Source organism: Lonchura striata, chromosome 3 (genome assembly GCF_050655825.1).
Source record: "Lonchura striata isolate lonStrDom1 chromosome 3, ASM5065582v1, whole genome shotgun sequence".
NCBI classification, from domain to species: domain Eukaryota; kingdom Metazoa; phylum Chordata; class Aves; order Passeriformes; family Estrildidae; genus Lonchura; species Lonchura striata.
This window is the reverse complement of record NC_140705.1, coordinates 106,421,502-106,565,680: the sequence shown is the minus strand read 5'-3', so window position 1 is coordinate 106,565,680 and position 144,179 is coordinate 106,421,502. Positions and strand designations below refer to the sequence as shown.

The 144,179-nt window shown below is 43.3% G+C and overlaps 4 protein-coding genes and 1 pseudogene across 9 annotated transcripts; 1 reads left to right on the top strand and 4 right to left on the bottom strand.

Annotated features, from left to right (window-relative positions):
• Nucleotides 1-12,286: 12,286 nt before the first annotated feature.
• HLX (H2.0 like homeobox) lies at nt 12,287-19,604 on the bottom strand. 2 transcript variants are annotated; one of them, XM_021552601.3, is made up of 4 exons: nt 18,634-19,590; nt 17,881-18,060; nt 17,225-17,409; nt 12,287-16,417 (listed from the first exon to the last, which is right to left on the bottom strand). In XM_021552601.3, the coding sequence occupies exons 1-4, from the start codon at nt 19,193-19,195 to the stop codon at nt 16,076-16,078; spliced, it is 1,269 nt and encodes a 422-aa protein (XP_021408276.1). In that variant the 5' UTR covers nt 19,196-19,590; the 3' UTR covers nt 12,287-16,075. The 2 variants fall into 2 exon arrangements, with proteins under 2 accessions (XP_021408276.1, XP_085432209.1); XM_085576083.1 differs by lacking the exon at nt 17,881-18,060 and having other exon boundaries at nt 18,634-19,604.
• A 36,443-nt stretch (nt 19,605-56,047) lies between these two features.
• Nucleotides 56,048-64,939, bottom strand: MTARC2 (mitochondrial amidoxime reducing component 2). The gene is made up of 7 exons (XM_021552610.3): nt 64,677-64,939; nt 64,386-64,559; nt 61,634-61,796; nt 60,079-60,219; nt 59,352-59,413; nt 59,192-59,263; nt 56,048-58,647 (listed from the first exon to the last, which is right to left on the bottom strand). Exons 1-7 carry the CDS (start codon nt 64,922-64,924, stop codon nt 58,518-58,520), a joined length of 990 nt encoding a protein of 329 aa, XP_021408285.3. The 5' UTR covers nt 64,925-64,939; the 3' UTR covers nt 56,048-58,517.
• Nucleotides 64,940-65,988: 1,049 nt separating this feature from the next.
• Nucleotides 65,989-66,621, top strand: LOC146768055 (profilin-3-like; annotated as a pseudogene).
• A 7,523-nt stretch (nt 66,622-74,144) lies between these two features.
• C3H1orf115 (chromosome 3 C1orf115 homolog) lies at nt 74,145-78,712 on the bottom strand. The gene is made up of 2 exons (XM_021552776.4): nt 78,372-78,712; nt 74,145-75,672 (listed from the first exon to the last, which is right to left on the bottom strand). The coding sequence occupies exons 1-2, from the start codon at nt 78,642-78,644 to the stop codon at nt 75,553-75,555; spliced, it is 393 nt and encodes a 130-aa protein (XP_021408451.2). The 5' UTR covers nt 78,645-78,712; the 3' UTR covers nt 74,145-75,552.
• Nucleotides 78,713-81,387: 2,675 nt separating this feature from the next.
• MARK1 (microtubule affinity regulating kinase 1) lies at nt 81,388-138,118 on the bottom strand. 5 transcript variants are annotated; one of them, XM_021552507.3, is made up of 18 exons: nt 137,956-138,117; nt 116,003-116,206; nt 115,376-115,429; nt 109,124-109,172; nt 107,937-108,002; nt 106,925-106,995; nt 105,877-105,933; nt 101,897-102,133; nt 101,690-101,809; nt 97,558-97,657; nt 96,844-96,956; nt 95,443-95,596; nt 94,194-94,387; nt 91,442-91,542; nt 89,112-89,270; nt 88,069-88,323; nt 85,547-85,591; nt 81,388-83,480 (listed from the first exon to the last, which is right to left on the bottom strand). In XM_021552507.3, exons 1-18 carry the CDS (start codon nt 138,004-138,006, stop codon nt 83,126-83,128), a joined length of 2,385 nt encoding a protein of 794 aa, XP_021408182.3. In that variant the 5' UTR covers nt 138,007-138,117; the 3' UTR covers nt 81,388-83,125. The 5 variants fall into 5 exon arrangements, with proteins under 5 accessions (XP_021408182.3, XP_021408192.3, XP_021408201.3 ...); XM_021552517.3 differs by having other exon boundaries at nt 88,069-88,320; nt 137,956-138,116; XM_021552526.3 differs by lacking the exon at nt 85,547-85,591 and having other exon boundaries at nt 137,956-138,118.
• Nucleotides 138,119-144,179: the final 6,061 nt, after the last annotated feature.

Sequence of the window (144,179 nt, the reverse complement as noted above, 5' to 3'; positions counted from 1 at the left end):
GCAAGGAGGGAAGCTAATGATTATGTGCTAAATGAAACAGCCATTCGGCATGTTGGTCAGGAAAAAACATTTGGGAGTCATTGTGGAAAAAACATGGAAACCATTAGCCCAGTTCAGAATAGCAGAAAAGGTAAAAGCAAGAGAGGCTGTCATTCCTGCATGATGCTCTGGCTGGGTGCCCTGTTTCTGAGCTCTCCTTGTGTTGTGGATGTGTTCACATTGACCACGAAAGCAGGGGGCCCATTCAGCTGGGCAAGGTGTCCCTGCACCCAAAAGGAGAGTCCCTGCTCCAAGGCATTTAGGGCCAAAATCTCAAAAATGCCAGAGGTACTGAAGGGGGAACCCCTGGTTGCCCCCCTGGGGGCACAGGACCCTCTTGGCCATCCCAAGGCAGAGGAAGGAAGCCCTTCTGTCTCCAGCATTCTGGGAAAGGCAAACCAGCCAAGGCAGCCAACAGGACCAGGCAGAGATCAGAGCTCAGCACCTCCAGCTCTCTCTGCCCACGGGGGGAGAGGGCAGGATGCTGTCCCACACCACCCCAGCCAGCAGGCTGAGGTCACTGTGGCCATGACCTGAGCTCCCTCCCAGAGCCACAGGGAGCTGCTTTGCCCGGGATGGAGGCTTCACTTCTGAGCCAAGCTGTGGAAAGGGGTGAGTGAAGCTCCTCTCCTTATCCTCAGTGGAAAGCAGGACACAGGGCTGAAGCTGGACAGGAAGGAGGTAACAGTGAGAGAATCCAAAAGTTGATTTTAGCTGTGTGATGGGGATTATCTGCACAGCATTCAAAGGGTACAAAACAGGGCTTCATTTGTTGTAAGATGACACAACTGTTCCAGCTCAGCTGCCCACAACTTCCCCGCTTCAGCAGCAATTTCTGTCAAGCCTTTCTGACTGCCAGGGCCAGGCCCAAGCCATTAGCACAGAGGTAGAGGATGGCTTTTGTTTGCTTTTCTCCTGATCTTTTTTTTTTTCCAAGTAGACTCTACTGCTAAATGCTAAGAGTTTAAGCTTGGCTCGTTTAAAAACAGAAAGGTCTGAGTCCAGTCATCTTTTAGTGACTTGCTTGCAGCCAGTTTTCCCACAAAAATAAGCAAACTGGAGAAAGGAGTCAGAGCCTAAGCCCTTTATGGGAGATTGATTGTAAAGCTGGTGGCAACATGACAAGCTGATTTGTGGTGGCTCCTCAGAGCTCGTTTGAACTGTAAACCTCAGTCACATTTATTTATTGTATCAATACAGGTTTGTCACAACCAGCCTGAACATAAATGCTGCTATCTCATGCCCTGACCATGGAATGCCAGGCACGGGGAGGGCACAAGAATGTGTCTGTGTGTGGGTATGTGTGCATTCATATCTCTGGGACACACTGTGCACAGCCTCTTGCCCCCAGTTATCCTCTCCCCTGCTCCAGTGAATGCTGGATCGGGAGCTTGGCTTGCTGCCACATTTGGTGATGCCAAAGCTTTCCATGAAATACCAGCCTGAGGCTTCGTGGCTCCTTCACAGAGACCTGGACCCCTTTGCAAGGCTTAATTTGCTCACTGTCATCTTTTCCAGTGATAGCTGCAGCAGCTGTTTCTTCTTCCTCCATAGCATGTGGGTTGCCAGAAAGCCTGAGGGGCCCACCAGCCAATTTCCATACTTGGATCTAGGTCTGTATCTGCATCATATTTTCTTGAAACAGAAGTCACATAGTGGGTCTCTCTACCTTCTACACAAACGTGATTTAATGTCGTCCTCAGCAGCACTGAGCTCATCTGCTATAACATGAAATTGTAAGAAGGATTAGCTCTTCTCTCATTAATGTAATCACTTTAGAGTAGTTGATATGTCCTATACACAGCTTATGGTTTGGAGTTTTATGGTGTATTCCTTCACCTCCATATAAGTCTAAACTGGTCATAAAAGCTAACCACTTACTGAAGAAAATTATATTAATGTTGCTGAAACTGGGATACAAAACGATTTTCATAGCAATGAATAAATAAATGCCTTGGCACAAGTCCTACTTTTCTCACACAGAAAAATGCAGATAAAAGGGAAATTCTATACCCTTCCACCACCTCTTTCTTATCTTTGACCTTTTACTCTTTCCTTCCTTCCCTCATCAGCTGTGATCAGAACCATAATCTTAATAATGCTAAAAGCACTGCAAGCCTCTTGCTGGTACCGAGGACCCCTGGATTCACTGGCTAAACGTTCTGTGACTCCAGTGGCAGTTTTGGAAATGTTTTTGCCATTTTTCTCAGAGGCATCAGCCCACTAGGAAAATTAATAAAGTTGAGAAGCAGGACTGTGCTCTACCTACCTCAAGTACCAGAGAGCAACACTGAGGCAGACTCTGGCGCTGAGTAAAGCTTGTCTAGACACAAAATTAGATTGGGTTAAAAAGACTTCTGTATTTCTGCTCTCTTCTGTTTATATGGCTCATATCAACACAGTATTTTAGTATGTGATGTCTATTTATATATTTAACAGTTGTTAAACTTCTGTGCAAAGCACTGTCTGGATATTTTTATTTTAGTTTAAAAGTGAGTCAAAATACAGTTATATGTGTAGCATGATTTAAGACTACCAGGGCTTTCCAGTGAAAAAGATAAAATCCAAAACTGCGTGTTGATAAATTGTGGATGTCCTTCTTCTGGAAGTGTTCAAGGCCACTTTTGATGAGGCTTTGGACAGCCTGGTCTAGTGGGAGCTGTCCCTGTTCATGTCAGGAAGGTTGGAATTAGGTAACCTCTCTCTTGAAGGGCCCTTCCAACCCAAGCCATTCTATAATACTTACATAGACCCACCTTGCTCATAGCCACGAGGTCCTCCCTTCATCTGAATTATGCATCCCACAAGGAGTCCTTCACAGTAGGACAGGATTATAAACACTTGCAGGGTAATTTCCAGCAAGGCTACAGTAGGAACAAATTTGCCAGAGCTGGAAAAATGAATCTGTCATCACAAGATCAGTACTTGCAAGTAAAAGTGTTCAAGTTTAGCTTACGAAATTGTTTGCCTTGGCTTCAAGTCTGTCACTTTTAATGGATATTTTGTATTTCAGAAGCATAGAAGTGAAGGAGTGTGTACTTCCATCAATATTTCAACAACCTCTGGCTTTGGAAATATCTCAAACAGCCCATCTCTCCACTTTTTTTTGCTGTGCATATGTAAAAAATGGCATGATGACTGCTATTTCAACAGGTGGCTTCTCACTGTAATGTGCTCCATGTGCTGCACAGGTCTGCATTGTGCTCCTGCAGTCGGGCACCTCCGTGAGCAAAGCAAGCTCAGCTCCCACCCAAAAGTCAAAAATTTGACAAAACAGTGCCAAGCAAACAGATCCACACTGGAAACAAAATCCAAACACAGCAGCTGAAAGCTAGATTCGTTTCACATGCCTGAGTAAGAACAAACTGAATCTGTCAGTCAGCAAAGGGCAGCTACAAGGAATTGTCTCTCAGGAACTCCACACTCTGCCATGGAAGAGAAGGTTTTGCCTCATTCAAGCATGGGATGCCTATCCATTTTCATATATCATTCCCAGGTAGTAAGAAAAAATTAAATCAATCATGAGATTAATGATAAAAAGTGAGCATGTATCACTTCATCATCACTACCTCTCCCAGGTAACAGTGTCTCATTGAGGATTACAGGGATAGGGTTATTGCCCCAGATGAACCTTCTTCACTATCCTCTGAGGCATTTCAGATCTCACTCTTCAACGCACAAAACAAACCTGAGAGGAAAAAACTCTTCCCAGAAATACTCAATTACAGAAGGTACCTCCTGCCTTTTAGCAAGGCTGTTTCGAGGGGAGCAGTTCAACCTTCTGTCAGAGGCAGCCTCCAATTCATGTTTGAAGGCATTAACTCTGCCCTAGCTGAATCCAAAACAATAATTTTGGGCACCAAACACCTCTGAATCACTTCTTGCACACAGCTGGTTAGTACCAAGGCAAAAGCTTTCACTGCACTAGAGATGAGATTAGAAAAGTCAAAGCTGAAAATAATTCAACATTCCAGTGCAACAGCAGATTAAATAATTGCTCAAGAAAATGTGTGCATGGCCCATTATTGGTACACAGGAACATTTTAGGAACATTTTAAGAATATTTTAGTTAACTGCCTTTAAAAAAAGACAACTATGGATGAAAAATACCCACTTAGCATTTCTTTCCTACAAGGAGCAGCCTAGGCTTTCATTTGGCTCATTTTTCTGATTACTATTCCACACCACCCTTTTTAAACAATGTCATTCAAGGAATCTTACCTGCTGTGCTTTGTGTAAACTGCCTTTAAAATACTACATCATGCTAAAATTTCTTTTTGAAAGGTCAAAAATTGATTAAACAAACTCAGTCTTTTTTTCTACCAGCAGGCTTAGTGCTATCACATTTTCTTTTTGCTCTGATCCTTTTTCTGCCTCATAGTTATAGAGATAGTAGAACTGGCCAAAAAATGGGGACAAATTTAAGCCTAAGTAAACCTTGTTAGTGATGCATCAGATCAATGAAATTTAGGCCTGGAATTGAGACTTCCCCAGCAGAAAACCCCTAATTTAATCACTGCCTTTCACAGCACAGATTTTGACATAGGCTTCCATCACTGCCAGCTCCTGGGTTGCTGGAATGGGTGAGTCTCACCACAAGGGCAGAGGCCCACACAAAGCACAGATCTCCACAGTAGGTTTGCCTCAACCTTTACAAAGGGAAGAAAAGAGCTCTCGGTGTTTCTTAGGACCAGCCTTGATGTGCCCAGTTTGAACAATGGGATCTTTGTGAGGTTGCACTGCTGGCTGGGTCAGTTCCCACCCAACCACGCTGTGCTGTCAACCACCACCAGCACTGGACTAAAAAGAGCAGGGGCTGTACTGAAATTTGGCCCAGGAGGGACAGTGAGGGTTTAGTTTGAAGGGGCACTGAGCAAAGGAGAGCTAGGCAGCACTCAAGGCTTCAGCAGCCCATCAGCTCCTGGCATGGAGACCACTCCATTCACACCTACCCCACCGTTCATGGGGATGGAGAGGCACCATGCTGGGGTCCATGCACTGCCAGGGTCTTCCGGCCTGCATCTGCACCAACATCAGCCAAGGGGAACCCTAAAATAGCACCTTGCAAATTTGAGTGGGAAGAGGGAAAATGAAAAGTCTGATTACTTTCTAGGTAAATGTCCCTTTGATATCAAATTCCCTACCTCACGGCAGCAGCCTGCTGGTCTCTGGGGCTCAGTGTGACCCCAGAGTGGGTGGGCAGTGGGTCACTAAATGCTGCATAGTGACCCTGCCAGTGGGTGCATGGGCTGGAGAACTGTTCCTTTCTAATGACAAGGCTGTGGGCCAGGCTTGTCCATGGAAGCGTGGAGTGCTCCAGTGACACAGGCCAGCTCAGGAGCTCATGCCTTTCAGAAAAACACTAAATAAATAAGCGGACCCATGACCAGTAACCACTGCTCCTGTAGGAAATCTGTACAATGAAAAAGTCATCAGCCCTACCTTAGTTTTATCCATTCCTCTCATTCCTCAACTTGAATTTCTTTCTGAGTTATGCTTTCCCACTCCTCAGCCCCCTGCCTTCAAATGTCTGTTTCCTTCAGAGCTGCAATCCTGGCCACCAGCAAGGAAGAAAAAGCTGATAAAAGATGATACACAACTCTCACTATTCCACAGTTTTCTCTAGGCAGACTTAGAAAGGTCCCGAATGCAAAGAGAAATTAAATCAGCAGGTAGGAAGACAGATGCAAAGTGAAATTCAAGATGCTGAAAAGCTGCTTTTCTCCAGAGGTCCTACTCTTCCCTCTGTCCGGAAGACAGGAAAGAGCAGACTGTTCATGACAGAGGAGAGAAAACTTCTGGGGGTCTTTAGGGGGAACTCAGTCAAAGAAATTATTTTCCCACAGACCATGGCTGAACAAAGCTTTTTCCTGATTGAAGAATAAACCAGCTATTAATTTATGACTTGAAGTGTGTAAACAGCCTTCCAAATGTTTTCCAGTTCTGCCCATACTGATGCCCATGTCTTTTCTCTTTGGGTTTGGTTCTCACCAGCTAATTCACTAATGGGCTAAATACACCTCATGAAGATGCTTCTTAAAAAAAAAATATTTAAAATGGCTAATTAAAACAAGGGCCAGCATAATGTTATATGTGTGTGCATAGAAAAGCACATGTATTAGAGGTAAAGCATAAGCACACGGTGGGCTGGAGGGAAGGTGTTTGCACGGGGCCCCTGTGCAGGTCACTGGCGAGGGGACAATCCTGCTCGGTGTGAGCAGCGACAGCGCAGAGGGGCTGCGGGGTGATCGCTGCCGGGACATCCTGCTCGCTGGACTTCGGAACTGACAAACGCCTCTGGGTCGCTTTGTTTGTTTAAACAAAAGCCGACGTTTTAACAGCAATAAATAGCAGGCTAAATAATTCCCTGGGCCGGCGAGCGTGACCCCTGAGATTGCATCTCAGAAACTGAACTCCACGGCACCTTGGTTTGTGTGCACTCTCTCTTTGGGTAGACGGCATAAATTGTAAAATTAGATGGCAATATTAGCATCTTTCCTTCGCTTCTCCTCGCCGAAGGGGAACTGCAGAGGGAACACTCCTCAAGCATTTCCTTTATGCTCGTAAGTAAATCTTGAAACATCAGGGAATGAGACAGGTTTATGGCTTTCCAGTAAAATGCGATACAACTCGCAGACACTGAGTGATTTCACAGTTACCTTCCCAAGCGAGGCAAAGAGAACAACAATAAGGGGGAAAAACCTCAACACCGTTTGCCTCTTGCTGTTGAAGGCTGGCAATGAGGTTGCAGGGGAAAATAAGGTTTGTGATTTTCGAGCCGACTGCCTATGAACAGAAATACCAGCAATAATGAAGCCAAGGGACATTTTAAGCAATTTATTAGAGGATTGGGCTCAAAACACAAAGTGCCACCACCAATTTTTTTTTTTTTCATTGATGATTCAAAGTCAGGGCTGTGGGTAGGGCTTATGTTTTCGTGATGCCTTTGGCAGCCCCCGCCCGTCCCGTGTGCTACTGCAGTGTGTTAGGGAAGAATTAAACTGCTTTCCCCGAAGCGGTCCGTGCCCTCGGCGGGGGCGGGGAAGGAGGTGCAGAGCCCGGGGGAGAGCGAAGCCATCACGGGTAGGGCTCTACCTTGTCCCTGGGCAGAGCCCGGCTGCCTGATGCCGGACCTCCCCGTCCCCATCCCTCTTCCAGGCGGAGACTTCAACGCCCCTTACACCTCTGAGGCTATAAAGACGACGCTCGGAATACAATAAAATACATAAATTCACCTCTTTTCTCGCACCTCCCCCACCCGGGCCTGTGGGAAGAGGGGGGAAGGTGGAGGACCCTTCCACGATCATCCACTTTAAAATGCAAGTGGACTCGCCCGCATGCTCCCCTCGGGGTACAAGAACTCTCCCGGGCGATAACTCTCACGGGTCCCACTCCAATCGCCGCTGTGAGGTGCCTTTCCCTCTTCCCCGGCTCAGCATCTCCGGGGCTGCGCCCCAGCGCTCCCTATTTTCAGGGAAGCTGGGAGCGGTTCCCGGCGCCTTCAATAAGGGAGAAGAGAGAGGGACCCAAGGGGAGTCCTGAATGTCAGCGGGCACCCTGTGGGTTGGCAGCCCGGTGGCATCTCCGAGCCCGGCTCCCATCGGCGAGCATCGCGCTTTTCATCTGCCTCCCGCCCGCTCCAACATTTATGGCTAAACAAGTTCACAGTTTATACACAGTAAAACGCCGATATTGCGCTTAATGGTTGCGGGGGAAAGGGTCTTCGCAGGGATCCTCATAAAAACCCTTTATTTAGTTTCGAGCATTTTCTTGTAATCAATAAAACTTGTCTGTTATCTCCCGGCGCATTTAGCGGAGAAGTTTATTGCCTGCCGGGCGGATTAAGGGCGAGACAGGAGTGCACCATACATGGAAGGGACTCCCGAGTCCCTAGATCCGAGCCTCGGATTCATAAAATATAACCATCCATTACGCTGCCGATATCTGGAGCCAGCAAATATACACAGACCATAAATTGTCGCCGGCGGGGTGCGGGCCGGCCGCGGGCGCGGGGGCTCCGCCCGCCCGCATTCCTGCCCGCGCCGGGGGGCGCCGGGGGGGTCCCCGGCCCATCCATCACCGCCGTTATGACTCTGCGATGCAGCAAATGGGTTGTGTAAAGAGGCAGCGTTTGACAAGGTGGCATGGTTATCCTGTCCAAATGATGCATAATATTAGTATTAGGGCTTAGATCATCGCATGCTTTTAAAATCATCACCGCTAACTAGGGCTGGTGGTGGGGGGGGGAGGGTTCCTGGGGGCTGTAGGGGGCAAAAGTTTCCATGTAGATAATGATTATAGATGGTGGGATTTATGGGGAGGGGTGCGCGCACAAATAAACAGGTCTACTGCAGCGGAGAGAGGAGCCCGATCCCGCCGGGGCCGCGGGGCCGCCCCCAGCCCGCTCCGCCCCGGGTGGGTGGCGGGGGCGAGGGATGGCGGGGGTCCGAGCAATCCACAGCTCTGGAGAGGGCGTCGGGACCTTTCCCACCTCCACCCCATCCCGGACAACATTCCCAAAAGGTCTGAGGATAAAGTAGAGGACTTCTCACCCGCCGGCTGCTAACCCGCCACGGCTGCTGTCACCGACAGTGGTGGGTGCGGGCGGGAGGAAGGGGCCACTTGATCCCCATTAGGATTTTTCCTTGGAAATACAATGCTGTGAAGCGAGCGGTACTGGATGTATTCAGTTCTAGAGAACTGAAGCACCACAGTAAAAAGGGAAGCCGTACAGAGCCAAGCCCGAGCCAAAACCAAGCTCCACATCATCCCTGTTACACCACTGGTAAAAATACCATCTCCCGAGCTGGGCTGAAAGGCTGTAGCCATAAGAAGGGGCTGTTGTATTAGTGGCAGTCTAACCCCTTCTCTCCTCATCAACAGCCCATTTTTGTAGACTAAGCTCACGCTGCTTCATGTCATCTTATAGTCACTGTCCTGGGCATGGACAGGATAGGTCTCCTTATGGCCAGGAATTAAACATGCTTGTAATATAGGCACCTTTGCCGAAAAGGTCTTTTAAAGACATTGATACCCTCGCACAGTCTAGTCATTTACACAGACAGGTATTTGCAGTGAGCTGCTTTTACATATAAATATGTGCGTGTGTATGGACGTGCCCATACTCCAATACATACGTACGGATTTCTGTATGAATGCGCTGAAAAGGAGAATTCCGACGTACTTCTACTGTCGTTAAAATAATGATGATAATAGAAAAGTTCAAATGGATTGCTTGTAAAACACAGGCTGTAATTCCCTCGAGTTATTTTTCATCCGCAACTACACGTTTTGTTTATGTGGTGTCAAAGGACAATGACAAGGCTTAGGGCCAGGTCTTGGGCTCGTCCATGGAAGCGTGGAGCGCTCTAGCGACGCGGGCCAGCTGGGGAGCTCATGCATTTTAGAATCGTACTGGGATGTTTTCGGGGAGACGGACCGGCTCCATGCCGCGTCCCATCCTGCTTCTTCTTGCTTTCCATGGCTACGTTCAGGCACGGGCTCGGGGGGCAGGTGGAGCTGGGACGTCTGTCCCGGTCCCGCATGGGTCAGAGCCCTTTGTAACCCGGCTTAAAAGGGCTAAGGCCGGGCGGGCTCCGGATTAGGTGGGGAGGGGAGAACCGGAGTGCCTCTTCATTTCGTATCGATTCTGACCCTTCGCCTCGGGGCGGGCACCAGGGCACAGCCCGCGGAGCGGTTCGGCAAAGCCCGGTGACGACGGTGCCGTGAGGAGGATAAAATGCCCGCTCGATGTGATTTATCAGCCGTGTCTGACCCCTGAATATTTGACTTACACGGCTGGTGACACGTTACCCGGGAAATGAGGCTGGCGTGATTTGTGTGTGTGCGTCTGTGAGAGCGTGTCACTTCCTCACCGACCCCTCTTTTAGGCTGATGGGCAAGAAACCCTTCAACCTCTCTGTTCTCTTCACCATCCCCATCCTTTCATCACCCACGTGCTGCCATGCAGGTGACCGACCAAGCAGACAGGGATGGTCCCGAGCAGCCATCTCTTTTCGTGCCCGGGGAAAGGAACTGCTCATCGCGAGGAGGCGGGAAGAACAGGCGATGGCACGAAGGCCGGGAGAGATGGCCTGGGACCAGGCATAACTGGAGGGGTGTGATGGCTAGAAACCTTTGATTTGGGGTTTGCCCGGAGAACGGGGGTGGAGGAGGGTGGCCCGGGTTTTTTAAGGCAAGCAGAAATTTGATTATAGCGTACGACAGAGCTCTGTGATTTGCGGTGAGCGGATTTCATTAGCTACGGCCGCTTGAGTCTCGGAAAAGCTGCTCAGAGCCGCGGGGCCGGGAATGAAGCTGACCCCGAGGGCGGGTGGCGAAAGGCGCTCGGCCGCGGCGCCGGTTCTCCGGGCCGGGGAGAACCGCGGCGGCTCCGGGCTGCTGCGGGAGCGGGGCTGGCACGGCCGGGCGCTGCCCCTGCCGCTCCCCTTTGCCCCGTGGCCGCTTTCCCCACTGCCCCGGCGGGCAGGGACAGCCCTGGGCCCCGTGCTTGCTTTCCGCAGGGGGTGTGTGGGTCACAGGGCTCATTTCGCCCCACCTGCCCTCGTGTCACCTGCCGCAGCCGCCACCGCGGCGAGAGGAGAGGCTTTGCTCTGCTCGCTGCGGGGTTCCGCTGCCGCGTTTCCACTTTTGCTGAAGATGACGATGGTGGGAGGTGATGGTGGAGGCAGCAGCGGGCAGGAGGTGCCCGAAGCGGCCGCGCAGCCCGGCCCGGCCCGTCGGGGCTGTCGGGCTGCCTGGCGGGCCGCCGGCGCTGCAGTGGGATCGGCTCTGATTGCCGTCAACGAATGTCACCGGCAGAAGGAAAAACAAAAGCTGCCTCCAAAGATCGCGGAGCAGAATTTGGCAAGGCTCCTAAAGACACCAATTAGCAAAGGCTAAACCCATTAATGAAGTGGCGGCTCTCTGGTTTCAGCCAGGTGGTGCAGATCAGAGTGCCTGTATCTGCAGCAGAGCCCCGCTTCCCTCCGGCCGGGACCTCACAGCAAACCTCCACATCAATAATACTCTTAATGGATCTCATTAGGGCTGGGGCCGCGAGTCCCGGCCTGGGAGCGGCGGAGATGAGGGGAGCAGGAGGGCAGCGCTCCCCGCGCCGGGACGGACCCGGTTCCCTCCAGGGGCGATGGGCGGCGGGGCCGCTGCTCCTTCCGCGGGTCCTGAGCTCGTGGCTCTGCACGAAATGCATTTATAGGCGGCTCTTTCCGAGATAAGTGAGACCTTGGTATCGCCTCACCGGGCTCGCCAACCCACACACCTCCCCTTATGATCAGAGCCACCTCTGCCCGCCGAGCCACGACATCCGCCGCGGCCGGGCGGGCTGCGGAGCTCCCGCAGCGCGTACCGAGACGGGGCTGTGAAAGGGGAGGGAAAGGGGCTTCTGCAAATTGATTTAAAAAGAAAAGCGCCCGGACCACACCTCTGTAAAAAGGGACCGGGGAAAAGGGAGGAAATATTTCCGCTTCAGCTGGGGAAAAACATAAAAAGAAGGGGGGAGAAAAAAGGAAAACCGAAGTACTATAAACCTGGCCGAGGTGAGCTAGCATATTTAGCTAATGGAGGTGGACTATGAAAAGAGACCTCATATTTCTCTCCGAGGAGTCTCTCCAGGTCCGCAGACGAGAATACACACAGCAAACGTTGTGCTTGAATTATAGCTGAGGCTTTGCTTTATTTGAATTCACTGGTGTTTATTTAAGAAAGTGAATAAAGGTTTTGTGTAAACAGCCATTATTTCTGATGAGCGCTCAACAGCAATAAGAAGGGGGTGGTTTTTTTAGTCGAGATTGTGGCAAAAGTTGACATTTTGGAGATTGCAGTTTGTCTTGCCGACGCCAGTCAGTCCCGAGGCATGAACTGCAGGGAAAGCTGTGTGTGCCTGCGAGTGTGAAACGGCGATGCCGAGCGAACTGGGGTCTGAAAACAATTATTTTTTAAGACATCAGCTTAAGCCCGACATTAAAATAAAATAAAAATATTTTCCTAAGGAGCGGGGCCGGTCTCGCTCTGCTAACGAGGGAGGCGAACTCAGGTTTCGCCGCCGCCGGCTCCGCGCCCACGGGGCTCTGGGGGGAACAGCACCGAGGCGGGGGGACCGCGGCGGACCCCGATGCCAGTTCCTCACCCGGCCCTTTTGCACCCTGTATTTCTTAATTAAAATATTGCTTCTGATTTGCTGTGGTTTTTTTTTGTTTGTTTGTTTTTTGGTTTGTTTTGTTGGTTTTGGTTTGGTTTTTTTTTTTTTCTTCTAATGTGGCTATTATTTCTGAGGTTGATTCGGATGTCTGGAGATGAAAGGTCTCTGGTAAGAAATCGGGCAAAAAAAGAAAAGTATCTCATTGGGCTTCCTAACACAGCACCCGGGAAAGGAGGGGTTATTGGTAAACTGCTCCCCGGGAAGAAGGCCGGCCGGACCTGGCTTTAATAGCCCGCTGCGCATCTCTGCCAGTGTGGATGCCCCCAGACAGGGCTGGGATATTGGGGCGGCACGGCGAGGCCTCCCGCTTCTGTATTAATCCGATTTCCCATACATGCCAGGCAGGAGGAGGCAGGAAAACCTCTGTCCTCCGCGCGGCAGCGTGTATCGCTCCCGCTTCTTGGTCTCTGATTTGAAATCAGCGCTAAAAATCTCTGTGGGGAGTCCGGGTGGGAAAGAGAAGCAACGAAGAGAGTTTGTGCGGAGATCCTGCCCTGGCCGGGACCGCGGGGACCGGGGCAGCGCCGGGGCAGCTCCTGCCGGCCCCGCCGCACACCCCGCTGTCACCCGGCCCGCAGCCCGAGGGGCTTGCGGTGCCCGGCACACACCTGGAAAGAGCCACAGCGGATTTGGGGGAGGTGAAGAGACCGCCTGGAAAGCCGATTGAAACACCGTCGGGATTTTTTGGGTCGGCAGTAAAGCAGTGAGCTCGGGCGTGTCTCGTTCAGACACAACCAGCATCAAAAGCCTTTCGAGTTATCAGGCCATAACAACCAAACAAATAGAGGTTCCCCTAAGCTTTCTTTGACCTGTTCTGGGAGCGGCGGTGTTGCATTGCACTACGGACATGTCGCCTTCGCCAGCCAACGGCGTGGGAGCTGCCTGCGGTCACGACATTGTCCCGATTTTATCCCGCAGAAATCAAGCAGTAACTGCAGCCTCGCGGGATGGGGGAAATTCCCTTCACTGCAGAGAGGGAGAGAAATCCCTCCACGGGCACATCTTTCCTCAAACTCGTTTTCGTGGCTTTGCTGTACCTGCACATGCACAGAGGAGCAAACTGGAGAGAGATCTAATTAATTTTCCCTGTAACTGGCGGAGAGGAAGAAAACCCTTCTCCCGCTCCACCACTTGGCCCCTCGGCCCGAACAGCACAAAAAGCGGGTGCAGGAAGAAGGAATTTTTTCTCATCTCTTCCATTCCGACCTGAGTATCTTTACCCAAACCTCGAGTCCCAAAAGCATTATTTCCCACCCCCTCCCTTTTTTTTTTCCAGTGTTATCTTAAAATATTCTATAAAGGCATTGCCTCGCTCTCTCCCCGACCCCAAGAAATCCAGGCGGGCACTGATCCCGTTATTTGGGGAGGCCGAGGTGGAGAGAGCCTGGCCCCGCGCAGCCAGCCCTGCGCTGGAGGAGATGCAGATTTCTTTAACCCAAGGGAAGAGAAACTCTTTCCCGACACGCTTTTCCTTTCTCATCTGACAAGAGCGACTCCAAAATCCTCTCTCCTGCATGGTCTAGTCTTCAGGAAGCAAACTCAAGAGGCAAACAAATTCCTGCGGTTCCGTGAGCCGCACCACGGTAATTTATCGGAGGAGAAACAGTCGTGTGTCGCTGGGCATCTGTCCCGCATCTTCCCTGGCATTTAGGGGAGTTCCAACATCATGGCAAATCCCGCGCTGATGGGCGCAGCCGCTTTCGGGGGCTGAACGCGAACTGCGAGGCCCACGCCGTGCCCCGATAAGCCGCGACACCCCCTCGTTTCCTCCTTGGCAAGGTCTTAAAGGCAGAACATTAATTTACAAGGCCCTTTCAGATAATTTCTTCCCCCGTCCCACTTCTCTGTCCCGAGAGGGGTCGGTCAGGGACGGCACCCCGGGAGCGCTGCCCCGTGCGGGCGCCGCGGGCATCCAGGAACGCATCAGAATTTTGTGTGCGCCCTCCTTGGAGGTCACCCTGCCTGTGCTGGCTCTGACGGAGCCCCTGCCCTCCCGGTTACACGTTTTTTACCGATTTACCCGTCCCTTCTTCGTCCCGCAAGACGTCTCTTGGCCTGCTGTACGCCCCAGCTCCTTCTCCCAGGACTTCTGGTGGGGGCGTTCTGTGGGTGTTTAATTCCCTTTCCTCTGGGCTTTGCTCTCGCTAACAAGGGTGGCCCCCAGGAGAGTGTTCTCCCCGGAAAACCCCCCCGGCCTCGAAGGATGTGTCGCCTGAGCCTTCAGAGATGCAACGGGAGAAGGCCAGACGTGCACCCGCCTCCACATCGCTGGAGGACATTGGCATTTCTCTGGACTATTGCTTTATTCCGCTCTCCCCTTTCTTTCTAGCGAAGTCCCAGTTCAGTGCCCATCGGCCGAGCCTGTGGGACAGAGGGAGGGCGGCTCGGCCTCTCCTGCCCCTTCCTCTGCCTCCGTGAGCAGCATCCCGGCCCCCGCGGATTTCTGTGCCGAGGCAAAAAGCTCTGCCCAGAGGGAAGCAGGGGGGCTGCTCACCGCCGCGGCTTTCGCTCTAATCCGAGCTGCTTGGCAAGGCAGGAGGGAGAAGCGGGCTGCCTCGGAAGCGGCCCCGTCCTCCCTCGTGGCCCAGGAGGAACGGAGCACGGAGCAGCGCGGCGCTTTCTATTTTGCCGAGGGCGAAGCTAACTGTGAATCCGAGCGGAGCCGTGGGATCCCGGCCTGGATCCCCGGGGAGTCCCGGTGGAGCCGCCGGGCCGCACCCACGGGGATGGGGGAGAATCCGCCGCGTGTCCCCCCGCCCCGGTGCCCACCCTACCGCCGTGTCCCCGTCCGCCGCTTCGCCGCGCTCAGCGCCTGTGTGACGTCACCGCCGCGCTGTGACGTCACGGGGCTTGCGGAGAAGTGCGCGGCGACGCGGAGCGACCGCGGAGCGCGGCAAAGCCACGCCAAGCCGAGCGGAGCACATCAAACACGCCGTGCTCCCCCTGCGCCCCAAAACTGCCCCGCCGGCTCCTGGCAGCGGCGGTCGGACAGCCGAGCCCAGCCGGGCATCAAAATCCACCGCACACGGCACAGGCACATGCGGGGATACGAATGCCACTGGTAACTTTCTCATCGGGGGCACGACTTGGCGTCATCATATCCAGTCCTTGTCACTGCCTTCGTTAGAAAAAAAAAAGGGGAAAAAAAAAAAAGAGAAAGCTGCCTGGGGAGGCTTCGAGGCGAGGAGAGGCAGCTGCTGCCTTCGAGCAGGGTGGAGGAAGCTGGGGCAGCCACGCCAGCCCTCGCCCCTGGTCAAAAGACTGACGTGGCTACAAACCATAGCAAACATTTTATTTACAGGAGTTTTATATATATATATATATATATTTATATATTTTGTCAGTGCAGTATTTCTTGGCCGGATTATTCGAAGCAACAAGTTGCAACCAATGAGGACGTTGGCAAAATACTTCACATTGTAAATTGGTTGGGGGCGTGGGGCGGGGAAAGGTGGGGATTTCGGAGAGCGTTCTCGCAGTACCTCGCTCGGATTTTCCTTGGAGAGAACGAGGGGCGGGAAACGGAGAATTAAAATTAAAAAAAAAAAAAAAAAAAAAAGGAAAAAAAAATAAGGAAAATCCCCCGGTCTCCAGTGAGCAGCTCTGAGGGAAAGGCGGCCGCCTCACTCTCTGCCGCCCCGGGGCTGAGGCTCCCCGCTCCTCCTGCGTCCTCGGCCCCTCGCCCCGAGCCGGGCCGGGCGCTGGCCACAGGCAGGAGCGGGCCGGGGCCGGGACCGGGGCCGGTGCTGGGCCGGCCTTGCCGCGCTCCCGGGGCGGGGGAAGGAGATAAATTAGCGCACAGGTCCCGGGCCGCCCCGACTATAGACCGCTCCGCGGCTCGGGGCTGGCGGCGGCGGGCGGCGGGGAGGGCAGGCCGGTGCTGCCGCAGGACTTGCCCAGCCCGGCGGCGGGCACGCTCCGCTCGGCGCCCTCAGTCCGTTCCGTGTCGCTGGGGGCCATGTCGAGGGACTCAGCGTCGCTGCTGTCGCTGTCGCCGTCGGAGCGGCTGGGGCTGCGCTCGGGCTCCCCGGGGGCGGCGGGCGGTGCTCCGGCTCGCTGGGCCGCCGGCTCCGGTTCCGGCGGCGGCTCCTTGTCCTTCTGGGCCTGCGCTTCCTTGGAGTGCCGCCACTTCATCCTCCGGTTCTGGAACCACACCTTCACCTGCGGCCGCGCCGCCCTTAGACGGGCGGCACGGCCCCACCGCGCCCCGCACCGCGCCCGGCCCCGACCCCTTCCACCGCGCCCGGCAGCGCGGGGAGATGAGGAGGCGCCGTCCGCCCCTCCCGCTGCCCACATCCTTACTCCACTGAAGGGCTTTTTTTTGTTTTTTTCCTCCTTCTAGTTTGTGTATTTAAATACCGCACATACCCCACCCCGTGTGTGTTTGTTTGTTTAGATGGGTTTTTTTCCTCTCTCCTTCTACTTCTTCTTCCAGGAAACCAAATCTTGCTCAAGAAACCACAGCGTTATACAATTCTGTGCGCTGCGGGCCCTCAATAATGGAATCATTACAGAGTGGCGTTTAATGCTTCCGTTTGAAGAAGTGTTTTCACTTCCTCAGAACGAAGGATTTCACAACGCAAGGAAAGATTTAGAACAAAAAAAAAATTAAAACAAAACAACAAAAAAAGGGATATTAAGAACAGTGTTTTCGCTTCTACTTCCTTTGCCCTAAACTGCCTCCTACAGCAAATTGCACTCCAGTAAAGCGCACACTGATGGCCTGCCCTGGCCCCGCTCATCTCTCCGCCCGGCCTGCTCCTCGGTGGCCAAAACAAAGGTGAAAACTCCGCGCCGGGCCGCGGTACGCCGCAGAACCTGGGCGCAAGAGATGCTCGGGGTGAGGTGCAGCACCTCAGACAGCCTCACTCATTATAAAAGAAGGGAAATCACTTTGACACCTCACTGTCCTCTGGTATTCATCTAAACTGGAAGTAAGGTTTGAAATAAAACCGAAGCCATTCTTACTTGAGCATCTGTCAGCCCCAGCATCGCCGCCAGTTGCTTCCTGTCCGGTTTGGTGACATACTTCTGGATTTCGAACCGTTTTTCTAAACCTTTCCTCTGCAGGTTGGAAAAAACAGCCCTGGACCAGGAGCGTTTCCTCTTGTACGTCTGGGGCAGCGTGTCCTTGGTTAGAACTGCATACGGACCTGGGGACGGGAAGAGAAAAGCAGGGGAAGAGAGGGGGAGATGGCGTTATTAATATCGCAGGCTGAAAGGGAGCCTTAAATCGATCTGAATAAGAGTTGGAGTGCGATATGCAGGGAGATCCCGGGCCAGCGTGTCCCTGCCTGCCCGATGGGTACGTGTCCTGTCAGCTTGTGCTGCTTCGGGAGCGGGTGGAACTGTGTGGAACCCGAATTTCTTACTCTCCCACCTCCCCGCTTTTTCTCTCTCAGCCCAGGTTATTACTCCTGTACTCGATGGGATGATCCTCTAGATCAGGCCCTAGGCAGCTCTTCCTCCCCCCCCACGCAGCCCGGCTTTTGCCCAAAATCTGAACATCGCTACGTACACCCCGGCCTTGCAAAATTGCCTGGCATGTCCCTCCGGGAGGAAGGGGCCTGCTCCAGGACAGAGGGCCCTGCGGCACGGGAGGGTCGAGGAGGGACGAGATGTACCTGGAAAAGTGTCTTGAAACTGGTGCTGCACTGAGCTCCTTGGGTTTGTGTTTAAGGGACCCAGGATAGCAGAGGCCTCGTTAATGGGGTCTAGAGACGCGAAGAACTGGCCGGCGGAAGGCTGCAAGTTGGGGAGATGAACCCCAGTTTGGCGGCTCGTAGTTAATAAGGAGGTCAGATCTGCGAGCACAGGAACAAGGAGAGCTCTGTTATACCGCGGTCGAGACCGACAGCCCGGCATGATTCGGAGCGGGTGCCCGGTCGGAGCGTCTCGGGGGGCCACCAAGCAGCCGTCTCCCGCCCCCAGGGGCTCTCCTCGGGAGAGGCAGCCATGCCCCGGCAGTGAGACATCCTCCGACATATTTACTCCCTTGCTCAGGATGTTTACAGGCTGCGAGGGGAGATGGATTGCCGCGAAAGCCTTTAACACGGGCAGTGCCTTGGGAGCAGAAATCCCCGGCCGCTCCGGGAGAAGTGCGGAGCGCTCCGCTCGCTATTTTCACGTATTGCTATTTTCCCAGGGGCGCAAGCCCTGCGCCCCCGGCTCTGCCGTGCGGAGGCCGGGGAGGGGAGGGGGGGAGGCTCAGTGAGAGCTGTTAGAAATTCTGATTTATAACTCTACTTTTTTTTCAAGTAATTATTTTCTCGCCTAGATCGAAAAGTTTTCGAACCGCGGGTGTAGTCGCTAATCACAGTACAAGTAAAGAGCACCGACAGCGTTAGCAGGGAAAGCGGACAAGCCAATTTCTCTACCTCTCAGCGTGTTGCCTTCCTTGACTTTGGGGTCAAACTCCGCCGATAAAATGCGGTCGATGCCGAATTTCAGGTCCTTGCTGGCGGGCGCCGGCGCCGAGCCGTGCGTGTGGCCGCCGGGCAGCCGGGCGGGGGCCGGGGCGCCTCCGCCGCCCGCCGCCGCCGCCGCGGGGGACCGGTGCTGCGGGGGGCGGTGGTGGTGGGAGTGGTAGGCGGCGGAGAGCGGCGAGAGGCGCGGCGGGAAGGCGGCGGGGGCGTCGGGGGCCACGACGGGCGTGGGCCGGAGCGGAGAGGCCGTGGCGTGGAAGGGGCCGCCGTGGTGCACGGCTCCCAGCGCGGCCGGCATCCCGGAGCCGGGCCCTCCGGGCAGGCTGTCGGCGGCTCCTGCCGCCGCCTCGCCGCCGGCGTGCAGGATGTCGGCGATGCAGAAGGACGGCTTCTTCGCCGCCGCGGCGTCCAGCGGGAAGCAGCCGCCGGCCGCCGGCCCCGAAGCAGAGCAATACGCCGCTGACCACAAGCTGAAGTTGGAGGCGTAGAAAGGAGCCAGCCCGGCCGTGTACATCCTGCCCGAGGAGGAGACGCGCCGCTCCGCAGCTCAGCTCCCGGGTGCGCGCCGCGGAGCTGCCCGCGGCCCCGGGCGCATGGGGAGGGATGGCGGGGCGAGAGGCGGCTGGTGGAGCACTTCCCGGAGGGGCAGGGATGGAGAGCCAACCACCAAAAAAATGACGAAAAGAAAAAGAAAAAATTAACCCCGAAAATTAAAAAGTCCCCAGAACCCACGGCCAGACGAAGAAAGCGAGCGGGCGAGGAGCGGAGCGGCGCAAACAAAACAAACCCAAACCAAACCCCCTTTCCTCGCACTGGGGGAAGAAAAAAACATCCACCCCTCCCCAAAACTTTCTCTGGCAGCGCGCAGCCCTCGCTCCCTCCCCACGCCCAATCCGCGGTCCGCGGGGCCGGGCAGCACCGCCCGCCGACACGCCCACGCAGGGCCGGGGCCGGGCTCGGCCGCCGCGCCCACAGCGCCAGCTGCGTGGCCCCGGACCCGCGATTGCGAGCGGTTTGCCCCAAAAAGGACACCCCAACACACACCTATACCCCCTTCAATTGCGCTCTCGACTTTGAGCAACCACTTTCCCCCATACCGCTTCACTTAAAAAAAAAAAAAAAAAAAAAAAAATACAGCCAAGGTGTCCCCGCTTGCTGCCGCCGCGATTTCCAAAAAGTTTGAAAGAAACGCGCGGGGAAATTTTTGGCTATTGGAAGCAGGTCTGTCCTCTTGGAAACGATTCTCAAGGAAATATGTTTCCTTTCCGGATAAATGAAGTTGGGATAGTCTGGAAGAGAAGGAGTCCGTGCCGATGCACGCAATATATGTATTTATGAGAGCTCCCAGATATTCTGGGCCCAGGACACGTTGGATCCTGCATTAGCAGCGATTAATGACCTGGTATTATTTTGACGACAGTGTAATCTTACGGTAGATTTTTGTCAGGTTCTCCATCCCGGTGGCTTGCACACTAATTACACTGTAAAAACTGCTTTATAATTTCCAAACCTTTGACAAAAGAACTATCCCCATTTTTTCCAGTACACCAGAATCATATGCTATATTCACTGCAATGATTTAGGGACAAATTTATGAAAGCATCTTTGGCTCATTTTTTTCCTCTGCTCTAACATCACGTTTGTCCTGACCTGACTCTGAAAATCAACTATTTCTTTATTTTTAGTTTTCGTACAACTAGACACTGTCGTTTTGAGCAGCCTGCCGTGTCGGACGACTGCAAGTTTACTTTGATTTTTTTACAGAAATATCATATTATTTTTTCCAAAGCGTTTCCCAAATTCTGACAGTTTTGAGGGAACCGCCAGAAAGGCAAACTATTTTTCTTTCGCCAGGTATGAAGATGTAGCTTCTGTGGGAATATTGAAACCACCTGCGAGCGAGAGTGAACACGTTCCTTAGCCATAACCGTGTTCTATAAAGGGTGAGGGTGAGGCTGGCTCCCCGGGAAAAGCCAGGCACCTCTCTGGATTGGTTTTGTTCTTATTAATGGGGCAAAACCGAAAAATGAAGACGGGCTGGCTTGCCAAGATATGTCCGAAACTCGAAGGCAGCGAAAAAAAAAGGTTGATTATGTCTCAACTTTTCCTGCCTCGACATCGGAAAACCCCTTTTCCTTGCATCTCTCCCCAGTTCTCCCTCACGGCAGCTGACCCACCAACATCCTCAAACCGAATCGAACGACTCCGGTTCCGCTCGTGTTCCCACCGCCGGGCAGAGCCACCCCGCCAGCCCGCCCGAGGGACGGACAACGAAGTGTGCCTTGGGCACTGCATCCCGGCCGCAAACCGCCTCGTTAAATTATTGCTGCAATTACCACTGCTACCCCGGAGCCTTGGACCAGCCCATGGCTGCTCACCAGGCAGTCAAGGCAAGGGAAAAAAACCATTAAAACCAAACGCAGTGGTTTTCCGTCTTTTTTTTTTTTTTTTTTTTTTTCTTTTAGGAGCTGATTTCAAAACTCCTCTCACCTCGCTGCCGTGCGGGGCCCGTGGATGAGCAGCACGGGAGGGACGGGAGCGTTTGCGGGCTCGCCGGGCAGACCCGACCCGAGCACGGCCGCGGCTCCGCTGCCTCGGGGCCGCCGCTGCCTCGGGGCCGCCGGTGCCTCGGTGCCGCCGGTGGCCGGGACCCGCTGTCATGCCGCGGGGACTAAAATAACTCAAAAGGAAATGCTGAACGCTTCACACTAAAACCCTTCACCCTCGGACTGGGCCTCGGGAGGGCGAGAGAACCGGGAAGTGCGGGCCGCGGGGGCAGGTGCTTTCCCGGGGCTCGGCTGCGCTGCGCACCCGCGCATCTTGGCGGCCGAAACCAGGAGCACTTGCCTCACCCCCCGGCCTCCCCCTCTTCCTGGGGACAAGGGTGTCCTTTCTCCCCAAAGGCCTCCGCAGGCCTCCCTGCCTGCCCGGGGACGAGCAGGGCTGCGCGGCCGCGCTGCCGCGGGAGGCAGCGGCCCCTCCTCCCAGCGCAAGAAGGGAGAAGGCTGCAGGAAACCTGGGGCTTGCTACAGTCCAGGTCATCTCCTGTTTTTTGAGAGGTTCCAACTCGGACTAAATGAGCGGATGTGCCTGCGAGATTTGTCCCAAAATAGAAGCGGCTTTAGTATTTTAGGATACAGCAGAAATCCTTATTTCTTCCGGAGAAAAACTTCATAATGAGCGCGAGCACTTCCCTTTTCAATATTTGTGCAACTTTATCTCGACCAGCAAGTTGCTTTGGTGACGCAAATCCGCCCTTGTGTATTGCAACTACAAAAATAAATGCAAGGAAATCAATTCCCTTCTAGCAATGAAAACATAAATATACAGCTGCGACTTTCCCCTTTAATCTTGCTTTCCGAGGGACTCGAGAAGGAGGCGAATGAACTGCGCGGCAGAAGCGATGCTGCTGCCTTTTTTTTTTTTTTTTTCAGGAGTGGAGTCTCGAAGGACTTTTTTTTTCCTTCTTCTTCCTCGAGGCCGACAAAGGAGTTGGGAAAAAAAAAATATTCGAGTTCTTAACAGGGGAAAAGAGAAGGACTGAGCCCGAAGCTCTGCAGCTCCCCCGTCCCTACTCGAGGGCACGGGACCAGGAGCATCCCAGAAAGGGCCGGGCGCTGCCTGCCAGCGCCCCGCGGGGAAGGACGGACAGCCCTTTCGGCCGAATGCCTGCCCCGTCCAGCTCCCCGGCGAGCTGCAGGCAGGTTGGCCCCACGGATCCTGCCGGGATGCTGGCAGCCCGAGCCCCCGGCCGCCTCTCCCGAGCCCCAAAAGGTGCCCGAGCCATTCACCCCACTGGGGGCTCGGGGCTCCCCGTCACCGCAGGCAGCGCTCGGCGGCCCAGCCACGGGGGGTGCGGAGCCAGGTTTGCCCCTCCGAGCCGGCCCAGGATGCCGGCGGAGCGGCCTCCAGCCCTCCTTCCCCGTCGCCCGCGGCCTGTGCCTTGCCTGTTGCATTTTAGGCTTCTGTATGTGCTCTGATTATTCCTATGTTTGTGTCTATAAACGTATATGTGCGAGATACACAAATAAATTTATAAAGTTAAAACACCGTTATATCTCTCTGAAAGAGTACTTGTCAAAATAAATATTTATCCTCACGGGAAGCCCTCCAGGAAGAGGGTTCGCTCGGGTGGCGTTAGCGGGACCTCTGCGCCCCTGCCCCGAGCGTCCCGCGCCGCGCAGCGCCGGGCACCCCCCAAAGCCCGTGCTCTGTCGCCACCTGCCGAGTCCCTGGGACGGGGCTGCCCCACCCTCCCAAAATCTCCCATTTCCAAAAAGCCCGCTCCAGGGGCCGCGCGAGCAGCGGGCGACCGCGTTTGGAGATTCCCTCCCGCCGCAGCCGCCCGGGCCGGGGCTGCAGGGTGGGCAGGGGCGCGGTGCGGGAGCCGGGGGGCTCCCGCTGGCTGCCCCCGTGCTCCTCCGGCCCCGCCGCGGGATGCGGGGAGCGCTGCAGCGGGACCCCCCCCGACCGCGGGCCGAGACCCCCGGCCGGGACCCGCCGCTGGAAACAGCCGCGGGGCTGGAGGGGCTTCTCCCAGCTGAGCGCAGCTCCTTATCTGAAAGGCTCAAGAGCAGCGCAGGCAGGAACTGCCCAGAACCGCAAGCGAACCCAGAGACTGAGCTGGTCAAACCCTTGGCGTTTCCTCTCTATTGTTTCACGCGTTATTTAGTTGAATACCTGTGTCAGTAAGTCACGACTAATGTTATGTCATCTGCCGAGCAGCCGTGGAAGGCGTCGGAAAGCAGGCGGGATCTGGCTTTCCGTGCCGTAGGGCTGGATTTCCAGCCGCCTGCGGGTGTATTTTAACTGCTGTCTGAATTCGAATCAGAGTGTGCTTTTGGACGGCAGCGCCTGATCTTCCTCACCTGCAGCTTTGTAGCAAGGAGTGGTGTTGGAGTGAACACCCAGGAATCCTAGATGGGAATTGCATCCAAAGCTCATGCTAAAATAGCTTTGAAGAAAGATTCCTCTGAAATGTCTACATTATAGTTGTCTGAAAACTCCACAGGGTTTTTTGCATGTGAACAGTCCCAAGAACTGTCCATATGTTCCAGCAGAGTAGGTCCCATTGAACGGGTCCATATGTGAGAGTGGATCAAAGCCTGAAGCTCCGAGCTCCAGGGACAGCACACCAGCCACTGAGCTGGAGACTTGTTCTCACACTTGCACGTTTGCATGCTGTGGCTTTCAGCTGCTGTTTTCTGAGGAAACACATTAGAGCATGGGAAGCTGAGGGGTTTCACATAGTCCCCCAAAGGCTGCATAATCCCTCAAGTCCCTTCAGACAGAGAGGGGGCCTAAAACCACAAATTTATCTGTGCTCTTGAGTGCCTAGCTCAGAGATGTGGGATGTGGGAAGGCACTGCATCTTTCTGCAGCCATGCATATAGAAGAAAGGAATGATCTTTCCTTTCTTTTTATTTTTTTTTTTATTTCTCTGGGGTGTGTCTGTGTGTGAAAAGCTGCAGATTGATAAATCTTACAGCAGGGTCAGGGTAAGAAATATAATCTGGAGAGAAGTGCCTCTTCACATCCCCGAGGAAACAAGGCAGCATTCTGAGGACTAGCAGGATCAGAATGTCCCTTCCCTGGGGTTTCCTGTGGGTTGGAGCAGGCAGGTTCTGCTCACTGTGCTGGCTGTTGTGAATCCCATTTTTAGGCACTTATGCTGTGCTGGGAGATGGGCACTGTGATCCTGCAATGCCACGATGGTTTAAGCTGCTTGAAGTTACAAGTGCCAGTCTGACATTCTCCCTGCATTCCAGCCTGCTTGTTCCTACCCCTGGGGATGTAATATTAACTCTTTCAGTCAGAAAAGTTTTATATTGCCATAGTACCCCAAACTAGCTTCTTTCTCATATAGCCAGCCAGGGGGAGGGTGCTGGAGAAACACGCACTTAGGGGACAGGCTGGCAGGACTGTTATGATCATCTTCTAGTCTGCTCTAACCTCTCATCAGGTCACCCATTAATTTTAAGTGCTGCTTCTTGTAACTGCTTTCTGCAATCTAAAATGGGTCCTTCACACATGGAGAGTCCCTGAGTTTGTTTTCCTTTCCATCAGCATCATATAATACACAGCATCCAGTCATCCTGATTTCAAAACTTACTCCACCTTCACACTGCAGTCAGACCATAATCTGCTTGCAGGGGGACTTTTACCACGGGCTGGCCTCACCAACAGAGAGGTTTGCAGAGAGCTGGTGTGCAATTAACCCTCTGGTGGATGATTAAAGGTGACAGGACGTGCAGAAGTGCTGACCCCCTGCTCTCATGTGCAACTGCCCAGCAGGGAAGCATTTGCTTGCACACACTGGATTGAGCTGGCACAGTGCACAGCAACTGAAAACAAGCACCACTGCATAAAAGGAAGGTGATTTGACTCTCAGTGAGAAAAGATCATCCACAAGTATTTCCTAAATCTGACAGGAGAGTGTAACTACACCTGTTCTCAGCTGAGACCCAAATGTGCAGCTCCTTAACTGAGGCAAACTACTGCTGTTGAGGACAGGCTCAGGGCACCTCAGCTCAAACTGGATATTTAGATGCAAGTACAGATGAAAACTAAATGGGTTTTTCTTAAATTCCCATAGTGGATCATCATCTCTATGATTTTGTCAGAACAATCCCAGTCTATTTCCACAAAACCTGGCTGATGCCTTTGACCCTTTGCTTTTCCAGCAGCAGTACATTAAAGTTATTGCACAGAAAACCCGTTCAATATTGAAGAAGGAAATACTAATAACTGCCTAATAAAAGTCTTAGTAAGAAACAGTTTCCTCCTTCTTGCCAACAGCGGTCAAAAATGTGGGGAAGCTGGAAATAAAGATATCAGAATGCAGACACATAAAAGGCAAAATCAACCCCATAAGGAAGTAAAGTTTCTAGAAGAAAATTACTCTGTAAAACTCATCTGGATTTGAGAATAGTTCTTGTTTTTCTTCTACCCCTCCTTTCATGTTTAAAGTGGATTTAAATGCAGTAGGTACATATCAGCCCAACTTTAAAACCAGCTCCTTCCTTGCTATTAGCATATATAAAACACCTGGAAAATAATGTCATCAAGGCCCTTACAAAAAGACCAATTTTAACCTTTTTTAGCCCAAGGGAGAGGCTTTCTGGTGGATGCCAAATGAGAGTGCCAGCCAGAGGAGTTTTATGAGCCCATAAACAAGCGTGCCAGACTATACAGCGTGTATATAGCACCCTCCAGAGCTGCTTCCATTACTGGAACTGAATCTGCTCTAAATAAAGTCCAGCCATCACTCAGACAGCTCACAGATTACGTATACCAGGATCCAGGGGCTTGGAAGACCCACGTCACCTCCCTGTGAGGCACCCAGGAGGATGGGCAGATGCTCTGGGAGCTGAGCAGTGTGGTATAAGGTATCTCCTTCCCAGCTGTGGGTCTGGGATGCTGCCTACAGCAATAGCTGCTTCTCCACGCCTTCAGCAAATGGAAACAAAAACAGAGGAGGCACAGTCAACACAGCAATGCAGCACACAGGGGAAGTAATTTCCTACTGATACCTCTAACACATCATTTTATATCTCAGTGTCTGGGATCTGGTTACCTTTATCTTAGCCAAAAGACTGTAGTGGTCATAAAAGGTATTTTGCTTTTATTTCTTTTAAAAATTTTATCATGAGATTTTGATTATCTGTCCTGTAGCAATGAATTCCAAAGCCTCATTATCTCACATGTCAGCCTTCACTGTACTGTCCTTAATTTTTTTTCCTGGTTTCTCAGTTCCTTGAGGCATCCATTCATCTCGGAATTGTGAAATGGAGAGAAAAAAGGCAAGGCTGACCAGTTTTTTCTTTCATTTGTCACAGTGTCTAACCCAAAGGTTTACTCTTGCCCCCCAGATGTACCAACTCCTTTCCAAGCCAAGACATTCTCATTTTCCCAGCTAGGCAATCCATTTCATTTTGGGGTCACGCTGAATGATAATATGAATCCCAACACGTTTCAGGTCTCAGTCTAACTTTGCAAGGAATAAAGACATCTGAGGCGGTCCCATTACTGCGATCTTTCCCAAAACGTAACGAAGCAGCACCCTCTAGTGCAAGCTGACAATACAATCCTTAATCACAACAACCCTCCTGGGTCACATTCTGTTGGGTGCATGGCCACTGGAACTGCTGGGAGTGAGCTCAGCAAGAAGGCTTTACTCTTCTCTCTGAAACTTTCTCTGATTTCCTCCCTAGGACCCCAAGGATGCTTTGGGCACCAGCTGAATGTTGAACATTCTCCAGGGCTCTGGCATACCCACATGGCAGCATTGCCTGCAGCCAGGAAGCAAGGATGGCTATCATGCCAAGCTGCCTTCCTTTCTGTGGGATACTGCTACCCACCAAAATCTAGAAGTGGAGAAATATTCCTTGTGAGGAATCTGTCTCCCATCTTGGGTGTTTTGAGACATGTAAGAGGTGTTCCTACCAGATTTGAAAGGACAAGAGGCCAAAGGGAAGGTGAAAAGGAGTCGGCTGATGCAGGGAAGGGGCTGAGCTGAGGGCTGGGTGTGGAGGGGGGAACTGTGACTTTCACATGGAGAAAGGCACTGGTTTCTGGGAGTCTGGGGACTAACCAGGTGTGAAAGCTGAGCTGAGGGCAACATGGTGTTGTATTACTTCTGGTGCAATTTGCTTTCATTACTAGCAATTTCCATACGTTTCATCAGTTTTATTGTTGTTAGGAGGAAGGAGAACAAGAAAACGACACAATTTTGGCAGACCCTGAGCAGGGGGTGACCTGTGGGGTGAGCAAGGGGGAGCGGGGTCATTCCTGGATGCCATCGGCCACAATACAGAGCCAAGTTAACCATGTCGTGTCCCACACAAAATCCCACTGCCCCAGTGCATATCTGGGGCTTTTATGAAAACACAGACCTCCCCTCTCACACTCTAAAACTAACACCAAGTAAATGGCTTCTTGAGATTTTGTAAAAATTAAAAGAAACCATACCTGCTTAACCAGAGGTGGGAATTTTGTCCAACATTTCAAGGCTACATTTTCCCTTCATTAGGAGCTAGAAGGAAGCTGCAGTGTTTAAGGCAGGGAAGGAGAGTAAATCCCTTAGTGACAAAGCAAGGTGATGCTGTGGTTTGGGAGCCACTGTGTGTCCACACAAACACAGGGGGTGGCATTTACCCTAGGCATATGCAGACCTTACAGAGCCAGAGCCCTGGGGAAAGCAGGCGAGGCACCAGAGCTATGTGTGGTGGTTTCACTAAGTAATTCTGCTTTTCTAATGTACCAGGCACACTGTGAGACCAGCTGTGGCTTCAGTATTACAGGGAAATGTAGGAACTGCTGCTTTTTCTCAAGACGTGAGAAATAATGTCCAGAGCGGTGATTTGGTTTTGGGGAGGGCTATTTTTAGGCTGACAACAAGGAGTTCCACAGGGTGAGGTTGAACCATGTGGGTAAGGGGGTGGAGGTGGCCTGAAGCCATCTCAGCTCTCTCCAAATGTGAGGCTGCCCTGGGGAGGAAGCAGGGGTGGAGGGAGGGAGGCTGGACCTCTTCTTTTGCCCAGCCTGTGGGAAACAGGACAGCAAAGTTTCAACCCTGGGCCATAGCACTGCTCCAGTTTTCTGGAGGAGCTCTTCCCCTCATCACCATTCCCTACCACCTCTGGGGGCTTCTGCACAGAGGCTGGATACAGTTCTGCTAGGCTGGGAAGGGGATATCTTACAGCAGACACAAAAACCCATAGCACTGGAGGGAAGATATGCTTCTCTACCTTCTCCATCTCCACACTGTATTTTACTATTCTTTCCAAATGAAGCAAACATCATTATTTCCCGCTAGGTGTTCCTGGTGCAAGAGTATTTCATTGAAAAATGATTCTTTAATGCTAATGGGAATTATACTCCTAGCGTGATTTATATTAATAAGGCATGTGCAGTTCCTCAGTACATTCAGACCCAGATGGGAAATGCATTTTTTTTTTTCGTCATTCCACACAACATCTGATGAAGTGCTCCAAGCATACAATTTAACAAGCTATTCTCCTCTGGCCTTACAGATGAAAAATAGTCCGTTGTGTCAACTCCTCAGATGCCTATTTTTACACCTTCTGTTTGTTCTTATTTTGACGTTGTTAATCACGGTCCCACCAAAGCCCCATTGTTCAGCTCTTCAAGAAGAATGTTGTTATATTGACTGTTTGTGCGTCAGCCCAGCTCTCTCTGGAGCTGCACTTGGATGAAATTAGATAATTTCCATTAGGAGAACAGGCATTATTAGTCCCCAATGCCAAATTGTAAAGAGAGCCAAGATTACTATTTCTGGCCGTGTTCACCTCAGGAAGGAACCTTCTCAGCTTTAATGGGATTTTGCTATTGTTGGTTGCCTTCTGTTTGACACTGGGCCAGCAGGGTTGAAAATTGTTTAGAAAGCTGCATGAAATATAATAGACCCCAAGCCATTTGCTGCAGCACATTCCAGCATGATGTTTATTTTGAAAAAGGAAAAAAAAAAAAAAAAAAAAAAGAGAGGAAAAAAATTATTGTCCTTGGCAGTGAAAAAAAAAATCCCACTAACTTGACTTGCAGAACATATGCTTCTTGTTGCTGTTGTGCTTTCACGACGTGCTGCCAGGATTGGCATGTTACACAGAGAAGTGATAAATCTCATATTATTTGTAATGATCTCCAGGACTTGTAGAAGGATCATAGGCACAGGCAGCAGCTTTACGACAAGAAAACAAGGTGAGGGATGGTACCAGGTCAGGCCCAAAGGAAGAAGTCAAGTCCCACATTAGGCAAGAAAATGTGCATCCTTGTGTTCTGCTGCTCCTTTTTCCCATCTGTAAAATAGGGTCAACATCTCTCCCACAGGAAGAAATAAGGAGGACATACACTCCTTGAATGTTGCCTTAGTGGGTGCTGGAGGTCATCTGAGCCAGACTCAGCTTCTCCCCAGCCCCAGGGGTACAGCTCTGCCCATCCACTGCCTGCCTCTCCCCAGCAGTGGCCCGGCTCTGCTGTTGCTGCTATTGCTTGAAGGGCGGCTCTTTTTTCTCCACTGTGTCACACCCCTCACCACCACCTCGTGTGAACACCTCTCCTGCATCTCAGGATGCTGATCCTTAACACCCAGTGTGACTCGCTCAGCCCCAAGTTCCTCATGGGCTTCTTTCTGCTCCACATAGTACAGTTTTGTTCTCTCAGTGCTGTCTTAAATAATTATTAATGAAAGCAGAGTTGACTTTGGAGCGAAGGTTTCCAGTTCCTTGGCATTTCCAATGTGTAAGCTATCTAAAGGTATTCAAATGCAAGACATTTTTGGGATGAGATCAGAATCCAAAAACACATTTTCCTGCCAGGCCCCTTCAGAGCCAGACCCACCTTTGCTGCACTTTACCCCTTGTCTATTCAAGCCCTTATGAAGCTGTGCAAATAGAACAGAATTATCCATCTTTAGAAAAATAAATACAGCAAGCAATCTTCAAAGCCTTCAGATGAGGATCCATGCAACAATGCCGGCGTTATCCCTGGGCAATAAACCAGAGCACTCCTTTGTTTATATAACCTAGTGTTTACTTCTATTTTAACCAACAAACATTGACTGATTGCAGTCTTGGCTTGAAACCATCTGACAAATAATTAAAAATACAATTAGGCTAAAAAGAAAAAAAAAAACCCACGGCAGACGCCAGCCGACACATTTCCTCCGCACAGAGCTGCCACTCGCCTGCATGGAGCTGCTCGGACTCAGCCAGAGCACAGCAGTAATTGTCCCCAGCAGAACCAACTCCCAGGCCCCTGCCTTGACCCAGGGCATTGGCCACCCGCAGGAGTGGCTCCACTGCCCCCATGGAGGCTCTTGTGGAGCTGAGCTGACAGGTGCTGGTCAATTTGGCAGATGCTGGGCTAGGATAATCCATTTCTGTGCTTGCTCATCTCCCACACCAGCTGTCCAGTGACACTGGCATTTTTAGGAGAGGTCTGAAGCTGACCCCAAGTTGTCCTTGCCCAGAGCATCCTTTGGCATCGATCTGATACAGGACAGGTTTTGGGCAGGCTGTGGGAGATGTCGCCCCTTCCCCACAAGGCTTGGCAGCTGGACTCCTGCGGGAGGTTTGTCTCCCTATAGCTCCAAGTGCCACCACACAGGTCAGCCAATGGTTTTGCAGCCCAGTAGGGAACAAACTGGTTCCAGTGTGACCTATTGAGGAAAGCCACCCCTGGTGGCTTGCAGAGACACCTCTCCCTGTCAGATCCCTTCATAATTGCCACCCCTGGCAACTACAGGCAGTGAGGTTCTTGGTATTTGGGCACACAAGTGTGAAGTTCATGTTCCGAATGGAAGTGTCCAGACATTGCCCAGGTCCCTATTTGCACCCCTCAATTAACTCTGGAAGAGACTCAATGAGTGAAATGTCCGGAAACTGTGGGTCAGACAGAAAATAATCTGTGTTTACAAGGCTGAGGGATCTCATCTTCACCTTGGCTATCTCTTCACTTAGTGCATTTGTCTTCTCACCAACCTTTTTATTTTTTTTTTTCTTCATGCTGTGAAATGTTCATTGTCTCCTGCTAAGGAAAGTTTGATAAGGATCTTGCTGAGAGCGGCTTTTAGGAAAACCCATTGCTCCAAAAAGGAACCAACCATTGTAGAAGCCAGCACTTCAAAGTTACAGCAGTATCTTGTTTTTTTGTACCACATAAATAAATAAAATGAAGATGAACAATGTGTTTCCATTTAAGGAGGAGTGTGGGAAAATCCAGGTCTCATCAGACTGGGAAGTGGAGTGGTATATGCTGACTAAGAGACTGGAAATAGCACGGCTGTCAATTGAAGGAATTCAGGCTTGAATAATCACATCAGGCAGGCAACATCTGGGAACTGTGGCCCCAAACCTGTCCACTTGAACCCCTTGGGATTCACATGAGGAATCACACATTGGCTCCACATATTGCTTGTGCTTCCTGGGGAAGCCCAGTGCTAGCCCTTCCCTGTGCCGAGCCGACAAGAACACGGATCCACCCAGACACCCACCACAAATCTACGATTCCAGCACGGGAGAGCATGCAGATCATCTGTGCCACATTGTGTTGCAACCAAAGCTGATGCCAGCCCTTCCAAAACCTCTTTCCTTGCTTCAGAGAGCTTTGAGTGGGAGCTCATTGCCTTATTGTTCAACTTAATCATCTGCCCAGCACTTTTGTTTGTATTTGGGACCCAGACCCTGCATGACAGAGGAACTGCAGGTCGCTACATTTGCCTTCACAAAGGCATTTTCTACTCTTCACCTGGTGTTGGTTGATGCATGCCCAGGCTCAGCTGGATGCCTCAGGTCTAAGAAATGTGCAGTTTTTTTGCAGCATGATCCATTGTCAGGATGGCAGCTGTTTCCTCTTCTCTCGTTTGCACCCCAGGGTGCTGCCACTTGTGCCATGTCTCCATCCTGCACTGCCAGTGCCCCCAGCTCAGCCCAGCCATCAAGGATGGTCCAGCATCCCTCAGTGTTTTCTTTAATGTCTAATTAAACTTTTTTTTTTTTTTGATTAGCTGTTGAGGAAGGGAGAAAAGAGCAAGAGAGATCCCATCCTTTGGTGCAGTGGGACTTGGTGCTGTTTTAATAACAACAAAATATTGCAAAGGAAAAAAAAAATGCAGTATATCAGCATGTTTTTAAGGTTGGTGGGAAAAAAAAGACCTCTAGTCCCAGCGGTATCAGCGAGGAAAATGTCCATTGCATTCTGGTTCTTAAAAAAAAATATCTGAGTCATGCAGAAAGTGCTGGGCTTGGGTAATGTGTGGTTACTGGAGAGCTCAGTGAGGGGGAAGGGAAATACATGGCCAGCCCAGAGCCTCATCACAGCCTCATGAAAATTAACGCGCCTGTGCTCTCTAAGGAGGAGGGTGCTGCATCCCCAGGGGAAAAGGGAAAAAGAGACGGAGGAGAAGGACGGATGTTTCACTTCCATCTCACTCCAAGCTTGCTAAATTCAGCCCTTCATTTGCTGAAAAGAAGAACTGGAAATCCCACTCCACCTGGCAGGACAATTTTCCCCCTAGTTGTCAAAGCCTGGAAAATAGGTGTCTGCACTGCATGAATTTTTATGAATAGTGAATGACAATCAAAACTTTATTCCCTTTCCCACTATTTTATGGACACTTACATGATTCCTACAATCTGTACCCACAAGGGAACCTGTTTTCCAATGGTGGGATCAGGCAGAGACCCTCTAGAGATGCAGGGAGAGGGTGCTAAGTACATACACATGCACACACTCAAGCATGAGCAAAAGGCAGCACCACAACAGAGAGCTCAGAGCACCACACAGTCACTTTGCTCAGAGGATGGACTCATACTTCACTCTTTTCTCAAAAGAGGCTTCTTTGAAGGTAGGAAAACCACAGAAAGAACCATAGAATCACAGAATCACAACTCACAGCCCCATCCCAGGGAACCAAGGGAAAGCAGCCTGAGATCAGGGCAGCCTGCTGGTCCTTACAGACTCTCCAGATGGCATCTGGTTCTTCCTATGGTCATAGCTTTTGGTTTGAGGGTTACAAGAAAATATGGATTCCCCCAAAGCTGTATGATTTAGGAGCTCATTCCTCAGGTTCAGACTTACTGCTGGTGTCTTAATCCACCCTCCACTACAAGTGAGCTTCTTTATCAAAACCATCCAATTTTTCAGGTTTTCAATTTAAAAAAAAATGAAAAAAGCCTTTGCTAAATGTTGTCGAAAGGAAAATCTTTTCTTTTTTATCAACAGTTCTGGAGGACATCCATTTTCCCAACAGCTTTATGGACAGGATATGCCAGTGGGAAAGATAGGGGTTTTAATCACTGTCCCCCAGCCATGCCAGGTGGAAGGAGGATGTGTTTTCTGTGGCTTAAACAAAGGTCTTATTTCCAAAAGGAGCTGGTGATAGTGGCTGCTTAGCTAGAGGCAACCCAAAGGGATCCAGCATCAAGGGACTGGGCCCTTCAACTTTCTGAAACATCAGAGCTTCAGGGCACGACAAAAATAACTACCCCAAAATGAACCACACAGAATCGCAATTCTCTTAAAAAACCAACCAACCAAAACTAAATAAATGAGTATGTTTTTGCCTGTCACCCACATGCAGGCTGAGGAAGGAGTCCTCTGAGATGGAGATCAGCTTTACAACTCCCAGAATGAACACAACTAGAATATCACACTGGAAGCATCTCTCTAAACACAAATCCCTTCACTAAGAGAAACACTTTGTAATCCCTCTATTCATGACTGTCCTTCCAAATTTAAACATGCATTTAAAAAATAAATAGGGCAAGGGTGATGTGCAGAACAGCTTGCTACTTTGCTTTTTTTTTTTTTTTTTAAATCAATAAAACAGCCTTAAAGAGGCCCCCTCGAAAGAGTTCAGTTCATTTATTTTTCTTGGAAACTTCCAGTCTCCTTAACTCCTTTTAGACACATAAGAGGTGAATGATTAAGTTGAAACTATTATCTTTGCAAAGAACATCTCTGCTGGCTGCCGGCCAAGAGGAGAGGAAAAGTGAAATGAAATAAACAGGCTGGAGCTATTGTGTCCCTGACTGGTCCCTGTGGTGAGGTGCTGGGAAGCTTGGAGAAGTTGAAAGGAGGTCCCTGGGTGGGGACTGCTAATGAGGCAGGGCATATTTTGGAAGAGTTTTCTCTGGCCAGAAATATGAGTGTGTGAATAACTTAACGTGAGACAGAGTCAGCCCTCGCATTTAACAGGTGCCGCTCGGAGCTGCAGCCTGCTGGTGGCCACTCCTGCCAGCTGTGGCTGCCAACTTCCCTTCCTCAGCCACCCCTACAGAACCTGAAAGCAAAACCTTTGCCAGTGAAGGCTATAGAGTGAATTCAGCTTTACAGGGCCTTACTTCATGAGCAGGCCTGATGTCCACCACTACCTGTGCTGCCTCTGCCCGGCTGCAGCGCTGTGGGCAGGGAGAGGGGCCCCTGCAGTGCTGGGCAGCAGCAAGGCGAGCAGCAGACATGTCCTCTGCCCCAGATGTGTACCCACTGAACCAGATGTGTATCAGATGTGTGCCTGCCTCTGCCACCAGTCAGTAACAGCCTGTGTGTCCAGTTTCCAGTTGACAAATGAGCTTTGGGCAGGCAATGCCAGGCGAGTTTGGGAAGAATGAAGGTTCTGTGCATAAAGGGATGAACAACCTCAGGGTCTGACTCCCAGGGCTCCAGTAGTTACCACTCCCTTTGGGACTCCAAGGCTGGCATGTAGCTCAAAGACAGCACCAAGGCACTGCTGTGTTGGCATCAAGGAAGCTCAAGTGCAGGGAGACACAAGTTCCTGGGCTGCAGCTGTCTGGGGGAACAATTCACAGCCCTAGGATGACTTGGACACCAGGCTGCTCAGGGAAGGGGTTTGTGCCAAGGGACCAGTGTGCCAAGGACCAGATTGCTGGCCTCACCATGGACCCAGAGGGAGATCAAACTTGGAGGCCCACTGGGCTTATCCTCACAAAACACCCAGAAAAGTGAGCATCTAGAAAGGTTACAAACACTTTGTAACAGCTCCATCTAATACAGCAGAAATTATGTGATGTCCTTAAAAATGAGGTGATTTAAAATACCTAAATAGTTAAAACCAGTTTTATTTCCAGACTTCAGGCTATGGATTTAAGTTGTCTTGAGAAGAAATATGAGCTGGAAAACACAGATTTATTACTACAAAGGGATTACAAGCAACACTTCAATACCTTGCTCACAACAGAGACATCAGTCAGTGGGCAGAGCAGTGGGATTCATGAAGGCAATTACACAGGATACACATATTGAAGCTGCTCCAAAAATTCCTCTTACTTGCTAATTTTATTTTTAAAAATGGTTGCTAAGGTATTGCAAATTACCCCTGGATCTGACTGAGCCAAGGAAAAGCTTGAAATGACCACTATAAGCCCATGTGTCTCACATACCAGCTGACTTGCTTTGGAATCACCCTATAGGATTAGTTAAAAAAAAAAAAAAAAAAAAAAGGTACAAAAGGTCCAGAAGTAACATTTACGTCACAAGTCACATCTGCTTCTGTAATTGCTTTCCTGTCGGCTGTTTTCAGTGGAGAAGAAAAGCCAACTGAACCGGTATCCAACAATGGATTGCAATTCCCCTCCTTGAAATCTCCAAGTTTTCTTGAGGAAAACCATGGTGCACAGCTGACCCTCAGCATGCTGCCATGAGGACAACAGAAAAGTCAAGCACTTGGCTTTTACAGAGCATTTACAGATCCCTCGGCAGGAAGGGAAAACACAGAAAATCTCCCCTGTGAACTTCCTACGTGCGTACGTAGCCGCACATGGCACAACAATGGCAAAGTCACCTGCCAGGCTGAGCTGCTGGAGGAGAGGAAAACCCATGAGAAAGTAACTGGACTCATTGAGGCTTAATCTTCCAGCCACATGCAATCAAAAGACAAACAGCCTGGCAGCAATAGCGGCGATAGCACATGTGTGCGGAACAATAGCACAGCAGCCAGGACAAGCTGCTAGAGTGTGGGTCACTTAGAAAAGAACAGAAAACCTGGCAGACTACAGAGAAAGGGAATAGAAGTTTAGTTTAGTGCAAGCCATTTCCAAAGAAAATTTGAAATGTGCACAAATTGTCTCACAGGTAAGAAAGAGTGGGTTCTCTGCAAGAACAAAAAAGGGGCATGATGCAAAGACTCTTACTATACAGCTTAGCTCAGATAAGCTAATAGATAACTTTCTTTGCCTCTTCCATACCAGAAAGAACAAGAGGGAGCATCTGTTCAGTGCTTCACCAGAGCCAGGATTTTCTTTGCTTGGATTTCAGAGCTTGATAGGTAAATCCTGAAGCATTTCAGCACTAAGGCACAGAAAATCCTTATTCCACTACTGCTGCAGCATATGCTAGCAGTGGTATAATCTTTCCAGACTGGATGCCCTCCTGCTGCTGCAGCAGCATGTCTGGATACCAGGTGCTCTGCAGAGACGTCCTGAGCAGGACTGAGCTCACACTGGAATTGTTCAGCCTGTCACCTCACTGCCAGCACAGCACTGATGTACCTCTGCACACTGGAAAAAGCAGTTTTTTCCTTCCCTGCACAGTGAGCATCACACAAGTCTTCAATGTCTAATTTTTTTATAGCATTTGGTCCTGATGGTGGTGGGCAGCCATAGCCCTTGCTGGCTCAGCCTGCCAGTAAGAAGTTTGGCTGCATCTCCATGTCAGCTTTTGGGAGAGAATGGCCGTGACTTTCCCAAGCAGATGGAAAAATGATCTGCCATGAGCACTGGATCCAGACATTCAGTATGACTGTTAACACCAAACCTGCGGGGACTGATTTCTGTGCTATGCCTGACAAGCCCAGAGTATCAGTCCCATTTCATTAATTTTCTTCCTTTTCTAAAAGAAAATCTAAAAATTCTTCCAAAACTGCTGTTTTAGCAGACATCTAATAAATCAGACATCAAAAGAGGAGATCACCACTGTTCCTTGAGCCCATATTTCCTGGCTGAGGATGGTGGCTATCAGGACAAGCATTATGTTTTAGCTTTCCTTGAGCCTGAAGTCAGTGAACAGCAAGAGGGTCTCCATCTGGAGTAATTTTATAGCACTAGAAAAGTCCTCCTCCAGCAGCAGACACTGCCTGCTAATATAAAAATACTTGGGAGAAAAAGCAGTACATTTTATTAGGTCAGTAGGAGGGGAAAAAAGCTCTATTCAAGACTTCCATTAACTTCTATGAATATATCTAGACATTTATTTTTACAACAGCATTGAAGCAGAGGAATAAAACCCAAGTTTCTTGACACTCAAAATTTCTCACTAGAGGCAAGTCCAGAGTGTCTGTGTCTAAAACCTGCTCACATAAGAAGCTCTGAAAGCTTGAGCCTGTGAGAGGAAGGGTGGCCCTGTGGCATATTCTTTGCTCATATTCTTGTGCTGCTGCAGGCTCCCTGAATGAGCTTCTCTGCATCACTGTTTTGTGCTGGGGATGTTCAGGTCTGCTCCTGGAGTCTCACCAAGCACTGAAATAACCTGTTCCTCTGCAGATCCTAGCTTGTGATAAACAGGTCATTTTTCACCTGAAAGCTTACTATTTCTATCCAATTAACACCATGCACCCTCTCCTGACTTCAGTAACTCACAGCATTCCTGCTGCCCATCGAAATTTCAGCCCTTTCAACACCCACCATACTGCTGACCTTTGCTATCTCTGGAGGCAATGAGATCCTCAGCTTGGAACCACCTCATATGAAAAACTTCCTCCGATTTGAATTTACCACCTTCTAACTTCATTGAATGCCCCTTTGTTCCAGTATCCTAAGACACTGCCCCACTAATCTATTTTCTCTAGACTATTTATTATTTTCCTTCCCCTCTTAAAACCTAAAGTTACGTTACGGAAGGAGAAAAACAAAAAGAAAAGAAAAGCAAGAAAAAAAGCTTCCCAGGAAATTGTTCTGATAAAAACTGGTCATATTTTATGGTGTGGCCTTGCTGCTCTCTACAGCTGTTGCAAACAAAGCCGGTGTGACATTGGGCTGCTGGGACAGAGGCACAGGTGTGGTGCACTGGTATGGGAAGGGCAGGAGCCAGGGAGCAGAGAAATGGAGGCACTGTGCTCATGGCCACCAGCACAGCAGCATCCCCAGCACTGCCAGCATCACAGCTGGGAATTTGCTTGGATTTGAGGCCATGATAGGCAAACCCTGAGGCATTTCACCACACCAGCTCCCACCCAGACACTGCTCCCAAAGAGGGGAAGGTCCCTCACTGCCCAAGCATGTTCTGATTCTCACGAGTTGTGCTTTCATCAACCCAATGGAAAATGACAAAAAATCCCTTGGATGAGTAAAAGCCCCTCATCAGGGAGCACTTCCCTAAAGAGGCTTCCAACACCAGCTGGGAAGCAGCCAACTGGTCAAGGTGTCTGCAAGGCTACTGTGGCAGGTGGCTCCTGCCCTGTGTAGCTCTGGGGATGCACTTTACAGTGCAGCCACTTCAAGATGTGAAGCAGAAGACCCTCAGTCCCCTCTGCAGACACAGTTCCATCCTGCATCCTTTATGCTCTCAACTACATTCTTAAAGCAGGTTCTGATTTGTCTGTGATGCACTGCCCAGCAGCTGTGCAGGTTCTGCTGGGAAGGTGTGAGAAGCCCACAGAAGCTGAGTGACATGGGACCAGATTTAATTCTGGTGCAAGCAAAGTGGTCCCACTGGTCCCCTGCTGGGCTTTTACAGTCCAGAAGGATGAATGAACACTACCTGTTCAGCCTTAGCAGCAGACATTTGCCCTGGGTTGCCTTTTGTCTTCTGCCTTCCTTTGAACCAGCTGAACAACAAAAGCTCCAATTGTGCCATGCAGCTTCTGGAGTAATTTCCTAAGAAACCCTTTCCAGTAACTCAAGCAGCTGCATCCTCCCATCAACCAGAGGCTCTTAAATACCTGAGCAAGAAGAAGACCTGAAAGCACAGGGGCTTATTTTCTCCTGTGGAACAGCCCAGCTCTTGTGCCCAGTCTAGGGCCACAAGCTACTGGGACAATACAATAATCACAGCCCCTCTGACTGCTTCACCCAGCAAATCACCAAGCAGCTCTTGCAGAGGAAGGCTGGGGCACAAGGGGCAGAAACAGCAGCTTCGCACCCATCCCTGGCTAGAGGAGGGCTGGCTCTTCTTCAGGGCTCAAACCCAGAAACTTCAGCTCACCCTTCACTTGCTGGCACAAGGGGAGTCCAGCTTTGGCTCCTTATCCAGGCTGACATAATTTAGACCTTCCAAAGATTCTAAGCAGCTCTGAAGGGTTCAGAGCAAAGCATACAGTGAACAAGCATAGTGCAATCACCCTGTTCAGGTACTTGTAATTTAGATAGAAAAAAAACCCCAAAAATGCCTCAGGACATCATCCCCTGAAGTGAAATAAAGCTCTTTTTGCTGGAATGGCAGGCTCTCATGTTTTCCAGGGAAAAAGGCTCTGCCTCCTTGCTTTGCTTCCAGTGATCGATGTCCCAGGGGCAGGACACTGTGCATGAGAACAGCACACTCTGCTCAGTGCACTGGGACTGTCCCTCACTGCAGGAAGGAAAACAGCTCAAGGCAGATCCATTTTAAACTTAGAAGATTTCTATTTCAGCCAGGATAGTTTTTTCAACTGGTTGCTGCATGTCTCTGCAGCTTCTGCTCCTAGTGCAGAGAACAGCAAATTGTCCTGCTCTAGAACAATATCAGAGTCTGGGTACAATGAATCTATCTCTCTTTTTCTCCACCTCAGGGAAGTTTATCTGGGGATAGGGGATGCTCTCCATCCCCAGGCCGGAGCAGCAGGCTCAGGCGGAGCTGGGCTCCCAGCCCTGTGTGCGGTACCCGACTGCCCTCTACCCGAAAGCGTGGGATGCACAGCGCGCAGCTCCTCAGCAGCCGGCCCCTTCCCACCCTGCACAAAGCAACGCTGTTAGCTATAACAAATTAGAATAAATGCATCCAGTCCTCAGGACATACCCTCTTTAGTTTCTCAAGACTCATGCCACAATGCCCCGAGTAAGGAAAATATGCCATTGCAAATGTTTATAACATCTGATTTAATGTTACGCAGTTTCACCTAGCCATAAACCAGAACAAATATTCCTAAGATTTATTACATCCTTCCCTCTAGGGCCTTAAGCAATTTTACTTGATTAATTCAGCAGTTAAACAGCACTGAGCAGAAGCACAATAATTTTGCATCCAGGATTCCTAAGACACAGACTGTTCTCCACAAGGATTTAGGTCTAAAACCAGAGAGATGAATCTTTACATATGTACTTATCCATATGCATGGGATAATATGCAATGGATGTTTCTGTCTTGCAGAGAGATGTTGTGCTAAGTCTGTTCTTGCTCCCTGACATCAGGAATTCACTTTTTGTAGCACTTTGTGTAGAAATCTCTTTTTGTAGCACTAAATAGTTGTTCCTCAGCTTACAATGTGAATAGGACAGATAGTTGCAAACTTGCCTTAGTGCAGTGTCATTTTGAGAGGAAGAAACATTTCTCCAGCACCACTGTTAACAGGAGTTAACACAGGGGAAGACCTTCTGGTGCATTTCTCCTGTAAACTCAAGCAGTGTGGAAAAACTTCCCTTTACCTGAACCCACACATAACCAAATTTGACTCAATTCTGCTTCCTTGCAAATCTATGGAAGAGTTTTGAAAGTTCACTGCTTCCTTTCTCTGCACAAAAATCTGACAGCAAAATCTCCATGGGGGAAGATTCCATTATGTTGGCAGCACGCTGGTGTCAGAGGACAGTGACAGGTGGTCCTTCTCCATAAAGGCAATGGAAAAAAGAAGGCCAAGGGTTTCTTATACATTTCCTTGGGACCTCTCAGGGCAGGTCTATGCAGGTAACAACAGCTCTTCAAGCACCAGCTAGGAAATATGAAAGGGAGCTAGAAGAAAGCAGAGAGCCTTTCTGCTTTGCAGCTTCTTCTAGAGTACCATTCTGCCCTGAGAGACCCAAGGAACGAAGCCAACTTTTTGCTTTTTTGCTTTTTGCAATTTATGGAAGCAAAACCAGAACAGAGCACTTGTGGTCACTCTATTAACCTCAAAGTTCTAGAGCAATTGAGAATAGCAAACCTACTTTATATCATAACTGCAGTGGGTACTGGATAGGGTGTAATTCAGTTAACTATAATGTACAGAATTTATTAGAAATGAAACTTTTTACTGTACAAGGCAATTTGCAAGTACTGTCAGAGTCACAAGGTTTTTTTACAGTTGATTTTTCAAGTATTGAAAAAACATCAAAACAATATTAATCAAATGCTCCCCATGCCCTTCTGTATCCTCAAAGACATTTACACATTTTCAAGTAATCAAGAAAAAACAGCCTAGATTGTTTGCATCTGATGGGTCATTACTGCTCTACAATACCCCCTGGAAAACCATGTTAACAGTGCTTTGACAATAATGTATTTGAAGCTACACAAAAAAAAAATCATGGAGTGTATAGACTAGTGCTCCAAATTCATTTGAAATATAGCCTAGCATTTGTCTTGGCTGCATTAACAAGGTCTGTTTTACCAATACATTTGTATTTATGATGACTAAGGGCAGATTATAGCTGTTAAAATTTGTCCTCCTGACATGAAAACACTACTTTGTCATTAATACATTTTGTAGGATAAACTATGATGTCAGGTCAATGTAAAGGGTAAAAACTTTCCTAAAGTATGCACACATCATTTTTTTTAAAGCTATTGAGCCTAATGGAATAACAAAGGTCATAATAACAAACCATTACAGCTTTGGTCTTGGCAACTATGTCCACAGAAGAATCCTCCAAGAAACAATCATCATTTCTCCAATGTTATGGCATTAGGACGACAGGAATGGTTCACAAATGAGTCATGTGAGCCCAGAAACGCAGTAGCTATGTGAAAGCTGAGCAATCAATTATTCATTTGTTTACTGAGAGCCTTCTCAGCTGACATTAACCAGAACTTCTTAAAAAAGAAGAACTTTACAGCTGTCCTTGGCTGTCCCATGAGGCTATGCTCAGAGGTTGAAAATTGCTTAATTTCTTTGTAAGTAATCTGGTATTTTTATTGAAATAAACAACAACATATGGGTTAATTAACTGTGTTCGACCTGAGACCCAGCAGGTGTCAAAATATCAGAGACCCAGGGCTGGGTGGATGATAATATGGAAGACCAGGGCAGGGAAGAGGACCTTCAAGCAACCAAAACAGCCCTTGCTCCAAATTCAGTACGTGAAATCCCAAGTAAGCTTTTCTGTGCATGGCATATTGAGGATACATATACACATCTTTGTGGTAATAATGCATGCAATTAATCTGCTCCGATTGAATTACACTTTTCTCATTTCTTAGTGACTGTTTACCCTAGATCCTAACAAAGCTGTTAGACTGAAAAAATTTCAACAACAAATTATTATGGTTTAGAGAAGTTTAAATATCACACCTTCAACTCTCTTTAATCTATGTTCTTTTTGCCTTTTTTGGTATGAAATACCCATCCAAACCAAGGAAAACTGCCACACAAAAGGAACTGAGAAAATTTGGACATAAACACAGTGCAATGAAATTCAAAGCAAGCTTATAAAAAGAGCTAATTTGAGAGGAACTAAAAAGTTGTTTGGGTTTCTTAATTTGTTTTTTTTTTTTTTTTTTTTTTACAGTTTCCTTTACATGCTAAAACTGATAAGGAACACTAAAGCTTAGGATAAATGCAGACTGCATTTCTGCAGATGGCATAAAAATATTTATACATGGGACTCCACCAAAATACATCTTAACTCTGTGAATATTTTAGATTAAGCCAAACTGATAAAGGCCTGAAATAGTAATATCTTTCATGCTGACATTCCTGTTGTTTTCAGGCTGAATTCTCAAGATGGTATGGAACTGAGATTTTGTTTTTTGCAAAACTGCCAGTAAAAAAAAAAAAATCCTACCTTGACCTTTTGGCATTTACCTTGATTAGTCAGCCTCAGTTTAATTCAGTGTTGTTTTCCAGAGTAAATACAAAAAATGTGTGCATTTTTTAGGAGACATATCACCCTTGCCATTGGCCTGCATCTACTCCTAGAAACAAGGGCAGCAAAAATTACACTGTTTCAACAGTTTAACCTATGGCTAGACTCGATGATATTAAAGATCTTTTCCAAGCTAAATGATCTTATGATTTGTTAAAAAGCCTGTAATATTTATGGGGTTTGTAGAAATAATTCAGATTTTGGCAAGAAGAGAGTCCATCAGGATTTAAGTGCTGGTGTGGCACTGCTTTGAGATCCACTTGCAGAAGAAAGAAGGGTCTCACTTTTCATATGTATTTTTAGCATTTCTAGAGACTTTACCTACCCATCCCATGCATTTTTCTTGAACCCACTGTCCCTCCTCCATGGTTTATAAAAACAACTGAGTAAAACTGGCACTTACAGGAAGAACAGCTGGGATTGCTGGAGTGCCTCGCCAGCCAGGGAGAGCTTGGAGGACACCCATGAGTCCTGTTTTTACTTCTTCCCCTGATCATGCCTAATGATGCTGACACTTCAGACAGATAATTACTAAGCACAGTTCCATCTTCCTGCTTTATGAGGAAAGCAAGTATCAGTCCACCCATGTCAGAGATAAAATACAGGAGGCTCAGAAAGGTTGCACAGGGTCACGTTAGGCAGAGCTAGGAACAGAATCCCTGTCTAAACAAAAGTCTCATCCATTTCACTCCACCACTCTCCTCTAAATGATTATGCCAGTCCTGTGAGCTATAGGTGCCTGCACATAAAATACTCCCTGTCTACTTTCACTAACAGATAAATGAAGAGATAACCATTACCAAAACAAAGAGCAAATGAGAAAATTGGCTTTTCTGCATTAGGCACCGCAAAGAGGAAATTCAGGAGAATTTTGGGAAATCCTAATTCTCATCATGCAGCTACAGCAAGAAAAGAGATAGATAAAATGTGCACTACCACACTTCCAATACAATTATCTGTTATCACAAGACTTTTCAAGATACTTAACCATCTAATACAAAAACCTGCATAGAAGGAATGTGGTAATTGTTGCCTTTGATAGGCATACCTTTAATCATCTTTTCTTTTAAATGTGTTACTTATTCTCAGAATTTTGCTTTGTTTTGCTTTGTCTGTTTTTGTTTTGTTTTTTTTTTTCCTGTGGCCACACACATGAATTTGGAGGATGGAGTTATACAGAACACATACAACAAAAAGACCAGGAGCTGACCAAAATGGAAGTCCATAATCTTAAATCATGTATAACTAGACACCATAAAAAAAAAATCTGATTTAAACAAAATTCTCAGCATTTCAGTTGATTGGAGCTCTTATACATAAAATACATTGTAAATGCAAACACTTAGTGGAAGCACTATTCATTTGCACAAGGTCTGAGCTGCTTATTCAGATCAAAGAATGAAGCTGTCATTACAGTCTAAAAAGTATAAAAAGTGAGACTATGAAAAATGAGAATTTGAATATCTGAGTTACAGTCCTATTTGCAAATAGCATACCATTTTATGAAGTTATTTGGAAAACTGATCCCATATATTAAGTAATTTTCAATGGTAAAAATGACAGGACAATATTATTTCTATACAATTCTAATAAGTTAAGAAAGCAAATAATGAGGGTTTTTAGGAAAGAAAGCCAGGGCAAGGAACCACCTCATGAAAACTGCTAAGTAAAGACAAAGTAAACTCATGAGGACAGATTAGCAAAAGGAGAGCAAACAGGTGGTGAAGAAAGCAAATTAATAAAGACTACTCCAATACAGATAACGGTGCTCATGGCTAAGTGACTTGCAACAGCTGTTTTACAGCATTCCTTCTGCTTGATAAAAGTTTTTCAGGTCACTGTCCAAGCCATAATTGAACAGAGAAGAAAGCAAAACTATCTCATCCCTCTCATCTAACCTAAGTGCATTCTAGTTACATTGGTCTGTCAGAGAAAGTACAGTAAACAAGAACTGCCTTCCCTGTCACATTCCTTCTGCCAAGGAGATAAAACATATGGTCTAAAATATAATCCATACTAATTTCAGGACTGTTGTTTTATTAGATGGAGTTAGCATACATTGTAAAGAAAACCTGAAGATCAAACTTGGTGGCATGAGAGGAAAGAATAAAGTTTGGCCAGTCACAGGATCTGTGTAATATTTTTCCAGAGGTCAGTATGATGCAATACACAACTCAGAAGGAATATGGGAGCGAGAGAGAGAAAGAATCTTTCTTAAGATTCCAGCCAAAAGAGTTGCATTTTCCAATATTACCAAACCACCTAAAGAGCAAGGGGAGCAAAGTTCCCTGAAAGATTCAGCCAGGGGTGATTTGAGCTCCAGTAATATCAACAGAGCCCTGACAGGTTAGCAACAGAAACTCTATTCAAATATGAGTTTAAAGAGTATTTATACTTCATCTGTAATTTAAGATCCTAACTTTTGTATTTATTTAAAAAGGAGCAGCATTATCAAACAGCTGACAGTAAGAGTAAAATACAGCTTTACTTCTTGAACATCTGGAAAAGGATAGGACTAGAACAGTTTGCTGACAACTGTAGAGCTAGCACAGATTTAGGACACTGTGTTGCCAAATGCAAAGCTCCTTCAGGCATGAGTGAAGCATCCTCAGCTGGATCTGTCCTTTGGGATGCAAAGGATGTCAGCCTCTCAAATTAATGATTCCCTTTCCTGGAAACTTACAGTTTGTTGTAACTATGGGAGCCTCAAGTTCATGCAGTCCTAAGACAGGCTAGAGAGGTCATGCTGAATTCTTTTATCTGGGAGAAGTTTATGAGTTTTGTAAGATGATCAAAAATAGAGCATTCAGTTTAGTTGCATTGAGGCCCGTTATAGACAGAGTTCTCATTTAGCCTTACAGACATCCTAGTGAGCAGGTACATGGCAGCAGAACACATCAGGACCTCTTGGATGTAGACTTCAGCTGAAACAGGTCTCACAGAGGAAGTGTTGTTTTCAGTGCTGCATTTTTTGTATATAAATAACATGGTAACACAAACAGGGATGCTCCTGTGTGATGAATTTATCAGGCTCATCAGCTCAGACAAAAAAAGAAAAAAACAGAGCTCTGAAGGATGCAAGACAAACCTTTGCAGTTCCACAAAAACATCTTGAAGAAAGGGAAAGACAAAGATCATCTGTAGCACACTGAGATACCAAGTCAAATCCTACTCACCTTACTCAGGTGAAATAATTTTTCAGTTTCAGCTCTAGGTCTTGGAGATGCTGGATATATGGTTTTTTAGGCTTACAAACCCATAACTTTCACAGTTTAAGGGACATAATTTAAAAAGGCCAGTGATTAAGGCTATGTGTATTCAAACAAGAGCTACTGAAATGTGGAACATGTCAGTAATCAAAAAAAGGAATGAAGAAATCACCCTAAAAGCAATTTTCAGCGGAAATGGTGGGTAAAAAGACACCATATTGCACTGTGAGCTTTGACAAATATAAATAATAACTGAAGAGAAGCCACACAGGTTTGTTGTGCTCACTGGATAAGTGAGGCCAATTCAGCTTGTCGATGTGCCCACAGATTGCATACAATCTAGATTTTGTTTACTTTGTTTTGCTTTTCCCAGAAGGTGCAGGGAGAGTTAAGAGCAATCAAAATTTCTTTTAGCCTCCCTATTTTTTCTATCCAAAGTTATCTATTGCACAATAGGCAGGAATTAGCATTTCTTTTTAATGATTTAAAATGCCATATCTATTATGCAATGCTTGAACCCATGGGCTAAAATGTTTTGAACACCTTTCTGCACTTGCACTTCTAGAAAGAATTTACAAAGTAGCAATATATATTAAAAAAAAAAAAAAAAAAAAACCACCACAAAAAAAAACCACCAAAAATCCCACCCAACCAACAAATACACCAAAAAAACACAACAATGGGGTGGGAAAGACTGTGACTAACCATTCAATTTTAATCCCTGCTCTAAGGCAGGATTTACTACTCTATTATACAAAGTTTGTCCAACTAGTCCTTAAAAATCTCCACCAGCAAAGTGTCTCTTGATGCCTGCACAGCCTTGTCCACCTTCTATTTCTCTTGAAAAGGACGCTCAGGGACAACCTCATTGTTCTCTCCAGCTTGCAAGGAGGTTGTAGCCAAGTAGGGGCTGGTCTCTTCTCCCAGGTAACAAATGACAAGACCAAGGAAATGACCTCAAGCTGTGTCAAGGGAGGTTCAGGTTGGACATTAGGAAGGATTTCTTCCTAGAAAGGTTTGTTAAACACTGGAATGGATTATCCAGGGAAGTGGTGGAGTCACTGTCCTTGGAGATATTAAAGAAACAACTGGACGTGGCACTCGATACCATGGTCTGTTTGACAAGGTGGTGCTTGGTCACAGCTTGGACTCAATCTCAGAGATTTTTTTCTAACATAAATGATTTTATTATTCCCCTTTATCACTCAAAAAGGTTTTCCTAAAGCCTAACCTGGACCAGCCTGTTGCTCAGCTATACACAAACTGAGGGCTACCATACATTCATGTCTCTTAAATCCTATCATCTGCTTATGAGGGCAGACTGTTTGGGCTGCAGTAAAGTTAGGGATACAGGATGCCCTGCAGAGAAGCCATTCTGGTTTCAGTTTCAGCAGAAAACATTAAATCCTGAATGAGCTTTTTGCCCTTCCCCTCATAGGAATGAAATGCAGTTTTGCCACCACTGCAGCTGTGGATCAACACTGACTATCTATGGTGGTAATACATGATTATCACCAGGCTTTGCTTCAGAAAGGGAGACAACCACAACCTGTAGTGCAAGGAAAGAGGAGCTAAAAAGGCTCTGTACCCAAAAAGCCAAGGACAAGACAAATAATCACCCCTGTAAGCACCAACCCAAGCTCCTCACAGCACAGTGGAGCAGCAAGCAGAGATAACCCTCAAGCAGAATTCATGTGTTATTTCCATTCTGGATTCAACCTGGCAAAGCCCTGTTGGCTGGCTCAAAGTTCCTTGGCCTGCACTACCATGGGCTTCCAGACCCAGTTAATGTGCAGGCTGCCTTCTGGCACACCTTAGGCTCCAGGATGCTGCCAGCTCACTGTAAACGCCCTGCACAGCACAGGCTCCTGCCCGTCTCTGTGAAATGCCTGGCAGCCCTCCAGGAGCCACCATTTTCTGACTGCAAAATGCTGGCAGAGTCTGTCATTATCAAAGCATTTTACCTCTCATGGAACCAGGTGAATTAACACACCTGAAGTGCTGCAAACTCTTCATGAGGTGACCAAAGAAGTATTTTACAAGTGACTCCTGCCTTTAATTCAGATGTGGTTTCCTGCTCCTCCTGTCGGCTGCATAAGCAATATTCAACCATGTTTTCACAAGCTTGTGAAAGAGGGTTTGGAGATTCTCAGTGCCCTCCACCACCCATAGGTGCCACCTCTTTGCACAGAGCTGATGCAGCACTGTTGAGCAGCAATGTGAAGCAGGTTCCTGGGGCTGAATCATAGCAGTCTAGTGCTCAGAGCAGGGACTTCCCCAGTGCTCTTCCAAAAGATAGTGGAAATGCACCTGTTTTTTTTGTAATACATGAAAAGTGTTTTCTTCCATTTGTTCTGATCCATCAAAATTAAAAGAATTAAAAGACATTAAAAGAATGTTGTTAAAATACCTAATTTTGGCCAAAATGAAAGGGAAAATGGGAGAGTGAGAGAGAGCAGTGTGTGCTTTGGGGAAGGGGGCACTGAATTGAGGAGTACCATTCCTAAACCACAACACCACCTCAAAAGCTTCCCAGAGATTTCCTTTCCAGGTGATTGTTTTCCCACTTGTTTAGTCCCTGTTGCAAAATTTGCCAGAGCATCTTAAAGCAGAGAAGAGCAGTTTGCATGGTTTTGTTTAGCATAGTTATTCCTTCTCAGTGACTAACAGCATACACAGCATTTTCAAGAAGCTGATCTATGTCAAACCTTCATGTCATCTATGTGTCCCTGCCTGTCATGAGCTTGTTCCATGCAATTTGTGGAAGGCTCCCAGCTATTCAGCCATACCACTGGCAGGGACTGGTTCCAGCCACATATACAAATGAAACAAACAAAAAAAAATTATGCACAAAATTTCACTTGGGACAGGTCTGAAGAGAGAATCTTGGTCAGTTATTTATTTCTTGGCACTGATGAGTGTGAAGGCTTTTAATTTCCTTATGGGGTGAAGATTGAAATCAGAATTTCTGACACCAATGGGATTAGACATAAATAAATTCACTCTAACCAAATCAGCTTGGGACATCCTATATCCCAAATTGATTTTGCATCTTTCTTTCTTTCTCAGTATATCATCTTCAAGAGGTAGATATTTGGCATGCAGGTGATGCATTAATCAAAAGCTTCTGTGACAGTACAGGCATAACCAAATTTAAAACCCCACATGTCCCAGCACAGTGCAAAAGACAGCAAAAGATTTACTGGAGTTTCAAAACCAAAATAAGTAACATTATTTTCCAGAGAAGGCCAGCAGCCAGCCCTCAGCAGAAGGGTCACAGCAAAAGCTAAAGCAGGCTGCAGCTGGTCACTGGCACACACAAGGCTGCTCTCCAGTTCCACTGGGTACCTCTGGGGATGCCACCTGGCACCATCCAGCATGTGGAGGCTGTGAGATGTGCACACATCAGAGTAGGGGGAGGCTGCTGGGTCAGCTTGTCACCTCTGTGCAAGTATCCCCCCAAGTGCCTCTGGGACACCTCAAAGGTGCACAGCCCTTTGATACAGTACAGCCCACCAGACACCAGGGGTTGGCATTTTCAAGACGGGACCCCATTTATGACCATACACTCTCCAGAAATCTGCCTGACACACTGGGGTAAAACAGAACCCCAGGAGAAACAGTGATTTTTCTATGTTCCCAGTAGAACTTGCCTTTATCCAGTAGAAATCATTTTTCACTGGGCTTTGGCAAACATAAACTCAAACTATTTTGCATTTTAATAAATTATGATAGTTGGTCTTCTGCCTTTCCTTTCCCTGACCTCAGCACATGTTACGGTGAGCAGAGTCCCAATGCAATCCCAACAGCCCCTTCCCATCTAGCTGCACTACACCCTACATGGGCAAATGGACTAAGAGCCAGTGTAGGTCTAGGAAAGATGTTCAACCTGCAGAAAAGGAGACTGAGCACTCAAAGGCATTAAGAGATGTGTTAAGAGATGTACAAAGGCACTGAGATGTATGGCAGTGAGGGACTTAAAGTGCAGCAGGAAGCACTGAGGCTGGACATTTAGATGGAACTTCCTTTAAGGTGCCTCACACCAGGTCATTTATTAGTCACTAAACACAGATGAGGAAAGGAGAAAGAAAACTAAGCCAAGAAAAATAATGGAAAGAGAAAAGACAAAAAAACTCCAAAACCCAACAACAAAATAATCAACTTCTAAAGCTTCAAAAGCTAATTATCACAACTTCATCTGGGGCTGGGACACTGTGTACCTTCCTGCTTTATTTCACTGATGATGGGAGACTTTTAGTCCAGAGAAAATACCAAAAGCAATGCCTCAATTTTTTTAGTGGAAACCTGCCAGGAAAGAAAACAGAAAAAAATCCACGCATGCATCTATAATAAGTTGTGGTGAGCATGAAACAAGAATAGCAAGTCAGGGAACCTTCACATTTTGTAGGAATGGAGCTCCCATTCCCTTCCACAAGTTAAAGATGCTATCCAAAAGAGATTTTCTCATGGGAAAAAGTAAGCAATCAGGAATGGAAACAAACTGGTTAGAACTGATTACGTTGCTAACTCTGAGATGACTTCAGACATTTTTTTGGAGCAACCTTGGGGAACCTGACAAAACAAAGTATTTGAGTATAAATGCAAAGCACACCATTTTGAAACCAAGGTTGATCTCTTAGACATTCAAAAATAAATATATATGCATGCATATATACACATAGACACATACACCACAAACAGCTGACTACATTATGGGTTTAAGATGGAAAGAAAAACATCCATATTTAATTGCCCAATAAAAAAAGTGAAAGAACAGAAGAAATTGGTTTGCTTTTCAAAACCACATTTGTGTTGTATGATTTTTTTGTGGTGAATTTCAAGATTTTGCAATTTCTGGGAGAACATGCAGACCAAACAATGACTGTCCACAAGTAAACCCTAAATAAAACCAAAAGCATTATATGAACTCTATTTTCAATAATGGACAATCAAATTTTATTTTTTAAAAAGGATAAATAAGGTTGGTCTAAGTGTGGTTTTCTTTTAGACTCACCTGCAGGCATGCATCCACCAAATTTACAAATTTAAAATGGTTTTTAAATCCAGCTCCAAATCCACTTTGACAGCACCTAGATGAACAGATAAAATACACTGACCTCTCCTTTAATTAACAGAGGATATATTAAATAGTATCTGGGGAGGCCCCTTCAGAACAGGCATGCAAGAGACACATACTCTATCCAAACCTTATTCCATTTAAAAAGGGCAAACAATCCCAGGGGTATGGGGGAGGGCAGGAACTATCTGTGATACTGACTAATAGATTTAAATATAGCTTATTTTCTTCAAATGTAGCTGGTATCAAATGTCTTTCTGTACATAGAAAGTTCAGTGAGATAGGAACAGCTATTTTAGGGTTGAAGGAAGGTCAGCAGAACACAAGACAAGCATTGGTGTTCCAAGGTTCTTGTAAGGATGCTAAACTTGACAGTGCTGTTTAGGAAAATGCATTTTTACTGAAGATATGTTGGCAGAGGACTTCATAATGATTAAATGCATTAAACTAAGGACTCCCTTTTTGATCAGCAACATGACTTCTCTACTCTTTGGAACTTTGCTATCAGTAATCTTTTTCATAATAAGCAGCAGAAGAAAGACAAGGATTTTTAGTTTTAGGGTTGGAGGCTCTTCATGGGGGGGAGGAGTATTTTTGGGTTTGTTTTAAATTAAATGAAATAATATTTTCACATATTTATGCAAATAAGGTGATAATTTTCTTTTGCAAAGCAGACAAAAAAAAAAAAAAAAGCTTTAAATGCAGTGATTTTTACAGTCAGGCTAAGTAACTAAAGGTTCAGACACACTCTAAATTCCATAGATGCAGGAGCTAATCTCTTCTGCTCTCCATGCAAGGAGACTATCCAGCCATGCCATCCATTGCTCCAGTTTCTCTACAGCTGCTAAGTGCAATACTTAACTGTGAAGGTGGTGAGGCCCTGGTACAGAATGCTCAGAGAAGCTTTGGATGTCCCATCCCTGGAAGTGTTCCAAGGCCAGGTTGGATGGAGCTCTGAGCAATCTAGCAATCTGGAGTAATCTAGTGGAAGGTGTCCCTGCCCATGGAAGGGGGCTGGAACTAGATAATCCCTTCCAACCCAAATTATTCTGTGTTCCATACAGAATAAAAAAAGGGGAAAAGCACACTATTTTTTTTTTTTTTATTATTTTAGCAGCTTTCCATTGTTTGCTGCACTGCCTGACTTCCCTCAACTCCAGCTGCATGTTCAAACTAAAAAAATCAGATAGATTTTGCTCTTGGCAATCTTAAGTATGTATGTCACTTACCCCTTCATGGCTGCACACCACTCATGCCAGCACTGCTGTCACTGCTTTCCAAGAGAGATTCTACAAGACCAGCCTGAGACCAGGTGATAACCTGAGCCAGGTTATCAGCAGTGCCACAGAACTCCCAGCTCCCAGCAAGTTTAAATTTAATCTGCTCTCAGCATCCTCCCAGGGGCTAAGGCCCAGCAGCTTCCTGGAGCACAGCTGCTCCCAGAATAGGTCCTCTGAGAGCACACAGCCAACACTGCCACTCTGCTTAAAAAAGAGTCTTGCTCTGATGGAGATCCCAGCGGACCACTTGGACAGGTGTTTGGGTAGCACAGACTTTCTGCTCCATCAGACCCAGTGCCCAAGAGCTGCTCTTATTTCTTTTGAAGGACCCCAGTGTGCACCTTTCCATGTTAAATAAACTCAACCTTTTCTTAAAACCACTTCCACAGCTGAGAAGATACTTTCAGAATTCCGTGAAAAACAATTAGTTATTTTTCCAGACTATCCACAAACAAACCCAAAAATAAGCTTAGAGTGATGGATCTATTTGTCTCGCTTGTTCCCTTCAAGGATTAATTACACAGTAACCTGCACCCCTAATTAGGATGTTTGTGACTCACATTTCTGAGAGCATGAATTGGACGATATTTAGTTCTGCTAAAAGTCACACAGCCCAGGATATGGAAAACTACCACTGGACAGCTGTATTAAATAGAAATAAAAGACAACTGAGGGAAATTAAACTTCATGTTACCTGTTCCTTGAGGTAACTGCAAAGACAATATTCCGCTTTACCTAAAATAAACCCAAGAAATGGAGAGTGAATATGGACCACCAAACTGCACAACTGTAAACACAGTGGAACATAGTTTTTCAGTGAGTGAAGTCTTTATGTTTGAAAGAATCTAGGACATTGCTGGTACTCTTGATCTCTACCATTATATTCTTGCAGTCCAACTATCACTGTGGCTTTTGATCTTTTACCAAAAATCTCAAGTTTTCAAAGGATGCAGGAAGTTGGCCCAGTGGTCCATGCTATGTGAAGAGATGATGCAAGTATTTTCCAAGCTGAACTTAATGTCTATTGCTTTGCTCCCTACAGTCAGAGAAGACTGCATTTTTACCCATGTGTTTTATTTTTTTTTAGTCATACATGTCTATGTGTGAAATCCTGAAAAAATTAAGAGATTTAGCTGCCACTTTTAACTTATGCCAAAGGGCATAAATTAGATAGGTCTGCTAAAACTAACTGTCCATGACTTACTAAATGTAATTGAGGCTGCTATGACTGAGGAATTGTCATTCTACCTAATCTCTCAAAGACACACTTCAATTAACAATGAATGAAGCTGGTTTTTGGAACTCAACAGTAAAGAGGCTATGATGGTTAGCACATCAACGAAGCAGAATAATTATTTCACTGTGCTTATTATCTAGTGCCTAAAGAAAGCCAGAACACTCAACTGTTAAACAAGCAGTGATAAGCTACTAGAGCAATTTTGTGTGCTAAAGATACAATTCTCTACAATACTGCTCCTGGAGGAAAAACAAATTTCAACCAGCCTAAGTGTCTCGTGTGTAACAATCCAAGGGCAAAAATGAGAGGTTCCTACCCAAACTCTTCACTGTGATGTACCACAGGCTGCTCCACATCCTTATTCTGCACAAGTGGAAGAAAGTCTCTACCTGATGTTTAGCTCAAGCTACAATTACCTGTGGTTTGATTTTATCAGTATCCATAAGTACCCAAAAGTGGGTAGCAAGAGGAAGGATCCAGGCTCTTCTTGGTGGTGCCAAGCAATAGGACAAGAGGCAATAGGCAGCAACTGATGCACAGAAATTCCACCTGAATATGAAGAACTTCTTTAGTGTGCAGGTGACCATGCACTGGAATAGATTTCCTAGTGAGGCTGTGGAGTCTCCCTCACTGTGGAGTCTCCCTCCCTGTGCCCTGTGCTCTGGGGTGACCCTGCTTGAGCAGGGAGGTTGGACAAGATGAAATTGTGGTCTCTTCCAGCCTGACCCACTCTGTGATTTCCAGAAGTTGATGTGATGAGCTGTGGCCCACTGTAGAGAGTGGCATTCCTCAGGCCAGGTTATTGTTGAATACTGGGAATTGATGCTATTCCTCAGCCAGGGCTCATTCTCAGTCCATCTGCACAGAAACACCTGGAGAACATGGAAGCACCCAGCATCTTGCCTTTGTTGACAGCCCCATCTCGTGCAGCTCCAGCCCTAACACACACCCTCTACACACTTAAGCCTTGCTCATCTCCTCTCCCCATCCAACCATTCCCGTTTCCTGGTCATGATGAGTAAGTACATTTGTTACCAAAAAGGCCCCGTGTGTGAAATCCTTACTCAGTTCACCAATTTCTTCAGATCAAATACAAAGAATTACTAGTAACAGTGATATTCTAAGTTGAGACTGTTAACATTAACACAATGAATTTTATGTAAAATATAAACATTTATGAGGTATGAATACTGCCTCTCTTCCAGCTTAAGACTGATACACACGTAGGCTTTATCCCTACATCACTTTTTAGAATCTTCTGCCCAAAAGAAACAAAGACTTTGCATGTGTAGTACTCAGTCCTGCAGCTACCTAGCACAGGGAATTTCTTATGGATCTTGAATTACAAAAAGGCAATTTAAGGTGCTAGGATAGACCAGAAATGAACACCCTGTGGCAGTCCTTTTTGAAATTTTTGCCATTTGTAGAAGCAAGATCTGTGAATCTCTTGTCTTTTTACAGACCAGCAGAGTGATGCCTCTGGAAGGCTGTTTTTCTCCTTAGGATGCAGAAGCAGATCTCTCTCAGGTTTTCTTGGATGAAAATGTACCCACCACAAATCTTAAGCAACCCAGCAATTTCTGCTTTTAACAACTGTCATTCTCACACAAAGTCTTCTGCAAGAACTATTGGTACAATAAATGCTGTAAAAAAATGTTTTGGTATTGTACTCTGAGATATGATATGGATTGACTTGAGTAAACTCTCATATTTTTAAGCCCATATTCCCCTATTTTCATATATCTCCGGGGGAAAAAAAAGTTAAGTCTGTAAACATCTTCTTTTCTTCCTCTGTCCTCACCAAATATCAATTAATGCAAAACCAGCATATTTATCTAGATCATAAGGGTTGCAAAACTGAGTCTGATGGCCACTTATATCTGATGGTTCTGCTATCTTACACATATCCTGGTTAACTGCATATATTTCTGAATTCAGAGGTAAGATTAAAAAAGACAATCATCAGCATTAATTATATATGAGATCTTGTTAATAGTCAAAATTAAATGCTGAAACAGAAAACAAAAAAAAATCACAAATGTTACACCTTAAGAAAGTTGGATTCATTAGAAGTTTATATTTTTGTTTTCTTCTTCTAGAGTTAAAAAAATTAACAATTGTTTAAGTACACAATTTAAAAACCAGTGGCTTATGACTGACATGTTTTCATTCAATTGTCGATACTGCTTTAAAAAAATCAAATGCAATTCCTACAGTTACAGCAAATCAAGAGTCATAAGAAAATATTTACATTGCAATGTTCTAACTCATGCTTCACAAAATGGCCACATAATTGATTTAAGTGTCATCTGTGAACCATGTTGTACTCAGATGCAGACCTGTTTTAGGATTCCAGCCATATTCTGCTAAGAGGCTTAACAGGAGTAAATCGGGGTTTTAGATCTCTGGCCTCTTCCAAACAGGGATGCAGATGACAGTTTATCCTTGCAAAGACAACCCCACTTCCAAATCAGCCCATTTGACAGCAGCCTAATGAGAGGCAACAGGATCTATACCATCCAATTGCAATGGGATCTACACCACACAATTTGTGTTATGTAAATGCTGATATGCTGCTAGAACAGTGGAAAAAAAAAATGTTTGGCCAGAAGCAAAAAAATCAGCTCTTTTTCCTTCCGCTTCTGTGACTTAATGAAGAGACACACTCTTAACTAATTGCTTTGGCAGGCCAGCAGGCTGCCTGTGCTTAATGACACCATTAGGAATTCCACAAACTTTCAGCTTCTAACACTAAGAACTTTCAACATGTGCATTTTAAGAGTGAACCTTGGAATTCTTTTTCTTTTTAAAAGATGCTTTTCCTCTCACTTCTTCCCATTAGCTGCTGCATCAAGCATAACAATACACAAATATGCAACATGCACTTCAAACTGGGCACTTGAATGTCCCAGGAAAACTTAATACTTACAGAACACCCCTCCTGGCAAAATGGCAATCAGAGCAACTATGAGTTCACAAATAATAGAAAACTACCTCCTGACATGATTGCTTCAGGCTTGCTACATACATCCAGCATACATACACCTGCACTTCCTCAAAGCTCAACGGCTCTTCATTTTGCAGGTCTGAGTTGTGAACATGCACCAAAATTCCCTTTTCATACCTACAACAGAAAATGAAGATTCTAAACATCAGATAGCATATTTGTCCTTCTTCACACTCAATTTGATTCCTTTTATAGGCTAGGACAACACTCTTTTAAAATTTAGAAATTCATAAAAAAGAAACAAGCAGACAAGCATTCGAAAGATGGCTGGCTTTTCTCCTGGAGGCTACTTTTTTTTTTTTTAATAAAAATCATGTAACATTTTAAAAAAGATAACATTGCTGTAATTCAATTAGTTTTCTTCCTTATTTGTTTTATGCAGTAGAAGATATAATTATCAGCTTCCTACAAACAGCTGACATTTTGGTTAGATTGGAACAGGACTGTGGGACAACCAGATTTAAATGCAGATCCAGTAAGGATGCTAACATGCCCAAACTGCAGCTTCCCAAACATCTGCTTAGCAGCCTAACTGTCTACACAATGAGATTCACTGACCCAGAGAGGAGCTGTGCATGAGCCCTGCAATATTGGCCAGGACAACAGCTTGAACAGGGCAGGCTCAACATCAGATCACCCCATACAGCTTTTCTTCCCCTCCAGTGTCCATGAAGTCACTGACACAGTGAACATCCAGTTATTTTAGTCAAACTGGAAACTCTACTGCTCTGTTAGCAAATGCATCACAACTCTACAGCCTCAGTGTTATGGTATTGTTCCCAGGATAAAAAATTGACAGTTCAAATTGTCAAGCAGAGGTCACAAACTAAACAAGCCCACAGCCTTACACATCATTACCTGGCACCCCTGCCCCTAGACCTGACTATTTAGTAAGCTCACAATCCTCCTTCTGATATTGCTCCTCAAGAGACAGTACACAATAATGGAATTATTTCCAGACAATCCTCAGGAAACAACTGCAAGGAAAGAAACACTGCTAAAAGCTACCTCTGGACATAGACAGGGCAAGATAATTAGGACCAAAGGAGGGAAGCAGAGCCCTGCCATCTGCACTCCATAATCACTTTTAAAGGCAGCTCTGTGACAAATATGCTTTGTGCTTGACATGACTGTTTTTGTGGTTCTTTATAGGCACTAAATGTATCCAACACATGATGCAAACTCTTGTACATAAATTTGGATTCCAATGCTGCTGTTGACATGAAATTTTAGGAAGTGCGATGCTCACAGTGGTGCTGTAAAGTCTGTCATGGATCAGTTTCTTCTACCACAGCCTCCTGAACCACCACAGTTCAACTAAAGATATGGTTATTACAGGTATGCCAGTAGATTCTGTGATCTGAAATGACTGGCACTTCAGAGTGTCAAAGAACCTCCTGCACCTTAAAGAGTACAAAAAAATATTGCAAGGAAGAAGAAAAAGTTATGCTGGTGACCATGTACATGGAAAAACAATCTGCATATCAAAGTGAAAAAGCATCTTCTGATCAAAGTCTCCTTCATTCCCAGACCATCTTGTACACAGGATCCCCAACTTGAATCGTTCCAGTTTTGTCAACAGCAAAGTATTTCCCAAAGAGAGGACTGGTTTTGTAAATGTGTTTCTCAGATGGGTCACATAAGCGGTAACTGCAAAGAGAAAGCCCTTCTTTAGAATAAGTGCTAGCAAAACCTACACATCAAAATATCAGTGATGAAAGAGAAGACAAAGAAGACATGCAAATAATGAAGCCTTGTTTTGGTCATCATACTAGACTAAAAACGAAATAAATATTCTAGTTAAGAGAAGCAAGCAGTTCAAATGGAGGGAAAAAAAACCTTACTGTATTCACACATTCATGTTTAATATATAAAAAAAATCCTTTTATAAAGAAAAGTCAAAGAACAAAAGTTAGACCTTTAGATACCTTAAATACCTGCTACCCCAAGCTTTTACTGTAGCAGATGTGACAGAGACAGGGAATGTGAAGTTTGCAATAAAGAAGAGAACTTCCTGAATTTTCTTACCACATAGAATTGCAAGAAGTAGACTGGAAACCAATATACACAGGCCTTCACATTGCATTATGTCCCACACACACTTCAAACCACTTTTAAAACACTAGTCTAACAGCTGTTGGTGTCTAGCCTAAATCCTCTCCCACAGTTTAAGAAATAGTGGTATTTTTATAACCTTTTCAATGTTTCCAAGGGCTCCTTCCTGTCGATGACCCCAGTGTCTGGATTAACGGTTGTTAAAATACACCTGCAATGACAGACAGTGCCAAATCAGTCAGGGCTTCTTATCACAAACCTCTTTGTTCCTATGTAAAATAAAGGTCTCCAGTGTTTACCTGCCACAACACACGGTCCCTTTCATCTCCACATCACCAATAAGAATATCCTCCCAGGTGTCCTGAGGGAAGTAAACATTAGGCATATATTAGACACAAGCACATGTAATTACTTTTCCAGAAGTGGCACAGTCATTCACAAAAGTGTGCACCATTTCAGATGATCACCTTTACTAGCACCTTCAAAATATGCATAGTTACACTACAGTACTATAATGAAAACCCTACTGTCACTGCATTTATCCAGTTCAGGACACACTAATCATTCTATCCAAAAAGACAGACACACAAGTAATGAATCCTCTTCTGCAACATACACTTTTCTGAATCACTGGACCTAAAGCAATTTGTTCTTGCTCTATGGGTGATAATCTGACCTGTGGCCTCTGGTAAATCTACAGTTTTGCATAAAGGAAAGTTTTAGGGGAAGTAAATTTTTGTTTCTCATCTACACAAGCTTTCTATTGCAAATCATCCTGGGAGATAAAAATCTATTCCTGCTTTAGGGGCTTCTACAATTTGAGAAATAATCATCCACAGACCTGTGACCTCCATCAATGTTTCACATGCATTGATGTGAGCTGAAGCTTTATCTCTCTGGAACTGAGCTGTAAAAATCACATAATAGCAGCTTTCCTCACCCTTGTTGGCACCATCACACAGGGCAACTGAGTTATAAAGAAACATAACCAAACCTTCAAAAAGACATTTAAGACAATTATTTTACCTCCTCAAAAGCACTGCAGTCTGTTACAAAAATATTTGGCCTGAAGTTCTGTATCTTAGCTTTCTTTTCCAGCCTGGTATTTAAATCATCCATTGAAGCTTCAGAGATGATCAAGACTGGGCTGCAGTCAGGATAGGCAATCTACAGAAACAAACATCACCAAATCCTAAGGTTGCTGTAAGAGCATGGGAGGAAAGTCACGGCATGGCAAAAGACATGGCAAAAGATGTTGGAATCAGTGGCCTTTTAGGTTGCTCTGGTCAAGTTTTGATTTTCCTGAAAGTAGGTTAACAAGGAAAACAAGATGCTTTTCCCTATTTCAGTCACCATGGCAGTTTTTGTGTGCTCAAATTGCCTTATCACAACACCAGAGGGAGTTCTACATCCAGAACAGCCCATACTCAATTACAGCTGTCCACTCATCAGTCTGGGATGCCTGGGCAGTGGGAGGGCCATATTAGCAAATAAGGCAAATGAACAGTATTTAAAAACCTCTAAACATCCATGAAGTGGAGTTCCACAGAGGTAGGGGGAGAGAAAAAAAAAAAAGAAAGAGACATTTTGGTAATAATTTTAGTATATAACCCTCCTGCCTTTCTCTTATGTTATTCTTACTCCATTCCTGTACATACCTTTCAACCACAAGATGATGAGCATTGAAATAAGTATCCAAGAAATTCTGCCTTTTCTTTTTTGCTACAATTCCAGAACATCACCCCTCCTTATCCAAGTCTCTTCTGATGAAACATTGTGCTTCTATTGATCTCAGTGCCCTTACATAAAAAATGCATACCTATAGAAGTCTATACCTTCTTCTCTTTGTGCAACAACAAGCAAAAACACTGATGCCCTACAGACAATAACATCACTAAAGCAAGGTACTTGCAATTTTAATTTGTTTAAAAACCTTATATTTGGTACAATTCAAAGTATCTTCACCTGAGAGAATTCTTCAGAAGAAAAGATGGGCAGCAGTGGCTAAAATGCTATAAGGATGTCTGAGCACAGCATTTCCTTTCCATGACACTTCTCTAATATCATACCTTCAAGCCTCTTCCACAGAAAGAGATAAGAACTCTGAAACTTCCTTGGAATTTTAATTCCTAGACCCACGGCTGTAACCATTCTGCTTAAACATCATTCCTTTGAACAAAATACAAAGTAACACAACTTGTATCAGTATACTCCCAGACCTAACAAGGGATAGGGAGTAGAATCCTGTGCAACACAGATTACACCATCAAAACATCATGAAAGATGTAACTTTTTTGTATTCAGTGAGACACAGAAGGGTATTGTATTCTGCAATGTAAAAGTTCCTCTTCAAGTATCAGTTTCAGACTCTTTAGCTGTGAATGGTCAATAGTTTAAAACAAATTTGAAGTAAAAATTAAGCAAGTCGCCTCTTTACAGAAAAGAATACTCACAAGGTTTTAGCATACAACTACACACCGTGCTAAACTGGGCTCAATTACCAAAGATGGAAGGGGCAGGTTCTGGTGGGTGGGTGAAAATGGTTAAGAGGACATATTTCTGAGAAAAAGTGTTCATTTACCTCATCTGTGTTTCGGAAAAGGGCTATCATATCCTTTGACTTTCTTGGCATCATGGAGGGCTCAAAGTGCACCAGTCGACAGGGCTCTGAGTTCAAGAAAGTGGTGATCCACTGAGCCACTTCATCACCACAGTCCCTGCCTTGGATATCCTGTCCAAACACCCTGCAGAGTCACAACACAGCAGCACATTAGCTGGAAACATGAAGGTTCAATGAAACTTCTTATTCAAAGGTAAAAAACATGTTTTAATAGCGGTAGCAAATACAGAAAAATAATCATTCCCAAAGGGCAATCTTCTTGTGGCCACTGTGTTTTGAAAGCTAAGGAACATGGACATGACCAGACAGTAACAGCTGGTGAAAGAATGAGCTCTGAAATAGTGTTAATGTGACAGTAATAAACCTACCTGCTTGCCCCGCTTTGAGGGAAAAAGGGCCTGCTCCTGCATTTGCACATGACTGCTACACCAATTGACTTCTAATGAGAAATCAGCTGAAAGGCAACTAATTTCAGAAAATGAACAATAGTTTGAAATTATGTGATTAGTTATCACAACTGATATGTACAAATGTTATTAATTAAAAGTGTCCCTAACTGTTAAGGAAACTTTCCTTCAGATACTGGGTGCTGTCAAACTTTAGCCAGAGATGAGCGAGACTCTTCAGTTCAGACTTCACATACAAAATAGCTCAGTATCTTAAAGGAGGTTAAAGATTTCTATTGGAAACAAAGTCCATGGGGCACAAAAAGCCACTGCCAGTAGAATACAAACAAGTTTATGCAAGGAACATTTTCCTGTCAAGAAAAGCTAAACCTTGACTCAATCCTTCAATATACTTTGACACCAGTCATGAGTAATTTTGTTTCACTTTTCAAAGTAGCCATTTTGACCCAAATGCACTGCTGTTTCCTATCTGCAATGATATCCTGGGCAGCTCGAAGCATCGAGATGCCCATGCAGCTCCTCTAGAGTGAGCCCAGCTCCTAGGAGCCCTTCTTTACTCATCTGGGGGAGTGATCATTAGTGTGCTGGCATCAATATCCCTGATCCATTTGCTAGGATTCCTGTGTCTACCCTGTAGATATCTGTAAGGCACTGCTTTAGCTCCAGCTTACAGGACATGAGCTCCCATAAGCACTCATCTTGAAGGCAAATTTATTAACAAAGAAAAAGAAAAAAATAAACCAGAAGAACATATCCCTGAGCTCTAAAACTGGAAAATCCAAGAAATCCAAGCTAACTTTTCATTTCTGCAATGTATTGGGCTATTTAAATATTCTTCTAGTGACACAACGAATTTTAGAAAAATAGCATCTTGCAAACTGCACGGTTTTGCAGTGCATGTGCCATTGGCCAACACACAGGCATTACGCACAGGTTTGTAAAAGCCTGTTCCATTTCTCCAGGAGAAATGCTACCATTTGGAACTTGCACCTACCTTGCATAAACAGAGATACCGAGCTATGCTGATCAAGGCTTTCCACAGCAACGGACTTATGCTAAAAGCAAGCAAATGCAGTTCCTTGCCACCACTCTTTTAGTTACTATTACAGCATTAACTATCTCTGCTATCCAAAGAACAAACACTTACAGTATAACTTTGTAGAGCCTTACACCACTTACAGTTTCTAAACACCCACATATTAATTGACATCTTAGCAGAGAAAAGGTTTTCCTCTTTCTGCTGGCAGTTTTCCAGCACAGATTTCTATATATAGATAAAAAAACTAGGCCTGCAGTCACACAGCAAAACTCTAAGCACACAGCTAAATCACTGTTTGTAACTCATTCACCTGAAACTCCTTTGGGGTAGCACCTCCAGAGAATGCCCTAAGCCCCTCGAATGCCAGTCTTTCCCTTGTGACCTCAGGGTGAGCCTTGGACTACCAAGTTTTTCACTGAGGCACCTCAGTTAAATGGCTAAAGACAGGGGCCAGGGAGTCTAAACTCCAACATCTCACCAGCTCTGAATGGCCAGCATGCATGCAAAAATGCTGATGCACATAGTGATCAAGAAATACTCAAGTGCATGACTGAGGCTCCGAGATGCAGCTGCTCACCCAAGCAAGAACAAAAACACTAGAAGCAAAAACAAATAAGCAAACAAGACATTCTATAAAGACAGAAGATCACAGTTCATTTGGCAGACGTGTAATGCATGGTCTTTGATACTGTGTCATCTTTTCCTGAGCTTTGTTTTCACCAGTGTTTAGCAGATTAAAAGCAGAGCTTTTGTTATGACAACCATTCCCGGCCTCCTGTGTAATACATGGCAGAGAATTTCACAGAATTACAGAACAGTCTGGATTAGAAGCAACCTTAAAGACCACCTAGGACAACTCCCCTAGCATAAGCTGAGGCACCTTCCACTAGACCAAGGTGTTCAGAGCCTCATCCAAACTCACCTTGAACACTTTTAGGCATGGGGCACCCACATCTCCTCTGGACAACCTGTACCAGTGCCTCACCACCCACACAGTGAAGAATTTCTTCTTAACACTAATCTAAACCTACTGACACCACTGTGCCTTGTCAGTACAGGCTGTGGTTTGAAGTCTATCTCACTTAAGCAGACAGTGAGAAATACCCACACAGAAAAGATACAGAGCTACTGAACTTTTACACTTCAAGTTCTGTATAAGGAAATGAGAAGCATTTCATATTACATACACAATCCTGAAAGGAAAAGCACATGAGAAAGACAACACTGAGAGAGAGGGAAGCGGGAAAGAAAAATCCTTCTTCAGTACCTGCAGTTGTGGACGGGATTTTTCTTGGGGAGCTTTACAGGCACGCTTATCTTCTCCATGTCCCCGGCCTCCAAGATCAAGTTCCCGCTTTCACAGCGGGCAGAAATAAGGACGAGCCGCGGCTCCTGGCGAGCTGTCACCATGTGCCCGTCCTCCCTGACCACCAGCCAGAACCTGCGGCGGGACGGGGGCACAGAGGCGCCCAACAGCGTTAGCGCCGGGCCGGCAGCACCCGCGGGCGCCCGGGAGAACAAACTCCGTCACCCGCGGCCCCAGCCCGGCCGGCCTTACCTGTCCCGCATCTCCCCGCTGCGCAGCCCCATCGGCGTCACCTGCGCCCGCCGCACCGACACGCCCCGGCACGACTTCACCGGGTACACGAAGAGCCTGAGCACCGTCCCGACCCGCTGCAGGCGGCGGCGGCGGCGCGGGCCGGCCCAGCGCCAGGCCCCGAGCAGGGCGCCCAGCGCCAGCAGCGCCGCCGCGCCCCAGAGCCAGCCCGGCCGCGCCGGGCCCAGCGCGCCCCGCGGGCCGCTCATGGCCGCCGGGCCCGCGCGCGCTCCGAGCGGCCGGCCCGGCCCCTCACACCGCCCCGCACACCGGCCCGCACACGGGTTCGACCCCCTCACACCGCCCCGCACACCGCCCTGCCCCTCACACCGCCCCTCACACCGGCCCGGCCCCTCACACCGCCCCGCACACGGGCTCGGCCTCCTCACACCGCCCCGCACACGGGCCCGGCCCCTCACACCGCTCCTCACACCGGCCCGGCCCCTCACACCGGCCCGGCCCCTCACACCGCCCCTCACACGGGCTCGGCCCCCTCACACCGCCCCGCACACCGCCCTGCCCCTCACACCGCCCCTCACACCGCCCGGCCCCTCACACGGGCTCGGCTCCCTCACACCGCCCCTCACACGGGCTCGGCCCCCTCACACCGCCCCTCACCCCGCCCCGCCCCGCCCCTCACACCGCCCCTCACACGGGCTCGGTTCCCGCACACGGGCCCGGCCCCTCACACCGCCCCTCACACCGCCCTGCCCCTCACACCGCCCCGCACACGGGCCCGGCCCCTCACACCGCCCCGCACACCGGCCCGGCCCCCTCACGCCGCCCCTCACACCGCCCTGCCCCTCACACCGCCCCTCACACGGGCTCGGTTCCCGCACACGGGCCCGGCCCTCCGAGCCCGCCCGGAGCCTCGGTGCGAGAAAGGGGCGGCGCAGCGGGGCACACCCACGGCCGAGCGTCCGGCTCGGCAAAGCGCCGATAAATGCTGCGTTCCGTCCCATATCCGGGCTTTCGGCGCAAGCAGCGCCGCAGGAAGTGTGGGCCGTGTGGGAATACACAGGTCAAATTCACGCGTTGGGTTTGGCTCGGGGAAAAGGGGAGCAGGGGGATGGAGGCATGGAGGGCAGTAAATGGGGTGTCCAGTGCTGTCGGGACATCTGCGCACCCCCTCTGCCTGGTACCAAACTCCTGAGACCTCTTCCTCAGGGAAGTTGCTTTGTGGGATACACAGCTGCAAGGCAAATATGACATCAAATACAGGCTGGAGTGGCAAGTGTCACTGTTGCCACAGGTCTGTTCTCACAGGCAAAGCGAGAGCTTTGGGATCTGATGGCCAAACTCACAAACTGAAATTTTAGTGATAAGTGTGCTGAGGGCAAAGTCCCAGAATGCAGAAGATGGGGAAGCTCAATGTTGGGCATTTCTGGGAGGTTCAGACAGCCCAGGCACAATGGATTATTGGAAGTACTCCATCAGCAGCATCCTGGTGGAGAGGGACATTGAAGATGAGGCTATTGTGAACCTTTTTGATAATGGGTACGTGCGGGCAATCAAGCCGGGAGAGTTCCTCAAATTGACCTCAAGAATCACTTGATCACAGACCAGGACTGGAAAATGTTCCTGTCAATGGGAATCACCGTAGATTGTAAAAAGTACGGTGGGATTTGTGAAAAGCTGGTGGATGAAGACAATGTGATGGATGTCAGAAGCAAAGGCAGTGACAGCAGATCTATCCCTACTTGGCATGACCCCAAAACCTGATCTTCCTCATGGGCAAGAAGGGAGTGCACAGAGGAGTCCTTAATTAAAAGGACCAGGATATGACTGTGAGCAGGAAATCAAGACACAAATAGTGCCAAAGAGACAGAGAGCTGCCTGAGCACAGAGGGGAATTAAACCTGATTCTGTTGCAAATGTCTTTGCCTGCTTCTTTCAGATGAAGGGTGCTGGACAGGCAGCAGTGCTGCGACAACAGTCCACCTGAGTAGGTGTGGTACAGAAGGGAATAATGAGTACATTCCTCATCAGGATGCTCAATTATTTTTGTGGTCTCCCAGCCATTTGGGGTAGTTGCTCCTTGTTATTCACATTTTACTAATTGATGCTGGGGTACAGGTCCCTGGTAACATTAGCTGTGTGAAAATACAAGGAGGGCAGTGCCTTTGCCCTCTGGTTCACCCCTTTGCTGTTTAAACCATGCTCTGATTCCAGTCATGGGTTTTGGGACCTTTCCCCTTCTACAAGTACACCACAACATGAAAGATAAACAGAACTTGTGTTTATTTAGAATCTGCCCCCTGAACAAATGCAGAACAGTTCTGGAGATTAACTATTGATCAGCAGAGCCTTATGCTGCTGTTGGATTATGTGGAGGACATGCAGAGACAACCTGCTGCCTGCTCACCTTCTATGTCACTTGAGACCCCTTCCTGTGCTACTTTCCTGGACACCCTGTCCTCCATATCCCTGGGATCCCCACATTGCTCCAGGTAAATCATAGGTGTTAAACTGCTTGCTCTGGTAAAACCAGACCTGCCCCAACACCTTCAAATCATTGACCCATTGAGTCAAAAATTATTACTTGTGATTGCCTTTATGACTCCTCCACAGACACAAGAGGGGAGCAACCCCTCTGAGTGGACTGAGAGCCCTTGCATTCTTTGGTAATCATTAATCTTCTGATTTAACATGGAGTTTATATTTTGTTGACTTTAACTGAATTCACACAGTGATCTGTAATCTGCACCTTCACCCACACGAGCAGAAAAATGCTATAAGGGGAACCAGGCATCTTGTGTGTGAGCAACTATCTCATGTCTGATGAGCAGTGCTTGCAAGCAGGAACCAAACTATATTAACCTAAGTACTAAAGAGATAAAAACACAAACTTGTTTTAGAATTTAACTAGGAAAGCAATGCATCACGTGAAATAAATTAAAAAACCAAACAAACTACTATTTATGCTGTCCACTTCTGACAAACATTAATGCTTATTTACACCAGCTTAAGGCAAAAATGAGTAATTAACTCCTGTGGTTTCTTGAGCACAGTATTCTCCACTGTGCAAACTGCAAAGTGCAGAACAATTTTGCTTTCCAAACTTCTGTCTATGAGGCATCAAAATAACAGAATTTAACAGAATTTTGAGAGAATTTTTTTCTGAAAATAAATGGGTGATTTACTTTTTGCTTGTTTCTTCTGAGTGCCAGAGAAAATAGGTCTGGAGCATGTATCTACTCTACCAGCATGAGAATTTGGAGAAGTAGAGACCTTGATAGTTGTGAGAAGCTACAGCTCCTTCCTAGCTGCACACTATGGGCAGCAAAGCGATGTACAGAACCAGATTATTTTAGTTCAAATGACTTGTTAACTGAATTCAGAAATAGCTCACATTGGCTAACAATTGGGTATTAATTTAGAGAAAAAAAAAAATTTAAAATCCAAGAAGGACCTTAAGCTTTCATTCCTTAGATCTACTGACCTAAGGAGCCTAAGGAGATTTTATTTAAATCAGCCCTTCTGTTACATTCAGCCCTAACTCTTCTTGAAGAGTATCATGAGGAGCTTAAAGAAATAACAGAAGGCAGCAGCATCTGTATAATCTCTCTTCTCCTGCTATGAAACGAGGAACACAAGATCAGAAAAAGCTGTGGACAGCACGGTTGTGGTGAAATGTTTCAGGTCTGAGTCTGCAGGCTTTCACCCACACACCAGGTATCTCCCAAACAGCCTCCAGTCAACAGCCTGACCAGCAGGATTGTTTCATCCTCCATCCCTGGCACACTGGTGCTTACCTAGGAGCCATCAGCTCCTTGTACTCTTAAGCAATGTGAATAGAGCCACTCAGACAAAACAGGTACTGGTTTTGTTGCAATCCAAACACAGCCTCTTGTGTGGCAGAGCTGTTTGCTGTAGCCAGAGCAGGCACAGTATTCCTGCCCTTAAAAAGCAAATAAACATGTTTTCAATTGCTGATAACATCATCAAAGTTCAGGACAGTTGTGCTGACATTCTCTGCACCAGGTCTTCCCTTGTTGCAGGCTTCTTTAAAATGTGTCTGATCACATGAGAAATTCACAGTGTCAGTCTTGCAGCAAACTGGGGCTGGACTCCCTCAGTCATGAAAGTGGATGATGCTGACATAGCTTTAAAAAGCATGGTGTTAACTCAGTAGCACAGGACAAATTTTCAGGTAGAAAAAAAATTTATGGAGAATGTAAAAGGTGTATCTGCCTTCAGATGTAGTGGGATATTTGAGATAATTCTAGAGACAAACCTAGACACTCTTGTAGCAGCAGCTCAGTCAGAGGCCTAAGTTGAATGATGAGGAAAGAGTTGAACAATTTTACTTGTTTCCACTAAAAAAACCAACCAACCAACCAACCAACCAACCAACAAAAAAAACAAACAAACAAAAAAAAAAACCAAAAAAACAACAACAACAAAAAAAACCCACCACAAAACAGATGGGGATTTTCTAGGTTTTCAATATGTACACAGTGCTGTACTTTGGAAAGATATATATAACCACATTGAGAGGAGAGGTTTGGATGGACATTATGAAAAATATAGTGACAAAGACAGCAAAATGCTGGCCTCAATTAGGTGTCATTGTGTTAGAATGGAACTAAATGTAGCCTGGGCTTGTCCCAGTAAAGGAATTAAATGCACACACCAGGGATATGGCAATTATTTTTTCAGTGACTCTCTGATAATTCAGCACAAGGCAGGGATGAGGGGATAAACTGGCCAAATATGCTGATTTCAACAAGATGTGATAAAAATCACATTATACTCACACACACACAAAATATATCCTTTTTCCAAAGTTAAAACAAACAATAATTTCAAGAAATTCCTTCACAGAGAGGAGGGGAGGGTAAAAGCATTGCTGTTTCCTCTTAAAATCTTGAAGGAAATCGGAGTTCAGTGAGTCATGCACTAGAAATGAGCTCATTGAAATTCATGTGTGGAAAAATCTCAGACAAGTAATTGGCAATGATAGAGTCATAAATAGAGTCATTAATGATGGATGCCTTTTAATGAAGCCAGAGCAAATATATAAAAGTATCTCTTTTTTGATGAGGTTTTCCCTATACAGAGAATTATTTATACCCAAAACCTGAGCTGGTTGATCAGCTACTTTGGTAACTATCAGCTGTCATTCCAGACACATAGGAAGATTAATTGACAATTATCTTTTTCTTCCAGTCAAAAACTAAACTTCAGTCTTTCTAAATGCATCAGGAAAACACAGATATTGTTTTTCCTGCAAATGTTTGGCCCATTAACTAATAGAGGCCGTTGACCTTATGAGTTCTCCTAGTGTTCTGTAAATGTTATTATTTTCCATCTGAAAATAACATCCATCGGCAGCTTCAGGAGTCTCCAGGGTAGAGCTGTGTGTCACCTGGGAGAGCAGGTAAGGACCAAAGGAGAGGCTTTGAGGGGAGCAGGGCATTTGTTCTGCAGCACAAACATTAACACTTCTGCAGCTCTGGCTTATCAGTCATCACAGGGCAGGATGGGATTCACCAAGGACAGGAAAGTCCCCACCCTAATTGAGGCACAGCTGAAAAAACAATCTGACGCTAGTTCAGTGTCCCAGGAAAGGAAGGAGCAAAGAATCGTTTACAGGCAGCAGAAACAGGGGAATACAAAAAGCATGAGGAGGCAACTGTGGTTTGCTGGAGTGGGGTCCAAGGCACTCCTGGGGGAGTCTCATTCCAGCCTGCCAAGCTCCTGTACAAAATGACACACCCTCTTGTAGGCAATTGATGAGATGAGATTTAGAACCAAGAAGTGGCTGTGGCTCATCCCCTCACCTCTAGTGGATCTTCCTTAAGGAATGTTTTTGAGATGCAGCAAGAACTTCAGGGCAGAGTGCAATGCATTTTTAGGCGTTGAAGGAAAAAAAAAAAACTGACACAAAAACAATGTTCCTATAGCTTTACATTTTAAACACTTGGGCAGAGCAAGATCAGTATTCCACTGGGTAGGAAACACCGGTGTACAGAGATGCACATTACACTGCTGTGTCCCCACATCCTGAGGATGGCTCTGGAGGCCAGCCTAGGGAAAGGCAGGAAATCCCTGCAGGAGATGAGGCAGAACAACGGGGCAGGCTGGAAATCTGTGGGTTTTTCCCAGGAGATGGCAGTAAAGGACAATCGCCTTTCAGCCAGTGGAACGCAGGGAAGTGGAAGCAGCGGTGGAAGCGGAGCTGCTCCTCCGGCATCGCTGCCGCCCTCGCCAGTCGCTCCTTGTTACCAGGAGCAAAGCTTTATTCTTCGCGTCTGTGCTTCTAGCAAGGGCGAGGAGCTCAGACTTCTACATTTCCATACAGTAGGTAAATTAAAAGCTTTCTCCTTACCATGGAAGAATCCCACTCTCAGCCTCATCCAGACTGGCAGAAGCCCAGGAGATCTCTCCTCCAGCCTCTGGCTCACAGCAAGGTGAACGCTGTGGGCTGCTTCCCACTTTGTACAGTCATGCCTTGAGACACACCACAGACCGACTCCAGCCTCCTGAAGTATCCTCTTATGCTTAGTGATCATATTACTGCTTTCCCTGACTTGGCTGAAAGCTCCCCAGTTTGGATTTATTATCTCTTGCTGTCTGGCTGTAGACCTCAGTAAGGAGCCCAGCTCTATATTGTTGGAAATCCTTTCTTACACACTGAAAAGCTGTTGTCAAGTTTCTCCCGAGTCTTTTCTCCTCCAGCTGAATGTCCAGAGCCCTGTGTCTCTCCTCATGCACCTTGCAGGATTCAGGAAAGTGCACCACCCTCTTTGAGCCCAGTCTAGACTTCACCCCAAAACAGGCCTGGCAGCCTAATACTACATCCTGAAAGGAGAAGAAAAGAAATTATTTTATTCCTTTACTTTCTCTTAATTTAATTATCTCCATTAATCTACAAGTTCTTCAGGCTCTCTGCTTTTCCTTGAAGAAAAAAGGATTTCCAAAGCACACTCTGTACAGGTAGCTGCAGCAACTGTGTGCATATTTTAGGATCAGTTTTGTCTCGGAAGAGGCCAGCGTTCAGCTAACAAGGGACTTGGGATACAGAAAAAGAGACAACTGGTTTTACTGCACCCCAAAACAAAACCTGCCCCTTTCCCAGTCTTACAGACAGGTAGAGGTCAGAAAGGACATTCATCCCTGGAGTGATCTGTGACCTGGGAGGGGCAAAGACCTGGAAGTGCCAAAGTGCTGTGGTGTGGTACAGCTCTTCTCAGTCACTGCACTTCCAAAGCAAGCTGTGCAAGAGTGCTTCCTTGCTGCTAATGTTACAGGACAAAGGACAATAGCTCTGAGTCCTCTGCCATTTCCTCAGAGCCTGTGGTAAGCCAGAGGAGTAATTAAATACTCTGGCAAAACCAGAAGAAATATGCTTTATTCTGCTCTGTGACTCATTGGCCATTCACAAGGAGTAGCCAGGAATTTAAAGTAAAAGTGACTTGCCAAACTGTCTGGTTAGTGGAGTTTGTTTCTGAGAAAAGCATGGACAAGTTCACTATGTATTTCTTGCCACTCTTACATGTAGTCAGCTTCCTGAACCTATTTATCCTGCCATTTGTTATAAAACACAGTGAAAGGTGTATGGAAAGCTGAAGGGAATCAAATAGGCCAGCAGCACACCACTGAAGACAAACCTGACAAATGAAACAATGGGTAGAGGTTTCATGCAAGGGGCTGAAGGGTGGAACATATTTTGTCCAGCTCAAACATCAAATCAAACCTTCTCCATGTATTCACTTTGGTATCCACTGCAACCCACATTGTTTATGAGTGAGTCAAACACCTGTTTTGCTCCTCAGAGGCACCAGGAGTTCAGCTGCAGACAAGCCTATTTTAATAAAAGAGCCTGTGTGCACCTGTGGGTTGAAAGCTGTCTCTGCTGGGGTGGCTCCTCCAAGGACCACCTTGCCAAGAATACATAACACCTGTGCAGAAGCCAAGGTTCATGTCCCAGACTGTCCTCATGGCTTGGCACCCACCGGGGCTGGGAACACAGGCTCTTCCCCAGTCCCAGCCTCCTCCCCATCACCAGCATCTTGCTCTCTCTCCCTCATCTCACGTGCAGACTTCCAGCATGGCAGTTCTGCTTCAGATGGAGGCTGCCCATTTTTTTTGGCTGAGCAGGTGACCTGCCAGCCAACATTGAGAGGATCAGGGAATATTTCCTCATCTCTCATGCCACTGAGACAACATTTAGCAACAGAGCTGCAGGACCTGCCCTGTTCCACCTGCTTGCACCACAGCTAAGCCAGACCTGGCCCAACAGAGATGCTGCCATGGCTGACAGGAGGTACAGCCCTCTGCCATCCACCCAGCTGAGAAATGAACCTCGCCCTCTGGATTAAGATTTCCTAGGCATTGCTTCCTCAGCTGGGCTAATGAAGAGAGCAGCAAACCCTGAAGCCAAGGCTTGGCCTCACAAATTCCCTTGAGGAGCTGAGGAGTGAATCACTGCTCAAGGAGAACTGATAAGCAGCACTAATTGGTAACCTCAGTGAGAACCATCAGTTCGTTTTGCAGGAGGAAAATGAATCATTAGCAGGTTTATTGCAGCAGCACAGGTTACTTGCTTACTTTTCCTTTCTCTCTCCTCTTTCTTTGTTTTTGGTCTATTTTAGAAACATTGGCCAGCCAAAGCTGACTCACCAATATGCCTGAAGCTTTTCTTTTCTCAGGCTCACACAGAAGCACCACGTACATGTCATTCAGGTTCTGTATGGATAGCAACCAGGTTATTCCCTTAAAGTTGCACCAGGTGAGCAGAGGCTGGATGTCAGCAGGCAAAAGTCCACTGTGCTGAGCAGTTCAGGAGCTAAGGTTCATGTTTACCTTTGTGGAGGGTCTGAATGGGCTGGACTCTGTGTGTTGCAATGAGGGAGCAGCCTTACTAGTCAGGGGACATACAGACAAATCGATGGGACACTCACTCCACACAGAAAAATGGAGACACTAATCTCTTCCTGCATGGCTTTAGTAATTTGGAAAAAAGGTTTAATGATTTATGCTGTAAGAGCACTGTGAAACAGGCAGTCATGTAACAAAATCTGAAGTTAATCCCAAACCCTGCAGGCTGGTGTGGCATACGGGTGTTAGGACAACCTTGTTCTTACTGCATTATCAACAGGCTGGTGGGGCAGATAAGAGGGACAGGTCTGTCCCTACAAAAAAGCTCAAGAGAAACAACTGAAGGTATGAAATCAATGAGCAAAATCCCTTTGTGGCTACTCCTACCCCAGCTTTTGCAACCTTAGATCCTCTGCAGCCTCATCTCCACACCTTGCTGTTCCTGAGCATTTCTACACGGTCTGGGCTGCAATCATGTCCTGCCAGGGCCCTGAGGCCACAGGCAAAACAACGTGGGGAAGTTTACACTGCAGCTTCCCCTGGGCTGCTGCTGAGAAACTCCTCCTTTGTGCGCTTACTTATGTGTGTAGGTAAAAACAGACATGGATCTCGTGGCTTTTATTTACAGTCCAGTTAGAAAAGAGCATAACACCCTGCCCCACCCCCCCATCTGATTCATTTGCTACATTTAAAAGAAATACAGTGTGGTTTGCCAAGACATACAAACTCCTTTGTTCAGAAAAGGCAAAGAAAGCAAGTGAACAGCATTTTTTTCCAGTTAAGTCAACTCCTTGATTACAAAAACACCATCAAAACTAGAAAGATATGTAATACATAGAAAGTGCTAGCAGGGAAGTCATTTACAACTACCACAAAAGACTGACAGAAACAAACAAACAAACAAACCCCACAAAATTTTTAAGGCCCATAAACCACCTTGTTCCTGTGTCATCAATATATGATTTATGTCCCTGGAGGTGTGACATGGAAGCTGCTGCATCTGCAGCACTGAGCTGAGCCATCTGATACTGACATCCTCCTCCTACAGCTTCCAGGTGCAGAAATGATGATGGAGCTGGCAGGTTATTTGGCCTTGTTCTCATATATCACACTTGTTCATTCTTATACCAAATGCTGTATATATATTTTTTTTTTTCCTCAGATGCTGCTGGCAATCAATTGTTTTTCCCCTGGTGAACACCACAAAATCAGGCGTAAAATGGCCCAGCTTCCAGAATCAGGTGTATCACATATGAACTCCATTCCCAGTAAAAAAAATATATGCAGATTTCACAGTAGCAGAGGAAAAGTTGAAAATGTTAATCACAGTGAGCCTTTAATCCCCCAAAATCACAAATACACACCTTATTTTCTTTCTGTATTTTTACATCTTTCTCATGATTATTTAAAGGCTCATTATGTCCAGGGTTTGAAATGAACAACTATGATGCAGCAGAGCTCTCCATGTCTCAGGCCACATTCCATTTATGTCCAAGTATATTTTTAAGTACACTCATAATCTTAACCCTCTCAGGTAAAAAAAAAACGCACCAAACTCAGAATTTCAGAAAACCAAACACTTTCCTAATCCTCTGTTATCTGTTTCCTCCACTTCTTTGACAATTCCTCTCACTACCCAAACTCATCTCCACCTCCCCAGCTGCTCTCCCATCCTCTGTTTTCCTCTCTCTCCCTCACCTACTTGCTTTTCCATCCATCCTTGGCTCCCTTCCAAACAGCAGGAAGCTCTGGAAAACCAACTCATGCCCCAAAGCAAACTTCAGTTCTATTATTCAAAGATTATTTCCTCATCCTTACACTTCTTTGACCCAATCTGATTTTACAAAGCACCGGAATTTTTTTCAGAGAAGAGCACTCAGTCTTGGAAAGAGTCTGGTGTAGAGGCTCAGGGCTGTTGGTCCAAGAGGTTTTTCAGATCCAGGTCTCAAATTTAATCCTGAGAAAGCAGCAATGGCCTCGTGTCCTCTCCCATGGGGCACAGGGAGCTGTCCTAGCGGACGAAGGATGCCACATGTGTTGACACTCCAAAGGGAGCAGAATAGGCTGCTGCTAATCCTTGCAGGCCAATCACCAAGTAGTGACAACCTTTCTGCAGAACCTTCCCAACATTCTGGGGAGAGAGATGATAAAAAGGGATTAAAAAAAGACAGGGTGAAAGAAAATACCTTCACGTAAAATCATTCCGACAGCCAATGTCACAGGCCCAGAAAATGAAATTCTCCCACAGCTAACGAGGGCTGCAGAGTGGAAAAACATTTTACCATCTATTTTTATATAGGCATACACACCCACAGGGTATAGTTAAGCTGAACGGATGCAGCCTCCACAGGAAGCCAGGCTTTTACATGTGATTCTATTCAAGAATAAAATTAGTTTAAATTCACCCTAGTTTGTAGAAGTACATAATTCCCACATTACATGCTCTAACTATGTTAGCAATTCCTAGAAGTTCATAGTGTGCTAAAACTGGAGCTGAACAAGAAGGCAGTAATCACTGAGAATACTGTTATGGAAAGGTCATTGCTTTTTGTCAAAATACAATTTCTTTTGTCAAAGTAAGAAAGTTATGGTCCCCATCAGTACACATTCAGGAACTCATCTATATACTACACTAGAGATAAACTTGCCATGGATTATTTAACTGAAAACCTTAATTTAATTTTAATTTCATTTCTGATAGCTTTTGGTCATGTGGCCACTCTCAGCTGGTGAATCAATACAATGTAGTCAGATTTGGAGGAATATCAGAATTAATTTTTATTTACTCCTTATGGTTGTGCAGGACTAGATTAAAACAACCTCTTATAGAAAAAATGGAATCTGAGTAAGTATTTTTAAATCAGTGAAATCTAGTCAATATCTATTATATTCTTATGATTTCTTAAAGCTGGATCACAGAGGTTCTGGCACATAAAAACCTTCAGCTGTCATGATGATACTACACAGTTGAACTTTGCTGGTTTTACTCCCATGGAAACTCACTCAAAAGGAGTTAAGATGCCAAAATAAAAAGGTGGCTCGAGCCTGGGGGCAGATCCTGAGGCTGGAGGAGAGGTGCAAGGCCTTCCCTTCCCACATCTGCCCCTGCCTCACTATGTCACACAGGAGTCTTCTTTCCCCCTTCCTGCCCTTCCCTTACCCAGACCTCACCTGTTCTTCCATGAGTTGTTCTTTATGCCAGAGCCAAACTGGCAACACTTCCCCGTGGGAATATCATCTGACCAACACAAAAGGGAATACACAGTACCTAAGAGCTGTCCTGTGCTCTAAACACCATTAAAGGCATCTTTATACCAACAGCACCACCAGCAAAGTGATGACCTGCTGCAAATATTCTCACAAAACTGTACCGTACACATCAGGCCTATGGCTTGAGACAGCTTCCTACAGCATGGGACCTGGAAAACACTGTGCTGAAAATGCAAAGGATCAAATTCATCATGAAAGAATGAAATATTCTGTTCGTTTCTTTATGAAACAGTAGGATTTGAGAGGCAGTTCCTGACAATGCTGACATCTGTAAACTGAATTTCAAAAGTAACTTTGCCAGGCTAATGGCATTTTCTGCATGTCAGACATAGCAAGCATATCTTTACCAAAATCATGATTTTTTTGATAGAATGCAGTAGAAAGTCAAGTCTCATGCTGACATCTCAGCAGCAGGAAAGGATTCCTGACACAGAAATGTTTCTCCTGCGAACATAGAAACTATTGTTTGCTACGAACATCCAAGACATACCTGAGATGTACTTAAGTGACATGAACAAGAGAAAAACAATAGAATTCTTCCACATGGCAGTTCTGTAACTAAAGGCACCAATCTTCCGGTGGGAGGAAAACCAAACCACCAGACTGCAGGACTTGTGACTTCCCACACAGGAAAGCAAAAGAACAATTTTGATCCAAAATTACTGTTACAGATGAAGAACAAGCTGCTTTTATTTTTTGCCCCTGTAACTCACAGCAGTGAATTCTAAGGGTCACCTTGGCCAAGGAATGTCCTGCAGGGCTGTTTATCGTTTCTTTCAGGCACTTCAGTGGAAGGGAAAATAATGGCAGGCCAATTAACTGGAAGTTTTAAGGAATAGTTTTTAAATAATGACCCTGAGGGAAACGCAGAACCAAGCGACGCAAAGCACCCGTCACATGGATCAGCTTAGTGTCATTTTCACTTCGAACAGACAGATTTTGTGCTCTTTGATCCAGGCGACGATCGGTGTCCGGGCCCCCCCCCGCAGCACCGGCTCCTTCCCGGGCAGGTCCGGAGCAAGCCCCGACCCCACCTCGGAGCCGGGCGCTGGTCCTGAAATGCCCGCGGGATGAGGGGCAATTCCAAAAGCCCCTCGGAACTCAGCGGCCCCGCTGCCCTCTCGGCACCGCAGACCCGGGGATCCCCATGGCGTGCCGAGGGTCCCCGTCCGAGGGTCCCCGTCCGAGGGTCCCCGTGCCGGGGGTCCCCGTGCCGAGGGTCCCCGTGCCGAGGGTCCCCGTGCCGAGGGTCCCCGTGCCGAGGGTCCCCGTCCGAGGGCCCCGTGCCGAGGGTCCCCGTCCGAGGGTCCCCGTCCGAGGGTCCCGTGCCGAGGGTCCCCGTGCCGAGGGTCCCCCGTCCGAGGGTCCCCGTGCCGAGGGTCCCCGTGCCGAGGGTCCCCGTCCGAGGGTCCCCGTCCGAGGGTCCCCGTGCCGAGGGTCCCCGTCCGAGGGTCCCCGTCCGAGGGTCCCCGTGCCGAGGGTCCCGTCCGAGGGTCCCCGTCCGAGGGTCCCGTGCCGAGGGTCCCCGCTCCGGCCGTGCCGGGCGCGCTGTGCTCTCACCTTTCCGTACTTCTTGAGGCGCTTCCCGTAGTGCCGCTTGCCGGGAGCCCGCGGCGGGCGCAGCGGCTCGTAGGAGCCGGGCAGGACGGCGAAGCGAACCTTCCTGCAGCCGGCGCCCTCCTCCTCCTCCTCCCGCAGCGCCGCCGGCCGCGGGGCCCCCGCGCTGCCCCCGGCCCCCGCCGCCTCCTCCTCCTCGCCGGGCAGGATGCAGACTCGGTCGTCGCCGGCTCCGCGGCGGGAGAACCTGCCCCTCACCTTGGCGCCCACCGTCATGGTGCCTTCGGGCGCCGACCTCGGGCGCTTCCTCCGCCGCGGCGCCACAGGTGTGGCCGGAGGCGGCCGCTGCCCCCTCCCCGGGGCGGGACGGCCACGGGAAGAGGCGCCCGGCGCGGGGCTGGCGCTGCCCCGGCTGCGGACCCGCTCTGGTGCGGGAAGCCGGGAGCCGCTGCGGGAGCCCGGGATCGGAGCCCGTCAGCTCAGCGGGGACAGGTGAGCGCTGATGGAGCGGCACAGCCCCGCACCGCACCGCGCCCGGGCTGCTTCGGCCCCGGAGATGGTTCCGTGGCACCGCACGCACTGCCCCGGCCCACGGCAGCACCGCTGCAGGAGGTCCCGCTCTTTGCCCGGCAGAGAAAAACGCCACGCTCCTTGCACATCCCTCAGTTATAAGTGTTCCTACTAAAGCCACGGGTGAACGGCCTCTTCTGTGTCCTGGGCTGCGTTCGGCTACCCCTGGCCAAGGGGAAAGTGGCGAAGTTTCTCAGTGGCTTTTGCCCAGATGCTGTGACAGCCCCACCTCGGCGGCTGGGGTGCCGCAGTGTAACAGCTGCCTCTCCTAAGCGGCGTTCCTCAGCTGGGGCACATCAAGAAACCCAAAACTGCACAGGGAGGATAGATAAAATTTATTAAACTACTTGGTGTATTTATCAACATTTGATGTGCATATGAATGCTTTGGACAAGCAGATGCAACACGGGGACAGACTAATCCTTTCCCCTGGATTTTTCTTACCAAGGAGCAAAGCCTTCAACCTGCATCTCCCCAAGATCTGTGCGTGATATTTGGAAAGTAAAACCTGCACTTTGCATTATCTGCCCCAAGGATGGTGATTCACCAACTTCACAGCTCCAGAAAGCTGTGTAAAGAACAGTGGGGCCATGGAGGCCTGAAGGGTGGAAAGTGTGAGCTAAGCCTCAGGACTGTCACTACAGAAGTGCTCTATCACAATAAAGGAGAAGCTCTGAGGTAGATAATTTTTCCCTATCTTCCCAAGAGAGGCAGGCCTTTCCCCACAGACTTCATTTGTATCTCACAAGTTTGCTTCCCTTTCCAGAATTCAACTATAAAAACCTCACAGAATACATCTCTCAGCTGGGATTTAGCATCTCCAGGGGAATCACATGTTCTGAGATAAAGAGGTCCAAGATACCCTCAGATGTATGACATAATACAAAACCTCATGTCTAAACAGTTCATGGAATTTTAGCATCATCCATTACCATATGGCATAATGACCCCACTTGGTTCCCCAGCAGTGTCATTCATTCAGTGGACCAGGAATGACTGTTTATTGTATTTTCACTGATTTATATACATTTTAATGTTTTTAAACTGGACTGTGTGAAAAGGGATGCACTAGTTTTGGAAATGTTGGTATACCTCAAAGCAAGAAATAATGCAAAAAAACCCCCAACCCTGACTACTGAACCATGCAGCAACCCCATTGCTCACCCCCCACCCATCCCAACCACCACCCCAGAGATGCTGCCAATAATATTACGAGTTCAACAAATTATGTGAATTCATGAGACCTCCAAAGGTTCAAGACATACCTTTCTTTGCCTCGAGCTGGGAAGTTTGATGTGGCATTTAACTCTTTTGTATTTCTAAAGTTAAAGCTGTGCTGATAAAATGCCACACCAGTCCCTTCCCACATGGAAGTTGGGAACATTGGGATCTGAAATGCAGCTTATCCCACTCTTACCTAAGGGGTAACTGGTATGTAACAGGTCCTGCACAAGGCAGCTGTTGAGGGTGCCCAGAGCCAGGCACTGAGGTTGGGTAGGCACCGTCTCACTGATCCCAGACTAAGAAGACTCTGCTTGCCAATAAAACCAGAGACATTTTCAGAACTGCCTTCTCCAGTCTTCCTGTCTTACTCCTGCTGGGGCAGCAGATTTGGAAAGCCAAATGCTGAACTTGTGTGCACTTAGACCTTTTGCATGCAAACTGTGCCCTTGAGGAAGCTCCAGGTGTGTTTGCTATGGAGAGCATGAGGTGGGTCCTGGCTCATCTTCCAGAAAGACAAAAGGAGGAGGGCATAGGGCTTAGGAACCAGGGCAATTTCACACTCTGGCAGCCACTGGACAGTACACCATATGCAAGCTGCCATGGTATATAAACATGAAATTGGCAATGTCATGTTTCATGGGAAAGCTGGAGTACAATTTGTCAGCTCTGTCCTCTGGAAAAGCTGTGTGTTTTGTGGAACATTGATACATCTCTGGTTATATGAAACGGTGAAAACCAGCAGCAATCTAGGGCAAAGTTAGCCATGGAAAAACAGTGCCTGTAAAGCGGGAAGCTCTCCTAAGTACTTAATCCTACTGTCTCACAGCATGACCTATATTTTGTCCACTGATTCTTCTGAAAAGGCAAAGGGTTTTGTTTCATGACCAAGTTCATACATGACCTTCGATTAGCATCACGATTACATTCCAGTTGTGTATTTTTTTTTTAAAAAATTGATCTTTTATGGACATTTATGTGCAAATTGAGCAGACACAAAACCCCCTCCTCCCCAGACCAATTTTTGGTGAGTTCCTGTAAAGCTCTTGGACAGCCATTTCTCAGCAATGCTAAACCACTGATAAGTTTCTGAACAGTGCAGGACCAGTGAACCCATGCAATGCTAATTCTGAATTCACACCATGCTGAAGATGGAGCCTGTGCACCTTTAAACTGTTTTGCTACCTGCAGTGATGACTGTGCTTTTATAAAGGGCAAACAACAAGTATTTTAGTATGAGAACTGTTCAAGTAAGTTTTAATAGAGTGCACCAGTGAATCAAGATGACTTGCATCAGATTTGGTTCAATGAACATCAGATAAAAAAAAAGAAAAGGGGCTACAGTTCTTTCTTTCCAAACACCACCCTTTTTCTAAGGCAACAATACACGTCCATCTCCGAACATAACTGTTACATAGGAAAGCTACATCACAGTACAGTATGTAAAGTCCATCTTGGTCAAGAAGCCATTAGAGAATGGCACATTACTACACTTACAGCTTTCTAACTTAGGGTTACAGAGTTTACCACAGCTTTTTTTTTAATTTTTATTTTTTAAAGTGACGATTTCTTAATGAACTTTCTATTCTTCACAAGAGTGTGCAGATGGGGCCCATATGTTGATATTACAGTAATTACGACATTAAATAACATTGCACAACCAACCTCTATGGTTAATTCAGTACAAAAGAACAAGTATTAAAATGTACCAGTACTAGTGGTTTTACATAGTTTATAATCATTAATTATGAAGGAAAAAAAATGTGGGGCTGTTTTTTTTTTCTTTTCAGTAGGCAAGTGCCTAATTACAAAGCTGCACATTACAGGCATAATGATGTGGAATAAATACAAGAAATCTGGTAAAATATTAAACACAAACAGGTTACATGGGAACAAACTGTACAACCACAAAAGCATAAATCAACAATTCATCATTATAAACAATGTATGTTTAGCTGTAAAATATTATGTGGAATTGCATGTACTCTTTAGGGGCACATGTTCCAAAAGCCAAGCTAATTCCTGAGGTGGTATTATTAACTTACACAATTGGTCAACACTTTAGATTATCTTGTGCTATTAAACAGTCCCAATGTTAACAGATTTCCATAAAATGGAATTTGTAGTATTCTGAAGGCAGCAAATAAGTGATATTTTACACCAAGATATTCAAATGAAATTATTCTGGTTCTCCATTTTGGCGCTACATTTGTTAATGGGCCATGGGAATAAGCACTGGAATTTGCAGACAGAAATCACTTATGCCTGGTTTCTGTTCCCCCACAGCTCTGAGCTGGCCAAAGGCAGAACAAAGTTTCTAAACTGTAAGTGCCAACACTGTAAACATATTTGTCTCTTTTTTTCAACTAAACACTGTCCAATAACAAGGATAAGAGCCAAAGATAAGCAGGAACAGTCTCACGTAGAACAAAAGCCAATTACTCACTGACTTTTGGTTCAACTCATGAACAATTTTTAAATAATTAAAAACGGTCATGCTACAGTTGTGAAAACTAGTTTGTGCATTTGATTCAGGACACAAGTTTTTTAAAAAATGCATGGTAGAGGTAAGACTTATAAAACCCACCAAAAATGTAAATGATAGGGAAGAACTTTTCCAACTCAAAGCATCAAACATACATTTCTGTGCAGAAATCTAGACAACTATACAAGATCTGAATTTAAGCAGTCATCTTTTTATTATACAACTCTATGAACATAAAATGAACAGAATGCTCTATATACTTACCTGTACATGTGAACATAACTTCTTTAGCTACAGTTATTTAATATAGGTCATACTGGATTTAACTTTACAATTCTGAATAACTATGTATAACCTTATTGCAATAAGGGCAATTTCTACATGGGGAGTTTCACAGGCCAATCACATTAGGCGAAACCAGTACATTCAAAGTGTAGATCATGTATGAATCTTCCCTGATCCCAAAGAATTTAGGTTCTCTTTACAGCTTAAGCTCATTTGCTATCTTGGATGCAATGTTCTTAAACGCAATAGAAGTCCCAGATATTCTCTTGAAGCGAACTCCATTGAGCGACAATCGTGGCAGTTTGCAGACTTCCATCTCCCACTGAACAAGGCTGTCTTGTCGTGCATCACCGTGGACACAGAAGAGCAAAAACCTCTCTTTTTGTTCGTAATCACAGTTATTGGCATCTAACACTTTCCGAATCTCTCTCATCATATCGTTCGGGTCCATAGAACTCGTGGTCTTCATACTCCATGTGAAGCGCAAGGAGCGTGGCTTCGAATCTTTGCTATCCTCCTTCTCTCTGTCTTTGGGCTCCCCAGAAACACTCCTGGAACAAGTGACACACAGCAAAGTCAAAACCAGAGCGGCGTAGCTGAGAGAGAGAAGCGAAATACAGTTCTTGAACAGGGGTTTCTAAACTGCCACTGAGATGCCACAAGTCACGGGCAAGCTAATTCAGGGAGTGGGATGGACGCTGCTGGAACAGCCCCGCCCCACGTGCCGTGTGCTCAGCACAGCACCGTGCCACTGGAGTGGCACACAGCAGAGCGAGTTTGGAAACCCCTGCTCTACAATGTTCTGATGACAACACGTGCAATGGGAACTGCAGCAGACACACGTTACTCCATACTGCTCCAAAGAAAGTGGAATCTATGTAAAAGCATGACTGAAGTTCTGCTGATTTCATGATCTGGAGCATGCCATACACGAACAAAACTGAAGTTGAGGGACACAATCCTGAAGCAGAAATCATACTGTAAAAGCAGCAGAGGAAGAAATCCCACCCTGCAATTCACAAGTCTTTAGTTAATTCCCTCCCTTCTTTTCTGCCTTCCCCACCTTTTGTATTTGTTTAGATTTTTGACCTCTCTCTGTGTCAAAATACCTTATAATAACGTTTTATTTTAACTAATAAGGCTGATTTTGGACTGTAATTTGATTGTGAACAGCCTGTTTGTCACCATTTGAGTACATGGCCAGCAACTTTTACAAGTAAGAAACAGTGACGTGTATTTTACAAATACAGACAAACTATTTTATTTGATAAAGGACAAAACTGCAAGGGAACGATTTCCAATTACTGCTCTTAGTCTGATGCTCCCTTATCAAATAGATTACTTGTTCCATTGCAGAAAACATTTTGAGAGCCACCACAAATTATTTTAAAGTAATTCCACAGTCAACTGTTATCTGCTCTTGCCCCAGGTACTCCTGATGCTGATGCCTCCCCATCCGTCACTGGGGAGAGGTGCTGCTCTCATTTCAAGTCTATAAACTGCCATCATTATTCAGAGAGGAGTCAAAACAAGCACTTTGAATTCAACTTTGTGTGACCCCCAGAGAAACACATTGATATTAAGGGATAGAGCAGGGATAAGATCTCAAATTACTTTGTTAGCCCAAAACAGACACTGTAGGATGACAAAAAGCAGAGAAAGCTAGAGAATGAAAGCAAGAGCTGAAAGCAACTTTACACTTAATTTGAACACTCAGTCTCTTTTCCCTTTCCATAACTATTTGACAGCTAAGAGACTCTGAATTGAAAAGGGCTAACTAAGATAAATGCATTGTGTATTATATACAGTGTATCTGGGTAAGAATGTGCTGTTTGTTTTTTTTTTTTTTTAATAGGCTTTCTGTTTTGAAAACTAAATCAATACTTTCTGTAAGTGACCAGTTTAGAATTAATGCAAACTACAATGCCTGTTCATTAGAAAGCAGAAAAATAAAGAGGTTTGCACTGTGCTTAAGCACACCAAAAGCTGAAACATGGCAAAAGAGCAGATATACTGGAAAATGAGCATATGAAGGAATGTTATATTGCTAACAAAGCATCTATAGATTTGTGTACAGTGGTTGCCACAGAAATTCAATATTTGGCAGTCACCAACCCTTCTGTCTGAATGTCACTTGCTTTGTTTCTCAGAGCAAGTGACATTCATTTCTCAGGGACTATAAGGTGTTTACTTATGGCAAGCAGCAGCTTTAGTAATGAGCACAGTATGTAACTACAGTAAAAATTTAATAGATACATATATACACACAGACACACAAAGTATTTACACTGTCCACTGAAACCAAAAGTAAACACCATTAAATATTTATAAGTCAAATCATGATTCTAAGTGCCTAAAGGATTGGTAAACTCCTATAGGGGGTGTTATTATTCAAAGGAATACTCTTACATAAAGTTTTGTATTAAATACTTCGCAAGAAAGCAGAAATAAAGGATATATAAAGGACCTCAACAAGACCCCCTCCCCCCAAATAGAAAACAGTTTTGAAATACAGAATAATTAAGCACTATTCTCTTTTACATCCTGATTTAAAAGGCTTTAAGAAATCACTTGATTCAAAAGACCTAGGAGCGAAGTATTAATAGTGACTCCTCACCTTGAGGTGTCAGTTCTGCCACTGGCTTCGCCTTCACTTGGATCCCTCAAAACAAAGTTAAGGTTGAGATTCAATGATAAAAGTGAAAAATAAAAGTTAAGAAAACCTAAACCTAGAACAATGTTAAATAGCTACTGACGAAAAAAAAGAATCAGTATAATAATGTTAAGCCTAATACTGTTTAATAGAATTTTTTCACAAGTGTTGTTTTAGTTACCCTTTATGACACCTTGTTTTTTTCTGGCTCTGACGTGTAATTGTTTAAATTTTTTTCCCACTTTGCCAATTGTTGGCAAAATTAACATGTTGTTCTGAATCTTACTGCAGACAGAGCAATGGCCACATGTAACTCCAGCAAGCACAGAGGAGCAGTTGATCAAGGTGGTCCAGGGGGGCTCCACTCTGCACCCTTGTGGGTCAGGGTTTGTGTATCCCTGAAAGTACTTTGAGACAAGCCCATGCTTAAGCACACTCAAGCAATTAACAGTAAGATGTGCCTAAGAGTTTGTGAGACCGAAAGTTTGAAGCCCAGTTCAGGAAGGTTACTTCAACATCTGCTTAACTTTAAGCAAATCAGCTGTTACACTGACTTCAGTGAGTGTATTAGAGAACTAAAGATTAAATGTATCTTTAACTTGTTGCATTAGAGCTGTGCTTTGCAAGGAACTGTTTTATATTATCTCTTTTTAGTATGAAACAACTTGAAATATATCCCCAGACTGGGTAAGCCACTTAGGTATGTTCCTAGTGCTACTGTGCCAATATTTAGCACCCAATTTCAATTACCTGATTAATGTAATACCTTTAAAACACTAATACTTTAGTAACTAACACCATGGAAGTATCTTTTGACAAACTATTGATTCAAAATACTTCAATACCCTATTTACTAAGCATTCTCATTAAGCATTTTTTTAATATACTTACCAGAAAAGGCATTTACCCTTGTCAAAAGTTAGCAAAAAAAGTAATGCATGACACCTTCTAGTAAAAATCATTTAAACCATTATTTCCTGAATAGTACAGAAGTTAAAAGTTACGTGATCCAACTCAAAGAACAGCAAAAAAATAGACCCCTTGACCTCCACCCAGGTAATCCCAGCCACTAAGTCTTAAACAACTCAAATTAAAAAAAAAAAAACAAAACACCCCACTATCACCAGTAAGAAAACAAACACACACCCTGCAAGGCCGTGACAAAATATACTTTGAACATTATAAAACATACTTGGAAATGGTATAAAATCTTCTATAATAAAGACAAATTTAAAATACATAGATTTAGGATATTTTAATTCTAAACATATAGTTTAAAAATTATTTTAATATTTTAAGATAATGAAAACATTATTTCTTTGATCTAACTCTTAAAAACAAAGTCAAGATACCATTCCTTGCAAAAAAACAAGGAGCTATTACACAAAAAAGCAGCCTGTACTCTTGAAGTTGATTAGTTACTCAACAGGAAAATTCCTTTCTTCCTATTTAGAAACCTACACTGACAACAGTCAACTAGCTTTGCTGTAATACTTTTTTGTTCCTTAAAGTCAGAGAACAATTCTCTCCTTCCAACTATAAAAGTTCTGGAGATATCAATAATGGAGGATCAGAGTCCTGTAGTAAGTTCAGGTTCCTGGAAAAAGAAAAGAATTCATTCACTTTTTTCTTTTTAGGTCTTCTTAGGAGGTATCTCTTAGACACACACTGATGCACTATCAGCTCACCAGATGCAATTAATAGATAAATCACTAGTAGAAAGAGGCAAAATGAAAATTAAGTCCCCCTTTTAGGAAAGCTCTTGTGACTGTCACTTATCTTGAACAGTGTATTTGAAAACCTTTCTCAGCACCTCTCATCACAGGATTATTACTGATAGTATCATCACAGGAATGAATGCAGATCCAGGATGTGTGTGCTTTCTTCTTTCAGAAACCTGAACTTACATTTGAAGAAGCTGTTGACATAAAAAAACAGGCTGTGTGATACTGAAATACTATTATTTCCACACTTCCAGATTTCTGCCTGCTTCTAACTTCTCATTTATTCAGATATTTTAGAATTATCGGAATTAACTTGTGAATACCTACTCCTTTTAAGCACAGCAATAAAATGATTGTAAATATTGCCCTTGCAACAGACTGCATCCAATTAAAAAAGCAAAATATTGTTAACATTAAATAATGACTTATTTTGAAATCACTCTTTTCAGGATTTAAATGAATTTGATTCTGCTTTAATTGTATCACAGCTGTGAAACAGGAGCAAAAGCCCCTTTTGAGCAGTGCTCTTTTGTTCCTTTAAGGTAAAGAAGCAGAATAGCTGGCCAAACAATGGTTACAATATGTACACATTAGTAAAACAAGGCAGATTCTGGAAGGAACGCACAAACCAAGCAGCATTTTAACTAAATGTATATTTACTTCAAAGTTGAACTGGAAACTGTCGAAGACTTTGCAAATAAAATCCTGCTTACAGGCTGGGCTTTTATAATTCTTTTTTCTGTAGAAACTCGAGGTACCAACCTGCGGACGAACTTGGAGGTGATCTTGCTGATGATGCCCGTGGAGGTGCCTCTGCGGGCGTGCGCGAACGCCCCGGTCTCGTGGGAGGGCGAGGCGGGCGGGCCGTTGTAGGTGGCGTTGCGCCGCTCCCGCAGCTGCTCCCCGTGGAAAGTGCTGCGGCTGGAGCTGCCCCGCGGAAAGCGCGTCCGGTCCGGGGTGGTGGTGCTAATGCTATGAGCAGATGGGGAGGCAGCAGGCACTCTTTGAGTTGCGCTGCTGGCAAAACAGAAGCATAAATAACGAGGAAGACCAGGCTAAAAGCTCTGCTACATGACAACCGCCTCTCAATCAATCCAAATCTTGATTCCTTTTAAAAACTGAATGTGCTACTGATTTGCTTTTAGGATTCATACTCTGTTTGTACAATGAAAATATCTCTTGATTATTTCTATTTCAAGTATTAGAGCTGTTTAAAAAAGTATACACAGATAATAGGACAAAAGAAAAAAGGTAGAAAAGTCTGTGGCGAGACCTGAAAGTGTCTCCAGCTCTCTCCTGGAAAAATGTGTTTAGTAATACCCTTAACACAAGCATTCCCAAAAAACTTAATGGATATTTCTTAAGTCATAAACTGACAGAAATAAGTGTATAAAGTTATTCAGGCAGCTAATAGAAAGGACAACTATACCATGGTGCTTTTAGACACCAGTGAGCTTAGCAACCTACAAATCAGAGAGGTTTACATTCCAGTATTTCATTTCAATTTATGGTGGCCTGTGTTGTACAGTTCAAATTTTTAACTACTTAAGTTTGAGAAGTTTCCAGAGGGAGGCCGTCAAGGAACTTTAACTGTATGCAAAATCAGGTTTAAATCATCTGTATGATGAACAAAATCAGGTCTAAATCACCTGTAATACCCACAATACTTGAGCAAACTCCTGCTTAAAACCAGAACACAAGATGGCAGTTTTGACTGGATTACAAACACTTTGATGTCTGTCACAAACTGAACAAGAGCACTCCTGAAGTGCACAGCAATAAAGAAATGCCCATCGATCTGTTACCTTGGTCGGTAACCTTCAGTACCATCTTTGATGGTTGGCAGTGTGACTTTGATAGGGTGACCAGAGGCAGACATAGACTTTTGATGCCGAGGGCGTGCGGAGACAGAGGCCACTGCAGAGCCTGCAGAGGATGTGCTGCTTGCAGACATTTCCGTCAGGCTTTTCCATGGTAGCAAGGCAGCAGGGATGGATGAATGGGAAAAGAAAGGTTAGTGTAAAACTCCTTACAAAAAAGAGAGAAAAGAATTCATTTATTCTTTTAGAACTCAGCAGTGCTGCTTAATTAAACATAAGACCGAGTGACCAGGCCACCTTAGTCAGCTAAAGTATACAGAATTCTAAGAAAATTACATTAATCCATAAATGAATTCTCCATATACATTAAGTTAGGCCTTTTCATTCCTCCCAAGATTAAAGCTTACACATGCATTATTCAAAGTAATGAAGAAAGACAACAATGAATACCAGGACAGAATAAAAAATACTGAAAAAGAAATTCACAGAGACTTAAATAGATTGATTAAATAGACTCTCCTTTCATTAATACACTTATTTGCAGTTAAAACAAACATCTAAAATATGAAATATTTGGAACTGCTGTCACATTAACGCTTGGAAGTGACTGGTTTTTAAAGGACCAATCTGTCCTTCTCTGGACAGTGTCCTCCAGACATTGCTGGGCTGAGTCAACCCTTTCAAAGTACAATTCCTTCTAGCATTACTTTTATTTCTCCTTCCTTAAGTGTCAAGAAAGATGAAAGTAGTGGCAAAACTATTGTGCCATTAATTTTTTTAAAAAAAAGTAAAATGAATTAAGGCAAAATACAGCTCTGTCTCTACAAGCATAAGTGAAATTGCATTAATAATGTATTAGCAGCTGGAGTCCCACAGCTAAATATCTGTAGCAAAGAGGTAAAGACTTCAGATAAATAATTAGATGACACAAGATATTCAGCTGCACCAAATCCAAATTCAACTGCAATATAACATCATGTAGGAAAGGTAAAGAATATATCTGAAAATTCTTCCTAATTTTTCAGAATATGCTCAAAGAACTGAGCACAATATCCACTGCACTCATGAAAGGAACAGAGGTTAAGAATCTTTCATATTTATAGAAAAATTTATAAATATTTTTAATAATTTTAAAATTTATTATTTATACATTTATAGAAAAGATAACTGCAAAATTAAAAACTTTGAAAAATACTTTATAGCATTTTATGTATTAAATCTCTTGAAAGAAAAATATCCATCAGATCAGAAAAAATATTGTACTACATATTATAACACTATCTAAAAAACATCTGTTATCTGCTTTTTTGCAAAAAAGGATTTTTACTACCTTTATTCCAGTATTTGAAACTATACACAAAAATTTGGAAAAACATTTTGAAAGTACCCATCCAATAATCTGAAAATAAAATGCTTTAAGGAAGTACATTAAAAAGCAGAAATCTAACTTTAAGTGTTTATAATTAAATAGTTGTCTTTTATTTGTTCCACACTCATAATTTTACTGTAAATGAACAAACCTGTACTTCTTATTTCCAAAATTTTATGCATCATTAAAAAATTCAAGCATTATGACAAAAAACAAAAGAAAACTAGTTTATTCAATTATGCTATTTCATGCTATGATTTTTTTTATTTTACAGTAACTACTTGATTTGAATAACTTGAAAAGCATCAGAGTAAGAGCTGTTATTTGAATCTAAATTTTAAAAATCTAGTTTTTATTACTCTCCATTAAAGCCAGTAACTTATTTCTCAGTCAAGTACAGGGATTAAACAACAACAGGTATGAACAAAAAATTTTTAAAAAGACTAACTGGCAGCGTTAAACACAATACTTAAAACCTACTAAACTGAGTTTCATTGTCATCCCACAAATAGACACAAACTGGTTACCATCACTATGAAAATACTATTTAGGCCAGAAACTTATATTGAAAACAATCGACAAATTTTAATAATTTCAGCTTTTTGAGTGGTTAGGCAGGAAATGAAAAAGCTACACTGTCAGAGTAATCCATCTGAAGCTCTCCACAGCAGAACTGCCCACTTAGCAATTAGCTGTTGGCAGTTCCTTGGTCCTGTGTTGGAAGACAACCCTCAGCAATCAATGTGATCCCATAAAAAGAAGCAAAGGCCGACTGACACATTTAGCTTAAAAATTCATCACAAAGAAGCAGCAGTGGAAGATAAAAACATACACTTGGACTTTATGTATTTCACACTGTGATTCATAATGGTATTTTGCATAACCTGCTTCTTCTGTGCCTCAGTTCTTGTACCCAAGCTAAGAAACAAGGAAAGTTGAACAATACCTGTTGTCCTTCCCGTTCTGTATTGCAGAATAGCGATCTGAAGAACGTTCACAAACATAAGTGTTCCTCCTTGTCATTCCACTACCAGAAAACACATTATTCTAGAAGATAATTAATATCAAAGGTAAATTAAATACTTTCTACTGTATATCATGTTGTACAAAAATCTAAGCATTGGAAGAAGCAAATCAAAACAGTGTTTCAGCCACTTATGTATATTGTTAATGCTTTCAAATCTACTAAGTCAAGCTGGCAACACAAATCACTTATATCATCAGCTGTTTTTTTTCCAATAGCTCCCACATCTCATTACTGCACCATTGAGAATACACTGAGAGAACACAAGGAAGTTTAATTTTGCTGACACATACTTTACTAAGAATTATTATGCAAGTCCCACACACTGTGTTCCTGTATTATTTGTCCCTGGGATCAAACAAACTGGGATCCCAGACAACACACCTATGGCTGGCTGAAAGGCTTTCCTGCACAGCATAATTTTCCAACAAGGGCTCCAGTTTGTTGCTCCTGTCAAAAAGAGCTTTTTAGAGGAAAATGGAAATACTATCAATCTGGAAATACAGTCTACTATGGAAATACAATCAAGTCAGTCAACTCAGAAATTATGATGCAGATAACATGGTAAATATGTCTTGTTGCAAAAATACAGATAGTATTTCTCTGTTACTAATAGTAGTTTTGATAGACTTCCCAAAATAAGCCTAAACATACTCTCCATCCCTACGAAGCAGAGGTTAGCTGAAAATTTAGCTTTAATACATGACATAAAATTCTCACTTTTTAATACACTACATACTGAATTTGGGGTGGGAGAGGTTGCACTGTGCTAACATTACATTCTGATGCCTGCTAGCAAAAGACTTCAAATACCCTAGACTAGGGTACTGTAGGACATAATGAACTCTGCAAGATTTACTATGTTTAGGTCCCTCTCACCTACAGTTTTTCAGCATTAATATGACACCACAGAGACCACTTAATAAACTGTTTTAAGGCCAAATTGTAAGGAAGATTAACAACTGCAATAACTGTTTCTGAAATTAAACTCTCCCGAGTTACACAAATATGACTAAAAGTCGTAAATATGTTTTCAAGAAATCCTGCCTTTCTGAAGGTAACATCACATTACCCCCAAAGTTACAAAAAAATATTTTTTAATTATCCACATTAAATTAGCTTTTTTTCACTTCAAATGTTTGAGTTTTAAACAAAAATATTTACTATCTGTGTAACCTGCTCAACCTTGAACTACTGTTGTAATATCAGACACCAATATTCCCTAATCGTGCCCATCACAAAGCCTTTCAAAGTCCCCAAAATAGTAACAGAGCTAAAAATGCACATATATTGAAGTTGTCATTAGCAAGTAAATCAATTTCTCATTCTTCACAGCAAAGATACTCCATTTAATTAGTTCTCACAAAGCAGAGAAATGATAGTGACATATCAGCTTGTACCACACATGACTCTAATCAGCTTTGGGGCAATGTAGTTTTGGAAAAGCTCAGATATGAAATCTAATCTTAGAAGACTCAAAATTCCTGCATGCAATCCACACAACCATAATTTCAAACACTTTTGCAGGGGTGAGGAGACAACAACCAATTTAAAAAAAAAAAAAAAAAAAAAAAAAATTAAAGCATGTGAAGATGTATTCCAGACACAGCCTGCAGAACATTAGGACTTAAACAAACTTCAGCATTTATTTTCCTTTCAGAAAATTCTAATAGAAATGCACATCATCTTCCCAGAATATCCAAGATGGGAGCATGTAGAATCCCAAAGGACAATGAGAATTCCTGCTGCCAGTCTACTGTACTAAAAGACGGCAAGAGTTTTTGTATTTAACAGACTATGTTTTTGAAATAGCATAAAGTACACTTGAATCTTAAATCATGATTCATGCATATTTTTTTCTCCTCACATGAACTTTTGCTCCTAAGTAGCTGCTTAAACACCATGCAGTATTTTTTTCACTGTGAATCCCAAACATCAATCCTACTGCACAGGTACTACCAAAAGGCAAAGTAGATGCTTTCACATTAGAAGAGACAGACTGTCCGATTTGGAACAAAGGTGTGTGAGGCAGTAATATGATAGCAGTTTACAGAACTGTGAATATCATAATAGAAACATTAAGAAATTATAAATTTGCTAGCTCAGTTCCTTAATACAACAGCCAGGTTATAAAGCATATCAGCAGGCATACGCAAGGGAACGAGTGGGTGGATCCCCCTGATCCTGCTCCACTTCTGAAGTCCAAAATGAAGTGGTTTCAGAAAACCAAACAGCCAAATTGACAGAGAAAGTTTATGAGAGATATTATGCAGGATTAATCAAATGAAATCTCTGAATCAGAAGTCCCTTGACTTCCTTGTAGATAGACAAGCATTAAAAACCAGAACAAGAACATTCCATATTGGCTCTATTCTTATGTTCTTTTCCTTAAATATCCAATATTTTTCTTGACAGAAACCGAAGTTTGCCCAAGTGCAGACATTCTCATGTTTACTGTTATGTTAGTGTTAGAAAAAGTAAAGTTGAGGGAGAAGGGAAAGATTTATTTTAAAAGGCATCTACTGTAGCCTATTTCTGTCTGCCAGTAAAAGTCACCAGAAATAGACTTAGTGGCTTATTCAGTACCCATTATGTCTATAGTAATCTTGCGCTGCACATTTTGTTTAAATAGGGAAAAAATAAATATAACAAGCCAAAAGCACACCCAACTCACACTGGTAACTGCACTTGACTTCTTTCTTTCTGGACCCACAAGTGGACTTGCAGCCATTTCTCCTTTGGATCCCACTGTAGTGCTTCCCAGTTTACGTGAGACATCCTTGTCCCAGTCCTCTTTCTGTTCACTTTCCACACTGTTTGCCTGAGACCTTTTTGTGTATGACACAGCAGGAGGAATTGAGGGGCCAACTGCCAAATAAAAATAGAATTAATAAATACCTAAAAATAATCACTGTATTTTTCTTGGCCAAAGTAGCCTAAATATAATTCCCCGAGTCCAAAAAAAGCATTTGAACAAGTCTGACAGCAAACTCAGTACACAGACCAACCTACTAAATCAAGCCGTGACAGCCTGTGCTCTTTTTACCCACTCTCTTTTCACTTCCAATTTGCAGTTCAGAATTACTTCCCATTTCACATCAATATGTAAAACTTAGAAGAACATTTTAATTCTCACTTTAAATCCATGCAATTTGTACAGTATTATGAAAGAAGGAATTAAATTATATTTTTCAAATTTTTCAGTACTTTTTGCTGCATACCTTTTCCTCTAAACACTGCAAAATATTATTTTCCCCTGAAAACCCTAGGCCTACTTCGTTTACAAGCCTGTTTATACTTGAAAAATATTACAATTCTTTTCCCCTCATCATTCTTTAAAATGTTTTGGGAAAACTCCTCCATCAGTAGACTTTTACATTCCTTTGAAATAAAATCACATCGGCTAACAAAATGTAGAAAACAGTAATGCAAATTAGGCAGAGAAAAAGGACAAACATTTTAGAAATATTTATAGCAATTTGACAGCTGAGGGAAAAAATAATCTTTCATGACATGTTTTAAATACATATTCTTTTTTGATAGAAGCATTTTCACCTGAAAACATTTCCTGAATACTTCATAATTTGTTGTTTCTTAGAAGCAAACAATTTGGCCCCACAGCCAAATGTAATGATAAAATAATTGGTTTGCTGCCCTTGGGGTTATCCAGAGCAATAGCTGCCATTAGCTCCTAAGCAGAAAACACCCTCAGTGTCTCATCTATTGAGCCAGCCAAGTAACAAGTCCAAAGAATTAAATCTGTGAGGTGCACGGATCCAGATTTACCATGGAAACCTTCACACAGACACACATCACGATGAGCTACACAACAAATGCACGGAGTGGGGGCCCTGCCAGGCTCACAAAACCCTGCCCATTCCCATCAGCCGTGGCTGTAACTTCACTTGCAACGCCATCCGCACCGTGGTCGCTGAACCGCCGCTGCTTCTGGTTGGTGGAGATGCTCCGCTGCACCTTCAGGTGAGCGGGGGACTGCACTGAGCTGTTGTTGAGGTCGCTGCTGGGGCGAGACCTTTGACCCAAGTTGCTGCTGGACAGGGAATCGCCTGCTTCAAACTACATGGAAAACAAGTTTTTCAAAATATAAATGAAATTCAACATTACTGGTACTTTTATAGCACTATGAAGCAAAAAGTTGCAATCAAAGGCACTTTAAAAAAAATTAACATTGTATCTGGAGTTGAATAGTCTTCAAGATTAATTTTATCTCTTCATCTGTGTTTAATGTGCTTTAAAAACACATAGCTAAAGCTACATAGTTAATGAATGCTCAAAACAAAATTAGAAGAATCTTGACAGAAACAAAAACGGTGCTATTTTAAAACCGAAGCCACAGAATGGTTTCCCTTGCCTTTTTAAATTTTATTTTTAAGCCTAAGAGCATTCATAGCTCCAGAACAATTTTAAAATGCACTGGACTGAGTCAGAAGGACTAAAAAAGCAAGTACTGACTAAAGGATCCTTTATGGCTTTCAAAACATCTTTATAAGGTCTGTATCTCAGCCACTGATTTGTAAGTCTTTAAGAAGCATAAGTTCTATGTAAAAGCAGAGGAAAAGACAAATATCCTCTTCTAAGCAATGTGAGCCAAAATTATTTTAGACAGATTCCCTCCATGCTCTGCCATCAGAAGGGAATTCTGGCTCAGAAATGTGAGAAAATGCACTCAAGGATGCACATATCAGATCTACACTTTCTCAGAACTGGGGGAAGGCCAACGAAGTAGCAAGGGAAAAAATTCCTTCAAAAATAAAGCCTTGGTCTCTGATTTCCTGAAAAATCCACATGGTCCCAAAAGATGTACAGATCCTTCTAGTTCCAAAACAATCCCAAAGATTTTCTGCCACAAATTTATTAATGACTACAATGCAATAACTTACAGAATAATTCAATATACTATAAAACAGTATATGAGTGAGAGAGGATGAGCACATTTCTGAGAAATAAAGAATATCACATCTGAGTACCCAAAAAAATAATTGCTCTAAATTATTTCAGATTTAAACTGAAAACACACATGATAAGAAGAAAACTCAGCACTTAGAAGTCACGACACTTCAGATTAACAGCTAGTGTTTTAGAAAAGCAATTACACACATTTACAAGCAAACATGAACAAACTGGAGGATTTAATTTATTTCTTCATATGGGAACTAGCAAGATGTCCAAGGGGATATGAAAAGGGAAACATTCATAAGTTATCAATCACAATTAAAAGAAAAATGTTACAAAATAATTAATAAAAACATCATTCAACCCAGCAACATATGAAGGCCAAACCAGAAAATGTGAACAGCACTTACTTCAGGTGGTTTTCTACCTAGAAGCAGGTAAGTGGCCATGACTTCATCATACTTTTGGTTTACTAAAGATTCATGGATTTCTTCTCTTGAAAAGCCCATTGTGACCATAATGTCTAAGAGTAAAAAACCAGATCAGCAGAATGTGTTTGGGTTTACCGACAACTTAAGAACAGTGAAAACAGAAAAACAGCCTTACAATTTACAAGTAACTAAGATTCAAATCACCCCACTGAGGTTTTTTTGCTGTGCAAAACCAGAAAATGCTACTAACACCTCTCTTTCTTGTTATTTTAATCTTGAAAACTCCCAACTATATTAGACAACTCTTAACTAATTTATACAACATTCAGTGTTATTCAACAACAAATAAAGCACTGGCAAATAGAAACTAAGAATAGCTACTGGGCCAAAACAGTAACTTTCTCTTACCACAGCAGGCAAGAAATGTTGCCCTCATAACAAAATCTGCCTCCTTCAGTCTGTTAAATGCTGTAGTCTTATTTGTCTTTTGCTGTGCTTGTAGATTGATGTCAGCTCAGTGAAGTCGCAACAGTAGTTATAAGGAGGCCAGTGTAATAGAATTTCTCATTTAAATAAAGAAATGAATTTTACTTGTATGATGAGATTGTAGGTCATATTCATAAGAGTTTGGTTTGCCTTCCAAAATAAAACTGCCTGTGTGCACCAGATGCAACATGCTTTTGAAAGTCTTACCTATTCTTTTGGTGTCATTAAAATCTGGTTCAGGCTCAGTATATGGCTTTAGTTCTTCTTCTTCATGGCCTACATTCATCCACCGATCCTTCATGATTTGCTAAGAAAATAAAAGAGCTTTAGGCCAACATGCCCTTTACCATACCCCATTACACTTGTGCTAGCTTGGCTGCTGGAAAGCAGTTTGAAGTTCATAATCTGAATGCTGCTCTTTCCCTCATACCTTTTCTCCTCATGTCTTATTTTTCTTTTATCTTTCACATCCTTATGTTCCCATAAGTTCATTCCTCCTATTTACCATTCTCCATGCCATCACCCTGTCTAAAATACCAGAAAAACCACTGAAAAACAAAATCTTTCATTCTGTACACTTCACTTCCATGTGCTCCTCTTGGTTAACATCCTAAGATGCTAATGCAATACCAGCTCTATCATGATAAAGAGCTCCTTCGAATAATAGTGAAGGAGTGTTTAAAAACTAAAATATAATTCAGGAATGTGCTGATGCTTCCTACAGTCATTAGTTTCAAGATCATGATGCCAACTGGCAATTTTTTCCTATGGATCTTCTCACTGCACTTGACCTAAATATGTTTCCAAGTTTGGCTGGAGGGACAAATGCCTCTTAACTCTCTCTATACCATGCAGTTATTTACTTCAAAAATTTCTCTTGCCTTCTTTGGAAAATTTCCTTCATTTGTGGTCTGGATCTTTTTGTAGGCTGTCAGATTGATTGTCTGGAATCCCTAACCATCACAATTTTGCCTTAAGAACATATTCATCTTTAAACTGCTAAAATCATTTTCCCTCCTGCAGCAACAAGCACACATGTCTCTTCAGGGACAGATGCTAATACTGCTCACTACATGGACACAAGAACAAAACAAGTGCCAGCAAATCAAGTTTCCCACAGGCTCCAAATCTGCCTTGCAAACACTGAATTAAGTTATTTCTCACAAAGAGCCAAAGACTCAATTTTCCATTGATATAACCAAATTCGTTGTATGTAGTGCTACTGCCAAATTACAGATCCTAATAGCTGTATCCTTACAAGAACAATACAGAACTTTGTGCCAATTAACATTTTGCTGACAGTAACACTTAAAAGATTTGTTCTATCATGGAATTATTTTTTGGCTTTTGAGGGGATAAAGAGGGAGGTATGGTGAACACATACTGCTATACTGTATTTCTGACATACAGATCATGAGTCTACTAGACAACAGACTTGGGTTATGTATTTGTAGCCTTTCAGGAATAGGAGAGCCTGCCCAAAGGCTATTATGCACTCTCTGCAATCATAATTTTGTAAAGATACTGTTAAATAAATCTGAAGTTTAAGCGTGATGAAGTGGATGACAGAAATCATGGCTCAAATTCTACCCCTCTTTCTTTATCCTTCTGGAATTAACCAACAAACCTGAAAATTCCCACTTACATTTTTTTATGTTTCTTCAGCAGGTGGATCTAGAGTTCAACGTAATCTGCTTTCTGTTTCCATCTACATTTCTGCTGGCTTCTGTCTTTTAAATGCATGACCTCAGAGGCACACTGAGTTATTGTACAACTCTTTAACAGGCTCTTACAATTAAGCATTTTGAAGCGACACAAACAATCCAATTCCAGGATCAATACTACATTTGTGTAAGTTCTGCTGGGCCTTCAGTCAGCTGATTAAAGAGCAGCAGCCTTGGTGAGAATATTTAGAAATCTGACTCAAACTGTACTTCTTAAACACCAATCCAAACTAAATTTCAACCAATTAGATATTACTGATGAGTTTTCCCTCCATTTTCAGGAAAAATATCTAATAAAAATCTGGTCTGGCTCAAGTCTTGTCTGTGTCAAAATTATTTTGCTTTATTACACTTTGAAAGCATAAATCTGCTCTGGAGAAATTTCAGAGCAACACTATGCAAAAGAATTAAAGACTGGGGTAAAGGGAAAGAGGAATTAGTTGAAAACCTGTCAGTTAAGAGGTATTTTCTCTGACAGTACATTTTCCCCATCACTTCCTGGGAAGATTTAATGGTTTATGACAACATGCTCATTTAGAAAATGTTACTTCTTGGCTGGAGCCATGAAAAAGTCTAGAGGAAGCATTTTAATAAAGATTTGCCTGGTTCTTACCAGAGGACAAGTGCTAAACCTAACCATGTGGTGCTGGTCCTGTGTGGATCTGAGCTTTGGTGCTGATGTCACTGACAAACATCCTTTTGGATGGTCTGCCAAAAACATGCATGGGAATTGAGAAGCTGTATGGCTAGGACTGAGCAAATAATCAGAAGGCAAAGCACAAAAAAATCCCCCTCCCCAACCTAAGATGACCTAGCTTTTCCACTTTTAGAAGCTTCCAACAAATTTATACTTTCATTCTAAACATGTATTTTTAGAAGTGTTCAGGCAGACATTTCTTTCCAGACCACATACCACACTCTTTAATTCAGCAAATGTGATTTCAAGAATATTCCTTTGGAAAAAAAGGGTCATGATGCCTCTCTCCTCCCCTTAGGTCAGCATACTGATCAATGTCTGTTATCAGTATTTTGGAACTGGCTCAGGACCCTTGGTCACACATGACATTTTCTCTCTCTATTCCACACAATCTGACTGCCTTGTCATTTCAGCAAAGCTGCTATCTCCAACACCTCTCTCCAGGGCCAGGAAGGAATTTTACAAGAACTGGATAACGCTACAATACCTAGGATGAAAGTGAAATTAGATTTGAAGATAAACTGCTGAATATTCAGACAAAAATTCAATAGAAGAAAAGACTACTTCCCTAAAAGCTAAACATGACACAGGTGAACAGTGATCTTTGAAATGTCTACACTCTTACCATTATGTCCTGTAGACAGTAATCAGAGAACATAATGAGCACATATCAGTAAAGCAGAGCCCATCATTCACTATTCTCTTAAAACTATCTGTAAAAAGCCATAAACCAGCATCAGCTTGGAATAAGTTGCATGCAGGCCAAGCTCAGTGAGTCCATGCTTCCTTGCACAGGTAGCCTGCCTCCATGCCAGGAAGCATAAGTCATGCCACTACAAAGAAAAAGCTGCTTAAATGGGATTTATTCTCTGGAACACATCCACTTCTGCACAAGTGTAGAAAGATGAAACAAAAGTCACTAGTGATTAACTCATGCAAATACTATTTTAAAAGTATTCTACTTATTTTCTGCTCTATTTTCATCTCTATGGTAAGCAGATGTTATTTTAAAAAATCCCTCCCTGTTAAAGAATTCACACAATAGACCCAGGCAGCTTTTAGAGTGAACTCTACACCAATTATTTGTTAAATATCAGCTATGCAGCAAGTACTATCCAATACATCAATCTTGAACAAAACAGCCCCTTAAAAAACACTGAAGCTTTTAGACATCTTACAAGTTCTGCACAGATATTTTTCACATCCCATGAAAAGAAAACCTAATTTACTAACAACAACAATCATAACTCATTAGAAATTCCCCAAACAGATTTTACCCAAGGGACACAGCAGGAATTATTATATATATAAATTTTCTACCTACTCAAAAACAACACTGCCAGAAGAGGGAGAAGAAAGGCTCAAACAGAAATAACTAGCCATCATTAGCTTACCATTCACAGAGTTCTTAATGTTTTCATGTATTATGGCACTGAAGCAAACAAAAAAATCGACACTCTTTTCCATCAGCTAGTTATTCTTCTGGCACCTATCCTTTTTAAGAAGCCATGAAAATGGTCAGTTGAAAAAGCTTATGGCACTGCCTGCTGCTGGTCTCGTTTTTCTGAAAAACTCCAGGAAGACATTTACAATCTTGTCCCACTTTCCACAGATTTTGAACTAGCTCCATTATCTGACTGAAACAAGTGGGAAGAATTCACACTTTGTAATGTTCTTATTTTAGCTATTAGACAGCTGCAATTAAGGGTAGATTTTCATTGATTAACACTTTCTATTTTCAAGCTGCACTGTTTCTAGGACATTTCCTTTTTTTTTTTTTTATTTAACAAGACTTTTGGGCCCTTAAAACAAGAACAAAGTATCGATCCTGAAAAATTAAGAATTCTCAAGCAACTGTTGTATGTATTTTATTCTTTCTTAATTTAAGCCCCCTTTTTTCCAAGCCAAAATTACTTACTTCCAAGCTGCCTCTTTTTATTGGATTCAGTACTAGTAGCTTCTTCAGCAGATTTTCACAGTCTGTGGACATATAGAATGGAATGCGGTACTTCCCCCTCAGGACTCGCTCCCTCAGTTCCTGTAAAATCAGTTTTAAAAGATGAGCTCCTGATGAGACAGAAGGTTTAAAGCCAGCAGAAGCCAAGCTTTCATAATGTAACTGTACCTTTAGATTCTGACCATCAAATGGCAGTGATCCACTCACTAGTGTGTACAAAATCACCCCAAGGCTCCACACATCCACTTCAGGGCCATCGTATTTCTTTCCTTGGAAAAGTTCAGGAGCAGCGTAAGGCGGGCTGCCACAAAACGTGTCCAGTTTATTACCAACCGTGAACTCATTACTAAACCCAAAGTCTGCAATTTTAATGTTCATATCTGAATCAAGTAGAAGATTTTCTGCCTAAGAGGAAAATAGAAGAGGAGGATTTTTGTATCAGATTATATTATATATAACATATATAAGTGCAATATATATGGAGTGCAATATATCATTTATCAATAAATACAAAAATGTTTTTTTCTAAAACAGTTCACCATCTGCCTCTTTCTTGCAGAATAAAAGAAACTAATCCCCCATACATGTTACAAGGACTGAAAATCAGAAATGTTTACTAAAGAAAACATAACTTTTAAGAGCAGCTAAACAAACTGAAAAGTCAGCTAGTGAATCAACTATCAACATTTTATATTCTGGAAGAAATAACTTAGTTCAGCTTTAGAGTGAAGTATCTAGACATCTCAGAATAGCACTTGAAGCTGTTGACAGGTTCATGCCAATTTCTGATGCCAGGGAGAGTAAATCTAATCCTAGACATCATTTACCATTATGGCAGAGTAAATGTTAGAATGAATTTAAGACTTAAGAAGAAGATATCTTCTGCTTGTAAGATGAAACACTTCAAGCTACATGCTGTACTTTAGCATTCTGTACCAAAAAAATCCTTTCCCTTTTATTATTAGTGTTTGTTTCAGCAACACCATGGTATTTAATTAAACAATCAAGTATTTAATTCTTTTCACACAGAATGTATTCTATACATCTGAGATTAATGCCTGTGCAGCAATCGTGTAAATGCAATGTACCACATATACACAGATGCAAGTGCACAGGTATCTGAAGAGTCAGTAAACAGTATCTTACATTTAGCATCACAAGTAGGTAAGAAAATAAAAAGGGTGAAGTTACAGAAATACTAATATATTATTGGGGGAATAAAGTGATTTCTCAAAATGCAAGGATGTTGTGCAAGGAGTGCAGCAGAACTGACAACAATGCAAGGATGTTGTGCAAGGAGTGCAACAGCACTGGGCAATGTTTATTTATCTGAGTCTCAGCTCCTGATCTGCATGCCAGCAACACAAGTGAGCACCAAGAAGAGCAGGAATCCTACTTTTTCAACCGAAGGCCAGATGTTAACCAGACCAGAGGGTTCACCTTATTGCCAAACAACAGTTTTACAGCAAAGAGACATCTCTCATCAGATGCTGTGCTCAGAATTGAACACAGAAAATATAAAAATGCTTCCGCTCACAATCAGAGAAGCAGCAATCTAATTGTCAGCGGATTTGATTAAAAGGGTAAACATGATTTTGTCTGGGTTTGTTTGAGCTTATTTTTAATAATTTTGCTTACACTCAGTGAGCAGAACAGCAGACAATTAACTACCAGTATATCAAGCTAATAGCTGCACAAAAGAATTTAGCTTTTATCAGGAGTAAAATCCTGAAAAATATTTTATTTTTCCAATTCATGACCTGTGATCCCAGCTGGTTCCAGCTGATGTGCCTGCAGACAGACTCACAGAGCTGTTTTCCAGATCTGACAGCCTTCTACACTACTTCACAAAGACTTCATTTTCCTTGTGGTGAAAACAGTACTGTCAGTGCAGCTGCTCTGTGATTACAATAGTCCTCCTAGTTCAACAGTACTCTGCTACCCCAAGTGCCCCACGCTTGCAGGTTCCTTACTTCAAACAAAAACACCAAAAGACCTTTTTAATATGCCAAAAAGAAAGACAGTGCTCTTGTTGATTACATGTTCAAAGCAAAAACTATTACCTGAAAAGATAAGTTCTGTGCATCACAGGATGAGCAAAGTTGGAAATGGTTACAGCCCTTTCTAAACAAGTTGTTTATAATTACAAAGTAAAAAGGAGACAATTTTTCTACCAGAATAGCCTGGACAAACTTGCATATTTTCTTACACATCTCTCCAGTTTAGTCTGAAATAACTTGTAAATAAACTGTTATTAAAACCAAAAAGTTGTGTCAAAAATATCCAAAGTGGTGCTAGACCTCTGTCTTGTTGTGGTGCAATATCAATTGCTCAATGTGCTGATACCGTAGAGTCAACAGAAGCAGATGAGAAGGCAGACACCACTTTAAAGTTGCTTTTCCTTCTCTGCAGCTCCATGAGAAGAGTTTTAAATGAGACAGAGATGTCATATCACTCGGAAAGAAGAGATGAAGGAAGAACACCTCCTCAAAGCCACACATTTAGTCTTTTTTCCTCTAGAAAACATATTTTTCATTGGCTAGGCTGACTGGCTTTCAATCACACTTTACTCTGAACTTTTCAGATGAGTCTAGCATAACTCCAGCCAAGAAAAGACATAGAAAAAAAATCAAATAAAAGTTATTTTGAAACCTGCCTGACTGCCTTGCAAATAGGAAGGAGATCAGCAGCAGACTCCTTGTGGCAGGTAGTTCCTGTGTGAATGCTGCAAAGCTGTGTTGCATAGGCTTGAGAGCATGGTCTGTGAGCTCTGTGTGTGCTATGGAACTAAGAAATGGAAGAGAGGTGGAGGCTCTAAGGGGTTCTAGGAGAAAGAGCAAGGCTCAGGATGCTGAGCAGCTGCACAGGGGTTAATGTAGCAAGATTCAGTCACATAGCTGGGCTGAAGGAGCCAGAACTAGATAAGCATGAGGAGGTGGCTGGCTCCCTACTCCCAGCCAGTCTAGAAAACCAGTGAAGGGCCTGTCCTGGCTGTCCAAGAGGTCTCTGGGTGCAGCCTTCTGGAAAGCTCAACAGCAGTGGCTGCAGTAAGCTCCAGGGAGCTTGACAATGCATTCACAGGCTCCAAACCATCAGGCAAAATATAGAGGATTTTTTTTTCAGTCAAGAAATCCAACCATTTTTTCCTTCCTTGCATTCTGACTTCAGAGTGCTGGGCAGGCACCACCACCATCAGAAGACAACACTCCTAGGGCAGGGACAACTCAGCAGAAAAGGATGTATTTATTTATTATCCATCCTCATGTGCACATGCAGGAACTGGCAGATTGACAGGTATCAGGAAACAGATTTGTAAGGATGAGGTTGAAAGAGTGCTGCAGTGCATTGAGATAAGGCAAAAGATACTGGTGAAGAAAAACCCTTAGGAATTATTCAACCTCAGCTTTTCACAAGTTTTCAGATACATTAGTAAGAAAAAACTGACACCAGTGTTTTCTTTGTAAATGTTCTAAGGCATCAAAGCAAGAGCACAAGAAAGCTTTTAAGTGGGTGAAGATGATGTCCAAGTCCCATGATACCTAAACTTGGCATGAAGACAATGTCAGGCAAGACTTAGGTTGTACCTGCATTTGCTGAACTTTTAATATAGTCTGGTGGTTTACACAGATAGATTACTAAGGATTTTTAAAAAAATTCAACTAATTTCTGTTTACTCTTAATTGATTTTTCCTGTCCAAATGAAACATTAGAATATAAACCAGAAACTCAAAGAGATTAAAAACCTAATGTATTTCTTATAAATCACTAAGGAAAGACTGTTTTATATATCCTTGCAATATACCTTAACTGGAAATATTTTAAGTAAGTAGTGATGGCTGGTATCAATTGATCTGCAGCTTCACTGTTTAGATACCAGCATGACAGCAGGTATAATTCTTTGGAGAGCATGTCTCTTTCTTAAAGCCAAAACTGGAATGAAAGTAACACATGTTCTATTCTTGTCTCTCCCCTGCTCCAAGAAGGAAGCTACATTATTTTTGAGCTTCAGGAAATTGAGAATGAAATACAAGTGATAATTCCTTCATTCACATGTTTGAGGCATTCACAGGCACTGGCAAGGACTAATATATAAAATGAAGTTAAGTCTGTATGATAGGCAGCAAAAAGTAAAATAAGTAACAACCTACCTTAAGATCACGATGAACTATGCATTTTTGATGACAATACTGTACAGCAGATACAATCTGAAACACCAAGATGATAAGTGAAATATTTTATTTCAACTTCATTATAAGTTTTCACATATAATTTAGAAATTTTGTTTCCTGATATGATGCACTAGAACATAACAAATAAATAAAATGTTTATCTTAAAAAAATATTCATCTAAGTTTCTTTCATTGAAGCTTAAATAGTAAAACTAGCAAGTCCCTATAAGTAGCTCATTTTCCTACTAAAAAGAAGTTTAATACATATCTCTCAAGATAACTGGAGAATTGTATTTTTTAAAAGCAAATCACCCAATAGCAATAACCATTGAAAGGAAATTAACCCACCCTTCAAGACAGTAGCAGATACATCAGCTCAGATTATATCTTCTAAAATATCAACTGCATATCTTTGCAGTTCATCCCTAGCAGAACAATTCATTCACTATTGCCATGTCTTTCAAATATAGAACAAAAAACAAGTCTGAAACAGCAAGAACAGTTTCTTTAAATGTTAATTATATAACTTAATTCTGAAAAAAAAACCACCAAACTTGATATATCTATCTGATTAAAGCTTTCCTAAAAAAATCACTAAAACCAGAGTAAGAAAAGGATTAAGATGAGCAAGTCTATAATAAGAAGATAAAAGCCTATTACAGAATAGCCTTAATACGAAACAGTGTGACATGATACAGCAGTACCTGTCATCATACCAATATCTCTAGCTAGAACAGCTGTAAAATCCTAAAATATTCAGAAAAGGATTTAAAGTTCAAGTGAGTCACAATAAAAGAAGTGGCTCTTAGGAACACTGACTAAAAGAAAATGTAAAACAATTTTATTATTTTTAGACAGTATGTAGGAAGTAGATATTTTTCTCTTCTGGGATTTTTTTTCCACTGCAGCTGTAATAAACACTATCTAAACAATTTTTTGTTAAATAAAATAAGTTTGCTCACACTCATGTCTATCTGAAAACAACATAAATAGAAACAAAAAAAGAATGAACACGATAATTTCATACCTGCCTGAATTTTGAACGAGCCTCTTTCTCTTTCATTCTTCCATGTGCAACTAGGTAGTCAAACACTTCTCCTGAGCATGACAAGGACAAAGCATCAGTATTAATTTTTTTACTATCACACACAATCAAAACATACTTGAAAACACCACACACCCCATGCTGCTCCTTTTTTTGAAGGGAAAGGATATAGAAGCAGCCAAGAAAAATTCCTTTTGACTTTTCACATTAGATTTCATTCAGACAATAACTAAGAAGTAAAAATTGAACCCTTCATACTAAGGCTTCCATTTTTAAAATAAATTTACTTAACCACTGTGAAACAAACACTCAATCACAAAAAATATTCATATAGTGTGTAAGACACATTGGGAATCCGGCAACTTATAAACCAGATTTGTTTTGCACATCTCTAGTGGCTGCACTTAATGCTATTTATATTATTTCTGTTTATTCCCTCTTATTCTTTTCCTAATAAAGCTGCTCAAATGCCTTTCAGATCCTATCTTTGCACTGTCTGACAGCAGCCTTTCCTAGCTGGTCACTGGTGCTGTGCTGGATTCTCTTCCCACATTTAAACATTTCCCATTCAGATGCTAAGCAGCTTCTCAAGCAGGCACTCACTATCCTCTCACTATGAGCCTGCTGGTTCCCCTTCCTGTGTTACTGATTCCCATCCCCGGATCTGCCTCCTCGAGTGCTTTGGCACACATTTGCAAGATAAAATGAGGCACCAGCACTTGCCTAAATATAGCAGATAAATATGAGCGAGAGTTTTTGCCAGAATCTGTGCCAGATTATCTCCTGATACTGCAGCAGGAACCTCAGAATGGAAACTATCCTTGAGCACAAACCTAAGAGGTTGCTTAACAGAATCAAGAAATCCTGCCCTGAGAGGTCTGCTGGGACTGCTCTGAAGGCCACATTGAAATAACCCATTAAATCCTTAAAGCGTTTCTAGGCATGTAACTGGCATTTCAGTTTATCCCTAACGCATATTTCAGAATTCACTTACCCCCACTGGCATATTCCATTACCAAATACAACGTCTTTTCAGTCTCAATAACTTCAAATAATTTTACTGCAAAAAAAAATGAATGAGAGATTGCAGCCAGGAGTAAAAGCACAGTACAAACAAACAATTATACTCATGGAATGAGTATAATTTATGGCCACTGATAACACTAAAACATACAGAAACTTTATATCCTTTAGGTTAGCATTCTTTTGAGGGGGAAAAAGACCAAAAATTAATTTCTACATCACAGTTGATAATAAAGCATATTAATTCACAATTTTTTCAAAGTTTATGCACACTATACAAACGAGTTCATGCTGAAATTAGTGTTTAATTTGACACAGACTTAATTTAAGATCATACAAACCTCCCCTGTTTTGCTAGCAAACTGCTCACAGTCAGAAATCCAAGATTCTGACCAGCTAAAAACCAAGTGGATACCAGAAATGTTAAGTCTGACTTTCCTCAGATGGCAATATAACCACTCATTTAAAACAAACACACCCCCACCACCACCCCCAAGAAAACAGAAAACAGCAGAAGCTATGAATGCTGAAAAAGCAACAAACAATTTAAGGGATGAGAAGGGAGTGCCTAGCATGTAATAACTTGTACACCTCGTCCATACCTTGTATGCAACAAGCCCTCTGGCCAATTCAGGACCATTAACTGTCTCTGGAACAAGACTGTCCAGCCCTCCTCAGCCAGAAGAATTGTCATCACAAAGTAGGGCCCTGAAGCTGTGGGGTAGGTGAAAGAACTAAAGCAGAAAGGGAAAATTACATACTTGGTAATTCTAATTTTCTGGAAATATCAGTCAGCAGGAGTCTTTCCTAGACTGAACTAATGGAGTTCTGCTACTCTCACCTAAGAAACTCATGCTTTTGGGTCTCAAGAATAATTTCAATGGAAGAGGGGAGTTGGGGTACTTGATAGACTGGAGAGCTCACATCTCCTACTCTGTGTAAGGCTTTCCTGGACTGAGCAGTTTACCTCCTCTGAGCAAAATTCTTGATGCAAGCAGAGTCAATAAAGGAGGGGAGACAATGAAGCATTTACTGGATGCTTACTGTCCCTATTAGCTTCAAAAAAAGTTTAACAGCACTACATTCAAATACAGCCAAATAGAGTAAAATGTAAACAGTATAACAGAAGAAAAGTCTGCAGAAATGCAGGGCTCCTACCAATATTGGGATGATTCAGAATCTTCATTATTCGTACTTCTCGAAACAACTGTCAAGGAAGCAGGACAATTTCCTTAGAATGTGTTTATTAGGGAAAAATTACACAAGATATGCAATTTTAAATGTCAAGCAGAAGACAGAAAAGGCCACAGAAAGTAGCATTAGCATAAAATATACACAAATATAGTGCATTGAACTCCAGAAAACATAATCTACGTTTTATGCATTAAACCAATATAAAAACTACAAATAACGACATAACAAAATCAGATCAATTTTTAAGCTTTATGCAAATATCAAGTTGCACAGCCCTTTCTGGAGTTCTACACTGACCAAATCCTACAGATTATTCACACAAGTATTCACTCTCTCTTTGGTGACTGGCAAGCTCTGCCAACTACCGTGAACACATCGAAACTGCAGGTGTAAGATGAAGCCCTAGACAAAAGTCACACACAGATGTTCAAATGGAAGAAGCTACCAGGAATTCTGACATCCTCCAAGTCCTGCTGCTCCACAGAGGTGAAGCAGTCAAGTTTGCTTTTCCCACAACTACCAGATTTTACACTGGTCACAAGCAGCAGTGATTCCCCCTCTCTCCCCCTGCAAGTCCTGAAGGTTTATCATTGCTGAAAGTCAATGTGACAACAAATCATGTAATAAACAAATGGACAAACTTAAAGCCCTTGGTATATATACTTCACACAGATTTTTTTTCTTTTTAAACATAAACAAGAACTTATTGGTCTTAAATTTCTACCATTCATGGCTTTATTAATTAGAGATGCATCAAGATTAACCTAGCAGCTCAAAGGAAAGAAATCAAAAATGCCTATGTAGTTCAGGGCTATGTAGTTGAGGCTGGCAATACTGATAGGCTTGCACTGTTTAATTGAACAGCACAGCCCCTATTTAATGTGCTGCACACTCTTTGGTCCCTTATTGGGCTACCATAGGATGCCGAAATAAATGAAGAAATGCTCACACTCTTCAGTGTAATGCTTAGACATTTTGGAAATATCTTTGGAAATATCTTATAGTCCTCCTTAGAGAGACTGAGCTCAACACACTAAGTGTGTTGTTGCTGTTTTGTTTCTCTCATGTTGCAGAGACATCTCACCCTCCATTTTCAAAATTAATCCCATTTGATCAGATGCAACCATTGCAAAAGGGTACAGTGATGCAAGCCAGAGACTGAACAGCTCCCCAAAGAGTAGCACTTTAGTGTATTTTATGTCTCTAAAATTCTGCATTTATTCTACAAATTAAGATTACAGAGCAACATCTTATTGGCACTCAGTTTTTGATAAAGTATGATTGCTACAGCTCAAGTAATAATATTACAGATGTATACTTGCATTATTTAAGTATTTCATGCTAGTTACTATGCACTTGCCTTATAACTGCCATTAAAACAATTTCAGAGGGAAGTGAAGACTACAAAAGCATTTCTCTGAGCAAATATGAATAGATGTAGTTTGCTTATGTCTAAACCACAAAACAAGGGTATGTAATATTATGCACCAGAATTCATTTGAGCAAATATCTTTTCCTCATAAAATCAGCCATTTTTAAGAAAAACCACCACGTCAGGATGTTCACTGTGAATTTGTTGTTTTTCTAAGTATTGGAATTTGTTATACAAGAATAAATTTCTCAGCTAAAACAATATAAACTAACCAGAAGCCAACAAATCTAATCCAATGGATGGTACAGCATCAGAAGAGATTCTAAGCAGGTATGTGGAAAAATCAGTTCTTCCCCAAAAGATTGGAAAGATAACTTAAGACTGGTATAAGAGGTACAGCAGTAAACCTTCATACCTTCATAGACTGGATTAAAACATGAGACTTCTATAGAAAATTAATTTCAACCCTCACATTTTTATATTTCATGTAAAGTATATGGAAATTGAAAAAAAAAAAGATGTGCATTATTCTATTCAATATTCTCACAAGATTTAGAAGTTTACTAATTGGTTTAAGACTCTAATTGGTTTAAAATTAAAATTGATTTTACAGTGACAAGAAATTTTGTTCCACAAATATTTCTGAATAAAAGCCTTAACAGTATTCAAGGACATGATTTCATATTGCAACTCTGCATTCCATGAAGCACTACCTTATCTGAGATAAATCTCCTCCTCCACGCCTTCTCTGTGCAGAAGCATGCTGCTCATTAACACGTGCAATGCCAATAATCATGTATTTACAAATATAAACACCTTTGAACAATACCACTAGCCCCTCAATAACACTCAGGATATACCTTTTTGCATAGAGATATTTAAGCAAGAAGACCAGTGCTGTTTCCTACAAAGCCAGGTTTGTTAAACCTATAAAAATCTGGACAGAACAGTGATGTTTGTTTTCTGAGGACAAGGCAACCTGCTGCAGGATTATGATCTATTTTACTGACAAAAAATGACATTTTCAGAATTCAGACACACTTGTATTTTCCTGAGCAGCAGTGTCCTTCTCTCTCAGAAGGTATAAGTGACTTATCTCTCACCACCCCACCACACATTTACAGGACTACTCTTCATTCTTAATAAAGGCTACCATTCAAAAAAGCTCTTGAATAAGCATCTCCTTGTTGGAAAGGTGCTGTAGCCTCAAAAGCTTCACATTTAGAAAGGGACAGCCAGTACCATACTCTGTTTCTAAAATTTGTAGTTAGGAAAAAGACTTGAAAAATTGTTTCCTGTGCCTCCAGCTTAATTTTCCGAGGAACAAACTGCAGAAAGCAAAGATCTGCCAAACCATTAATAACATTTCTACCTGCTTCCAGATTGACACTTATGTTTTAAGATTTACTTTAAGTTACTACAATCAAACTGAAAATATTCAGTTAACCAAAGCTTTTTCTTCTTTGAAAACTGTGCTTGAAAGCTGCTCTACTTTCTAAACCGTTACTGAGAAGGGATGTGGCAAAAGGAGCACAGCTCTCAATAGGTAACACACTGAAATTGTTCCAAGTCTTCCACACTACTTTACTTCTGTTCTGCTTTCCTCAACAACAGAGGAACTTAAGTAAGAGGCTCCAAACATGTTTAAAGAATAAAAAGTTTGCTGTCCCCTAGAAGGGGCATATCTGAAATAATCATATCCTAATTAAACCTATTAATGAAAAAAAAAGCACCTTCTGCTCGACTAGCAGTTTGCAGAAGAGCAACAGAATGCTGTTTCAGAAACAACCCTGCTGAAGCCAGTAGAAGACAAAATTTTCAATGTAGCAGACATGTAAAAAATAGACTGGCTATTTTGATACAAGTTTGTGTTATGACAAAACCCAAATACTTATATTTGGAAACAAATTACAATAGTAACAGTGGAAAAAGCTAAGCCAGTACAGTAAGTTACTATCAAGACTGCAAGTCAACAATAAAGCCAGCTCTGTTCTAAACAGATGCTCACTAGGTATGGTGGTAACCATATACTGAACAAACTGAAAACAAAATAGAAAGGCAGGACCCTTAATTCAACATAGGTTTTCTATTTAAAGAGGTAGAGGTCCTGGAGTGAGAAATACAATGTAAGTTAAGACATTAACATAAGCTATCACATTGCATGGACAAGAAAGCAATATTAAAAATTCACAAGGTCAGCTTACTTCAGCCATCAAATGTTTGTGACACAAACTAAAATAACTCTGTCTGAAGTACCCTGTGAATACAACAGGGCATGAAAACACTGGTGAGCAGCTAGGAAGAAACGAAACACTCTTTGCTTTTACACCCGTGACTAACTACAGACCCAGCTTATATAACACTTCCAGCAAGTGAAGTATGTGCTCAAATATGTCTGTTTACAAAACAGAATGGTGCATGTGAAGCCATGATGACTCATTTCACTTAATTAGGTCAGTAGCAAGTACTGTAGCAAAACTGACTTGCACTCAATATCCTTCATACTTTGGTGAATGGAAAGGAGATGGTTTTGTAAGTGATCCCACACCCAAGATAACCAGAAATTTGTCTTGATTAATAATAATCAGTAGTGACTGAAGATCTAAAAGTTTTGCTGAACTGCAAAATTTATACTTGGAAGTTCTAGAGACCATCCTCTCAACCAGGAGAGTTTAGATGGGTTCAAACTCAGGAGTGGTATTTTTGTGCCAGTAACATACTCCAGTGTCCTCTATAAACCTTCACTAGATAAATGTCCCTATCAACACAATACTACTATCACTGTTTCCCATTCCCAACACTGCCTCTTGAAGAAAAAAACCCAACCATTTAACAGTCCTTTGTACAGTATAAGCCTGATAACAAAATCATAAAACTTCACACTGCAGGGATACTAAATAGTATAAGGAGAATCACGAACAAAATTTAATAGTTCAGTGAAGAAAAAAGAGTGTCTGATTTCACAGAACAGAAAAAGAATTTTTATGATTTTACTAACAATCCACAAATGACCCACTAAAATACTAACAGAAATTATCTTAAGCACGCTAATGAACCACCCTCTCATCCTTATTTGCTTTGTATTTACAATTGCTTCAGTGACTCTGCAAAAATTGGGCTTAAGTTTACTTAAGAGCTTTCTGGCAACCAATATTCATTCACTCAGTCACAGCTAAAGACATATAAAGCTTCAAAACAAAGATTATTTTTTCTGAAAACCATAATCAGTATTTTACAAATGGAAACATGATACCAACAAATTACCCAATTTTTCAGTGTGAGCAGAAGATGCATGGGATCAATATATTTAGAAGTTCCTGAAGAATGAAATTCCAGTTAATCACTAAATTTAAATGTCTATCCTTAGTTCTGCTATAAGCTGCTTCTAACAGTACCTAACACTGTTTGTCTTGTTGCCAGCTTCCCACTCAAAAAAACCAAGTAACAGCAGCAATGTCCTATTTCATCACTATTTTACATATTATTTGTGCAACGTGAGAGCATGTTTTGTATGCTATGGAAGCCTTATTTATACTTGGAATGGTTTATTGAATTATTAGTGAGTATTTTTGTATGGAATACAACTTAACATTAAAACTATTTTCCCAAAGCTGAGATTTTCTTGCTTAGTTTTCCAGAAAGTTTTAACATATTTTAGCTTCTCATTGCTCAACAATGAGACAAACCCAGCCCTTCAAGTGTGAACACCAAGCTAGCTAGGAAATAAGCTACGTGAGCAGCACAGGATTTCCACAATATGCTCTATCACATGCTGCCCCTGCAGGTCCCTCTTCTCTAGCTCAAATATTAGCAAAGAGATTTGCTTAATACAGGATATAGGACTTAACAGCAAATCTTCTGCATGGACTGCACAGCAGGTTGAATTAAAAAAAAAAATCCAGAAGAACTCACACTCAAGTACTAGAAAGGAGATGTTAAAGCAAATAAAGTATAAAAGAAAAAAAGAAATGAAAGCAAAGCTGTTTACAACTCTCCATAACCAAAGTTACACAATAAAATAAATTGTAGAAGCAGACAGAGATAAATGAACAGCAATAAGCCCTGGCCTCTTTCTCTCATTTCTACAGCTACAGACAACAGCAGTCTAGTATTTGTAAACAAAAAATATCCCAAATTTTTGTAATGGGCATCCCCCAGTAGGACAATTCAACATTTCTGTGCTTTAGCCACAACAAAACATACAGAGAGTTAAATAGTAAAAATCCAAACCAAAGAAAAATCCCCAGGGTTTTGATAAAATCCTTATCACAATGACTATGAAAGAGTTCTGAATTTCATCTGCAGGCATAAACAACACTGCTTTGATTATATTCACTCATTTTGTCAATTCTGTGCACAAAAAGTAATTGCCACCAAGTCCCCTGAGTTCAGCAAATATTTTATTAAAGTTGAAAGAGTATAAAGACAAATGTAGAAAAACACATTAAAGCAATATAAGTTGGTACTCTAAGTCCTCAAAAAACCCAATTAGTACATTAAAGAAAAAAATCCAAGACGAATATCATACTTTGCAGCATTAAATCTTGGTCTAGCATGTAGACAAACTATTTGTATACCTAATTGAAAAGAAATGTTACTGTTGGCAAGGAGGAAAGCGAGAAGAGGAAGGAAGAACAAAACAACAAAGCTCAGATAGGAACCACATGGAGTCACTGCCCTCAGACAAATGAATGTGCACATTATAGCAGGGAGACCATGCTCTCCCAAGGTCACACACAAAAATGTTGTTTAGCAAGATAAGGGGATCAAATATTTTTGTCAAGTAAATAAAGGATCACAGTTCGACTGTTTACAGAATTTCAAATATTATGGTCTATTCTTACCTTTTGCAGGCTAGTAGGATTTAGCTGGGTTTTATCTATTATTTTCACAGCAACCTTGGGAAAAAACCAAACAGCTATGAATTACTAAACTCAGAAGAAGGTTTGAACAAAAACATACTGCACGTCTGTGAGCAAGAGCATAGATGCACCTCTAAAGCACGCATGTGTGTCTACTTCTACACATTTCAGCAAGCAAAATTCTCAAACCTATGAAGATTTACCAGCAGAAGCATGGAACTTTGCCACTGAGGAATCAGTTTTATACATCTGTCTGTCTTTGGACTGAACAAGGTTACTTGTCCAGGCCCTCCAAACACAACATTAATCTATTAACATATCACCAATATCAATGAAATTTGCCTATCAATACATTTCTCTTCAGTTTTAGAAATGCTTGGGGATGAACAGACATCTTCTCAGCCCCAAAATACCGTTTGATGCAGAACAAACATTTTGATCTTTCACCAAGAAGCTACACTTTAAAAAGGCAGTGGGTGGTTAGGTGGAAACTCAGGCATGTCAGGTAACTTCTTCTATATCCTGAAACATCCTCTAGAAGAAATACTTATTATAAAGTGAGCCAAAGAAAACAAATCAGACTGACAGTCTTTCTTTCTCAGGGCTTACCTCTCTTCCAGTAAGCACATGCCTTGCCAGCTTCACTTTAGCAAAATTTCCTTTTCCTATTGTTTTCAGTAAGCGATAATTTCCAATGTGAGGATGCTCTTCATTTGTGGATGTGATGGAGTTCCTACATCGGGGGATGTTTTGTCTGCTACTTGATTTGATAGGCTGGATGTGTGGTTCAGTGTATCCATCCACAGAGGTATGCTGCAAGGCAGACAAAATAGTTGGGAATTTAGCTACTTGGATTTTAGACAATTGTAACAGAATAGACCACAAGTATAAAAACATGCAAAGGGGAATAATTTAATTAACTTTTGCAATATAATTGATAACTCTGAATGGCAGCCTAATGAGAAAATGTTACCTTTGGGCAGAGTTTGATATAGGTCTCACGAAAAAGAAAGATTTTACCAGCTCCAAAAGCAAAACTACATACCTAGGCAGTAATCTACAATCTATTACAGACTTTTTTAAAGATGCCAAACCACACAGTATAGGTCTATGTTGCAAATAAATTTGTCTAATCATAATCAAATTTGGTCTTTTGAAAATAACACTGTACAAAATATATTTGTACCTTGGCATATTTTGGTTAACTTTCTTCAGTTAAATGACATTACTTTTTGTATTTTTTTTCCAAGTAAACTTTGTTCCCAAAACGTATTTGCATCTTTTAAAGTTCTTGTTCAAGTAGCAAACTATCTACATCTTTATTTAAAAATAACTATTCTTTAAAACCCCATGAGATCGCATAAAATATTTTAAATCTCAAAAGTCTGAAGAACTAAAAGGAAGTTATTTTTAATGCATGCCAACACATCATCCCACGTTAAATGTTAGTCACTGAAATCTGCTTCTGTACTCTAACTTCCAAGTATATAAGGGGCAAGTTACAGATGGGGCTTGGAATTGTTCCAAGGAGAAACCAAAGTAATGAAAAATGTCAAAGGAGTGCTAAGTGTTTCAGTATTTCAAATACTTTCTAAGAGTGGCAGATGGGTACAAATGTTTAACAGGTAAAATTTAGCTTCTAATCTTTTAAGTTACAGACTTTGAAAGCTGCCAAATACTGGAGGTAGAAAGAGTGTCTTCCCAGAGCAGTTTTTAGATTTATAGCAGAAAGGCATGCTTACTCCCAGCTAAGCATAAAGCACCAACAGACACCTGCACATTACCTGAATATTTTCCCATTATTGACTGCCTCAATTAAAAAGTGGATATCTTTGTACAGAGCACTAACGAGCCTGTTCATAGATCGCTGACTTTAAGCTGAAAGCAGTCTGAGGGTAGCTGGAGTTTTACTGCTTCTCCCAATACCCAGCCTAATGCTGGGCTGTGCTGACCTCATCCATCATTCCTTATGGAATTATTTTCATATCTAACCAGAATTTAAAGCAGTACTTCCAGCTTCAGTCTGCATTTGTTGGAGACTGAAGTCAATCCCCTCCTGTAAACACTCAGGCTTACAGGCAGTCCCACTGAACCAGGCAAGATTATTTCAGGACATAAGCAGTAGTGCAATTGGGAAAAGAGCAAACAGCTGCAACACAACCGGAAAAAACAAGGGGTATACCACAACCAGAATGTTCTTCCCAAATGTAGCACAACCCTGCTTACATCACCTCCAGCATTATTAATTATTCACTATAGCCAAGAGAACAGCCCTAAATATAATTTTGTTTGTCTTTTCTTTGCATGAGTCTTTCTGCAAAATACTACTGTACTCCCACTGCTAAACTGCTTTCCAAATTACTGGAGAACCAAGCAAGCCAGGCATGTTTAGATTCTGTATATCAGACAAACTTATTCAGCTGTGAAATAACACGCTAGTAATAGTATTTATTCTTTAGAAGCACATCATTATAGCATTTTCTGTGGACTTTGAAAATGAAGATCAGAAGGGCAGCTTCAGGCAAAAAAGACTTTGAAACATTCCTTCAGCAACAGACACCAGCCCCACATGTGATAAACCACAGCCCAAAGAAAAGTCTCCCCTAAAAATACACCTAAAAGCCCCCTAAAAGTCTCCCCTATAAATGCAAAATCAGTATCTGTATAGTGCTAACAGTGAATACTTCAGCTGCACTTAGAACCCATCCAGGGCTACAGCACCATGCTACACAAACAAGTTTTAGAAATCTTTGAGTCTCTTTACTCACTGAATAAAATCTTTACTATTAGGATTAGCAATCCTAATATCAGCTGCCATTCATATACTTCATAGGATTAGACTACTCTCAACAGATACTTGAAGGGATCTCTTCAAGAAACAGTTGGATAGACTCAACCAATTCCATGGGCAAAGAGGAAGATGCCTTCACAGAATAGATCATTTCAATGCAGACTGAACAGGAAAAGCATTATTTTATCAAAATGACAGTTCAACAGTACCAAATCTGAAGAGGAAAAAAGAGTAACAAGGTTCATGGTCAAGATGATTCTGGATTTTGGTCTTTTGTGACAGAAAAACTAAGCCACTCTGAATGGTTCCTAATTATTCCTTCTCAAACAGATTCTCCTCAGAGTCAACCAACCATTCTCTCCAGCTATGCCCCAAAGATGACAGAAATCATGCATAAAGAAGGTCAAATTTCCTGGTTTGTGAACCACACATAAATATATACAATTTCCGAATATGAACGGCACTGAATGAAATCAAAGTTATTCTTGCAACAGGCCTCTTTTCTGCACATAAACAGCTTGCTATTGTTAGAAGGTAAAGAGGAATTTCAAGTAGAAACTGATCAAGAAATCAACATTCAGTAAAATTGAAACAAAAGATTAAGAAGTTGAAAAAATAAAAATCAAGGTCAAATAACAGTATTTCAGAGATTATTTCCAAAGAATGCTAAAGCTGAATTTCACAGATATATGCAACATCCACACTGTCTAGAAGGCCAGGCTACATAGTTTTCAGATCCTTCTGCTCCATTACAATGCATTCATTCATTATGCATCAGCTACTATGTGGCTATTTAAAATGCCATTTCAGTAGAACAATCTCTAAATTCTGAGAAATTTTTCAGGGTGCTGGAAACAAGGGGCCTGTAAAAACCAACGTTCTCCTTGAAGTTCACTGTCATCCAAAAACAATTCCAGTCAACAGGCTGCATTTCCCACACAGGATTTTAATGAGAGATTCTGTTATTTCACTAGATACCCTAATATATATATATATACACACATATATACATAGACACACACACACACATATATATATATATGTAGTGGGAAACACTACCTTACTAGTACATCATAAACATGACTCAATATATTTAGTTTATGTCAGTGTAAAATAGTCTCTAGAAATAAACATGAAATTAGATGTTTCTTGAAATAAAATGCAATTTTATACAAAAATAGGGTGAAGCAGTAACAAGCTTAGACCTGAAACAGTTTATTAGAGCATTTAGGTATTTTGCACATTAGTCAAGTACTTCAAAATAAGAAAAGAACTCATGCAGAACAAAATCCACCTTTTCAGGAATCTCAAAGAAGTATTTCTAACACTCAGTTTTAAATTGCAACAAAAGAGAGCTCGATTAACACTTATTGCTCCATACTAGGTCTGCTTCTGATATATTCCACCAGGGTTGTTACAGAAATCCAAGGGCAGTAAGACCACAAGAGAGTTAACCTGACCCATTGCTTCTCAAAGCTATCATTTTCTTTGTTTACCCAAGGTAACTTTGCCAAAGCAGGATGACCTGATGGCCACACCACCTTTAAGAAAGTGCAGAAGAACTAACCCCACCAAGTAGGTACAATGTGTGGCTTTCACTACTTTACGTAGTCAGTATCCTTTAGCCACTTAGTAGCCAATGGAGTAGTACTCTCAGGGATTACACACTGTGATCAAACTTACAACGAAGTTTGTTTACAACAAACCTATAACATCACCTATATTAACTGCTGCTACAGCCTGGTCTTAAAAATTCCCCCCAAACCATTCCAGTCACCAATCCACAAAGCCTTTCTCAATCAACAACACTGAGGGCCTCTATAGTCCTTCATAGTAAGAGGGTAATTTCCACACATCAATCTGCCTACAAACACACCTCACTCAATTAAACAAACCTCTTAGTCCTGAATTTTCCCCATCTTGATTTATCACAAGGCAAATTCCTTGGTAGAGCCAGCCCATGCAAGCAAAGTCTGCACATGCAGTTCTACAAAGGCAAATCAACACACTTTTCTCACTCAGTATTTTCTATGCTGTCCTGGACCAAAGTATCTCTCAGCCAATTTTTATATTCATAACTCCTACTATTTCCAAGCAAGTGCCATACACATACACAGTTATAACAGCTGTCCTATTTTGCAAATATGCAAATATTTTTAAAAATAGCTAGCCCAGACAGAGGGTATCTGAAGGGTTGAGAAGACAACCTTCTAAATAGCTCTGATCTGCAACAGTTTTGCTCTTAATATATGTATATTGTAGGGGGAAACATTCCTTTAGTCGTACAACATAAACATGACTCCTGATATTCAGTTTATGTCAGCATAAAATAAAGTCTATAAAATAAACACATAAAATTAAATGTTTCTTAAAATATAATGCCAGGAAAGGAAAGGGGACAGAGGTGTGAAGTACTGTCCTGGATGTCCAGCTGCCGTCATGTTGTTCTCTGACACTAGTTCTTAGGACCTAGGAGCTTCTAGCAAGATACCTCAAGCAAGAGTTTTGTTGAAGCAACAATCAGACTGAACTGAAAGAGTCCAATTTTTTTAAAGCTCTTGGTGAACCTCAAAGTAGAAACCATCAGAGATGTTCATATGAGCTTGTTCTGCATCATATGTCAAGAGGATCAAGGTGATACAGGTATGATGCAAACTGCATGTGATTATAGTACCTGATCCCAAAGTCAGGGGCAGAAGAAGAAAGGGATTCCCTCCTCATCCAGGTATGCCTTACATATACACAAAACCACATTTTATTTTTGCCACACTTATCTATCACATCATACGACAGTTCCTAAAGCACCTCTGCTATAAGTGGTTTGGAAAGGGCAATTTAAAAGACTGAATGTATGTACACATGATTTTTCTCATAAGTTCTTAGCAGCAATTAAATGCATACTAGATTGTGAATGCATAATAGAAATTTATTTATAATTTTATTTTTGTGTCTCCTTTTTCTTCCCCGTTGTAAATTGTCCATCTCACAAAAACAATTTCAATGGTAACAGGAAAACATTTCTACTACAAGGTGAAATAAAATCCCCCAATGCCAATGGACAAACAGTGTTCCTTTCCCCAAAAGCAGACATGTACATGGGTGGCAGGTAAATTTATGATGAGCATTGAGTAAATCTAAATCTGTGCTTGTTACCATGGGATCTAAACCCTAAGGAAGTTTAGCTGGGATTTTTTTTGTTTTGCTTGGGGTTTTGTTGTTTGTCTTTTAACTGCTCAACATATGCAAATCTATGTGAAACATACAGAAATAAGTTTGCCAACATCGAGACAGAATTGTATTTCTCATCTCAAGCTACACAGGATGCAATGTTTAAAGCTCTGTACTTGAAGCAATCTAGTAAAGAAAACACCCCATGATCTACAGTGCAGAACTAGAGACAGCTAAAAGGAGTTTCAGTAGTTCATACTAAAGGATCTTTAGAATAATTCTCATTTCCATATGGTTACACCAACCTGTATTAATCCTGTGCATGATACAGTATGCTCATTCCCCTTTTTTTTAAACACTGCAATAACATCATATGGAAGGGTGGAGCTCATTATCACATGGAATTACAAATCCTTTTTATTTGATGGATTAAAAAACCTTAGAAATGTGCTGGTCCATTCCCAAAATGAGAGCCAAAGCATTTTAGAAAAACAAATACTTACTTCTATAGCATGAAATCAGGTCTTGTAACCCGAGCTCAGCTAACATGTTTCCTCCTCTCCCTGGGCCTGAAGCCCTCAGCCTGGCCAGGCGTGCAGGTGCAGCAGAACAGGACCTTCCTGCCTTTGTTCCACTTCACTCAGAATTGGCACAGTTATTTCAGCCTGGCACTTTCCTTCCTGACTCATCCCAAACACACAAACAAGATTTTCCAGGGCTAATTCAGGCCATCCAGCCCATATCATCTCCATTAATTGCTAGCACAAAACTGAGCCCTCCCTGTAGCCGCATGAAAACTGAGACAAGCCAGCTAAAAGCTGCTACAGTAAACCACAGGTAGAACCAACATAAGAAGGGAAAAAAAGCTGAAGTTTTTGTAAAATCCTTGTTTACTCATTTTTGTCATTTGGTACAGTACTAGAAACTACCATCAACCTTATCAAGCAAAAGAGTAAAGCATTTCCTATCTTGTCAAAATGAAATGTTAAATGTCCCTCACCCATGAAACCTAACACCAAACTATTTTTTTGAAGGAAAACACATATGGGAAGGAAGGAACAAAACTATTCCTGCAGCCTCCTGGACACATCTAAACACAGCGCTTCACAGGCAAGAGTTCTTTCAACATTTCTTGCTAGCCATTGCTCTTTCCTCAGAAGGTGACAGTGTGGTTAAACTGTCTTTTTTGACTTATTTCATGAGCTCTTCAAACTTGCCAGCACAGAGCTCCCAGTGAGTGTTCCCATCTCTCCCAGGATATCCTGCCAGCACTTGGAGGCACAGGCAGCTGAAGGGCACTACTGATTCTGAATGCCACAGCACCCACAGTTTGCTCAAAAATTCCCTGTGAAACAAAAAGAAAACTAAATGCAACTGTTGGTTGTTAATGGAATCAACTAAACAAGAACAGGAACACACCCAGAAAGCGAAACTTCTGGCAAAGGAAACCGGCAGGAGTTTTTATTGCACTTTTAAATGATGCAGCCAGGTAATTTTTCAATAGGCCTGATGAAAGGCAGAAGAAGGGAGACATGGAACAACCTACAGTTCAGGATCATGTCAAGCACATGGAGCTCCTCAAGCATTTGCAGGGCTCAAGAAGCAGAAAATGCTTTAATATCCAACTTCAAAACCAAAAGGGCTGTTTCTGCAGTCTAGAGACTGCAATCCTGGAACCTGAGGCTTGCCTCCAGAAAAGGAAAACAGCAGCAGGAGGCAAGGTTTACTCACAAAAGAGCGACCAGATTAGAGCGTGAAGCATGTCTGACACTCGGGATCAAACAAGCACTCTTCTGGGTCAGCTGAGGTTTTCCTACAGAATGAAAGGATACAGCAGCTAATTGGGACCAGGCTCTGAATTGCAACTCATTCTTCCTCTCAAAATTTATGAAGTGGACATTTTTTTCCTCATCCACTACATACCTACAACAACTCTGGATGAGTCCCCACATGGCACAATGGCTACTGGAGGTGACCCAATACTGCTGCCATGCCCACACACACCTACACTCACTGCTGCTGGGGCAGCAGGACACATGGAGAGCACAGGCAGCCGAGCCAGAGAAACCCTCACAAAGCTGCTGCCAGGGTCACCTCCAGCTCCCTGAGCACAGGCAGCCCCCGAGACCTTCCTAGCAGCAGCACAGGCAGAAGGACAAAAGACAGCACCCAGCACTTTGAAGACAGGATCACATCAGCTCCATGTTAAACTCTCGTGGAACTACACTATCAGGACAGGAACATGGAAAAGAAAATTGATCACACTACTTTTCTTGATAATCCAAAGGCAAATTGACACCAGCAGTGAAACTTGAGCTAGGAGAGATACTTACCCCCATTCCACAACAAGGTAAAAACACACAAGGACTCAGACAAGAATCAAAACCAACACAACAACAAAAATCCCCTAAAACACAAAAATGCCCAAACCAACAAAAAAGATCCCACAAACAAGTAAACAGGCCTGCTTATTCGTGTTGTTTACCCTCAGAAGAGCACACAATGTAAGCTCAAGAAGCTCCCCTTTAGGGCTGACATGCGTGGGCAAAGCAGCACCTCAACACTTTGCTACACAAAAGAGAAAGTTCCTCCTCCAGCAAGCTGGACAGTATTTCTGAATTCTTTACATACCAATTACTGGATTCATCCAGTGACAGATCCAGATCCAATGACAAATTCATCAAGACAGATCACCATCTCATTTTGAAGACTGTTTTATCTCAAGGTCTTATTAACTTTCTGAAGTAAAGCCTGATTCTAAAATATGAAGAGATGACCAATTAAATTATCTAACCTGATAGCAGTACATACTAATTGATGCACATGTCCTAGAAAAGAAACTGTCTTGGGCAATGAGGGACTCTAGAATGTTTGAGGATCATATCAAGCTCCGTTTCAAATGCCATTACCCAATGTCCAGCATGATTTTCCCATATTCTCTTAACGTTCTCCTTTTAGGGATCTTGGAAGTCTCATCTAAAGAGTACAGAGACCCATCTTAACAATTCCCTTCATACCAGACAGAACATACAATATAACTAGAAGTAATTCTCAAAATTAACTTGTTGCCTAGACAGAAGAGGGGACTAGAAAGCATGGATCTACACAGATTAAAAAGAGATAACTCAAGCCCTTCCACAGAGCCTTCAAGGAAGGAGCAGGGAATCCTTCCTGACCAGAAGAGCACTTTCATGTCCTCTTGCACTAGAGAATACCAGTTTAATTTCTCCATGTGCAAGGCTTGATAATATGTGCTGGTCCATCACTCAGCAGCAAGGACTTCTGGTGTCAGTAACAAGTCTTGCCTCAGAACACAGAGCTGCAGAGGGTTTAATGGACCTCATCTCTCAAGAACATACAGTTTTCATATTTAAGCCAGAATCTCATCAGACTCAGCATTCTGCAGACTTTTTTTTTTTCCACAAACACAAAGTTGACTCTGAGAAGCAACACATACCTTCACACAAGAAAACCAGAACACCTTCCTAAGAGGAGGAAGCCTCTTAGCTGGCACGGACAACAAGCCTGCACTCAAGCAGCAGAAGAGTTTTGTCTCATGAGAACAGCCTAGCAGAGTATGACCTGATGGTGGGAGATGTAGATACAGTTATAAGGACACCACTAAACTTAGTTTACGCTTTCAGAAGACCAACTATGCTTTACAGCAGAGCAAGATTATGACAACGTATCCAAATCAACGGGTTGGGACATGGTGAACTCAAACAGCAAAATGAAAAGAGTCTTCTGCTGAGTGCTCTCTACCTTGTTTTTCACTTAAGTGTTAATTAACAGATCAAATAAAATGTCCTCAGTTGAGCGGTAGTAATTATTTACCTTTATCTGGATAATGCTATACCACATTTCAACTTAGCAAATATATTCCCAGCCTTGCACAGATTTATGCTTAACTTTAAGCTGTCCAAACAGCATCTGGCCCTTGCAACTTATGATCACAGAGTGCGTTTCTCACAGAGCTCTCACTACAACATCTACAGAGCCCCTTGCTCCTAAACTTGTGCAACAGCCCTGTTTTAACCTTTGGTCTTCAATTATTCATGATCACAAACTACTGCAATGTAGCACTCCAGAAATACATGCAACTAGGAAGCTAAACTGATATATGGAAAAAAGCAAACAGCAACAATATTCCTCAAAGATTTTGCAAAGTATGTAATATACCTAGAAAAAAAGAATACATTTATTTAGCTGTTTTACACTGGAAGACACCAGTGATACAGTAGATAATAAATACTGATAACCACACACATACAGCATGTAGATGGGCTGAATTCAAACCATGAACAGAAATCACACATGAGTGTAATTGAGATGTAAAAACCAAGCACAAGAAGGAACAAAACAAATGTAATAAACCATGTAACATAATTTTACTAAGGAAGTAAAAGGAAAAAAAAAGTCACAGGATGCAAAGAAAATATTAAAACCAGCAGATATTGCATTTACCCAGACCATTAAAATAACAAGTTAGGAAAATGTGGAAGAAATAATGTACACATATATATAGGTAAATCTTAATAAGACAAGTCAGATAATCTTTGACTAGAAGTTTGAACAAACCTAGTATGTACTCAAAATTAATACAGTCATTAAAATAAGCAGCCAATCCAACACTAATATAAGATGCATGACCCTCTCCAGAGTCCTTGACAACCTGTGGGTGAGGAAGCCCAGATCCCCAGCTATGGACTTTACACAGGATCCCAGCCTGCAGGCTGTAAAAACTGGGCATTTCAGACTCCCTTTATCTTGATGGTGACACATCAAATAACCAGTAGCAGCAACAGCAGCCTGCAGCCCACCATCAGCAGGGGCAACTCTCAATTCTGTCCCAAGCTGGACATCAGAACAGTTTGGATAATACTAGAGTAGCATTCCATGGTAATCCCCAGCTGAGGTGCCTTATCCAATCAGATGCTGTCTCATATTAAAACAGAAATTAATTTGATTCAGTCTCAAGGAAGGGAAAGTCAGGGCAATGTTACAGGTGATAGGGATTATACCAACCTCCCTACTGGAAACTGGAAATTTGTCACCAAACCTTAAAGAAAAGTCATCCCTAAGCAGATTTCAAATGGACACAACTGAATTTTTTCAGGTCTTAGGATGAACCGCCAGTTCTCTCTTCCACCACCAATATGCCAAAGGTCCTTCTCCCACCCACAGTGCTAAAATGCCTCTTGCCTCTTAAAAGATGAGAACAGCCACAGCATGATAGAAGAGATGATCACATATCCCCTTTACACAGCATTGCAATCCCTGAATTATCACAGGCTCATTGGGAACCCTATTTTTTCCCTTAACTTACCAAACTAACTAGAATGCTCCCAAGCTCTGGGGATGACAACTATCATGTTAAATATTTTTCCCTTTTCAACAAACAGTTAAAGAATCTATTAATTTTCTACTGCTGTCCTACGACCCAACAGGTGACCTGGAATCAGGAGTAGTTTTGGAGAAAGGGTAGGAAGCCAGGAAGCCATCTGGAGGTATACTTAACTCCTATATGTGTGTATATATATATAAAAAACTCCAGGCAATAAACTTGACAGCCCCTCAGTCTGCTTTCTCTATCTGTCACTCGCTGAATCTAATCTTCAATTAAATCAAAACAATATTAGGAAAATGTCTCATGCAGCATTAACACTACCCTTGATCATAACTCCAATCTAATACTCAAGTGCTGTATTTAATTCAGCTTCAAGTTAGAAATTATTTCCTGAAGGTAATGAAAACAAACAGATGGATAGAGGAGTCCACTTCATCTCTTCTACACCACTCAAGAGGGCTTGACACCTCTCACTTGAAAGAAATTGTATTGAAATGTAATGTTACACACCACTAGGAAATTAATGAGCAACAGGGAAAAAGCTTGTACACAATACCAAAATACAAAGTTTTATAAAGGGTCACACGAAACACCTAAAAATAACAATAGTAACAAAAGCAGCAGTAATAATATGTTATCATGTAGTATTTAGGAAATATCAAACTTGACTTTTATATGAGCGTTATTCTTCTGCAGTCACTGGATGACCAAAAAAACCTTTCTTAAAAAGGATCTTTAAATGCAATTTTATCAGTCTACTTTCCACAGGCTGGCTGTGGGATTAGATTTCCCTTAGCCTGACTACAAACACTGCTGGAGGCATACATTCTCTGATAATAATTATGTCTTCCACTGACTAATTCCAGCATCTACATTAGCTCAACCCTCATTGCTCATAGCAGGTTTGAGGATAAGATTTCACTGGACTCTGCAGTAGATGGAGCAAGAGTTACACTGTGAACAGCTTTCATAAATTTTCTTTGTTCATGTGCATCTTATGTGTATCACTAGAAGAAAGAAGTCTAAAAAGCAGCCAGTCTATTTCATTTAATATCAAATAAAGAAAAAACAAGTTTGAAAAACTATTATACTAGGTATGTCTGCTAAAGACTACTCAGAACAGTATTATTAATATTTTCTGTATCAATTTCATTGTATTGAAGGATTAAAAATGCTATTCCTTTGGAAGTCTGCTCTTAAAGAAAAAGTCTGATCTTGAGGAAAAAAAATACTTTTTTAGCACTCCAACAAGTAAAGACATATTCTTTGATTTTTTTTAACCACCAGTAGACTGTCCTTACTATAATGGCAAGGGGAAGAAAATCAGATTACTGCTGGAAAAAAATTACTAAATAAAACCCCGAATGCTTTAAAGAATTATATTACCTCAAATCAATAATATTATCTGGAACGAGATATGAGTAAATACATTACACAAGTAATCCATTTGTGGAAAACAACCATATCCTCTCTAAGAGCTCAATGTAGCATTTCACAGACTAAGGTAATTTCCATGGCAAAAACAAGACTCCTCTTAACACATAAGACTCTCTGAATTTCTGAGCTATGCTTCTACTTATTTTAAGTGAAGACAAACATCTAAGAAGTAGAAAGATACTTACATATGACTGACGCCAAGCATGCACTCTCAAAAGGAATTTCAGATATTTACTGTTTAAGCACAAGTAATTTACACTGCTGCTACACAGCCTGCAGTACACCCTACCCTTCCCTTCTCCAGCTCTGCAACTCTCACCCATTAAAAATTCCTCACGTATCTGAGTGTATGGAGAAAATCTCTAAGAGAACATGATAAAATTGTATGTACTGTCTAAGCAACCACTATGAAGCTTTGGTTACTCTCTGCTGTTATGTGAGAAAAAAGCCCAGCCCAGTAACTTTACCAGAGTGGAGGGAAGGAAAGGTAGAATGAGGAAAATATGGTCTAACTGATGAATATTTCTAGTAGTAATAATTTTTGCTAATATTTGAAAGAGCCCCCAGCATACAAACAGGTCTTCCCAGATCACCAACAGCAAAGAATTTTTTTCACTCTCTTTAGCTTTACAATTCAGATTATTCCCACATTAAAATACTCCTTGGGATTCATACAGAAGGGTATTACTTGAAGGATAAACAGGCACTACAACTACATGGCTTTTATAAAGCTTTGTATTGGGTTTGCTTATGTCATTAAATGAGCAAAACTGGAAAAGGTCCCAGAAAGAGTGAGAAGCATAAGGAAGCTGGCAATGAGCATGCCAAGCTCCAGCACAAAAGCACGTTAGTAAGCAAAATGGGGGAGAAAACAAGGAGGGTGGGGGAGCCAGAATGTGAGATTATAGCAAATTGCAGGGGTTTACTGGCCAGCAAATCAATCAATAGAGTCAATCGGAATCTTGGGAACATACATATTGGATATGTAAGGATAAAGCTGATGTGATGGCAGGTTATGGACTAGCACCAGGTTTAAAATTAAATTGGTCACATTTTTGAGGGACTAAATAAGAGAAATTATCTATGTGACAACCTTAAGATTAGAAATAAATGCCCTTTTCCCTTCTGAAAAAAAAAAAAAAGTACTGCTTGAAGACAAGTAAAAGGTGTTTTACTTTATTTTTCTATTACTTTCTTCTCGAGCATTGGGCTAAGATGAGAAAGATAAGAACCAACAGTGGGGAAGGGAGGAATCCAGGAGGAAACCTTCCAGGAGAGCTTAAAATATACTCTACCCCAGTGACTAAGGCTGAGCCTCTGCTTACAAGGAGGTGTGTGTTTTACTGCACCGTGAGGGAGGTGTGGGCCCTCCTACAGAAGCACAGCAGAGGCACTACAGGTTTTACCACAAGTCTCACCTTAGGCAAGAGCCTTTCCAGCAAGCCCTGCTACTATCCAAATCTTATCTTTTCTTCAACCACATCTGTCTAATGAAAGATATCACTTCTCTCTAACAACCTGGCCTAATTCTGTGTCTGCTTGAGATTTTAAAAGTTATCAGGCACTACTTTGCTTTATAATACAAAAGCAATTAGACTTTGTCACCAGTAATATCATTATCTGCTTTTGCAAAAGACTGCCATGGGCTATCCAGTAACTCTGTATGTTCAGCTACATGAACACTGATGTTCTACACAAGTGCTTTCATCAGAGGTGAAGATCTGGTCTTATTCAACATATCACAACCATGTATTTAAAATACAGTTCTGCAGCTCCGCTGGACAGAACTCCTTATGTTTGATCACTTGAAATACACATTAACTTTGGACATCATTCTCTACTTTGATTAACATTCTGCTACTTTTGTGAATTCTACAGATGTTTAAATAAAAACCAGGATAATTACTCTGCTTCTTCCCAGCACATCAGTAGGGTCACAGTGAACAAGGCAGAGGCTGCTCCAAAGTCACAAACCTGATTCATTGTGACCTCAGTAAAACTCCATTATGTCTAACAACCCTTACCTCAGAAATCATTGTGGCTGTGATACACATATCAGTGTGGCCATTCAATGCTCTTTTAGGATGGGTATACATCTTGGACATATAAACAATTACTTTGGCTAAAGCTTACGTAAAGAGTCCTCTTTCTGAGATACTGTCAGGCTTTTGAAGAAGCCAAGTGTGAAGAAAGAGAACTGTTTTCTTCACCACACATTGTCTTGCTGTATTTTATATTTAGGTCTCTGTAACAATCATACACTTTTATAAAACACTGCTAACTGAAACAGTTTGCACACAAAGGGACAGAAGCTATTTGTACTGAGCACTTAAATTTTGAACAGCCATGAAGGGTTCTCTACAACAGTCATCTTAATTGTAAGGTACATTCATGCCAACCACACAAGGGGAGTAGAGACCACTTCTCAGTTTGATATCACAGCCTATACCTAAGGCATCCCACAAGCATAGGAACAGCAAGATAAAAAAAGCAAAATTACTTTTTCCTGAAACCATATGCAACAGCAAAAGAGGAGAGCTTGAAAACCCACAAACACATTCACTCCAGCAAGACAACCTGCTTTCCACAAGGATTTAAGCAATGTGAAGTGACTGTTCATCAGCTGTCCTGAAAAGAGGGAGAATTGCAGAAGAACAAAATGATCTTTCACTCTACAGAGATGCTAAACAAACCTGTGCTTTTGGGTTTCACATAAATACAACTACTGATCAATCATTAGACACTAAATTGTGGAAGTGCTCCATGAACAATCATGGTTCATTGCTTTTAAGGTTAACTGCAGCCCAGATGAATTTAACTGTGCAAGCACCCTACTACAACTGTGAATATGTGTCTCTCAGCAAAAGTTGCTGTTTTCTTTGAAAGCATACAAAAAGCCATCCCTGAAAAAAATGCTCATATTAAAAAACAAAACAAAACAAATAAAAACCCCAAAAAAACCCCAAAACCCCCAACAAACCAAACTCCACCACCAAAACCAACCAACCAAACTTTTTTTCGACTGCCATCTCAGGTCAAAAAAAAGCAGGATTATGACAAGCACAGTGTGTGGTTTCAAATGTTCTTGCCTTCAACTATTTTTCTGCAATAGTTACAGCATGACTGGTCACTACTTCGGAAATAAAAGTTGAAAGTCACAGGGAAATGTACTTTATAAACAACAGCCATCTTATCATCTGGGAATTTTTAACCTTAGATTTACTAGGATGCTCACGAAAACAATCTAACCTGAATCATCACATACAGCTAAGAAGTCTCAAACTGACCTTGAGATCTCAATAAGCCTTTGATTTTGCTATTTTACCAAGTTGTTCACAAAAAACAAAGATGATTCATTCTTATGTGAAACACAACTGGCCCAATTTAAAGCTCAGTTTAGCACTGAGCACAGAGAACACACCAAAGAAAAGCTAATTGACAATGTGAAAGAAGTAGAGAAATGCTAACAATTAACCAGGCTTGGTAGCTGATGTGGAGAAAGACCTTTTTATTAAAACTCAGATTGATTTGCATTATATTCATTACACTGAACAATGTGAATGTTTTGATGAAACTTTCCTGTTTTCATGGCTGTTTTCACAAACAGTCAACTGTGCAAAACATTTCTTCCTAATTTACCACTATCTAGAGCAAACATTCAAGAATCAAGACCCAGAAAAAAATTGTGAAATCCTAACAAAATTTTTTTGCCTATTCTGAAATTCCAGAAAGATTAAAAAAACACAACAAAAAAATCCAACCACAAAAAGCAAGCATTGTGTTTCCAACAACAACAAAAAAATAGATGGTGTCATGACCACAACATAAATAAGCTAAATTTGAAACTTGTCACTGTCTGCAGCAGCTTACAAGTAGTATGTTTAACCTGGAGGGCAGCACAAACTGTAAACTTGTATTTTAAAATAAAGGACAGGCTGAAGTTACTAAAAGACAAAATCTGAAAAGAAGTGATAAAATGCTTTTTTCTCTGATATTGCAACATATGAAAAGTTTGCCCAAACTCTCAAGCTGTGAGTAGGCCAATCTGTAAGAAACCTGTTTTAGGGCTTCAGTTGCACTATAGTTTTCTAGCTCCACATTAATTGTAAAATAATCTCCTTCTTACACGATAGTTTCTTAATCTGCTCTACTGGAACACTGTTTAAAGTTCTCTCAAGCATCAGTAAGATAGTATAGTCTATCTAAATTCTGAGAATAAGGAGAACTCCACAAGTACAACTACAAATCACTGAGAATACAATTTTAGAGAAATCACAGTATCTGCACTTAAAAATTAAGTGATTACTTTTTCTACGTTTAAACTACCGATAACAATTAAAAGTTGGAGAAGATTGCTCTGCTGAACAACAGCAATTGTGATGGTAAAAACTTAACACATTTATAGTAGAAACATTAGCTTGCAAATGCAATCAGGTGTCACAGGGAAAAAAAATCTGTCTTTACTGAGGATTGAAACATTTAAAATGCAGAGATTAAAAAAAAAATTAATCTTCCTTAATATATCCTTAATATAAACAGTAAGTCCATAGGATCATTAATATACAACAGAAAAGACCCAACTGGTCAGTTTTCTCAGAACATACTCTCATTGTTCTAGTTCAGTGTTTAAGTCCACTGACCATGTAAGTACAGTTTTCAGAACATCAACCACAAACAATCCAACTTTATGTTTACTGTGAACCTCAAAACCCCATGAAGTATGAAATGAAACTAGTTCTACAAGCAAACTGCATTAACTCTTTCTGAGCCTTAACATTGTACACTCATTTGTGATGCCTATAAAGAACACTGAACCATGAACATTTTCAGTCTTTTGTACCAAAATATTCCTCTTTGCATAAAGAAAATGAAATTAAGCATGTGTATCGCCTGTCCCATGATTCTCTCTGATCCATACAGAAGGTTAACTTCAAAATGACCCTTGCTCTTGCCATGCATAGTGCTCCAGCTCAGCATGTGTTTTCCCTCCACAACATAGAAGCTCACTCCAGATGTGAAGCGAAATAACAATAAAAAGTCTGCATAGAGAAAACACAAACCTTCAAAACAAGATTAGGAGCACATACCCTCTTCTTACCATTTCAACAAACATAGAATCTAATGGTCTATTTATGATCAAGGAAAATAAACTTGCAAGGAAAAAACTCAAGCGTTCTTCACTTTGCTCAAGTCCATCTCCTGTGAATAAGAAAGATACAGCTGTACTCTTGAACCCATAAGGCTTGGAAATTAGGCCATTCTTCTGCTTAAGGCCCTGAAGGGATAAATTCTTGTCAGATACTTTCTCCCACGCCCCCCTGTCCAAATCAAAACCATGTGTTCTTATTGTGCAAAAGAAAATCCAGAAGGAAAAAAAAAAAAGAAATTAAACATGGTATAATCATTATCATCCCAACTTGACCATTTCATTCTATCCTCTTATCTCTTGCCCTGTTCAACTTTCCTCTTTAAAATGCAGCTGTCTCGTAGAAAGGCATCCTTAACCACACCCACTTGAGCTGGCATCTGAGATGTCACCGTCCCATAGCTAACCAAGGAATGGGTGTAAATGTGTCAAAGTTATAATTATTTGTATGATAGTGAAGCACATCACATGGTCATAGGTCACTGCTTTATCCTTCTTAAAACTTCCCTTGCCACGCCATCTCAATCATTCTCACATAGCACTGGCTAGGTAAAGACAAACCACAATTCCCACATTCCTCCTCAACTCTGGCCAGAATTATCATCCAACACTCCTGCCTTGTTCACTTCTTCTTCCACTGTAAACATGCCAGATTGCTCCAGCAGAAATAAACAACTTTGAGGTATTTGAAAAGTACAAAACAAAATAATACTTTAAAATTTAGCTAGATAGGTAAAACCACAGCACAAGTAAACAGCAATACCTTCACAAATAATAGCAATACCTTCAAAAGACTAAATTACACTTACTATAGAAGAAAAAAAAGTATTCTTATGCCAGACTAAGAGGTCTTTATGTCAGAAAAAGCAAGCTACTTTCAGCATTCTCATTCTTACTAACTTAAAGTACTATACAGCAAGTAGAATAGAGCCAACTGTTGAATCTCTGAGTCTTTTCTTCCACAGAGCTCCCTAAAAACATCTAAGAGAATATATGACCTATGTATTTCTTCTCTTCTGCCTTAATTCAGGAAAACCATTCCTCAATTTAATTACACAATACAAGGCAACACGTTATGAAGGGGAAAACATAAAAGCCCCTCTTTCCTCAATTAATACCGACTCAATGAAAACAGAAGAGACATTCTAGCTCAAAACTTTTGATTCCTGTCCTCTTTTTCCACCAACAGCAGAAATGGGAAGCTCAGCTCACCCAAACTAACCCCGACTGCAATTGTTTAAGTGCAGTGATACACTACCTGTCACAGTGTACAAAAATATATATCAAGAGGAGGCTGTAAATAGTTACATGTACAAAATCAAAACAGGGAAAATTATTATTTTGAATACTGCTCTTACCCCTCACTTGAAAAAATAAATCCAGTAATACACATGAAAATACAGTACTGCCTCCACCCATTAATTTCCCCAAGATTCCAAATAAACTGCTAGTAAGAATAAGTATTTGATCATCATCATAATTTACTTTGCTTCCTTAAACATAGCTTTCATGAGCGAGAAATAACATTTCCAGTGAAAAGTATTTACAGACATATGCTAGGGAAGCTAAGCATAGCACTGGGAGATGTCAGGAATAGCGAAAAGACAAAGAAAGGGAAAAGAGTGTGAAGCTCCACAGGGCAGACCTATCAGTTACACACAGACTGATGCTCCCCGGGCCCTGGCTCCCTCCACCTGTTGTCTGTCCGATGCTGCCAGTTCCTGTTCTTTTCACTCCAGCTTTCTGATAAGACTTTATCAAGTAATATGCTGCCTGATCTTATCCCTTCTAAAGTATTTTCAAAGGGCACTGTAGGACAAAAGGCACAAGTCATTATGGAAACAAGCAAGTTTTTCACCCATCCCATCAGGAACTCCTGTAATTCCTGAAGGAATGTATATTCTTATAATAGCTGCTATACCCAATATTATAATTTCTTTTTTCAAATGATAACACAAATGCCTGCACACTCACTGAGAAAAGCACACATTAAAATTTTATTTGTTTTCTATTTCAAAGTACTGAAAGCAGCTACCAAGAGACAGGGGGTGTTAGTGGCAGGGTAGCTCCCCATTATTTCATGCTACAACCTCACCCCATGTGCAGAGCACAGCTGGACACACATGTAGGGCTGTACTCAGAAGCATCAATCAGCTCTCTCCGGACACAGAGCTCCAGTCAGTTCCTTGGGAGTCACACACTGGAGCAACGCTGCGAGATGGCCACGTGCACCAGGTGGAAGAAAAGAGCCTTCACCGAAGATCACCATGAGCTGCTCAGGAGAGCTTTGCTAATATACATACTGGAGAACTGGACATATGCACTGCAAAGATGGACTTTTTTACCAGCTCTTTAATTCCTCACTCTTCCCAATTACTTCTCCCTTTAGTTATAGCTTCTTACCACCTTGGTTACCCAGAGCTTACTAGCTTGATTTTGTCTATCATGAGCCACCAGCATAAACAGTTCCCCAGTCCATTAGAATTTATTAGCAGAAGGAAGCACATTAAAAGTAATTTAAGAGTCTCACCTCACCCTCACAGAATCCATTTTAAATCAAGGAATGCTGCTGATCAGGAAGTCAGCAATGGACCACCTACTCCTCCTCCCTCCTCCGTTTGCCACTTTAGCCAAAGGTCTGATGTAAGAGACACCACGGGTGGCCAGGAGAGCTCCTGAGGCTGCCCAACAGGCAGAGCTCGAGGTCTCCGTGCCAAAATCCTGAGGAATAATGACAGCACTGGAGTAACTCTGTGCAGACTGGGGAGCTTACAACTGCACAGATCTTTAGTGCTTATCTGGCTAGGAGATGATATTCATTAGTATAAGGTTTCAGACTTGCACCAAGGTTTTCAGAAGCAAATGTGCAATTTTAAGTATTCTGATACCCTGTAAAAACCTAAGTGTTTCAGATGCCCAGTGCACTCTCTGAAACTACAGTAATAAAAAACTAATATTTAGTATTCCTTAGGTGTCAAAACTGAGCACTCACAAATAGTGTAATATCTTCTACATTAACGACCAACACTCTGAAGTTTTCATTCCATAAAAGATTATGATATTTGAAAATATTTCCATTTGCCTTGTGTATATTTTGCAAGTCTTATGGACTGTATTACCAGATATAAACATAAATATTTCTTATCCTTTTCTGTCATCTATCTCTCATCTACATTCCTATATACATTTGAAATAGAGACTCATGAGTAACATGTATCATGCAAACCTGGACTTTATCATTTAATTAAATCAAAATGTTCATCCCAAGGACTTGCTTTTGTTCTTACAAACACAGAACTCATCAGTCCATGAAGAGTAAGGACAGACCAAACACATCTATTTGCATTAACTAGCAATAAGTCTGATATTGCTGTATCAATTAAACTTCCACTGAGTGACTGATACTAAAAGCTCATTATAATAATTCACCACACTGGGGTTTCACTTCTCTAGTTATATTATCTCTGTTACCTTTGTCTTCCAAATCAGCTTCTTACACTCACTTTTCATTTCTTATCAGTCAGTAACCTATTCAGGAGGCACTACTGCTAGGGCTTGTATAGTAACAAACCTTAGGAGCTCCTGCTACTAGCCAGAATGTCTATAGCATAGATTGATGCACTACAAACAATCATCTTCTTCAACCCATTTCAGCCCACTAGGCCATATTCCTTCGCTCCTTACCAATCACTTTCCACACAAATAGAAGGTGGCTATGACTGCATGTGTTATATTTCCTATTACTCCTTTTACCCCCTCCTTCTGCCACCCTCCCAAAGGCAATTAAGTATACATATTGCAAACAATAGTGCTTTTAACACTGGTCCCCTCATCCAAGAGGAAAATTTCACAACTCCCACATTACCACCTATGTAAATAATCACCACTGATGGACAGGACCAGACATGGCCCAGCATTCCTCAGGTACACTGTCCATCATAGCCAAGACCGATTATTTTCTATGGAAGACCACCACACCAGAGAATTAAATTGGTCACATCGAGTCCGGGCGGAGCAGAGCAGAACGCAAAGATGTTTAAACAGAGCACAAAGGAAGATACAATGAACTCGGCGAAGAAGCAAGGACACGACCACAGCTCTCTCAGAGGCAACACAAAGCAAAGCAGAGGAAGGGACACAACACCAGGGACCGTCTTGGAGATGCAAACCGAACAAAGAGCAAGTACCGCTGAGCCCCAAAAGGTGAGGCAAGGCGAAGCGCCAGGCTGTCAGACAGCCCGCAAGTGGATATCCCAAGGCAGGCGCGGAGGTGCCGAGTGTGGGGGCCGCCCTAAGGCGGGGCACGCCGGCTGCCGCCCGCAGGGGCTACAGGCCTCTCGCTGCCGGGGGCCCGCGGCCAGCTGAGGACATATAAGGGCAGCCCGGCCCGGCCGCGCTGGGAAGGGCTGCGGGAGGGTTCCCCGCGGGAGGCCCGGGGCCGCGGGCGGGCTGGGGCGCCGCGGAGCGCGGCGGGCCGGGCCCGCCCCGGCAGCGCCGCATGGAGGAGCCAGGGGCGCGGGCAGGCGGCGGGGCCGGCCCGGCGCTCCGCACGGCCGCGGCCCGCCCGCCCCTGGGGCACTTGGCCTGGGCGGCACGACGGGCCGGGCCGCCACGGGGTACCGGGGAGAGGCGGAGGGAAGCACGGAGGAGGGGGGTCCCGGCGCGGCACTCACGTTCTCCGTGTCCCGCTCGTTGACGGTGGGCAGCGGCGTGCGGGTGGACATGGTGCGGGCCGCGGCGGCGCCGCGCCCGGCGCTCCGAGAGCGGAGGCCGCTCCTAGGCCGCGGCGGAGCCCGCCGGCCGCCCCCGCCGGCAGCCGGGCGCACACGGCGGGACGCGGGGCCTCCTGCCCGCTACGCGCCCGGCGCCATCGCCTCGCCCGACCGCCTGGCTGCCCCTCCGCCCGCCGCGCCGCCGCCGCCGCCGGGGTCCGCGCAGCTCGGCCGCCGGCTCCTCCTCCTTCCCCGCCTTCCTGCCCGCTCAGGTGAGCGACCGGCAGCGCAGGGGGGCCGCGGCGCCTCCTCGCAGCATCCGGCGGCGGCACCAACTCCGCCTCGCTTCTCCCCTCCTCCGCCTCCGCCTCCTCCCCTGCCCGCCCCCGCCCCGCCGGCCCCGCCGCAGGAAGCGCCGCGCGGTGCGGGCGGGCGCGCCAAGCGCGGGCGGGCGGGCGCTGCTGTGGCGCCGGCGCCGCGGCTCCGTCACGGCCCAGCCCGGGTGGGGCCGGGCGGGAGCGCGCCCTGGGCCCGGGGCTGAAGTGAACCATGTGGGGTCTCATAGTCAGCCAGAGGCGGGAGTGATCCCTCTCTGTGACAGGAGCCGAGAGAACGGCCTGGAGCTCATTCAGGGGAGGTTTAGGTTGGAGCTCAGGAAAGGGCTCGTCACCCAGAGGTGGCCGGGCACTGGAACGGGCTCCGCAGGGAAGCGGGCACAGCACCAGCCTGAGAGAGCTGGAAAGCTTTAGGACAGCGCTTTCAGACACATGCTTTGATTGTTAGGACTGTCGTGCGCAGAGCCTTGGACTCGATGGTCCCTGTGGGTCCCTTCCAGCTCGGTAATGAATGGCTGTGCCGCCGTGGGACGGGTGCTGCCCGCCGAGGGGAGGGCTGAGCACTGCCCCGGGGCCAGGGCCCGCCGAGGCCCCGGGTGTGTCCCCCAGCCTGGCGGGGTGCAGAGGCCTCGAGAACGCCCGTGGCCTGGGGAGCCCCAAACCCTCTGCGTGTGGCTGTGGGACAGAGCCCTTGGGCTGCTGGGGCCGCTGATGTCGGCTAGTGGGTTGCCAGCAGCTCTCCCTCCTTGGCTCTCCGTTGTCTCTGGTAACCAGGAGCCCGAGGAAGGGCAGTGGGGCATCCCTTCTGCCTCTTTGCACAGCTTCAAGTCTGCAATTCATGGCTTCTGGAGGTTTTTAAACCCTATGTCAGCATCAGAGCAACTGTGTAAATCAAACGGTTTATTTGTGCACCTCAGCCAGCTCTCCAGCCTCCTTTACCCACTTGAAGCTGAAATGGGACCAACAAAACTGTGCAGCGCATCCCTCTGCTCATGTCTGACCAGCGCACAGTTCTTGAACACTTAACCAATGACCTCATGTGCTTAAAATTAGAACCATACATGCATTTTTGTCTTTGAGAAGTTACTAGTGTTTACACAACAGCAGCTTTTGCTGGAAAACCAGCAAAGCCCTTCACCAAATTCTAAAAATAATCTGGAAAAAATGCAAGAAACCCCCCAACTTCCTCTGTACCAGAAGCAAAACAGTGGGTCTGAATTTTCATTGCAATACTTTGACAGATTTGTGTAGCTGAGGCTGTAAACATCTTCATAAATTCTGTAAACACAGTCCTTGTTCTGGAAAAGCTTCCTTAGGAAAATACTTTGGAAGGCACTTCATAAGTTGTGTATCTATCTTCAGGAAGCTCTTATGTGCTCATGAAAGAGCACTGACTGTTATACATTACTGATAAATAACACATATATATGCATCTGTATGTATAAGTAAACACACTAGTAAGTGTATGTTTAATTCTGGCTCTATTAATCCTGTTGTCATTCAAGAGGTACCCCCAGCTCCTCAGCACTGGTCAGCCCACAGTGGAGTTTTCCACATATTTGGGAAAACAGCTGATGCAGGCACAGGCAGAGAACATCCCCATGCTGTAGGAGCAGTGTAACTGGACTTGCTCTTTGCACATTCAGCATGCTGCTGCTCTGAGCATGCATGATTTGTCAGTCTGGAAACGAGAGAGGTTCCCAGCTCATCCTCAGACCAAAGCCTCCCAAACCCTGGCAAGGGCTTCTGTGAATCCTAGCTGTTTCCTCACATAGCTGGAGCTACCAACTGCAAAGGAAATTCCAGGGTCCTTCATTTTACTGGGAACGAAATAATCCAAGATTGGGTTTATTTGAGGTAAGCAACCATGGTCTAGCCGGCATGCCAAAACAAGTTTGTTGACAAACTGGATATTAACCCAGTTTAGTCACTTAGCTCATCAAAATGCACTCACTTTTATCCCAAGTAAGAACAAGACTGTGTCTAGGACTCTGTGTGTGGCCCCTGATTCTGCAATCCTTACTTGGTCAAAACTCCCATTGGTGCAAGCCCATCCTGGTATGGATTTGTGTATGTACCTGTGGCCAGGGAAGAAAGAAGTGTAAGCTCCAATGTCTTCTAAATGTGTTTAATGGCACCACTAACTAAGGCAAAGCTTAGAGAGACTTCCTGCCTTACAATTTGAATAAGCTTTGGTCAGTATTTCATAGGAAAATGTCATCAGAAATTAAAAGTGTAATAACGTAGTAATTCTTGTTATCTGAAGATCTGCTTTGCAGTTGTTTTGGCAATGGTTTTTACTGTTGTCATCTTCTTTCATGTTGCCAAGGTCAGTCATTCATTTAATCACTCTGTTTAATTTTGTTGTGTTATTACTACAGGCTTCATGTTTCCACCAGGTGGGAAAATGCAGGGACAATGACTGAAGAGCTGCATGGAAGAGAAGGTGACCACAGAGACACTCCTGTCATAACTCAGTCACTCTCCAAAGAGACAAAGCAGAAGAAAGGCAGTGGTCTGAGCACAAAAATAGTGTGGAAGGAGAAAGCTTCAAATTGTCTGAGACCTGCAACTAAAATATGCCAAAAGTTATTGCTGCTTCAAGTAGCATTAAGTCCTGCTTGGTGCCCAGCAGGAGCTATGTATATTTAGTGAATGGCTTCAGCTTTGGCATTGAAAATGTGAATAGTCCACCACCTTTACCAGGACCCAAATCCCACCCACTACTGTAGTAGTGATTTCAGACACTGGCTAGAATGAAACCTTTTCCCACAATTTTCAAATTCAGTTCTCAACAGCAAAAGGGTGAGAGGTTCAGAAATAACATGGGAACAGGTGACCACTGAGATGTGAATAAAGCAGAGCAAACTCATGCTCTTTATTGCCTTTCATTACACCAGAACATCTACTGTATTGTGGAAAACTAAATGAAAGACCTGACAAATATGAAAGAGTAAAATACCTCCAGCTGTATGCAGTAAAGCTTCAGTGGAATTAAGGAGTCCTGAGGTCATTACAAACTACAGGTACAGGGCACCATGGATTGTTTACTTTCATGAGGGACACTGGAAAAAAAATTACGTGTACTCTGAATATATGTAGACTTTGTAAATATGTTAATAGTTGCAATCAAGGTTCTGATTTTGCTGTCAGAATCATTAGGAAGTATAATCTAAGTGGAAAGTTAAGTAACTTATAATTTGTTCTAATACTTTAAACCTGCAAACAAATGAGTTTGTTTTTTTTTTTTTTTTTTTTTAATAGCAAGCCATACCTTTTGGGAATACTCTCATCATGTATGAGCAAAATACCTCACCAAAATGTTTAAAGACATTGAACAGGCCAGAATTTGTCTCAAAGTCAGTTGTACTGAAATTTAGTAGTTAAATTTGTGTCTTCACTTTTTCTGGGTAACTGAAGGTTTTTATTCTTTCTATGCCATTACAAAGAACTGCCCTACAAATATCCATGTAAGAACTTTATATGAAAATGTTAAATAAAAGAAGCATTTGTCACTGATTTGCCTGGACATCTGGGAGAAGGATAATAAAATCACAGTACAACTTTGTAGTTTCAGAAATTTCTTGCACATCCCCAAGGCGTCTAAAATGGTGTTGGAAAATCTACTCCAGAGAAGAGAGAATTACTTCTTAAACATATGGGTTGACAGTGATCTGAAGAAACTTGTAAGGGCAGTTTCTCTGTCCCTGGGCATGTCTCTGATGGCCTAAAAACTAGAAGGGTCTTGTAAACTGGTCCCTCTGTGTTAAAGATCTCTGTACTGTCTCTTAATAATCATAGCTAAAAATAACTAGTTTTGATTGTTTCCTTCAGCTTTGATATCTCATCTTTCTTTTGATGCCCCCAGTCTCTTCAGCCATACAGCCAACTTCTTCCCACATGTGAAGAGTTTCAAAAGGAAACTAGCAAGCCACCATAGCACTGAGGTAGAACCACAATGAAACCTGGGGCAATGGCAACTTTGCGAATTTCACCCCTTGTTTTCTTCTGTTGCAGCATTTTTTGACTGTTGTGGCTTTTAGTAGTGGTTTCAAACTTACTTTTTGAATCAGTTTCTTTTTTTTCTTTCCTCTTTTTTTTTTTTTTGTAGCTTGAATTTCGATTAGTATCTTGGCAGAGGAGGTAGGGCTTGAATAATTTTCATGCATCAGCACTGACAACATCTTTTTTGCTATTCATTTTTTGGGAAACATTAACATTCTTAGAAAAGACTATCAGAGAGTAATAATGAAAACCATGTAGTATGTTGAAAGTATCTGTAATGAATATGCAATATTTTGGCATTCCTTTTATCTGAAAATATTTATTTGTTATGAAAGCATGTTAAAGAGTAAAATAACCATTTAAATCTTCATGATTCCTATCATAGTTGTATCTGAGCTATCAAATACATCATAATGCACCTCTACATTTGAGCTGGGAAGCTTTCTTAGCTGTTGCAAAGCTGTAGATCTGTGGAGTAGAGAGTCTAAATGGTCTGTCCAGGAGCAGAGAGAAAGCCAGGGACAAAGGAGACAGGAGACTCGCTAGAAGTAGTCCTCGGGGACCCTCTGCTACAGTTTTAAACCCAGCTTTAGATATCCCCAGGAGATGGGGCAGGATGGCAGAAAGCCTGCAACAAGATGCCTGGTGATCTGCCATTGATCTTCAGAGGGCCACCAGAGACCAGAAGTGGGGGAAGAGTTGGGAAAGGCAATTAACCTAAGTGGTCACAGATGTTCTCACTCCACATCTGCCCTCTGCAGACTTCAGTGGTGTGGTTTCTGTGGAAACAGAAACTCTGTGCTAAATGGAGCTGCTATCCCTGGCAGGATCTAATTTTTCCAAAGATGTATTCTACAGTAGCACAGCAAGCACTCCTTCATGCAGAAAGATGCAGAGCTATCCTGCAGCAGTATTGCATATTCTGATCCAAGGAAGAACAGCTTTTGATCCAGGGACAATTGCAGGATTTGTTATGAGTTGATCCAATAAATGATTCTGTAAAAGGAAGGTCTCTCACTGTGGCAAAGACTCTATGTAATCCTCAGGGAGCATGGGGTCAGTTTGAAATCTTTCCTCTGCCCATTTTAAGGTGAACAAGGAAAGAAAGCTTTGAGCTAAACCCCTGACTACAGCATTTAAGCATGTCTGTGTGGTCTCTCTGTGTGAATATTTTTTTACTTATTTAGGACTTATTTTTGTAATACCTTATTTGGTTAAAATACCTTGTTGAGTGTACTGGGTTTCATTTTTTATTGAGTCACTTTACCACTTTGAGGCTTAAAATTACTTGGGTTGTGTGGTACTTTTTTTTTCCATTTTTCCCCTAGCCCCTCCTCCAGCCCCCCAAAAAAAGCAATCGCCTTGTTTTGTTTTCTGCTGACTGCACCGAACTGGCAGAATAGCCTTAATTGACAAAATGACAGGATAGAATAAAATGTTGGAAGGAAAGAACTGACACAGGCATTCCTGAACTTTTTAGCAGTTCAACCACAATGGCCTGTTCAAATGAATTCATTACTTCCACAAGAGAAAGTAAATTTTATCCCTCCCACAATTTGCATACGGAACAAAATGGCCAACAGCTGCTGATTGCCATGAGTTGTCCTGACCACATTTTACAGTGGACTGAAGGCTAAGCTGAGATCCATCCCCTTCTCCAAGGTTATCAGGAGCAAAGGAAGGCCATCTGGGCCTCCTGTAACAGCTGCTGAGACAGATCTGGCAGTGACCGTGACTGAATAGCTTCAGCCATGGATTTAAAAGAGGACAGATTCTAGAAGTCTTCTTTAAAGATCCCAAGAGGGTGTAAAACAACCAGATGAGAACACTAGGCAGCAGGGTTCA

What these genes read in the sequence shown, in the direction of transcription:
- HLX (XM_021552601.3), bottom strand. Translation starts at nt 19,195, where the DNA reads ATGTACACGGCCGGGCTGGCTCCTTTCTACGCCTCCAACTTCAGCTTG. An exon ending in GGAAGGCAACACGCTGAGAG is followed by an intron (nt 18,061 to 18,633) that starts GTAGAGAAATTG and finishes CTGTGCTCGCAG; the next exon opens with ATCTGACCTCCTTATTAACT. An exon ending in TGGGGCTGACAGATGCTCAA is followed by an intron (nt 16,418 to 17,224) that starts GTAAGAATGGCT and finishes GCGCGGCCGCAG; the next exon opens with GTGAAGGTGTGGTTCCAGAA.
- MTARC2 (XM_021552610.3), bottom strand. Translation starts at nt 64,924, where the DNA reads ATGAGCGGCCCGCGGGGCGCGCTGGGCCCGGCGCGGCCGGGCTGGCTC. An exon ending in ACTGCAGTGCTTTTGAGGAG is followed by an intron (nt 59,414 to 60,078) that starts GTAAAATAATTG and finishes TACTTCCCTCAG; the next exon opens with GACACCTGGGAGGATATTCT. An exon ending in CCCTTGGAAACATTGAAAAG is followed by an intron (nt 58,648 to 59,191) that starts GTTATAAAAATA and finishes TTCTCTTTGCAG; the next exon opens with TTACCGCTTATGTGACCCAT.
- C3H1orf115 (XM_021552776.4), bottom strand. Translation starts at nt 78,644, where the DNA reads ATGACGGTGGGCGCCAAGGTGAGGGGCAGGTTCTCCCGCCGCGGAGCC. An exon ending in GCCTCAAGAAGTACGGAAAG is followed by an intron (nt 75,673 to 78,371) that starts GTGAGAGCACAG and finishes CTCTCTCCCCAG; the next exon opens with AATGTTGGGAAGGTTCTGCA.
- MARK1 (XM_021552507.3), bottom strand. Translation starts at nt 138,006, where the DNA reads ATGTCCACCCGCACGCCGCTGCCCACCGTCAACGAGCGGGACACGGAG. An exon ending in ATGTGCTTACTGGAAGAGAG is followed by an intron (nt 115,430 to 116,002) that starts GTAAGCCCTGAG and finishes TTTTTTCCCAAG; the next exon opens with GTTGCTGTGAAAATAATAGA. An exon ending in TAGGTAGAAAACCACCTGAA is followed by an intron (nt 95,597 to 96,843) that starts GTAAGTGCTGTT and finishes TTTTCCATGTAG; the next exon opens with TTTGAAGCAGGCGATTCCCT.